This window comes from Eleutherodactylus coqui, chromosome 7 (assembly GCF_035609145.1).
Source record: "Eleutherodactylus coqui strain aEleCoq1 chromosome 7, aEleCoq1.hap1, whole genome shotgun sequence".
Lineage (NCBI taxonomy): Eukaryota > Metazoa > Chordata > Amphibia > Anura > Eleutherodactylidae > Eleutherodactylus > Eleutherodactylus coqui.
The window spans coordinates 172,501,897-172,646,075 of NC_089843.1; positions in this window are offsets into that span (position 1 = coordinate 172,501,897).

A 144,179-nucleotide genomic window follows, 5' to 3' on the forward strand; every position below is an offset into this window, starting at 1 on the left:
ATAAATAATGCTAAATAACAATGGTCTGAAAAGGAAAAATATTTCCTACTTCTTGAAATGATAACTTAACTTGATAAATTTGAGGCCTCGTGAACACTTCTAAGTGCGTGATCTACATTCACGAAAATCCCCCAAACCAGGTGAGCAAACCATGTGGTATCATATCCAAGGAGATTCAGAGCTGTAATCACCATCAAGGATGATTCAACTAAGCACTGAGTACAGTGTGTGAATACTTATGTCAGTGCAAAATGGTATATTTTCATTTTTTTTTTAAATGTACAAAGATTTTAAATATTCCGTTTTCTCTTTGTCATTACGGGTATTGAGAGCAGAATGATGGGGAAAATGTGATTTTTTTTCTAATTTGCACAAGACTACAACAAAACAAAACATAAAAAGTGTCTAAAAACTTCCCCAGTTCATTTGTACTCATATACCATACTTATCGGGGAGATTTCTAGTACTTCAGTGCAAGTCAAGTGTCCTTCTAAATGGTACTTCCACTAGGGGGGACTTGTTATTCATAGCTTCAAATTGCTACCATTGGCTTTAATGAGAACTAAATAATATGGTTATATACAACTGAAAATACGGTGAGCCCCCCTTATGGCAGGAAGTTCATTATTTAGTTGTGTAAATGTGTGAAGAAAAGTCTGAAGAATTGTTTCTATAGTTATTTTTGTTTTGGGGGGGCCTCAGCTGACACTGTCTGTGCGAGGGACTTCACTGATATGGTTTGTTATTACGGACAGTCTGCTAGCACTGTTTATTGGAGACATTTTTCTGGTGCAACTGATGGGGTTTCTATGATGGCAGTGTTATGGGGATACTTTGGTTGTTGCTATGAAGGTGTAATATTTCTAAATTCTTCCCAGTAATGATTTTTAACAGTATTAGAGCATGATGTATGCATATTTCATTTTACTCATTTATATAGTGTGTACATAAATCGCAGCACTTTACAAAAATTGTCATTGCTTATATCGGTGCTTGTCCTCATTACTGCTTACAATTTAAATTCCAAATAAAGTTATTTGTATGGTTTTGGAATGTTGGAGAAAATCGGAGTAGCTGGTGGTAACCGCTGAGCCATCATTCTGCTCATATGCTACTTTACTTTCTTATTTAGTTTTAATTATTTAATGTAAATGTGCAATAATCATCTGTGACATGTCTGATATATGGGATAATACCTCTATTATAGAACTGATTGTGAAGAAGCACATGTTTCATGACAATAACCAATTGTATAAGATGAATAACTTCGTCTTCAAAGTGAGAGTTTACATCAGTTGATCTTTGAATTACAGTGTGCTTTCCATACAGTGCCAGCAACACTGTGACCCTGTACAAAAGGAGTTAAGGTATACTCCAAAAAGTGTTATATAAAGAAGGAAGATGGAACAATACCTCTGCAGTGCCACCTATTAGAAAGCAGCATTTCTGCAAATCAATGTCAGACCTTTTATAGACCTGATATAAGGACTACATAGTAAAATATCAATATTTGCTGACAATACGAAATTATACAAGATAATTAATATAAAAGAGGACAATATGCGTCTACAAAAAGACCTAGATAACATGGGGGCTTGGGTACAAAAATGGCAAATGATGTTCAATGTCGATAAATGTAAGGTTATGCACATGAGCAGGAGAAATGGATGTCACCAATATACAGTAAATGGGGTACTGCTAGGGAAAAGTGATATGAAAAAAGACCTGAGGGTACTGGTGGATTGTAGATTAAACTGGAGCAACCAATGCCAGTTAGCTGCTGCAAAAGCTAATAAAGTCTTGGGGTGCATTGAAAGAGGTATAGGGGCGAGGGACGAGAACATTATTCTTCCACTATATAAGGCACTTGTTAGGCCCCCACATGGAATACTGTGTACAGTTCTGGTTACCGGTGCACAGGTAAGATGTTTTAGCCCTTGAGGGAGTTCAAGGAAGGGGAACTAAATTAATGAACAGAATGGCAGAACTGGAATACCCAGGGACGCAATCAAAATTGGGATTATTCACCCTGGAAAAAAGACGGCTATGGGGCGATCAAGTAACTATGTATAAATACATTAGAGAACAATAAAAGGATCCCTCCCATGATCTGTTATAACCAGGACTGTGACGGTAACAAGAGGGCATCCGCTACGTCTAGAAGAAAGCAGGTTTCATCATCAACAGAAAAGGGTTCTTTACTGTAAGAGCAGTGAGACTGTGGAACTTTTTGCCTAAGGATGTGGTGATGGCAAAATCTGTAGAGGAGTTAAAGAGGGGACTAGATGTCTTTTTAGAGCGCTAGGATGTTACAGGATATAAACATTAGGTGACCAGCGGGGTTGTTGATCCGGGTCTTGGAGTTGGGTAAAACTCAAACATTGATCCAGGGATTATTCTGACTGCCATTATAGAGTTGGGAAGAGATTTTTTTCTCCACATGAGCTAAATTGGCATTTGTCTCATTGGGGTTTTTTCGCCTTCCTCTTGATCAACAAGCGGGGTTAGAAACAGGCTGAACTAGATGGACATTGTGCTCATCCAGCCTAACATACTATGTTACTATGTACATTACTATGGTACTATGTTTATACAGGTCTTTAGAACACTGATTAGGAATTGAGTGTAATAAAAACTTGTATAAAAGGTCTGACATTGATTTGCAGGAATTCTGGCTTCCAATAGGTGGCGCTGCAGAGGTATTGCTCCATCTTCGTTATTTGCATATTTCCCAGAGAAGCAATCATGGCCTTACAAATCTTCTCACTGACCTCCTTGGTGTCTCCTCACACACCTTCTAGGTGTTCTCCTTAAAGAGAGAGAGTACCATTCCGGACCTAGAAAGTGTTAGCCAGAGCACATTCCTCCTATATAAAGCCAGGCACAATCTGCCCGTATGTAACACCTAAAAGGTGTTCCCACAAATGACCCAAAATGCCCTGAAACGATGTGAATGATGTCCTCATTGCCCGCCATAAACAGTATCAATAAACTAGAATGTGCTCAATGTGAGTTAGGTCACCCATATTGCAAGCCACAACACCTATTAGTGTCAGGAAAAATGTCTGCCAATCACCTGTCACAATTCCCCTCAGTCATCCAGGTTGCCTCTTCAGTGCCAGCAACAGCCCTCCTGTAGCAATTAAAATAGTGACCTCAGATATCTTCCTTAACTCTCTGAATTGTTACAATTAAGTGCTCCATCTATGCCATAGAAGGAGGAACTGGTAAATGAAAGCTATAACACATATATTACTTTTTCCTAATTACTGTATAAGCACTAATTGAATAACCAAAATCACTGATTATAAGTGCTAATCATAAAGCCAGAATATGCCAATGTTAGATTTATCAGTAGCAGATAGATGACTGGTAAAACCTATTGATAAGCCTTATAGAAGGAATATATTTTGTCTCACATTTTGACCTATGACTTTTTTACAGAATCCCTTAGCATTTACTTCCTATACACTCTCGATCACTTTTTATATATACATTGTGTTTTCCTTAAGAATTATCTTGAGGAACAAAAACCTTGCATTTATGCTACATTTATGTATTTACCTATATGAATAAACATATTTTGCTGCAAGGCCAGATTTACTCTTTAGAGTTAAAATTTTTCATCACTGATCCTTTTCGCAAACATCAAATATTAGTAATCAAAAAATACTGACTCACCCTTACTTAAAAAACAAACAAATAAAGTAATGATAATGCTTGTAAATTAAAACATACATCTAGTCTGCTTCTTTCATTCCAATTACTAGCATTATTTATAAGCACCATGAATTTGTATCCATTTTACAATTAAATCCCAAGACCAGTTACTAATGCCTTTAATACCTGTTTTTCATTAGTTCATATTAAACGACTCATTGCCGCGGTTTTCACTCGAACAGCCTTCTCATAAAATCTGGTTAGGCATGATAGTGATATTGCATAATAAATTAAAAGTATTAAATCATGCAGCAAAAATGTGTCCATATCAGACCTCATTGTACATTATAGTTATTTATAGAGCTTAGTTACCGTTACCATTTCAAATTCTATACATATAAATGTAAAACAGCAACAGATAGCCATACAGCTTCCTTCCAGAGAGTCAATCTTCCTACTTAAAATGTAAAATACCAATAGCTATTTTATTTCCTGTAAAAATACAGCACACAAATACCAGAAAAGGATCAAATATATTCAGAAATTACAGAAGGCAGCTATAATTACTGATATACTGATGCAGAGATACAAGGGTAGTTAGAAGGCACTTACATACCTACAGTATGCAAAACAGGCAAAAAGCTATATTCAGGACATTACATAGGTGCAAAATACTTACATAAACCCACTCTCACTCCTATCATGGCTTAGTATTATACTTCCTCATAGATAAGGCATATATCACTCTAGCAGGAAAGCAAGCACAGAGTTGTTAGAAAACAGGTGGATTTGTACCCAGCTTTTCCAGGCTTCTGCACACATGCAGAATGAAAACTCAAATCACCACCTGATCTGGTCTACTGACTCCAGCGCTCTACAATACCCACACAAACTTGCTGCCACCACCAGATTTTCTTTCCCAGGTAAGATGGAACCCACACTTATGAATTATTAACACAATCTTTGGAGCTTTGGTTTATTTAAAAATGGACAAGGTTTGACTAATAAATTTCAGGTGTATTCTGAAAAACACCAGCAGTGCTAAATATCTGTATATGTACAAAAATATACAGAAAAAGATGTTACAGTGGAGATAAGGTTTGCAGTTCTACACAACAAATAGTATTTAAAATAAAACAAGGAAGAAATAAAGGTACCAGATTTGGGATGTTCCACCCAAGCTTCTGATTTGTGTGTACTCACGAGAAGCAATGGGAGAGTTCTTACACTGTGGTGTATCTTTGAAGGTCTGCAAACTGGGTCTCTCTGAGACCCTAGTTTGTAAAGTTTCCCCAGGACACACTATCCCCTGACCACTCTGAGGTCATTCAGAGAAGGGTGGGATAAATGTGTATGGACATGTGAAAAAAAAACATAATTCCCCATTTTGGCCATATCTCCGCAAGAGATCCTCCGATCGGGAATGTATGCCTGGCATATTTCTGGTCATGATTTTATCTACTCAGTGATACCAAATATGACAGAGAAATTATTACCAGGTACGCGGATACACCATTCGGTGGTGTTCTGGACCCTGCACCCTAATAAGTTTAGATGCATTTTCTTTAGCTGGCCCTTCACACAACTAATAATCTTTATTATAAAAAATGTCCCTAATTTAAATCTCGAAGTCAGCAAATCTGTGAGAACCCAACTCCTTAGACTTCATTAACAAGTAAATGGTCACACAATTGGGTTTCCTCATTCTATTTCAAAACCAAACAGACAAGTGGAGAAAAGAAAGAAAGGGAGTTATTTAGATCACTGCTCTTATATAGAGATGAGCGAAGGTACTCGTCCGAGCTTGATACTCGTTCGAGTATTAGCGTGTTCGAGATGCTCGTTACGAGTAACGAGCACCACGCGATGTTCGGGTTACTTTCACTTTCATCTCTGAGACGTTAGCGCGCTTTTCTGGCCAATTGAAAGACAGGGAAGGCATTACAACTTCCCCCTGCGACGTTCAAGCCCTATACCACCCCCCTGCAGTGAGTGGCTGGCGAGATCAGGTGTCACCTGAGTATAAAAATCGGCCCCTCCCGCGGCTCGCCTCAGATGCGTTGTGACATAGCTGAGGGACAGTGCTATCGTGTTGGAGCTGCTGTAGGGAGAGTGTTAGGAGTTAGTGTAGGCTTCAAGAACCCCAACAGTCCTTCTTAGGGCTACATCTAACCGTGTGCAGTACTGTGGAGGCTGCTTTTTGCAGTGTTGCACTTTTTTTTTTTTTGGTATATCGGCCGTGCAGAGCATTGCGCCCTGCAGTAATACTACAGGGACAGAAGTGGTGGTTGGGCAGGGAGAGTGTTAGGAGTGATTGTAGGCTTCAAGAACCCCAACGGTCCTTCTTAGGGCCACATCTAACCATGTGCAGTACTGTGGAGGCTGCTTTTTGCAGTGTTGCACTTTTTTTTTTTTTTGGTATATCGGCCGTGCAGAGCATTGCGCCCTGCAGTAATACTCCAGGGACAGAATTGTGTAGGCAGGGCCAGAAGACATATATTATTGACTGAATATACGCAGTGGTCCTTTTCAAAAAAATATTGGGCAAAAAATCTATTTGGCCTGCCTGTCACTGTGCTGCTCAGTGTTCTGGGTCCGTGTGTGCTGGGTGTAGTAGTTCTACAAATAAATACGCAGGCAGCTAAGTGTTACAGCAGGCGTGCACCAAATTATTTCCTGGCTCAGAAATCACCGCTCTGTTGCAGTTAATAACAGTGCAGCACTCTGCAGTTCTGTCACACACTCCAGGGACAGAAGACATATATTATTGACTGAATATACGCAGTTGGCCTTTTCAAAAAACTATTGGGCAAAAAATCTATTTGGCCTGCCTGTCACTGTGCTCAGTGTTCTGGGTCCGTGTGTGCTGGGTGTAGTAGTTCTACAAATAAATACGTAGGCAGCTAAGTGTTACAGCAGGCGTGCGCCAAATTATTTCCTGGCTCAGAAATCACCGCTCTGTTGCAGTTAATAACAGTGCAGCACTCTGCAGTTCTGTCACACACTCCAGGGACAGAAGACATATATTATTGACTGAATATACGCAGTGGTCCTTTTCAAAAAAAATATTGGGCAAAAAATCTATTTGGCCTGCCTCTCACTGTGCTCAGTGTTCTGGGTCCGTGTGTGCTGGGTGTAGTAATTCTACAAATAAATACGCAGGCAGCTAAGTGTTACAGCAGGCGTGCGCCAAATTATTTCCTGGCGTTCCGTAAACGAAGTCAGCCTCCAACCACAGGCCAATAAGCGGCACATTTAATTACAGCGTTCTGTTTCTGCACTACTGCTAATACACCATGCTGAGGGGTAGGGGTAGGCCTATGGGACGTGGACGCGGGCGAGGACGCGGAGGCCCAAGTCAGGGTGTGGGCACAGGCCGAGCCACTGCGGTGGCCAGGGGTAGAGGCAGGGCCAGACCGAATAATCCACCAACTGGTTCCCAAAGCGCCCCCTCGCGCCATGCCACCCTGCAGAGGTCAAGGTGCTCAATGGTGTGGCAGTTTTTCACAGAGACGCCTGACGATTGGCGAACAGTGGTGTGCAACCTTTGTCGCGCCAAGATCAGCTGGGGAGGCACCACCACCAGCATGCGCAGGCATATGATGGCCAAGCACCCCACAAGGTGGGACGATGCCCGTTCACCGCCTCCGGTTTGCACCACTGCCTCTCCCCCTGTGCCCCAACCTGCCACTGAGATCCAACCCCCCTCTGAGGACACAGGCAGTACCGTCTCCTGGCCTGCACCCACACCCTCACCTCCGCTGTCCTCGGCCCCATCCAGCAATGTCTCTCAGCGTAGCGTCCAGACGTCGCTAGCGCCACTGTTTGAGCGCAAGCGCAAGTACGACGCCACGCACCCGCACGCTCAAGCGTTAAACATGCACATTGCAAAATTGATCAGCCTAGAGATGCTGCCGTATAGGCTTGTGGAAACGGAGGCTTTCAAAAGCATGATGGCGGCGGCGGCCCCGCGCTACTCGGTTCCCAGTCGGCACTACTTTTCCCGATGTGCCGTCCCAGACCTGCACGACCACGTCTCCCACAACATTGTACGCGCACTCACCAACGCGGTTACTGCCAAGGTCCACTTAACAACAGACACGTGGACAAGCACAGGCGGGCAGGGCCACTATATCTCCCTGACGGCACATTGGGTGAATTTAGTGGAGGCTGGGACAGAGTCAGAGCCTGGGACCGCTCACGTCCTACCCACCGCCAGAATTGCGTGCCCCAGCTCGCTGGTGGTATCTGCGGGGGTGTATGCTTCCTCCACTAAACCACCCTCCTCCTCCTCCTACGCAACCTCTGTCTCGCAATCAAGAGGTGTCAGCAGCAGCACGTCGCCAGCAGTCGGTGTCACGCGGCGTGGCAGCACAGCGGTGGGCAAGCGTCAGCAGGCCGTGCTGAAACTACTCAGCTTAGGAGAGAAGAGCCACACGGCCCACGAACTGCTGCAGGGTCTGACAGAGCAGACCGACCGCTGGCTTGCGCCGCTGAGCCTCCAACCGGGCATGGTCGTGTGTGACAACGGCCATAACCTGGTGGCGGCTCTGCAGCTCGGCAGCCTCACGCACGTGCCATGCCTGGCCCATGTCTTTAATTTGGTGTTCAGCGCTTTCTGAAAAGGTACCCTCACTTGTCATACCTGCTCGGAAAGGTGCGCCAGCTCTGCGCACATTTCCGCAAATCCCACACGCACGCTGCCACCCTGCGGACACTGCAACATCGGTTTAATCTGCCAGTGCACCGACTGCTGTGCGACGTGCCCACACAGTGGAACTCTACGCTCCACATGTTGGCCAGACTCTATGAGCAGCGTAGAGCTATAGTGGAATAGCAACTCCAACATGGGCGGCGCAGTGGGAGTCAGCCTCCTCAATTCTTTACAGAAGAGTGGGCCTGGTTGGCAGCCATCTGCCAGGTCCTTGGAAACTTTGAGGAGTCTACCCAGATGGTGAGCGGGGATGCTGCAATCATTAGCGTCACCAATCCTCTGCTATGCCTCTTGAGAAGTTCCCTGCAAAGCATAAAGGCAGACGCTTTGGAATCAGAAACGGAGGCGGGGGAAGACAGTATGTCGCTGGATAGTCAGAGCAACCTCATGTCTATATCTCAGCGCGTTGAGGAGGAGGGGGAGGAGCATGAGGAGGAGGGGGAAGAGACAGCTTGGCCCACTGCTGAGGGGACAGATGCTGCTTGCCTGGGGGGCACTCTTGCTGCTATTGTGGCTTAATAGTGGGACCTGGGAACTTCATATGCAGCCCAACATGTAGCCCCTTGCCTGCCCTATCCGTTTCTGTGTCGTTCCCATCACTTTCTTGAATTGCCCCGATTTTCACAAATGAAAACCTTAGCGAGCATCGGCGATATACAAAAATGCTCGAGTCGCCCATTGACTTCAATGGGGTTCGTTACTCGAAACGAACCCTCGAGCATCGCGAAAAATTTGTCTCGAGTAACGAGCACCCGAGCATTTTGGTGCTCGCTCATCTCTACTCTTATACAAAGTATGGTGAGACCAGTTGCCTTTCTAAATTCGAATATGAACAGGCAGGACTGACTAAGTGGATGAAAGGTCGAATGAAAACTACACACACAATGTCTGACAGTGTACCAGTATCTCTATCACAAACACGTATAGAGTTCATGAAAAAGGGCAGAGACTTGGCTGCAGGGAGAGTGACTGAGCATGTGTGTGGACCATCATTCAGCTCATTAGGTAGATGTGCACATTGTTATACACTTTGATGTGAAGCATCATACTATGTAAGTAAAATTGCATAATTGTTCACAAATTGTTTTACAACAGTATGTTTAATTGCAAACATTGTTTATGATCTGTATAATAAGTAGATATTTAATCGGGTTAGGAGTGATCAGCCCGATTTTCCCAAAATAATCAGGATGACCTGATCCCAAATCCAATTAAAGTCAGTGGGAGTTAAGGCTGATTTAGACACGAAATTCACTCAAAAGCCATCATTTAAGCGATAATCGTTGTCTATCTCGCACCCATCATGCAATTTTTGTTAAAGATTCGCTCATTGTTGTCTTTCTGCTTAAAATCCATCGTGCGGCCGTTTGCTTTTCATTTAGTCAAAATGACATCGTTCAGTCGTTCAGCGATTTTAGGGGAGTTGTCAATGCAAACACTGAACAACGATAATACAACGACTGAAAAGCCCGACCTTTTTTCAACAATCGTTAGGTTAAAAACGTCCGTCTTTAAAAGCAAAACCATCGCTCACTTTTATCGTTATAATGAATTTCGAGCGATAATCTATGTGTCTAAATGGGGCTTTGAAATCACATTCACTAATTTGGTCTCCAGAAGGTCCCCAATTCAGCATGGGAATACAGCAGATGGGGTGGTTCTTTAATGAATGTGACTCAGTGGTTAGCATTATTGCCCTATAATGTTGGGGTCCTAGTTTCAAATCTCATCAATGATAACATCTGCATGCACTTGGAAAAACTCTATACCGATGATGCGCTTGTTGACCCTAGAACTCCAGCACTGCAAAGTAACAGTGTCAATCACTGAGTGACCACACTTGTTCCTTCATCTCCAAAGGAGTAGAATAGGGAGAAGAATAAACAGAAAGAAAATATAATAACACTATACAGATTTCATCTTTCGACAGATTGGAGCCTCAAACTCCAGTACTGCAAGGTAGCAGTGCTAATAAATAAACCACCACACTTCTTTTTCCTTCTCAAGAGAATGAGAAGGAAAAGAAAAAGAGCAAACACATAGAGAAAAAACAAACTCCATGCAGATGTTGCCCACAGTCAGACTTGAACTTAGAACCCAAGTGCTGAACACTAAGCCGCCAAGCTTTTTTCTACTTCCTTCTTCCTCCCGCTTCTTCCTTTTCCAGGGGAGGAGGAGAAGATGAAAAAAAGAAGAAGGAAGGAAGGAAGATAGTGGCTCAGTGATTAGCGCAGTAGCTGGGCAATGCTGGGTTTATTGGTTTTAAAATCTGACCAAGGACAACATCTGCATGGATCGTTTATGATCTCTTTGTGTTTCTCATTCTCCTCTTCCTCCAGTTAAGAAGGAAGAACAAACATGGTGGATGAGCTGTTAGTACTGCTGCTTGCAGTGACCAAATATGAGCAAATATGACCAAGGGCAACATCTGTATAGAAGTTTTATGTTTTCATTGTGTTTACTCTTCTCCTCTGGAAAGGAGGGTTTGTGAGTGTCTGACTCATCAGTATACTCACATGTATTTCTCACTCCTCCGTTTAGCATTCTCGCTCTGTGCATGTTTTGGGTTTTGTGGTGTTTATGCCTGCCCTCTTGTATCAGCATATCAGTGAGTATACGGCCACTTTCTGTGATATTTTTTGTCTGTATGATACTTTGCTCTCTGTGATTTTAATTTAATATTAGTGTAGGGATACACAATAAAAAAGGATCCATGACAAGGGTTGTGGCCTCAGGTATTTTGCCCAAAATATCAGCTAATACTTCGAATTTATCAGTATTTATTAGAGATGAGCAAGCACCAAAATGCTCGGGTGCTCGTTACTTGGGACGAAATTATCGCAATGCTCGAGGGTTCGTTTCGAGTAACGAACCCCATTGAAGTCAATGGGCGACCCGAGCATTTTTGTATATCGCCGATGCTCGCTAAGGTTTTCATTTGTGAAAATCTGGGCAATTCAAGAAAGTGATGGGAAAGACACAGCAACGGATAGGCCAGGCGAGGGGCTACATGTTGGGCTGCATCTCAAGTTCCCAGGTCCCACTATTAAGCCACAATAGCGGCAAGAGTGCACCCCCCTCCCCCCCTCCCAACAACTTTTACTTCTGAAAAGCCCTCATTGGCAATGCATACCTTAGCTAAGCACCACACTACCTCCAACAAAGCACAATCACTGCCTGCATGACACTCCGCTGCCACTTCTCCTGGGTTTCACGCAGCCCAACCCCCCCGCACGACCCAGTGTCCACAGCGCACACCAAAGTGTCCCTGCGCAGCCTTCAGCTGCCCTCATGCCACACCACCCTCATGTCTATTTATAAGTGCGTCTGCCATGAGGAGGAACCGCAGGCACACACTGCAGAGGGTTGGCACGGCTAGGCAGCGACCCTCTTTAAAAGGGGCGGGGCGATAGCCCACAATGCTGTACAGAAGCAATGAGAAATATAATCCTGTGCCACCGCCATCAGGAGCTGCACACGTGGGCATAGCAATGGGGAACCTATGTGCCACACACTATTCATTCTGTCAAGGTGTCTGCATGCCCCAGTCAGACCGCGGTTTTTTATAAATAGTCACAGGCAGGTACAACTCCGCAATGGGAATTCCGTGTGCACCCACAGCATGGGTGGCTCCCTGGAACCCACTGGCTGTACATAAATGTATCCCATTGCAGTGCCCATCACAGCTGAGGTAACGTCCGATTAAATGCAGGTGGGCTTCGGTCCACACTGCATGCCCCAGTCAGACTGGGGTTCTTTAGAAGTGGACACATGCAGTTACAACTCCCTGTGGACCCACAGCATGGGTGGGTGCCAGGAAGCCACCGGCAGTACATAAATATATCCCATTGCATTGCCCATCACAGCTGATGTAACGTCAGCCTTAATGCAGGTGGGCAAAAAATTAATTGGATTACACTGTAGGCGAGGGCCCCAGAAAATTGGTGTACCAACAGTACTAATGTACCTCAGAAAACTTGCCCATGCCCAACCAAGAGGGCAGGTGAAACCCATTAATCGCTTTGGTTAATGTGGCTTAATTGGTAACTAGGCCTGGAGGCAGCCCAGTTAAAATAAAAATTGGTTCAGGTGAAAGTTTCAACGCTTTAATGAGCATTGAAACGTATAAAAATTGTTTACAAAAATTATATGACTGAGCCTTGTGGGCCTAAGAAAAATTGCCCCTTTGGCGTGATTACGTGAGGTTTCAGGAGGAGGAGCAGGAGGAGGAGGATGAATAGAATACACAGATTGATGAAGCAAAAAGGTCCCCGTTTTTGATGGTGATAGAGAACGATGCTTCCATCCACGGGTGCAGCCTACGTATTGCTTAGGTATCGCTGCTGTCCGCTGGTGGAGAAGAGAAGTCTGGGGAAATCCCGGCTTTGTTCATCTTGATGAGTGTAAGCCTGTCGGCACTGTCGGTTGGCAGGCGGGTACGCTTATCTGTGATGATTCCCCCAGCCGCACTAAACACCCTCTCTGACAAGACGCTAGCCGCAGGACAAGCAAGCACCTCCAGGGCATACAGCGCGAGTTCAGGCCACGTGTCCAGCTTCGACACCCAGTAGTTGTAGGGGGCAGAGGCGTCACCGAGGACGGTCGTGCGATCGGCTACGTACTCCCTCACTATCCTTTTACAGTGCTCCCGCCAACTCAGCCTTGACTGGGGAGCGGTGACACAGTCTTGCTGGGGAGCCAGAAAGCTGGCAAAGGTCTTGGAGAATGTTCACCTGCCTGCGCTGTACATGCTGCCTGATCTCTGCGCCTCCCCTGCAACCTGGCCCTCGGAACTGCACCTTCTGCCACTAGCGCTGTCGGATGGGAATGTTACGATCAGTTTGTCCACCAGGGTCCTGTGGTATAGCATCACTCTCGAACCCCTTTCCTCTTCGGGTATGAGAGTGAAAAGGTTCTCCTTATACCGTGGGTCGAGCAGTGTGTACACCCAGTAATCTGTAGTGGCCAGAATGCGTGTAACGCTAGGGTCTCGAGAAAGGCATCCTAACATGAAGTCAGCCATGTGTGCCAGGGTACCTGTACGCAACACATGGCTGTCCTCACTAGGAAGATCACTTTCAGGATCCTCCTCCTCCTCCTCCTCCGGCCATACACGCTGAAAGGATGACAGGCAAGCAGCATGGGTACCCTCAGCAGTGGGCCAAGCTGTCTCTTCCCCCTCCTCCTCATGCTCCTCCCCCTCCTCCTCAACGTGCTGAGATATAGACATGAGGGTGCTCTGACTATCCAGCGACAAACTGTCTTCCCCCGCCTCCGTTTCCAAGCGCAAAGCATCTGCCTTTATGCTTTGCAGGGAACTTCTCAAGAGGCATAGCAGAGGAATGGTGACGCTAATGATTGCAGCATCCCCGCTCACCATCTGGGTAGACTCCTCAAAGTTTCCAAGGACCTGGCAGATGGCTGCCAACCAGGCCCACTCTTCTGTAAAGAATTGAGGAGGCTGACTCCCACTACGCCGCCCATGTTGGAGTTGGTATTCCACTATAGCTCTACGCTGCTCATAGAGTCTGGCCAACATGTGGAGCGTAGAGTTCCACCGTGTGGGCACGTCGCACAGCAGTCGGTGCACTGGCAGATTAAACCGATGTTGCAGGGTCCGCAGGGTGGCAGCGTCCGTCTTGGACTTGCGGAAATGTGCGCTGACCCGGCGCACCTTTCCGAGCAGGTATGACAAGTGTGGGTAGCTTTTCAGAAAGCGCTGAACCACCAAATTAAAGACATGGGCCAGGCATGGCACGTGCGTGAGGCTGCCGAGCTGCAGAGCCGCCACCTGGTTACGGCCGTTGTCACACACGACCATGCCCGGTTGGAGGCTCAGCGGCGCAAGCCAGCGGTCGGTCTGCTCTGTCAGACCCTGCAGCAGTTCGTGGGCCGTGTGCCTCTTCTCTCCTAAGCTGAGTAGTTTCAGCACGGCCTGCTGACGCTTGCCCACCGCTGTGCTGCCACGCCGTGCGACACCGACTGCTGGCGACGTGCTGCTGCTGACACATCTTGATTGCGAGACAGAGGTTGCGTTGGAGGAGGAGGAGGAGGGTGGTTTAGTGGAGGAAGCATACACCGCCGCAGATACCACCACCGAGCTGGGGCCCGCAATTCTGGCGGTGGGTAGGACGTGAGCGGTCCCAGGCTCTGACTCTGTCCCAGCCTCCACTAAATTCACCCAATGTGCCGTCAGGGAGATATAGTGGCCCTGCCCGCCTGTGCTTGTCCACGTGTCCGTTGTTAAGTGGACCTTGGCAGTAACCGCGTTGGTGAGGGCGCGTACAATGTTGCGGGAGACGTGGTCGTGCAGGGCTGGGACGGCACATCGGGAAAAGTAGTGGCTACTGGGAACCGAGTAGCGCGGGGCCGCCGCCGCCATCATGCTTTTGAAAGCCTCCGTTTCCACAAGCCTATATGGCAGCATCTCCAGGCTGATCAATTTGGCTATGTGCATGTTTAACACTTGAGCGTGCGGGTGCGTGGCGTCGTACTTGCGCTTGCGCTCAAACAGTTGCGCTAGCGGCGTCTGGACGCTGCGCTGAGAGACATTGCTGGATGGAGCCGAGGACAGCGGAGGTGAGGGTGTGGGTGCAGGCCGGTAGGCACTCGTACCTGTGTCCTCAGAGGGTGTTGGATCTCAGTGGCAGGTTGGGGCACAGGGGGAGAGGCAGTGGTGTAAACCGGAGGCGGTGAACGGCCTTCGTCCCACCTTGTGGGGTGCTTGGCCATCATATGCCTGTGCATGCTGGTGGTGGTGGCTCCCCAGCTGATCTTGGCACGACAAAGGTTGCACACCACTGTTCGTCGGTCGTCAGGCGTCTCTGTGAAAAACTGCCACACCTTAGAGCACCTCGGCCTCTGCAGGGTGGCATGGCGCGAGGGGGCGCTTTGGGAAACAGTTGGTGAATTATTCGGTCTGGCCCTGCCTCTACCCCTGGCCACCGCACTGTGCCCACACCCTGACTTGGGCCTCTGCGTCCTCGCCCGCGTCCACGTCCTCTAGGTCTACCCCTACCCCTCAGCATGCTGTATTACCAGTAGTGCAGAAACAGAACGCTGTAATTAAATGTGCCGCTTATTGGCCTGTCGTTGGAGGCTGACTTCACTTACGGAACGCTCAGCAGAGGCAGGAAAGAATTTTGCGCAAGCCTGTTGTAACACTTAGCTGGCTTCGTATGAATTAGGACAACTACCCCCAGCAGAGACCCAGTACACTTGTGGACAGGAATACAGCGGTGATGTAAGAGGCAACACAGAGGCAGAAAAGAATTTTGCGCAAGCCTGCTGTAACACTTAGCTGGCTGCGTATGAATTAGGACAACTACCCCCAGCAGAGACCCAGTACACTTGTGGACAGGAATACAGCGGTGATGTAAGAGGCAACACAGAGGCAGAAAATAATTTTGCGCAAGCCTGCTGTAACACTTAGCTGGCTGCGTATGAATTAGGACAACTACCCCCAGCAGAGACCCAGTACATTTGTGGACAGGAATACAGCGGTGATGTAAGAGGCAACACAGAGGCAGAAAAGAATTTTGCGCAAGCCTGCTGTAACACTTAGCTGGCTGCGTGTGAATTAGGACAACTACCCCCAGCAGAGACCCAGTACACTTGTGGACAGGAATACAGCGGTGATGTAAGAGGCAACACAGAGGCAGGAAAGAATTTTGCGCAAGCCTGCTGTAACACTTAGCTGGCTGCGTATGAATTAGGACAACTACCCCCAGCAGAGACCCAGTACACTTGTGGACAGGAATACAGCGGTGATGTAAGAGGCAACACAGAGGCAGGAAAGAATTTTGCGCAAGCCTGCTGTAACACTTAGCTGGCTGCGTATGAATTAGGACAACTACCCCCAGCAGAGACCCAGTACACTTGTGGACAGGAATACAGCGGTGATGTAAGAGGCAACACAGAGGCAGGAAAGTATTTTGCGCAAGCCTGCTGTAACACTTAGCTGGCTGCGTATGAATTAGGACAACTACCCCCAGCAGAGACCCAGTACACTTGTGGACAGGAATACAGCGGTGATGTAAGAGGCAACACAGAGACAGGAAAGAATTTTGCGCAAGCCTGCTGTAACACTTAGCTGGCTGCGTATGAATTAGGACAACTACCCCCAGCAGAGACCCAGTACACTTGTAGACAGGAATACAGCGGTGATGTAAGAGGCAACACAGAGGCAGGAAAGAATTTTGCGCAAGCCTGCTGTAACACTTAGCTGGCTGCGTATGAATTAGGACAACTACCCCCAGCAGAGACCCAGTACACTTGTGGACAGGAATACAGCGGTGATGTAAGAGGCAACACGTACACTGAGGACGGTCACAGGCAGCCCAAATAGATTTTTGTTCCCAAATGTTTTTGGAAAGGCCCACTGCCTATATACACTAAATATGTCTTCTGTCCCTGCCTCACCACTACTGGCCCTGGACAATGTAAAATTACTGCAGGATGCAGTGCTCTGCACGGCCGATATACAAAAAAAAAAAAAAGTGCAACACTGCAAAAAGCAGCCTCCACACTACTGCACACGGTTAGATGTGGCCCTAAGAAGGACTGTTGGGGTTCTTGAAGCCTAAAATAACTCCTAACGCTCTCCCTATAGCAGCCTGGCACCAGCAGCAGTGTCCCTGATCTCTGTCAGAATGCATCTGTGGCGAGCCGAGGGAGGGGCCGATTTATATACTCGGGTGACACCTGATCTCACCAGCCACTCACTGCAGGGGGGTGGTATAGGGCTTGAATGTCGCAGGGGGAAGCTGTAATGCCTTCCCTGTCTTTCTATTGGCCAGAAAAGCACGCTAACGTCTCAGAGATGAAAGTGAAAGTAACTCGAACATCGCGTGGTACTCGTCTCGAGTAACGAGCATCTCGAACACGCTAATACTCGAACGAGTATCAAGCTCGGACGAGTACGTTCGCTCATCTCTAGTATTTATTTATAATATGCAGTACGACTTTGGATGCTAGAGGAGCCTAGGGTGCCATTGTTGGTGTGGTTAGCCTTTGGGCAACCTGCTGGTTTCAGATATGGTGTCCCCTATAGCTTGTAAGCCTGCATTGGTGCTTTACATGTACCATGTGGTCTGACACCCTATATCTACTTTTATGGATAGGAATAAACACTAAGCAGTGACGCACCTCATTATTTAGAAGGGTTTGTGAGTGACTGTCTCAATAGTTGTCCTCACAGGTACTTCTTGCTCCTCTGTTTAGCATTCTGGCTCTCTGCCAGTTGCGGGTTACGTGTTGTATATACCTATCCTCTTGTATCAGCATATTAGTGACTATATGGCCGCTTTCTGTGATTTTTTTAATTTTGACAGATAAAGATGTAGCAGGCACCAAGATATTTCTCGATGATATAATACCTTCTCACTTGGCATCTTCTACTGTGTTAGTAAAAGCACTTTTATAGCTAAAATAATCCATTTACATTGAGTGTTTATACATTGATTAAAATGTTTTGCCACTTTAGGATAATGTAACACCACTTGACACTACTGGCATTTTGTTGAACCAAATTCACAAACTTTCAAGTTATGTTCTACTGAATCTAAGTTATATTTTGATTGGATTTAGCACCTAAAGCTTGTCATTGCTTCCCCTAAGCCTACAAAATCAATTAGTCTATAAAATCTTATAGATTCATACAGTTATGAGTCTATTGCATTATGTAAAACACCAAATATACTTACAAAGAAAAACAAGAAATGTAAATCTTTTTAAACCACTCAGCAAAATGGTCAAAGAATAAGGCCTCCTTCCCACGAACGGATTTCCGCCGCGTAATTCGCGGCGAAAATCCGCTGCGTTGCCCGCAGCTATTAGGTTCTATTGAACCTAATAGCACAATGCTCACGATGCGTAATTCCAGCGCGGAATTACGCACCGCGATTTCTCCCGTCCTCACCCGCAGCATGCTCTATTTTCTGCGGGTGAGGACGTGCTGTACGCACTGACGGCTTCCATTGCAGTCAATGGAAGCCGTCCGTTCACGCTATCTCCCGCTGTAACCAGCGGGAGATAGCGTGAAAAAACGCTTTCCCGCCCACCGCCGCGCGTCATCTGACGCCAAATGACGCGGCCGGCCGCGTCACGTGACACGGCCGGCCGCGTCACGTGACACGCTCGGTGACGCGGCGGTGGTGGGCGGTGACGGGCGGTGACGCGGCGGTGGTGGGCGGGGAAGCGATTTCACGCTATCTCCCGCAGGTAAGTATAGGGGCTCTGGGGGGCGCCGTGACGGGCTTCACTGCGTAATATTACGCGGCGGAGCCCGTCACGCTCGTGGGAAGGAGGCCTAAAAAGTAATTTGGGGCAGTGTTGGAATTACCTATTTTACCACTGGAGTGAATGTCAAATTGCCCGCAGTTTATGGGTCGCAAACAGCAAGTTGGGTTTAATTATGCCCAGTAGATATCTCTCCAGACATTCTGTATAGGGATACTTTAATTATAATCACCCTGTACATGCAGTTATGTTGACACTTGATAGGATTTTATGCTTATGCTATGTTGAATAAAGCTCCATACTTTAACTGGAGCCGTGCTGGATGGCTAAATAATAATTATTTGAATAAATAGTTGAAATGTACAATAAATTATCCAACACATTTACTATAGTTTACTGCAGTTTTTTTTAAAAAAATATATCTATACAATACATATTCCTTAATTATAGTGGTTAGTCCAGTTGAATGAATCTGCAAAGCTTATGTGCCTGTTTAAATAAAATTTCCTACTCAGCATTTTCTTCTCGCTAAGCCATTCATTGCAGGATTTAAGCTCACTTTGCATCTCCAGCTGTCACTGTTTTTATTAAATTTCAGTATGTTTCTTATGCAAATAGTTGTTGGCTGTCTTGAGTGGGGCACACTGCTGAGCGCTAACTGTTTTTATTACTGATTGTTAGATATACCACAGATATCTAAAAGAGCATATAGCAAAAACATAAAATGACTCAAAGCCTTCTATTTTTGGTTTTCCAGAAATCGGTCTTTCTGGACATTTGTAAAACATAACTTATACAAATATTTGGACTTTACGTATTTAATAGAGATGAGCGAGCACCAAAATGCTCGGGTGCTTGTTACTCGGGACGAAATTATCGCGATGCTCGAGGGTTCGTTTCGAGTAACGAACCCCATTGAAGTCAATGGGCGACCCGAGCATTTTTGTATGGGACCTATGCTCCGCTAAGGTTTTCATTTGTGAAAATCTGGGCAATTCAAGAAAGTGATGGGAACGACACAGCAACGGATAGGGCAGGCGAGGGGCTACATGTTGGGCTGCATCTCGAGTTCCCAGGTCCCACTATTAAGCCACAATAGCGGCAAGAGTGCCCCCCCCCCTCCCAACAACTTTTACTTCTGAAAAGCCCTCATTAGCAATGCATACCTTAGCTAAGCACCACACTACCTCCAACTAAGCACAATCACTGCCTGCATGACACTCCGCTGCCACTTCTCCTGGGTTACATGCTGCCCAATCCCCCCCCCCCTTCCCGCACGACGCAGTGTCCACAGCGCACACCAAAGTGTCCCTGCGCAGCTTTCAGCTGCACTCATGCCACACCACCCTCATGTCTATTTATAAGTGCGTCTGCCATGAGGAGGAACCGCAGGCACACACTGCAGAGGGTTGGCACGGCTAGGCAGCGACCCTTTTTAAAAGGGGCGGGGCGATAGCCCACAATGCTGTACAGAAGCAATGAGAAATATAATCCTGTGCCACCGCCATCAGGAGCTGCACACGTGGGCATAGCAATGGGGAACCTATGTGCCACACACTATTCATTCTGTCAAGGTGTCTGCATGCCCCACTCAGACCGCGGTTTTTTATAAATAGTCACAGGCAGGTACAACTCCGCAATGGGAATTCCGTGTGCACCCACAGCATGGGTGGCTCCCTGGAACCCACCGGCTGTACATAAATGTATCCCATTGCAGTGCCCATCACAGCTGAGGTAACGTCCGATTAAATGCAGGTGGGCTTCGGCCCACACTGCATGCCCCAGTCAGACTGGGGTTCTTTAGAAGTGGACACATGCAGTTACAACTCCCTGTGGACCCACAGCATGGGTGGGTGCCAGGAAGCCACCGGCGGTACATAAATATATCCCATTGCATTGCCCATCACAGCTGAGGTAATGTCATGTTTAATGCAGGTGGGCTTCGGCCCACACTGCATGCCCCAGTCAGACTGGGGTTTCTTTAGAAGTGGACACATGCAGTTACAACTCCCTGTGGACCCACAGCATGGGTGGGTGCCAGGAAGCCACCGGCGGTACATAAATATATCCCATTGCATTGCCCATCACAGTTGAGGTAATATGCAAATAAGGGAGATGGAATAACTCCTCCACAGTGCCACCTATTGAAAGGCAGCATTCCTTCAAGTCAAAGGCCGACTTTTTATACAAGTCTTGTTACAATGACTGGGAATTAAAAGCAAAGCCAGACCCCATGTACATACAGCTGTTTCCGGGTTATTGCCCATCATCAGTGTACAGTAGGAGTCTGGCTTTTGCTAGTGAGAGGCCTGGGACGGGGGTCAGAAACACTCTTTTCTCCTTAGGGAGAGCAACTATATACTATAAACTAAATGAGGAGACTCAAATGGCCACGCACGCTCCTCTGGGTAATATGCAAATAAGGGAGATGGAATAACTCCTCCACAGTGCCACCTATTGAAAGGCAGCATTCCTTCAAGTCAAAGGCCGATTTTTTATACAAGTCTTGTTACAATGACTGGGAATTAAAAGCAAAGCCAGACCCCATGTACATACAGCTGTTTCCGGGTTATTGCCCATCATCAGTGTACAGTAGGAGTCTGGCTTTTGCTAGTGAGAGGCCTGGGACGGGGGTCAGAAACACTCTTTTCTCCTTAGGGAGAGCAACTATATACTATAAACTAAATGAGGAGACTCAAATGGCCACGCACGCTCCTCTGGGTAATATACAAATAAGGGAGATGGAATAACTCCTCCACAGTGCCACCTATTGAAAGGCAGCATTCCTTCAAGTCAAAGGCCGACTTTTTATACAAGTCTTGTTACAATGACTGGGAATTAAAAGCAAAGCCAGACCCCATGTACATACAGCTGTTTCCGGGTTATTGCCCATCATCAGTGTACAGTAGGAGTCTGGCTTTTGCTAGTGAGAGGCCTGGGACGGGGGTCAGAAACACTCTTTTCTCCTTAGGGAGAGCAACTATATACTATAAACTAAATGAGGAGACTCAAATGGCCACGCACGCTCCTCTGGGTAATATGCAAATAAGTTGAGGTAATGTCATGTTAAATGCAGGTGGGCTTCGGCCCACACTGCATGCCCCAGTCAGACTGGGGTTCTTTAGAAGTAGACACATGCAGTTACAACTCCCTGTGGACGCACAGCATGGGTGGCTCCCTGGAACCCACCGGCGGTACATAAATATATCCCATTGCAGTGCCCAGCACAGCTGATGTAACGTCAGCTTTAATGCAGGTGGGCAAAAAATTTTTTGGATTACACTGTAGGCGAGGGCCCCAAAAAATTGGTGTACCAACAGTACTAATGTACCTCAGAAAAATTGCCCATGCCCAACCAAGAGGGCAGGTGAAACCCATTAATCGCTTTGGTTAATGTGGCTTAATTTGTAACTAGGCCTGGAGGCAGCCCAGTTAAAATAAAAATTGGTTCAGGTGAAAGTTTCAACGCTTTAATGAGCATTGAAACGTATAAAGATTGTTTACAAAAATTATATGACTGAGCCTTGTGGGCCTAAGAAAAATTGCCCGTTCGGCGTGATAACGTCAGGTTTCAGGAGGAGGAGCAGGAGGAGGAGGATGAATATTATACACAGATTGATGAAGTTAAAAGGTCCACGTTTTTGATGGTGATAGAGAACAATGCTTCCATCCGCTGGTGCAGCCTACGTATTGTTTAGGTATCGCTGCTGTCCGCTGGTGGAGAAGAGAAGTCTGGGGAAATCCAGGCTTTGTTCATCTTGATGAGTGTAAGCCTGTCGGCACTGTCGGTTGACAGGCGGGTACGCCTATCTGTGATGATTCCCCCAGCCGCACTAAACACCCTCTCTGACAAGAAGCTAGCCGCAGGACAAGCAAGCACCTCCAGGGCATACAGCGCGAGTTCAGGCCACGTGTCCAGCTTCGACACCCAGTAGTTGTAGGGGCCAGAGGCGTCACGGAGGATGGTCGTGCGATCGGCTACGTACTCCCTCACCATACTTTTACAGTGCTCCCGCCGACTCAGCCTTGACTGGGGAGCGGTGACACAGTCTTGCTGGGGAGCCAGAAAGCTGTCAAAGGCCTTAGAGAGTGTTCCCCTGCCTGTGCTGTACATTCTCCTTATACCGTGGGTCGAGCAGTGTGTACACCCAGTAATCCGTAGTGGCCAGAATGCGTGTAACGCGAGGGTCACGAGAAAGGCATCCTAACATGAAGTCAGCCATGTGTGCCAGGGTACCTGTACGCAACACATGGCTGTCCTCACTGGGAAGATCACTTTCAGGATCCTCCTCCTCCTCCTCCTCAGGCCATACATGCTGAAAGGATGACAGGCAAGCAGCATGGGTACCCTCAGCAGTGGGCCAAGCTGTCTCTTCCCCCTCCTCCTCATCCTCCTCATGCTCCTCCTCCTCCTCCTCAACGCGCTGAGATATAGACAGGAGGGTGCTCTGACTATCCAGCGACATACTGTCTTCCCCCGCCTCTGTTTCCGAGCGCAAAGCGTCTGCCTTTATGCTTTGCAGGGAACTTCTCAAGAGGCATAGCAGAGGAATGGTGACGCTAATGATTGCAGCATCGCCGCTCACCATCTGGGTAGACTCCTCAAAGTTTCCAAGGACCTGGCAGATGTCTGCCAACCAGGCCCACTCTTCAGTAAAGAATTGAGGAGGCTGACTCCCACTGCGCCGCCCATGTTGGAGTTGGTATTCCACTATAGCTCTACGCTGCTCATAGAGCCTGGCCAACATGTGGAGCGTAGAGTTCCACTGTATGGGCACGTCGCATAGCAGTCGGTGCACTGGCAGATGAAACCGATGTTGCAGGGTGCGCAGGGTGGCAGCGTCCGTATGGGACTAGCGGAAATGTGCGCAGAGCCGGCGCACCTTTCCGAGCAGGTCTGACAAGCGTGGGTAGCTTTTCAGAAAGCGCTGAACCACCAAATTAAAGACGTGGGCCAGGCATGGCACGTGTGTGAGGCTGCCGAGCTGCAGAGCCGCCACCTGGTTACGGCCGTTGTCACACACGACCATGCCCGGTTGGAGGCTCAGCGGCGCAAGCCAGCGGTCGGTCTGCTCTGTCAGACCCTGCAGCAGTTCGTGGGCCGTGTGCCTCTTCTCTCCTAAGCTGAGTAGTTTCAGCACGGCCTGCTGACGCTTGCCCACCGCTGTGCGGCGCGACACCAACTGCTGGCGACGTGCTGCTGCTGACACATCTTGATTGCGAGACAAAGGTTGCGTTGGAGGAGGAGGAGGAGGGTGGTTTAGTGGAGGAAGCATACACCGCCGCAGATACCACCACCGAGCTGGGGCCCGCAATTCTGGGGGTGGGTAGGACGTGAGCGGTCCCAGGCTCTGACTCTGTCCCAGCCTCCACTAAATTCACCCAATGTGCCGTCAGGGAGATATAGTGGCCCTGCCCGCCTGTGCTTGTCCACGTGTTCGTTGTTAAGTGGACCTTGGCAGTAACCGCGTTGGTGAGGGCGCGTACAATGTTGCGGGAGATGTGGTCGTGCAGGGCTGGGACGGCACATCGGGAAAAGCAGTGGCGACTGGGAACTGAGTAGCGCGGGGCCGCCGCCACCATCATACCTTTGAAAGCTTCCGTTTCCACAAGCCTATACGGCAGCATCTCCAGGCTGATCAATTTGACAATGTGCACGTTTAACGCTTGAGCGTGCGGGTGCATGGCAGCGTACTTGCGCTTGCGCTCAAACACTTGCGCTAGCGACGGCTGGACGCTACGCTGAGAGACATTGGTGGATGGGGCCGAGCACAGCGGAGGTGAGGGTGTGGGTGCAGGCCAGGAGATGGTAGTGCCTGTGTCCTGAGGGGGGGGGTTGGATCTCAGTGGCAGGTTGGGGCACAGGGGGAGAGGCAGCGGTGCAAACCGGAGGCGGTGAATGGCCTTCGTTCCACCTTGTGGGGTGCTTGTCCATCATATGTCTGCGCATGCTGGTGGTGGTGAGGCTGGTGGTGGTGGCTCCCCGGCTGACCTTGGCGCGACAAAGGTTGCACACCACTGTCCGTCGGTCGTCTGCACTCTCAGTGAAAAACTGCCAGACCTTTGAGCACCTCGGCCTCTGCAGGGTGGCACGGCGCGAGGGGGTGCTTTGGGAAACAGTTGGTGGATTATTCGGTCTGGCCCTGCCTCTACCCCTGGCCACCGCACTGCCTCTTCCAACCTGCCCTGCTGCTGCACTTGCCTCCCCCTCTGAAGACCTGTCCTCAGTAGGCGTAGCAAAGCAGGTGGGGTCAGTCACCTCATCGTCCTGCTGCTCTTCCTCGAATCCTCTGTGCGCTCCTCCCTCGGACTTACTCCAATTACTACTACCTGAGTGATAGACAACTGTGTCTCATCGTCATCGTCCTCCTCACCCACTGAAAACTCTTGAGACAGTTGCCGGAAGTCCCCAGCCTCATCCCCCGAACCCCGGGAACTTTCCAAAGGTTGTGCATCGGTCACGACAAACTCCTCCAGTGGGAGAGGAACCATTGCTGGCCATTCTGGGCAGGGGCCCGGGAACAGTTCCTGGGAGTTTGCCTGCTCCTCAGAATGTGTCATTGTAATGGAGTGAGGAGGCTGGGAGGAAGGAGGAGCAGCAGCCAGAGGATTCAGAGTTGCAGCAGTGGACGGCACAGAATTCTGGGTGGTCGATAGATTGCTGGATGCACTTTCTGCCATCCACGACAGGACCTGCTCACACTGCTCATTTTCTAATAAAGGTCTACCGTGTGGACCCATTAATTGTGAGATGAATGTGGGGACGCCAGAAACGTGCCTCTCTCCTAATCCCGCAGCAGTCGACTGCGATACACCTGGACCAGGAGCTCGGCCTGTGCCCACACCCTGACTTGGGCCTCCGCGTCCTTGCCCGCGTCCACGTCCTCTAGGCCTACCCCTACCCCTCAGCATGCTGTATTACCAGTAGTGCAGAAACAGAACGCTGTAATTAAATGTGCCGCTTATTGGCCTGTGGTTGGAGGCTGACTTCCCTTACGGAACGCACAGCAGAGCCAGGAAACAATTTTGCGCACGCCTGTAGTGAGATGTAGGTGCGTATGACTGAGCTAGTGGAATTCACAGCGCAGAAGCAGTCAAGTGGCCAAAGGCCAGTAGTAGGCCTTAAGTATTTTGCTTCTATTTTTTTTAAATGCTGAGCTGATAAAGCAGACAGATACTGTAGGCAGCGTATAATATTATGTATACTGTTTCCCTCTGGCGGGATGACGGCGATCATGTAACAGAGACAGCAGATCCAGGAAACAATTTTGCGCAAGCCTGCTGTAACGCTTAGCTGCGTATTAATTAGGACTACAACCCCCAGCAGATAGATACTGTAGGCAGCGTATAATATTATGTATACTCTTTTCCTCTGGCGGGATGACAGCGCTGATGTAACAGAGACAGCAGATCCAGGAAACAATTTTGCGCAAGCCTGCTGTAACGCTTAGCTGCGTATTAATTAGGACTACTACCCCCAGCATATAGATACTGTAGGCAGCGTATAATATTATGTAAACTGTTTCCCTCTGGCGGGATGACAGCGCTGATGTAACAGAGACAGCAGATCCAGGAAACAATTTTGCGCAAGCCTGCTGTAACGCTTAGCTGCGTATTAATTAGGACTACAACCCCCAGCAGATAGATACTGTAGGCAGCGTATAATATTATGTATACTGTTTCCCTCTGGCGGGATGACGGCGATCATGTAACAGAGACAGCAGATCCAGGAAACAATTTTGCGCAAGCCTGCTGTAACGCTTAGCTGCGTATTAATTAGGACTACAACCCCCAGCAGATAGATACTGTAGGCAGCGTATAATATTATGTATACTGTTTCCCTCTGGTGGGATGACAGCGCTGATGTAACAGAGACAGCAGATCTAGGAAACAATTTTGCGCAAGCCTGCTGTAACGCTTAGCTGCGTATTAATTAGGACTACTACCCCCAGCATATAGATACTGTAGGCAGCGTATAATATTATGTAAACTGTTTCCCTCTGGCGGGATGACAGCGCTGATGTAACAGAGACAGCAGATCCAGGAAACAATTTTGCGCAAGCCTGCTGTAACGCTTAGCTGCGTATTAATTAGGACTACAACCCCCAGCAGATAGATACTGTAGGCAGCGTATAATATTATGTATACTGTTTCCCTCTGGCGGGATGACGGCGATCATGTAACAGAGACAGCAGATCCAGGAAACAATTTTGCGCAAGCCTGCTGTAACGCTTAGCTTCGCATTAATTAGGACTACAACCCCCAGCAGATAGATACTGTAGGCAGCGTATAATATTATGTATACTGTTTCCCTCTGGCGGGATGACAGCGCTGATGTAACAGAGACAGCAGATCCAAGAAACAATTTTGCACAAGCCTGCTGTAACGCTTAGCTGCGTATTAATTAGGACTACAACCCCCAGCAGATAGATACTGTAGGCAGCGTATAATATTATGTATACTGTTTCCCTCTGGCGGGATGACGGCGATCAATTTTTTGGAAAAAGCCCACTGCGTATTTAGCCTGAATATCTCTTTCCCTGCCTCACCAGTACTGCCCCTATACTCTGTACAATGACTGCAGACTGCCGACGCAATGCTCTGCACGGCCGATATACAAAAAAAAAAAATTGTGCAACACTGCTAAAAGCAGCCTCAACAGTACTGCACACGGTCAGATGTGGCCCTAAGAAGGACCGTTGGGGTTCTTGAAGCCTAAAATAACTCCTAACGCTCTCCCTATAGCAGCTCCGGCACCAGCAGCACTTTCCCTGATCTCTGTCAGAATGCATCTGTGGCGAGCCGCGGGAGGGGCCGATTTATATACTCGGGTGACACCTGATCTCGCCAGCCACTCACTGCAGGGGGGTGGTATAGGGCTTGAACGTCGCAGGGGGAAGTTGTAATGCCTTCCCTGTCTTTCTATTGGCCAGAAAAGCGCGCTAACGTCTCAAAGATGAAAGTGAAAGTAACTCGAACATCGCGTGGTGCTCACCTCTAGTAACGAGCATCTCGAACACGCTAATACTCGAACGAGTATCAAGCTCGGACGAGTACGTTCGCTCATCTCTATTTAACTATTGAGCTGCATGCTGTGACATTACTGTATATCATTGAGTTAACATGTGTCTGTTCTCCTAAAAAAAAGATTATGATGAAATAGAAATATAGATAAATAATCAAAGCAGAACATAGCTATCTGGGATGGAGAAGTAGCAGTTGATTTTTGACCCTGGGGTCTGGAGGGCCAAAAGGTCTTTTTGTCACATCAGGAGACTCAAGTATTGTGAATGGTACACAGTAGGTGGTGGACCCTGGTACAGATTCGTAGTTGCCTCTGAATCAAGAAACTAATTTCAGCACCACAATGAAATACTATAGTTCTACATTTATAATTTCCATGCATGCTGTGTTCAGGAGTCCTGGATTCTAGCAGGATTTAGTTGCATGTTCCATGCCTAAATCCTGACAAACTCCACTGGTAATCCATTATAATATAAATTACTGCAGTATTTTATACCCACATGACAAAAAAAGTGTGGAAGAATGAATGTTTTGCAGCTTTTAACCCCTTAAAGACCGTCCCCCTTTTCCATTTTCATTTTTTCCTTTCCCCTTTTAAAAAAATGATAACTTTTTTATTTATACATCGACGTAGCTGCCTAAGGGCTTGTTTTTGCGGATTGAGTTGTATTTTTCAATGGTACTATATAATGTACTGAAAAAAATCTTAGTGGAGTGAAATGGAAAAAAATGAAATTCCGCCATCTTTGGGTGCATCTTGTTTCTACGGCATACACAGTGCAAGAAAAATGACATAATACCTTTATTCTACTGGTCAGTACAATAAGAAACAGCCAGCGCCCATGTTGTATGGAGGGAGATCGCCTGTGTGATCTCCCTTCATACTTACCTTGACGCTGCAGGATTAAAAGTCACAACATGTTCATTATTGTTGCGAATACCACATGGAAAGCCATGGATTAGTTTCACTGGGTTCTGATAAGAGTAATCCACTTTTTGATTCACTGGCTTTGGTTTTCAGTTTAGATTTCTGTTGAAAATGTTTTGCCTATGGAAATATTGTACCATGCGAACATATCTTTAAATAGAAAAGTAATATGAAATTAGTGGTACTTGAAAGTGTGTATTATTTTGGATGGCTTTACATGGGCCAATAGTTGCCCAAGTAATCACTCAAGTGAAACAAAATATAACAAAATATATATATAAGGACAGCGCCCACAGGATAAAATCCAATAAAAAACTGTGCCTATTGGCTAAATACGCAGGGTATACACTTACCCGGTGTATAGCAGGACCCTGTATAGGGACCCACTAACACCCCATATCTACGTGTGCTTTGAATGTATATATATAATCCTCCTCCAGAGTTCCTTCAAATTCTGTCAGGCTAGAGACAAGGAGAGCAGCAGATATATCACTGTATCCCTCTATGGATCCGTGTCAAAGTAGCACGGTATAATGAAAAAAAGAAAATCCGCGCTCCTTCAGGAAAAAAGTTATCCTCTGGTAACCAATGGTTATGGAAAAAACCTCCGTTTTATTCGTACGACGCGTTTCGTCCTATTGCGGACTTTATCAAGTACATACATATTAAAAGATCATAATGCTTTATATAACAATAATATTACCTCTCTTGATGGGGATCCGCAGCTTCCTCCGTGCCTCCGACACCCTCTGACGTCCCGCCGTGCGTCCCGCGTCAGACGTAACACGCAGGCACGCTACGCGATGACGTCATCACGTCAGATGCTTCCCCTGATGCGGGGTGGAGCTAGGAGCCGGCCGGGTCATATACAGTCATTGGATACTATCTGGCGGAGCCAGAACGCCGCTGCTGCCGAGCCGAGCCGAAGGTAAAAGACCCATCTGCGCAAGCGCGTCTAATCGGGCGATTAGACGCTGAAATTAGACGGCACCATGGAGACGGGGACGCCAGCAACGGAGCAGTTAAGTGAATAACTTCTGTATGGCTCATATTTAATGCACGATGTATATTACAAAGTGCATTAATATGGCCATATAGAAGTGTATAACTCCACTTGCTGCCGCGGGACAACCCCTTTAAGCTCCTAACAGTCATCCACTGTACAGCCAACCTTAGAGCTGGAAGCTTGTGAGAAAGGAAGAGGGCTGGGTCACTGAGGCTTGTGATGCAGTGACAAAGAGAAGTCACAGCTGAATAAGTGTTGTTGAGTGCTGTCAGAGAGGCCAGATGAGCAGCAGAGAACATTGGGCAGCTGCATTAGAAAAGGGACAGCTTAGCAACTTTGGTGTAGTTTGTCACTGCTCAGTTGTCACTGCATCAAGGAGCTATAGTTGCTGAACTGAATGTGGACCCCAGAGGTCTCCAGTCGAGTTACCATCAGAGCATTGAAAGAGTGCTATGTTGTGCTCTGACAGTGTTGAACTGGAACAGGCAAGTCTATTGCCTTGGAGTCGTAAATGAGGATTGTCCTCAATAAAAACCAAGCATGTGCACACAAGTAAACCGTGACAGATAGTAAGTACTCTTGGTAGAAAGAGACAGACACATATCATACTATACAGCCAGACATGAGTACATTCATTGGCAACTGTATGTTGCCATAGATAAAACAGAGCAGGAACTTATCTGTTTGTCTCCTGCAGACAAAGTCCTCGGATGATTTCTTTATCAGATAGTGTCTGTGTGCAGCAAATTGCCACCTTTGAGTTTCTAGAAGCATGATAGAGCTTGTCTTATAGAGAATGTTATTAAAATTGTGTTCATTAACCATAAATTGCTTAAAGTGTATACTAAGTCTTGTGTTAGCCTGCAATAGACAGGACTATAGGTCGAAACGTTAAAGTTATGCAATATTTACCCACTGTTTATTATCCTTGCTTAAGTGTATTTCCCTGCAGTTATTAGTTGTAATAAAAATCTATATTGTTGTATGTCCGATGTCCGCCTCATATTCTGAACTCTGTGTAGTCTACCGTGACACACGGAACACTTAATATGTCTGTATATTGATACTAAACAGTCCTTGTTGTAGGTCCAGACAATAAAACTCACATAAATCCCTCATGTTGACTTGTCTCTCTGGTTTTCAGCTTCCATTAGTGAGATTCACTGGTCCACACAGAAAATAAAAAAAATGCTTTAAGTACACAGTAAATCATTACTGGATAGCAGGCGCTACAATACAAGACAGCAACCATATATTTGTTACTTATGGGAGTTTAGACATTAAATATTACAGAATCCGAATATAATAAAGAGGTATTCTGGGTGGGAAGCAAATTTTCAAAAATTCCATATATCATAGATTTTTGCGCCATGTTTATTCACAGCTGGTTATAGGTATAAATTGAACAGTCATCCCCTTCTTATCCTGTCCTCCACTTCTGAGGTTTCCCGCATTGCTATTTGGCTACTGCATCCCTGCCGGTTTGCAGCTTGAAACTATTTCTCACAATTCCCTGCTCTGTACTACATTCACCGCTAAGCGCTGCCCTACTATTGGTCAGCAATCTGTTCCCAAGAACTGAAGAGAAAAAAAAGTCCCTGGTCATTCCTACTGAGCAAGCTCAACTTGTAGAGCTGGAACGCCTACAGGACGTATCCAGCGCAACCTATGAATAAACACTTCTGAAGTGCCTGGAGAAAGTGATGGTTTATAGAGTAGCAGAAACAAAATCCAAGAATCCAAAGCAGAACCACATTGCAAACATTAATAACATTTGATTAGCATTCATTTCACAGCAAATTTGCGTAATCAGAATACCCCTTTAAGGTTTTTACTGTTGACAACCATTGCGGTTAGAGGTGGTGTAAACAGTTTTTTTATAGCCATAAGGATGCTGCTTACTACAGTTTGGGACTTAAGGCTTAAACACACAACCGTGTTTGCGGAGATTTTATGTGACCGTGAAGATCACAGTTGCAAAAAGTAACGATGCAAAGCCATTTTGCTGTGTGCGAGAAAAGACATCAAAAACATCTCTCAGATATGATCTTTTCTCAACATGAGTCAACAAAGAATGCTAGTGCATGCCATCATATTCTCCTGCCTAGATTATTGCCATATCTTCCTCTGTGACCTCCCATCTTCCACTCTTGTACCCCTCCAATCCATCCTCAACTCTGCCTCCCAGCTAATCTAACTTCTCCCCAAGTTACTTCTCTGCTTCTCCCTTCTGCTAATCCCATCACTAGCTAGCCATTGTTCAGAGAACTTAGTTCAAAATATTAACAATGACATGCAATTCTGTCCACATTCTTTCCCTTCCATTCATCTCTGATGTAATATCCCAATGCCTCCCCACATGTTATCTCCAGTCCTCACAAGCCCGCCTTCTCTCCCCACTCCTCTAGTCCACTCCTTGCACAATTATCTCAAGACTTCAGAGCCAGTGCTCGGTGAACCAATTACAGCCATTCACAGCCGTGATTTTCTCGTGGTGATATCGCTGTCGCTCGTGTGAAAGAGGCCTAAACCCTATTATCACCATATCACCATATTCAGAAGTTTGTACCCTCACCTATTGTCTCCTTCTTCCTTCCCTTGTAGATTGTAAGCCTCTGTGAGCTGGGACCGCTCTCCATCTGTATTATTCTGTAATGCCCCATTTAGACCCATAGATTATCATCCAATTTTCGTTATAATGATAAAAGTGAGCGATGGTTTTCCTTGTAAAGATGGCCGTTTTTAACCTAACGAAAATTGTTGGAAAATGGACGTAGCGGCCGGGCTTTTCAGTCGTTGTATTATCGTTGTGTAGTTTCTGCATTAACACTACATTGAGTCGCTAAGCGACTGAACAAATGTCATTTTAACCAAACGAGAAGCAAACAACCGAACGACACATTTTAAGCGGACTGAAGGACAACGACGAGTAATTATTAACAAAAACTGCAATAATCGTTGTGTTTAAATGGGCCTTAACTCACCTAATTCATGTCTACTTAACTTGCTTTTATCTTATGTAATGTATTTAGTTTTTGATATTTTAGCCATGTATTTTTTGATCTTCCCTGTGGTGGCCATATTGGAGGCACACGCTTTCTTCCTCTCTTGTCTGTATAGATAGTGAAGCAGGGTTTGTGTGTTTTATAGCAGCTGGTTTTGGAGTTAATTGCCAGTGAAATGTCAACAGAATACTACAGTCTCCAGGAAGTGGAGCCCCCTCACCCAGAGACCAGGGAGTAACAAGATATATGTATTCACAGACCTCTCTGTGTATGGTGTTGCTATCCTTTCTTATCCAAATCTCCAGCAGTAGAAGGAGCTGTTATCAACTCGCCCCCCCCCCCCCCCCCTGTAATGATAAGGAGAGGATTCTGCTCTTCCTGTCCTGATATGTATAACTAGGCTGACAAGTGAGCTACAGAAAACAAGAAATGTCAGTCTAGTTTGTCGGCTCCCATGTCCAGTGTATTAAATTGAATGTTTCAATATATTTTTTTTTAAATAAAAAGTCAACTGAAAAAAAAAAAGTTTTAAAGTTTAAAAGAAAAACTGAGCCTACTACTGAGTGAAAACATATCATTATATACATCATAATATACATAATGATGGGTAGTTCATTTTACCTTGCTGACTGTGGGATAATTTCTGGCTCCTGATTGACAAAACTGAGTTCAGCAGCTCTTGCAACTTGGCAATCTTATAGTGCACCCCTGTTCACCATTTTTTGTGGTAATGACCATTTTAGACTCTCATTTTCCAGAGCGAACGAGCTGGTGACATTATCACCAACTTGTTCACCTTAAGGCCTTAGTCAGACGGGCGTTTTTTCGCGCGATTTGCGCATGCGTCCCGCGATTTTTTAAAACCATTGCTTTGCAATGGTATCGGACATATGAGCGCTTTTTATGCGCTCGTCCGATAAGTTATAGAACAGAAATCGCAGATCGCACCTATCTGCGATCTGTGATTCCTGTTCTCTTCAGTATATGCACTCAATAGGGCCAGCGGCAGCAGCGCCGACCCCATTGAGGACATATAGAAGACAAATCATTCTTCTCTGCCACAGCTGTAACAGCTGTGGCAGAGAAGAACGATGCTTGCCCACTGAATTCAATGGAGCCGGCAATACAGCCGGCTCCATTGAAAGCAATGGGCTGCCGGCGATCGCGGGATGAATTGTCGGGAAGGGCTTAAATATATAAGCCCTTACCTGAAAATCATCCAGAAATGTGTAAAAATAAAAAAAATATATATACTCACCTTGTCCCAGCAGACAGAGTTCAGCGCGGCCGCCCTGCAGTGGGTGTGAGTGAGAGCTGCCCCTGATTGGCTCAGCGCTGAGCCAATCAGAGGCAGCTCTCACTCACACCATTCATTCATGAATGGTGTGAGTGAGAGCTGCCTCTGATTGGCTCAGCGCTGAGCCAATCAGGGGCAGCTCTCACTCACACCCACTCACACCCACTGCAGGCCGGCCTCGCTGCACTCCGTCTGCCGGGACAAGGTGAGTATATATATATTTTTTATTTTTACACATTTCTGGATGAATTGCAGGGAAGGGCTTATATATTTAAGCCCTTCCCGACAATTCATCCCGCGATCTCCCGCAGCGCATTGCTTTCAATGGATCCAGCTGTATTGCCGGCTCCATTGAATTCAATGCGCTGGACAGCTCCGGCCCGTTTCTATTGAAACGCGGCTAGGAGCAGTTTTTTCGGGCGATTTTTCGGCCCCGGTCACGCGATTTGCGGATGCGCATCTGTCATGCGATCCGCAAATCGCGGCAAAAAACCCCCGTGTGACTAAGGCCTAAGGCAGCATGCTTAGACTGCATGATTATAGTTCACTTAGTGCTCAGTGTTTCACAATAGGTGGCGCTGTAGGCTTAGTGTTCCATCTTCCTTATTTGCATATTTCCCAGAGGACCAAGTCTCCTCACACTCTTTCTAGGTGCTCTCCTTGAAGAGAAACAATACCCTTCCCGATCTACATCATAGGCCTGTAACTAGCCAAGCCAGAAACCTACTGCACACTGATGAGGGGAAAAACCCAGAAACAACTGTCTGTGCATGGTAATCTGGCTTTTGGTTTTCAGTTCCCAGTCAGTGTTACAAGGCTTGTCTAAATAGTCTAATTTTGACTTGCAGTAATGCTGCTTTCTAATAGGTGGCGCTGCAGATGTATTGTTCCCTGTTGGGTCTTGAAGGTGGATGTGTGCTTTACGATTACACTCCCTAATGGTTATATGCTTTCCTTTATCCATTGCTTTATGAAGCAGAATTAGAAGATTTTTGTAGATATGTTTCATAGATCAATAAGATATAGAGACTGAAAATGGATTTCCAATCACAACTAAACAATCAGTTTTCTGGGTGCACAGGTTCACTAATGATTCAACCTGATGTATTCTAGGGGTTCCTTTTCAAATCTTACTGTGTAAAGTTTAGCTTTTATGTTTCTAGTTAATGATCTACACAGTGTGAAGATATAGAAGGCTTTAAATTCAAAAAACTTACTTTTTACATTCAGGAATTTAATTCTAAAATGTCTTCATCAAATAGTTCCTCTCTATACTTTATATCATCCTCGTGTTAATAGTTTTAAAGAACAACTCATTGACGATATCTAAAGTCATTTCTTGGTTGTCAAAGATCAGAGTCAGATAGATCATTGTCCCTAAAGGGATTGTTCCACATTTGCAAGTTATCCTCTATCCATAGGATGAGGGATAATTTGCTGATTGGTGGAGGATCTAACTGCTGAGACCCCACCGATCTTAAGAATAGGGCTCCCGTGTTCCACGTCCTCCTCACTTTGGGTTACTACACACACAGCATTGTGAAGGAGACTGAATTGAATGCCGGTCTTGCAAGCGCACTAGTCCTCACTTTCAATGGGATTGCAGAGATATGTGAACAGGTTCCACTTAGCTATTTCCGTCAGCCCTACTGAAGTGACTGGAGCACTGACAGCCCATGTTTGGCCAGCACTTCATTTACAGTGACTGCTTCAAGAGGTCCTTGTGTCATTGGACTGAACAATTGAGACCAGTAAAAGAGAACATCTGGACAGTGAATTCTCCCCTTATAAGCGACAAACTATAAGTGAAGTCGACTTCAATATAAGCAATAGGTGTGCACACTGACAGAGTCTAGAGTAAGCACACAACAAGCCTGTTGTATCTGGAAACGCTCTAGCAGTTATTCAGCAAAGCGAATATTGCTTGCAGGGTACGGAGTTGGACAAAAGTGATTCACAACTGTGTTCCATTATATTGTATTAGAATGGTAGAGTTGGAAGGGACCTCCAGGGTCATCGGGTACAACCCCCTGCTCAATGCAGGATTCACTAAATCATCCCAGACAGATATTTGTCCAGCCTTTGTTTGAACACTTCTATTGAAGGAGAACTCACCACCTCCCATGATAACCTGTTCCACTCATTGATCACCCTCAATGTCAGAAAGTTTTTTCTAATATCTAATTTGAGTCTTCTCCCTTTCAGTTTCATCCCATTGCTTCTAATTTTTCCTTGTGCAAATGAGAATAGGGCTGACCCCTCTGCACTGTGACAACCCTTCAGATATTTGTAGATAGCTATGAAGTCTCCTCTCAGCCTTCTTTTTTGCAAGCGAAACATTCCCAGATCCTTTAACTGTTCCTCATAGGACATGATTTGCAGACCGCTAACCATTTTGGTAACTCTTCTCTGAACTTGCTCCAGTTTGTCTATGTCTTTTTTAAAGTGGGGTGCCCAGAACTTAACACAGTAATTCAGATGAGGTCTGGCTAAGGAAGAGTAGAGGGGGATAATTACCTCACGTGATCTAGACTCTATGCTTCTCTTGGTACATCCCAGAACTGTGTTTGCCTTTTTGGCTGCTGCATCACATTGTTGACTCATGTTCAGTCTATGATTTATGAGTATACACAAGTCTTTTTCACATGTGCTGCTTAGCCCAATTCCTCCCATTCTGTATGTGCTTTTTTCATTTTTCTTGCCCAGATGCAGGACTTTGCATTTCTCCTTGTTAAATACCATTTTGTTAGTCACCATCGACTGTGCAAGCTGTTCTAGGTCTTTTTAAATATTCTCTCTCTCTCTTACCTAGTGTTAGCTATTTCTCCTAGCTTTGTGTCGTCAGGAAATTTGATCAGTTTCCCATCAATTCCCTCCTACTGATCATTTATAAAAATGTTGAATAACACTAGGCCTAGGACAGAGCCTTGTGGTACCCCACTTGATACATTCTTCCACTTGGATGTGCAGCCATTTATGACCATTCTTTGAGTACGATCACTCAGCCAGTTGTGAATCCACCTAACAGTTGCCTTGTCAATCCTATATTTGGTCATTTTTTCAATAAGGATGGTATGAGATATTTTGTCAAATGCTTTACTAAAGTCAAGATATACTAAATCCACCACATTTCCCTGATCAATCCAGTCTGTGATTCTGTCATAGAAGGAAATTAGGTTTGTCTGGCATGACTTGTTTGTCATCAATCCATGCTGGCTCTGGTTAATTCCTCTATTTTTATCCAAGTGCTTGCATACATGCTGTTTAATAATTTGTTTAAAGATCTTTCCCGGTATATAAGTCAGGCTCACAGGCCTGTAGTTTCCTGGATCCACCTTCTTCCTTTCTTGAAGATAGGGACAGCATTTGCCCTTTTCCAACCTTCTGGGACTTCTCCTGTTCTCCAGAAATCTTCACAGATTATGGAGAGTGGTTTAGCAATTACCTCTGCTGCTTCCTTTAGTGTCCTAGGATGTAATTCATCTGAGCCTTGAGACTTGAATTCATTTAAGTTAGCTGAGTGTTCCTTCACCTCATCTCTCTGCTTATAGATAGCTTGCATTCTTTTATTCCCCCAATGGCACAGGGAAGATCAGTTGATGTTCCATCTACTTTCTTTTTTTTTCACATTCTTTATTTTATTCAAGTGATAGCATACAAGAAAGATGGTCAACTGTTTGTTTGTTACATAAGGTCATTATATCAGATTATAGTTGAACAATGCTTTACAACAAGAAATTTTTACAAGTTTCAGGGGGAGGTGGGGGGGGGGGGGGGTAGGAGCGGTGAGGAAAAACGTTTGGGGAGGGGGGGCATCTTTTGTGTTTATGTTCGACTGCACCATACATCTAGGGCTATATATGCCTTGTTCACACATTCTATATCTTTTAGAAGAGAGAGTTACGACAAGAGATTTTAGGCTACTCTGTTGTGTGTGGAGCTAGGGTTTTGCTCTGTCATAGTTTTAATTAGGCTGTGTAGTTGAATTTTCTGGCCAGCGTTCCCACGTTTTCTTAAATTGTTCGTGTGTCCTGCTTGACCAGCTTGTTAGCTCTTCAAATCTACGGATTTCGTTGACCTTGGCTATCCATTGTTCGAAGGTTGGAGCCTGTGGTTCGAGCCATGCTATGGGTATTAAGGTTTTAGCTGCCGAGATAAGGTGTGTGGTCAAGTTTGATTTAGATGGTCTGTAATCCTCTGATATCTTAGCTAGGAATATATGTTCTGCCTGAACGTTAAAGGAGCCATTGGCTACTTCTTTTATTTTAGTTTCAATCTGGTTCCAAAAGGGTCTTATCAAAGGGCAAGTCCACCAGATGTGTACTAATGAGCCTATGTGTTTGTTGCATCGCCAGCATTTGTTGGAGTTTGTAATTTTGTAGGCATAGAGCCATTCTGGTGTTTTGTACCAGCGTGTAAGCAGTTTATAGTGGTTTTCTTGTATTTTGATGCATCTGGAGTAGCCGTGTGAGCCGCTCAGAATTGATTTAACTTCTTTGTCTGATAGCTGTATCTTAAGCTCCATTTCCCATGATCTAATAAAGGTAGGTCTTGTTGTGTCTTGCCGTGTTGCAAATTTTTTCTTGAGAAGAGCGAGTTTCCTGCTGTGGGTACTTTGTGCTGTCGCTATTCGCTCGAGTTCAGTTAGCGGGCGTGAGGAAGGAAATGTTTTATTGAACTTGTCTATGATTTTGGTTAGGTGTAGAGTTTGTAAATGGTTGAGGCGAGGGCATTGTGTTTGTGTTAACAGTGTTTCGGTGAGTGTTTGCGTGATGCGACCAGAGGTCTGCTATAGTAAGTTTGTTGAAGATAGACCACATCTGTTCTGTGTGTTTATCCAGCTTAATGATGTTCCATCTACTTTCTGAGAGAAAACAGATACAAAATAGGAATTTAAAAGTTCGGTCTTCTCAACACCATTCTTAACCAATTCACGATTTTCATCTTGTATGCATCCAATAGTATCTTTGACTTGTCTTTTGCTTTTGACATACTTCCCCCCCAAATCCTTTTTTATTGCTTTTGGCCTCTTTTGCAAGCCTCAATTCATTATTAGTGTTAGCTTTTCTGACACTTGTCCTACAGTTTCTGCAGTTGGCAGTGTATTTTTCTTTAGATATCCCCCCCTCTTTCCATTTGATAAACATATTTTTCTTCCTTTTTAACATGTGTGCAAGTTCTGTGTTCATCCATCCTGGTCCCTTTAAATGCTTCCCATTCTTCCTTCTTTTAGGGATTGTTAACTATTGTGCTTTGAGAATCTCATTTCGCAATATTTCCCAACCTTCTTGGACATTTCTGTCCTTAAGAACATCCAGTGATGGGAGTCTTCATACCCTCTTTCTGTGTTCATTAAAATCTGCCTTTCTGAATTCCAACCTTGAGGTCTGAGTCTTCTCAGGTCTTCCTCCCCTTTTTATCTAAAATTCAAGGATAGTATGATCCCTGCCTCCTAAGGTCCCAGCCACCCTTACTTACTCAACCATTTCCTCCCTGTTGATAAGAATTAGGTCCAAGATAGCAGATCCCCTTTTTTTCTCTTCAACCTTTTGGAAGATAAAGTTGTCAGCAAGAGCGGATAAGAATTTGTTGGATCCATTACTTTTACCTGAGAGAGATTCCTAACAAATGTCTAGATAGTTAAAATCTCCCATGATCACTATGTCATGCTTTTTTGAGAGCTTGGCCATCTAATGCAGAAAGAGTTCATCAATATCTTCTGCGTGTCCAGGCAGCCTATAGTAAATGTCTACAATGGTGTCCTTTCTGTTGTTCTATCCTTGTATTCTTACCCAAACAGTTTATACAGAACTCCCATGCTCTGAAGCTTGAATCTCTGTGGAGATGAATGTTTTCCTAACATACAACGGAATACCTCCTCCCCTTTTTTTAGGTCTGTTTCTTATAAATAAGTTGTATCCTTCAAGCCTTGAATTGCAATCATGTGTATCATTCCACCAAGCTTCTGTGATGCCTATGACATCATATTTCTCTTTCTGTGTTAGGAGCTCCAATTCTCCTTGTTTGTTTCCCATGCTTTTGTAAGGTTTGTTTCCCATGTTTTTGTAAGGTGCAACCCGTCTCTAGCAAGCAGCCCATCATATAGGTAATTCATTCCATGGTCTAGAAATCCAAATCTTTGCTGACGGCACCATTGATGTAGCCAGTTGTTCACCTCTCGTATCCTCTTCCATCTTCTTATTCCATGGCCATCCACTGGAAGGATGGATGATAAGACTAACTGTACTCTTAGTCCCTTCACCTTCTTTCCGAGGTCTTCAAAGTCTCTGCAGATAGTTGCAAGTTCTTTTTTGCAGTATAATTTGTCCCTACATGTATTAGTAGGAATGGGTGGTGTTCTGTAGAATTGAAGCATTAATAGTTGTAAGTGATAACCTTTGTCAGAAGGACTCTGTATAGAGATGAGCGAACGTACTCGGTAAGGGCGATTTCGCAATCGAGCACCGCGATTTTCGAGTACTTCACTACTCGGGTGAAAAGTACTCGGGTGCGCTGTGGGTGAGCGGGGGGTTGCAGCGGGGAGTGGGGGGGAGAGGGAGAGAGAGAGGGCTCCCCCCTGGTCCCCGCTGCTACCCCCCACTCCCCTCTGCAACCCCCCCGCCCCATAGCGCACTTGAGTACTTCTCACCCGAGTAGTGAAGTACTCGAAAATCGCGGTGCTCGATTGCGAAATCGGCCTTACCGAGTACGTTCGCTCATCTCTAACTCTGTATTGTATCACATGAACTGTATTTCATAGTGACAAAACTCATTTTCATAAAGTGTTGTTAATACTGTTCTTTCTAAATGTCGTTGTCATCTTATTGCTTGTGTTTAGAACTGAGTTAATGCAGATCACATAAAGTACAGATCTGTAGGGTAAAAATCACATTGCTTGCTCATTCTCATACCAGTATTATTTACATTTCTGTCTTCTTAAATAAACCTTGGTAACTCCGTTGGATCATTCATATCCTGAAACCTGCATCGCGCACCATCTCCCACGACGAATGCATACATCATACTGAATGTGTAAAGGTCCTTACAAAACATGATTTTTGTTAACTATACAGGAGGTGGACGCATCTACTATTTGCTGGGGTGTGGTCAGGCAGTTTATATTCTGCCAGATTGAGGTAACCCCAAATAGGTGATGTATACAATAATTCACAAATATCTGCTAATAATATGCACCTGGTATAGCACCATGTCACATCCAAAAGTCTCTGATCTCTGATATTAGTCATATTCAAAATAAAAGTACAAATATTGTAAGGAAGGTTCCAAAGGTTGTAATTGCAGCTATTTACTAATGGCAGGGTGAAGGTGCGCACAGATATTGATAATGATATTGTAATCAGAAACTCCACGATGATGTCATTGACCTAATTGGAGTAATGTCACTATGCTGATTTAGAGCTTCAGATGACGGTACTTGCGCACACTTTTGCTCAATGCACAGAGAATACAACTCATTGATGTCAATTGGTTTATTCTCATGATCGATTTTTGCGCATGCATTTTGTCCTGTTCTATCTTTCTGCATATTGTGCAGCAAATGCCCTCATAGAAGTCTATCAGAGGTGCACAAATACATGCACAAATGAAAAACAGAGCACAGCAGGAGTTCATTAGTAGAGATGAGCGAGCACGCTTGGATAAGTCAGTTACTCGAGCGAGCCTCGCTCTTCTCAAGTAACTGCATTCTTGTCCGGGGGGCAGCGGGGGGTAGCGGGGGGAAGAGAGAGAGAGATATCTCTCTCACTCTCTCCCCCGCTACCCCCCATCCCCCCTCCTACCCTGAACATGCTCGGACAAGAATGCAGTTACTCAAGAAGAGCGAGGCTCGCTTGAGTAACTTACTTATCCGAGTGTGCTCGCTCATCTCTCTTCATTAGGCTAAAGAGCCTTTAAAATCAGGGTGGGGGTGTGTTGCACGTGTGCAAAAAGTGCAGTGCTGTGCGTTCACGACACAAATACGTTGCACCGAGGTGTGCACAATTGGGCAGAAGCTTGTGTAAAATCACCCACATCCTTGTTTTAAAATAGGCAAAGATTCCATCTGTTACTTTGTATGTAGATTATGAATAGCATGAAGTTTATGGAGACACGTGACATCATTAGTTGGGGGCTCAGATGTTCCTTTTCCACAAGGGCCCAAGGTAGACGTTTGTTGCTGGGCACCAAAATGAAACATTCTTTGTAAATAGGTTCCATAGAAAAATACATCATTGTCACTAATTTGTATTTATTGCTAAGCATTCAGAATCCCAGTCCTATCAATTTACTGTTTCAGTCAATTATTCTAGCAAGTTGTGCAAATGTAACTGCTCCTCCAAATCTCGTATCTGCTTTCAGAAGATAATTGCAGGCTTGTGTACTAGCAAACAGGTACGGAAGAGTGATTTAAGAGAAAATTGATTAGTGCAATACAAAATGTAGTTGCAAAAAGCATATCTAAACAGTCTCGGAGGAGTGTGTGTTCCTACTTTGTGTGTGACTCTGCTTTAATTACATATAACATTTTCTTTGCCACAGTTTAGAATACTGATTACATATCCGCGTTCGGTCTATTTTCGACTCCAGTGTCTGTCTGTACAGTTTTTGCACCTACAAGACATGATATTTTGCAAATGTAAAACGCTTCTGTTTTTATAAAGAATGGGTCAAGCATGCCTTGAGGGGCACAACCAGACCAAGCCTCATCTGTCACAGCTGTTCTCCGCTCAGAATGACCATATGGGGCTCAGCACTTTAGCTAGGAACTGAGATGGAAGAAACTAGTGATGTGCACTGAGTGGATCTTGAAAAGAATATTGTCAGGATTAAATCATAAACTGCATCTCTCTGCAATGTCAAATCACAGAAAGGTGAATTTAGACATTTTATCTGGGAACTGGAATCCTTATTACGGTACTTTGTAATGAAATTTGTTGCATACAAAACTAAAACTAGGTGGTAAACGCTTTCTTAAGTAACATTCTTAAAGACGGCAAGACAGTCTTAAATGTCTTAGGTTTGCCATAGTCTGAAATGTTCAGTTGAGGAAGTGTTTAGATGCAAATATTGTCTCTTTCCTTTATTTATTCAACTCACAAAGTTCTTTTGAGCTCTTTTTTCTTGGATTACTGGAATTTAGGCATTTTTGTTTATGCCCTGATGTGCGCGTCTAAATCTTTTCTTAAATGCTGTCTCTAAAGAATGATGTGATCCGGTGACAAATGCCATGCAATGCCTGGATGTTTTTATGTATCTGTGTTCTAGTTTTTAATTTGTACTGCATCTATTCAGGAAGCTCACATAGGTATAAAACTACTGAAAACTTGAACACACTCTACTCCCTCCAACTCCTATGAGGCAAACACTGTGAACCTGGCTAGGATACCCATCTTCTCCTAGCCTCATTCAATGGATTAAAGACGTAATCAACATACATTAGTTATTGACATCCTTTATAAAAGAATGCTTTGGATCTCTACACTCACTTCGCAGTCTCTCTGAATTGCCTCACTTGGTAGATGATATACTGTAATGTCCTTAGTCTTTTATTACACACAGATTTTACAATTATGTTGCGCCAGCTAAAGGGCTATTTGCATGGGGCAATTATTACTGAAAATGTGTCCAAAAGAATAGATTTGAGTGAAAATCGTCCAGTGTAAATGCAAAAAAATAGTTTACTATTCATTCACTATTCATTATGACTGACTTTCAGTAGGCATAAAAACCATCGCTGGATAGTAGGCTTCTCATTCTGTGTAAATGCTCATTGCTCTGCGCTTCACCTAGAAGATGAAGCACTGAACGAGAAGCCTGTAATCCAGCGGTGAAGTCTACCTGTCAAAACACTCTACAAGAGTGCTGACGACCTTAGCGGTGACATCAGTACTCGTGTAGTCGTTTAGATGACTGTCGTCCCATCTAAGGCCTTGTATACAAGAGCGTGCTTACACACAGACATACACGCACACAAAACTGCACATCTATTAGAACCATTGGTTTCCTATGATGTGTTCCCATGTCCGTGTTTTACAGGTGTGCAAATGCACGTACCTGCAAAAGATAGGACATGCGTGCACCATAGGTCCGTGCTGTGCATCAATATTCCCCGGGGGGGGAGTCTCCTTGTCACTGAACGCTGTGACACCACTGTCACAGTGTTCAGTGACAAGGGGATTCCCTGCATGGAGTAAAGAATCCCCTGGCACAGCTGTCACAGCTGTGGCAAAGGATCGTTATGGGCTGTCGGCAACCCCTGCAATGATTTTCGGGAAGGGCTTTAAATATAAGCCCTTCCCTGAAAATCATTTCTAGCTAGTGTGTAAAATAAAAAAATATATATACTCACCTCTCCGCCGCTACCGGGGCTAAGGTGAGTCCAGCCGCTTGTCTCCCTGCAATGCTTTGAAGCTCTTTCAGCAGCAGGGATTTAAAATCCCCACCTGCTAAAAGGGCTGTATCTGATTAGCTGAGCACTCAGCCAATCACAGGCAGCGCTCAGCCAATCAAAGAATGACAGCTGAGAGCTGCCTGTGATTGGTAACAGTGCTCAGCCAATCTCAGGCAGTGCTCAGCCATTCATTGGAGACCAAGTGGCTAGACCTGCCTGAGCCCCGGCATCAGCGGAGAGGTGAGTATATATATATTTTTTATTTTTTACTGCAGCTAGGAATGATTATCAGGGAAGGGCTTATATTTAAAGCCCTTCCATGAAAATCACTGCAGGGGTTGCCAGCATCCTATTGCTTTCAATGGGGCTGCCGGCAGCAGCAGCGGCCCCATTGATGGCAATAGGCACGCAGCTACGTTCACACATGTTCTGGCACGTGCATAGATGCATGGATTTGTGCGCACAAAAGCACATGCAAAACAATGCTCGTGTGAACAAGGCCTAAATGATACATAAGGGCCCTTCAACATGGAACTATTATCATTCAGTGGATCGTGCAAAACTATATAATATAATCGTTTAGTGTAAACATGGCCAACAATCTAATGATGAACAAAAATTTGTTTGCTTATCGCTTATCTTTCGTCTTATGCACGCATAAAAATAGAATGATAATCAGTCGAAGAAAAACATGCAGACGTTCATCTATGATCTTCATCTTTGGCACACTATGCCTATATTCCTGTATGAAAGCATAGAAGTGATAATCCTTGGGATGACTTTTGGGCACTTAAGTAGACCCTTACTGTCTCTGAGCTCCCACCATGGCTTTCATAACACCATATATCTGGCTGCATAGAAATAAAAAGTAGAACTGCTGCTATCTGAGAGCAGCTCTATCTCTTCTGATTTATTGATTTGGGAATACACTAATTAAGGACACCAGTGCAACAGATATTCTCTCTGATACCTGGCTTTTGAAATAGTAATCTACCTCATAAACTGCTTTATTTGGGAGGAGTGAGTTACTGGATGTCTTTGGAAAACCAATTGTATTTAGGTTTCATAGGACCTTGTAGTATTGTATGTGTACATATGGTATGCTTGCTGTTTCTTTTTTCTACTTTTTGTGTTTTACTTACATTTCATTCCAATCCTATCCAGGGAATCAATCAAGCAGAGATGCTAAATGTCCTACTGTAATATATTACTAAAATTAATAACTTAGTGTGCATTTATTGCAATAGCAATACGACCCCAATTCCCCCCCAAAAAATTGGACACTCTGTACAATGTAAATAAATGTAAAGAAAAAAGAATGCAATGTTTTGGAAATCTCATATAACCATATTGTATTCATAATAAAGCAGAACACAGATCAGAAAGTGAAAGTGAGACATCTTTCAATTTCATTTGAAAAAAATAATCCTATTTAGAAATTGATGGCAGCAACACATCTCACAAAAGTTGGAACAAGGGCAACAAAAGCAGAAAAAGTAAGTTGTACTAATGAAAAACAGTTGGAGGGTAAATTTCCAACTAAGGCCGCCTGTAGACGAGCGTGTCGGACTCGGTCGAATCCTCGCCGTGGGACCCGACCCCAGCGCCTGCAGAGAGGAGCACGTACTTACCTGCACCCGGCGGCCCCAGCTCTTTCATGTGCCGGCTACCGGTTAGCCGGCGCATGCGCAACCCGGAGCCGGCGGCCGGGTGAGTGACATTTCTGTGCGCACGGAAATAGGACATGCCGCGGTTTGTTTGCCGTGCGAGATTTCACGCAGCCAAACAGCGGCCGTCTGCATAGGAGTGCGTATTGTAATGCACTCCTATGCAGGCTTTCAGTGGCGGAAATCCCGCGGGAAATCCCGCCGCAGGATTTCCGCTCGTGTGCAGGCGGCCTAAGTCACATGACTATATAAAAATAGCATGTTAGAGAGACAAAGTCTCTTAGAAGTAAAACGTCATGCTGCAGGAGAATGGTCTGCACGAACAGCTAGGGATCCGTTTTGCTCAACTGGTGTAAGGCATCATCCTCCACCAACAACTGGATCAGCTGTTCCTTCATCTTTCCATTCACCTCTAGACATCTCTCGGAACAGCGGGCCATCAGCACTTCTTGCTCTGCTTCTGAGAAAGAAAATAAAAAACTTTCCCCCCATGCACTACCAATAGCAGCCACAGATAATATATGGAAGTAAGATAACTGAACTTACCTCACTGGGGGTAGCTGGATAACACCATAATCCCCCCCCAATCCATGTCCACTTCAAATAATAGTGATAGCCGTAGTAGTCTTTGTCTCTTAATCTTGTTCAAATTGTGACATAAATAATCAAAGTAGTTGGAAACACGTTTCGGGGTCAATACATACCCCTTTCTGAAGGCTAACTTATGCAGATATCACTCTTACTTTTATAGTCATGCAGGGTTCCTCGAACACCAACTGTCGTCTCCTTCCGAGGTCAGCCCAGCTTAGGGGGCGTGGCAGTCAGGACGGCTGTCAGAAGCGACAAAGCGTTCCATCCTGCGCTCCAAACAATCGTGTGTCATGTGGGAGTGAATGCGCCGATGTCATAGCAAACAACATCAACACGCTCGTCACGTGCATCAGGAGCTGTGATGTATTCCATACTGCGCTCCAGCTATACGTGCATCACGTGAGTGAGAGCGCGCCCACAGCACATTGCTCGACATCAGCACGCCCATTACGTGTGTCATCATCTGTGTGTATTCAATCACACAGTATGCCTCAATACGCTACACATTCCCCAGCGGTTAGGTGAGGTAGAAATATAACACATATAATAAAATTATATCAAAGATACAGAACAATTTTTTTAAATATATCATAAGCCCCTAAAATATCATTCCCTAATAATGTCCATATTCATTACTATATAGGACAGTATAATCACACGGTAAATGAAAAAATAAATGAATAAATTACCTAAAATGCTTAATAAATTCTTCTTAAAGATATATATGAATTAATATACATTTAAAAATCCAATACATCTTACTTTTTAAAAAAAATTAAACTGGCCCTCCGGAATTTGTTCTGAGGTCTTAGTCACACGGGCACATCGGCACCCGTGTGACTGAGCCCTTACTGCAGAAAGAAGACGGCCATACTTCAGGACAGACGACTCCCCGCAGCGCTGAAAAAAGAACACATGATAGGCAATGAAGCCGGTCACATGTTCTTTCTTCCCGTGCTGCAGAGAGACGTCCATCCTGAAGTGAGGCTGTCTTTACCTGCAGTAACACGGGCGCCGATGTGCCCGTGTGACTAAGCCCTAACGGTGTTACTTTCATGGAAAGTAATAAACTGATAAATACATCCAGTCAATCTTATGTCACCATCATATATATTCATTTTAGTGAATGGTGGTGATGCATTCTCCACCTCATTCATATTCCATGTTAGAAAGTCATCATGCATAGGATTATCCAATATTTTTACATGACCTTGCAAATCCAAGCAGTCACGGGGATACATTTCATTATTCTAGATGGTAGCGTAGTCCATTCTTGGATATAAGAAGGATGGTAATAGAATACAAGTTTTTAATAATGATAAAGAACAAACAGTATTGAGGAAAAATAATGCAATACTGTTAGGTTGTGCTTCTGGGACTTGTAGTATTCTGGTTTTCAGGAGCACATCTGCACAGGTGAGAGTTAATTGAGCTGGCCGGGTGTGGTGGTTCTGGTCAGCCAATCCCCTAGGTTTGGAGGTAGATATATACTCTAGCCCCTCTGCAAGGGGAAGCATTATCTCCTTAGTCTTGTCTGCCTGTGTTTGTGTCATGTTAGCTTGCAGCTTGCTATGTGCGTAGTGTCTGGTCAGCTTGTAGCTTGCTGGGTGTTTGGTGTCCTGTGCTGCCTGTTTGGTGTCTTGCTAGAGTAGAGACTGCAAGACACGAGGAGCCTTGATAGCAGCCTTGCAGCTTATGTTCATTGGCCAATGCATGAACCAATCCCTTGTTTTTATATTTAGCAAATTCATCTGCTTATGTGTGCGAGGTTATGTGGTAAGTGTGTTTGTGCTTTTGGTTTGTCCGTCCTTGTCCTGGTTCCATAACCACCTATTCTGGGAGATCCAGGGCCGAGGTTTCAGCATGGGGCCACCTTTATTGAGGCGATCGCTATGCTTTTTAGGTATAAATTTTTGAAAAAAAAATTATATTGAAAACACAGTATAATATACAGAAGAAATAAGAACTTAGATAATATTCTGGGGCCTTACTTACCAACAGATAAATATGGAAAGCAGAGCAATGGGCAATAGGTATAGATAAGAAATACTTTAGTGGATCCCATAAATGCAACGTGAAGAATTGCTTAGGAGAGCAGTCATTGAGGATTTATATGTATCCCTTATTGGATGGTAATTACTGTATCTATGAACAGTAAGGACTGCTACATACTCCTTTTCTGCCACTGGACATCGTGGCTATAACGCTCATTTTCAATGTGTGAGTATTAGTCATATGTTTTTCTGCCCCAGGAGTGAGTATACACACACCTGACGTATACCTTCCCCTCTGGCAAACATGTGCCCCATGTCTATATGGTTTTAAATTAAATTAATAAAGAGTATCTTTTAGCAAGTCTATTCTGTGAAGGGTTATTCGTGGTGATGCAACATTTCACAAAATATCCTTGTCAGCGGGCTGCGACGTACAAATCAGTCATAATTTCCAAACTACATTTTTTTCTTCGTCCAGAGCGAAGTCTCTTTGTTTAAATTTGCCTCCAAAAAGTTATCAGGTCTGGCTAAAACCAGCTCCACAAGAGGAATAAGAACTTAGTGGCTGGTGAAGGGCCAATTTCTATCCTTATCTCCTAACATAAACATTTGCTAGCTCTGCTTTAGTAAAGGCTATAGGACATCACAGAGACCCACTGGGGGGATGTGAAAGTCTTTCTGAAGCCTGTTACTTCAAATCTTCCTACAGCAATCAGCTTTCCTAGATGCTGAAAAGCATTTAACTCTTCCACCTACAAACTACACAGCAGTGTTGCAATCACATAGAACTAATGTAGCCATGTCGTACTACATGGGCTAACATAACAATGGATGCTGAAACACACCTAGAATGTCTGACAGGCTACAGCTTTCACATCACAATACATGTAGTGGCCCAGCGGGTACTACAGAACACTAGCAGCACACTTGTCCTGTCTTACCTGTCTGTATGCCATCCCTGGGTATAGAAGGTGCCTTCTGTGGGAAAGACCCTGCTTCTCCCCTTCTGCTCTAAGCTAGAGCTTATCACTGACGTCAGCTGGCCTCTCATTGGCTAACAGTCAGGTTTAATCTAACTGGTGCAGAGCCCCAAGGGTGGGAAACAAACATACTAGTCCCTAAGCAAGTGGGCCGGTAGAGAGATAGATGATAAAAGGAAGTGTCGCAGAGCAGTTAGCAGACTCAGCCAGGAGAGAGTAAGGAGAAGGTTGCGGTTCCAAAGTCGGCAAGGAGGTGTGTTCAGTGAGTTATTCCTAGCCAAGGTAGAGTGTGATGCACAACCTGCTCCCTTGTGATTCTACAGCATTGTTCCAGAAGACCCTTTCCGAGGTGCATCTTCATCAAACAGTGAGTTACAGCTACCTGGTGAAGTCAAAGCCAGGATCAGCATATAGTTACTAGTCTCTCTGCTTCACAAATACACCTTCAGTTAAAGCAAACTTAAATCTGTTCATCTAACTTCACTAGTGGGGAAAATTATCTAACAAATCAGTCATCAGCTAAATAATAGAGAGAGCGTTGAAAACCTGCGAATCATAAAATCCATCTTACTGTATCTTGGCTGTTACAGCTGTGGCAGAGGAGAACGATCGTTATGCTGACAGTGCGGGGGTCTCACTCTTGCCGCTATTGTGGCTTAATAGTGGGACCTGGGAACTTGAGATACAGCCCAAAATGTAGCTCCTCACCTGCCCTATTCGTTTCTGTGTCGTTTCCATCACTTTCTTGTGTTTTGCAGATTTTCACAAATGAAAACCTTAGCGAGCATCGGCGATATACAAAAATGCTCGAGTCACCCATTGACTTCAATGGGGTTCGTTACTCGAAACGAACTCTCGAGCATCACTGAAAGTTCGACTCGAGTAACGAGCAACCGAGCATTTTGGTGCTCGCTCATCTCTAATGTTAACTCAACTTTCCTAATGTCCTGAACGTTAGCTAATTGATACTGGACAGCTGGGGGGATACTTTATTTATTTCTTTATATTACAGGCATGATTCTGTAATGCAAATCACTGCATGGGCTCAGGAATTCTTCCATAAATCATTGTCTGTGATCACAGATTGCAATGCAATCCACAAATGTAAATTAAAGCTATATTATGCAAAGAAGAAGCCATGTATCAACACAATACAAAAACACCAGCGTCTTCTCTGGGCCAAAACTCATTTAAAATGGACTGAGGCAAAATCAAAAACTGTTCTGTAGTTGGATTAATCAAAATTTGAAATTATTTTTGTTAACCACGGATGCCGTGTCTGGTGGGCTCAAGAGGGGATGGATCATCCTGCTTGTTATCAGTGCACAGTTCAAAAGCCTGCATCTCTGATGGCATGGGGTTGTATTAGTGCCTATGATATGGGCAGCTACAGATTGTGAAAGGCACTATTAACGCTGAGCAGTATATAGAGGCTTTTGAACGACATATTCTCCCATCCAGATATACGATATAATGTATCCATCACCACAGTATGACTTCACAGAAGATGAGTCTGGGTGCTGAACTTGCCTGTCTGCAGGCTGGAACTTTCACCAATAGAAAACATTAGGTACATTATAGAATGAGACAAATCCTGCAAAGACGACCCAGGCCTGTTGAGCAGCTAGAATCCTACATCAGACAAGAATGGGACAACATTCCTCTCCCAAAACATTAGCAATTGCTCTGCCCACTTCCCAGATATTTACAAAATCTTGTAACAAAAAAGGGATGCTACACAAGGGTAGACATGGCCCTGGCCCAACTTCTGTGAGATGCGTTGCTGCCATCAATTTCTAAATAAGTTCATTTTTTTATGAAATGAAAATTGTGTCACACCCACCTTCTAATATATGTTTTATTGTAAATAAAATATGGTCATAAGAAATTTCCAAATCAGTGCATATTTTGTTCTTTACTTTTAGTTACATTTTACACAGCATCCCAACTTTTTTGGAATTGAGGTTGTATATTTAGCAAGATAACTAAATAATTGCAAAATGTCAGAGCACTGGATTTCAGGAGAAGTTGTGGAGTATGTGCAATTAATCCACAGGATCACCTATTAATGAGAATCTGTCACCATGTACCCCTATTAACTACTATAATGAGCGTACAGCTGAGGAGAAAGAGATTTCAAAGATGCAATTTTTATCTCTAAACTTACTCTTAAGGCCCATTTACATGTAATGATTATCGTTCAAAACCCGATCAAATGACCGAAAATGAGCGATAATCATTACATGTAAATGCTGGCATTGTGCACTTTTCGTTTGAATGATGATTTTAAGGTGAACTTAAAATCCATCGTTTAAACACTGAGAGATAAACTGTCTTTCAATAGACTGCATGCTGTGTTCTCCATGGGAAGTGGCAGATAACATTGTAATCTGCCAGCAGCCACAAGGAGAACAATGCAGCTGTTTGCACAGCTAGGCATGTGATTGATCACAGGCTGGGCTCTGCAAACAGCTCTTGGAGGCCCTTTTGCATGCAAATGAAGATAGTAAAGTGTCAATGGCCATAGGTGGCCATTAACATTTTATGCAAATAGATTGCAACATCTTTCAATCTTTCAATCATTTGAAAGATTATCTTTGCGTGTAAATGGGCCTTTACTCTCATGCAGTAATCCAGCTAGTGGCCCATGCTCTGAATTATAAAGCATCCCTAGGACTCCTAAACTCTGACAAACTGTAAAAGAGGACTGTTAGATGTCTCATTAGCATCAGGGTATGGTCAGTTTACTACCTAATCCCAAGGTGACTGAAAGTGAGTTCAGACATAATAATGGCATTATTAGAATCTGTGTCTCTTCAGCAATCCACATGTTATAGTAGTTCAGGACTATTTTATATAGCAACAGATTCCATTTAAGTAGATCCCTGAAGTATGCAGGGGGTTTATTTGTATTAATATGTATATGGAAAGCTGTTAATAATCCAAATGAATGCATAATTTTTTGCATCTAAATGCTATACCCCATGGTGAGGTCTTGCTCTGTTAAATTGAGTTCCTGTCAAACTAAACGAGCTATAATAGCTCAGTATAGTACATTTTATTTACTCAGGAACACCACCCTACATTACAGTATCTTCTCTATCCCCTTTTCTCTTTTCTACCCAAATTCAACAGTGTAGCAGCTCTGAACTGTTAATTATTTCTCCAGCAGTGCCAGAACATGTTAAAGGCATGTGTGTAGCAGCTTTATGAGTTACAGATAGTGCACCATAGGATGCCTGTAACTTACATTAAAAAAATTGACATTATGTTGTGACAACTATCTATTCTTGCTAAAGAAATATTAGTACACATTTTCATCAGTGTATTCGCCCATTTTCCAATTTATTTTAATTTCTACATGTATATCGAGTTTTGAAAAGTCCATTCAAATAAATGCAACAATCACAGAAGTTTCTGCACGAAGTCAGCCATATGTACATATACACGAATGGAACACAAGAGTAAAATTAGAGTTCAAAGGTTTATGAAAGCCAAGGATTTTAATCTAGTTGATTGATGGAGTGAAAAGCTAAAAGGTGCATTTACACTGAGCGATTATTGTTCAGAAATCATTCAAACAAGCGAAACTGAACAATAATTGTTCACTGTAAACGCAGACAATGACTGAATGATGAATGAGAATCGTAAGGTTCTTGCTCGTCATTCAGTTTCAGCTGGCATAAAAATCAGCGATGGCTCGTACCCTTGTTCATTGATCATTCACATAGCAATGTGAAACACTGAACGACAAGTGATTGAGAACTGCGTGCAGTCTAAACAAGGAGCCGAAGCACAAATGAGCTGGTGATGACATCACCGGCTCGTTCACTTGGGCAAGCGAGAATCATCCGGTGTAAAGGGGCATTATTTGTTACTATCAGATTGTGCAGCTTTTACAGAACTTTCTTAAAGCATAAAAATAGACCCCATCATAATAAAATGCATGACTTTGAGATGGCTTCCAGTAGGCTCGCTTTTTATATTCACAACTTGTCAAATGTGTTGTGGTGGTTCTGGGATTGCTTCCTTTCTAGATAGTCTGGTGCAGGTCTTGTGTGTGTTTCTCTGTCTTCTGGCTCTGGTGAGAGTGGTGTTGAGTAAGACACGTTTGGTCTCACATGTTGGTAATTTGTCAGGACTATTTAGCCTAACTGTTTGGCTTCAGTGAAGTGTATTTTCAGTCTTCCTCTGGCTGTGATGGAATCCAGAGCTCGGAGCTGGTCCCCCTCTTTACCTGAGACTACTCAAAGCTATGTGTAACAGTTTATATCTGTTTCTTCTTGTTTCCTGTGATATTCTCCTATTCCACATAGGGTCAACAAGTGTCCGAGGTACATGGTCAGGTTCACCCTTCTCAGGGCGAGTTACCTGTGTATAAGCAGGTCCCTTTCCTAGGTAGGTTCTTTAGAGACAGCATTTTCCTCATTGCTGTTGTCTTTATTGTTTACCACTGTTGCGTGTGCATTTGCAGTAGTATTTCAGGTTACATATCCAGAGCGTTTAGACACGACAATACGGTTTTGCATAATTTACTGGCAAATTAAAATTTACGTAAACAATAGGTAAGGTAAAAACAGAAAAAAATTATGTCCGTGGGAAATTCACTGTATTCATTTTGAGAGCAATATTGTTAACTCAAGTGCATCTTTTTTAAACAATGGGCTTAGATATTCATGTTTAATTACCTGATGTTTGTATGTTCCTACACATAATTGCCCTATTTCATGCTAATGTAAAGGTAGATGTACGGGAGGAAAGATTGTCATTTTCAGCAGATGTCCTTCCATTGACTTCATATTGGTTTTGGAAAGCAAAAAAATGTGCCTATTATTATCATCTAATGGAGATTCCCTGACCGCTCTACACAGACAGCCACTGAAATGAATGGATAAATTTCCATTTAGTGCTTTGTGTATAATCCTGACTTTCATACATGCGTATATATTTATATACTCACCCCACATAATGTTTAACAGCATGAGTTGTATGAACACTACTGAGAAATGTAGGCTCACAGCTGTGTTCAGTGGTATTGGCTGCATTCCTGCTGGATTCAGAATTAGCTTTGCATTAACTCAAATTGCTTTTCAGACTTGTTTCCTTTCTTTTTATATTTTTTGAAAGGCATAGCTAACACTCCTATTTTAAAGCTGTGATATTGTAAATAACAACAGGGTACATTTTGTGCACCAATTTTCTATTAATTACCATTCACGAAGATGAAACAAGCATAGCATTAGGAATCTATTAAAATACCACAGCATAACAGTTGACACTAAAATGAAGAAAAAAGAAAAGCCGCACAGCATCATTCAGATTCACATTTCAGTACGGCTGATATATACTACTGCTAAGCCTTGTATATTTTTACAGTCAATGTACCAATCAAGGGTGCTGTTGTGTCTCGCCAACACCTACAAGACGCTTTCAGAGAAGCCCATTTTGCACTTTATTTTAATTTCTACATGTACATGGAGTTTTGCAAAGCCCATTCAAATAAATGAAACAATCGCAGAAATGTATGCAAAAAATTGGCAATGTGTACATATACACTTATGAGGACGCAAGAGTAAGAGTTCAGTTCAAAGGTATATAAAAGCCAACGATTTCAATCTAATATTTGATTGATGGAGTGAAAGGCTTGTGTCCTTGTTTTGCAGGATGTAATACCGAGCTAATGTTAATCTTTGTATCTATTTGCATGGTAGTATTTTTCAAGACTCTGCTATAAAAATGCACCATATCGCATGAAAAATATGCCCATTACAGTCTAAAGTTATTACCATATGGATGTAACTGTATGTCATGACCACGGTAGGCAATGGTACAGTGAACATAAAAATTAACAACGAAGAAGCCGAGTCGGTCCAAGATTTCATCTTTCTTGGTTCAGAAATTGATTGTAACAGGCAATCTGGACCTGAGATCAAGAGACAGATTACACTTGGTAGGATTGCAATGCGAGGAATGGAAAAGATCTGGAAAAGCAAGGGTATTAGCATTGCAATAAAAACCAGACCGGTCAATGCAATCGTCTTTTTCCATAACGAGACATGGTTGGACGCTCAGGAAACAGACAGAAGGAAAATTGATGCGTTCGAACTATGGTGCTGGAGGAGAATGCTACGGATACCTTGTACTGCCATGACAACAAACAAGTTAGTGTTAGAATGCGTCAAACTGAAAATATCACTATAGGTCAAAATCATTAAACAGCGGCTTTCTTTTTTGGACACATGATGTGTACTAACTCACTGGAAACAGTATTGATGCTTGGCAAAGTCAGTGGAAAGAGAGGATCAGGATGACAAAGAATAGAGTTTTGTGCAGATACATTTTATCACCATATTTTAATGAATATATATTATTATATATAATAAGGGAGAACAATTTGATGGTAAGAGCAGTGAGACTATGGAACTCTCTGCCTAAGGGAATGGGGATGGCAAACTCGATAAAGGGCAAGAGGGGCCTGGATGCTTTTCTTGAGCATTACAATATTACATGTTATAGTCATTGATAACTTCAGAAAGGTTGTTGATCCAGGGATTATTCCGATTGCCAGACTTGGAGTCCTAAATGGGAACAATTGGCTTTTACTTCATTGGGGAGGGGGGGCTGCCTTTCCTCCGGATCAGCATTGGGGATAATAGGTTAAACTGGATGGACATATGTCTTTTTTCATACAACATCTAACATACTATGTTACTTTAGAAGCTCGTATTTTTTCATTTCTGGATTATATGCTGCTGAACTCACAGTGGGGCCTTGCTTTGGAAGGCTGGTTACTAGTTAACTATTAAGGAGCTGTGAGCACTTAATATCACATTTTCCTATTAACCTTCTTCTGGACTCTGCTCTGCACCCACAATGAGGCTGGCTAGGATGCCAATCAGCACATGCATAGTGTACACATCCACTTAGCCACTATTACCTTTATTTACTTTTTCTGCTACAAGTTTTATATCTTGTTTTGCTTTTGCCTGCTATTACCTATGTTTAACCATCGATATAGGCTGACTACACTACCTGTCTGATTGATTTTAATGAGAGCTGCACCTAGAATTATAAGTGTCGGCCACTACTCTAGGGTCAGAGCTATCTGCTTCGGCTCCCCATCATGTGTGTTGCAGCACTAATCGTGAGCACCTGAAGAGCTGATCAGCTGGGGACCTGAGCAGCATATACCAGCCAATCAGCTATTGATGACCTATTCTGTGGACAAGTCATCAAAAACAATTGCCTGGCATATCCCTTTAGGTGGTTGTCAAACATACAGGTACTTGTTTTTCTTACATGAAGCTTTTTTCTTAGATAGTTAGCATGTAAATATATGTTACCCCATGTGTATAGCATCTCGTTTTCAAAGAGTCAAGTAAAATAGATCACATGTCCAAACCTTAATGAACATCAAGACAGATAACACTCTCTACTTGTGATATATAAACATATATTATGTTCAAAATGAGCCTCAATTCTCAAAGCTGTCTAACAGGAAAATTGGTCTTGTCAGCTATAGAATCCAATCACAGTGCAAAATAAAATCTGAGCTCTGGGTAGCCGTTTATTACATCCTTCTCATCTGAATCCCATCCTGGTAACCACAGTGGACTTGGAGCAGGCTAAACTGTTGTGCAAAGTCTAAGAGATTTCCTTGTCATTACCCTTATGTTTCATGAAGTAGATTGGTTTGGGCTGCAGATGGATCCCTAGGCCACCGACCGGTAACAGTTGGTTTGGTGGAGCAGAAGCATATGAGAGATAAAATGCTATAGTCACCAGGAGATGGACTGGATGAAAAACATTGAGAAAAGACAAGACATAGCCTAAATCAAGCTGGGACTCAATACCAAAAGTACTGTAGATGCCAGACAAAATATCCATGGATTATAAAAGGTGTGTAGTCAGAAGTTAGCCAGGAGTCATAACCAGAAGCAGAAACAGATACCAAGTGTCAATACAATTAAATCAGAATCCAAAGGAATTGGAGCTAGGTTACGGAGTTATTGCTTAATCAAGCCAAACACTCATACCTAGTCCTTGTGTTGCGCAGAGTATTAAAGGGGTTGTCTCGCGGCAGCAAGTGGGGTCATACACTTCTGTATGGCCATATTAATGCACTTTGTAATATACATCGTGCATTAATTATGAGCCATACAGAAGTTATTCACTTACCTGCTCTGTTGCTAGCGTCCCCGTCGCCATGGATCCGTCTAAATTCACTGTCTTCTGGCGTTTTTAGACACGCTTGCGCAGTCCGGTCTTCTGCCTGGTGAATGGGGCCGCTCGTGCCGGAGAGCTGGTCCCGCGTCGTCATCGTAGCACCGCCCTGTCACGTGTGCCGATTCCAGCCAATCAGGAGGCTGGAATTGGCAATGGACCGCACAGAGCCCACGGTGCACCATGGGAGAAGACCCGCGGTGCATCGTGGGTGAGGATCCCGGCGGCCATCTTGGAGAAGGAAGAAAGAAGTCATTGCAGAGCGGGGATTCGGGTAAGTAATATATATATATATTTTTTTTTAACCCATCCCTTGGGTTTGTCTCGCGCCGAACGGGGGGCCTATTGAAAAAAAAAAAAAAACGTTTTGGCGCGAGACAACCCCTTTAAGGCAACAAAAATGCAGTCCTAAGCTCTCGTTCATGACCTGAAGGTTACAAGTTCAGGTATCCGGCTTAATAAGTACCCAGCTTGCTGGGGGGTGATAAACAAATTACCTGAAAGTGCTGCGGAATAAGTTGGCACTATACAAAATAAAAAGTCCCTTCCAATTGGCCTGGCAGTCAGCACCCTGTTTGACTAAGCAGCAATGCTTCCTGACTTGCCAACTGACTCCACACTCAGATTGGTAAGCAGCAAGGCACAGAATCTAATCAAGCGGGTACTGTAGATGCACCTCCTGATTTCCCTATCAACCCACAGTAGTGGAACGCGTCAAAAGAGGACTAATTAGTAAGGCAAGGTGACTATCGGAAAAAAGGACAGTTATGCACTTTGCTAACATATCATATTGTTACCACACTCATGGTATCATCTTTGTATTTTAATGTATTTCATTTTAGTAGGGGGCATATTTTTTATACGCCTGTTAATTTCATAAATTGCCCTGAAATATACATTCCCAAAAATAGAAATACTTCAACTATTTGTGAGAAGTATTTGAAGCTTTTGCAACTTTCCGGGATAATAGATGCAGGATTTCCAAACACAAAGATACAGTGTCCATAGAGAACACCACCTAGTTTTCGTCAGATACCCCATCACCTCTATTTTAGTTTGGTACCAACTAAAATCAATCAAAACTATTTTCAACTACATAAGAAGAAGAAAAAGAACAAAAAATGTAAGCGAAAGAGAAGAAATGTTCTTCAAGTCTAATCACATTTAACCATCTCCTAACTTTGTGTGACATCACACTGCCTCTTCCATGTCCATCGGGTGACATAATTACTTTTCTATTAAAAATAATATGCATATAGCCATTTTTTGGGCAATAAATAGGCATATAAATGCATTACTATAAAGGATGCGGGTCCATGAGGTTAAGCCATGTAAACTAAAGTGGTTGATTGCTTACTGTAGTCACATTTGGATCACTGAAGAAAAACCCTATTAAGAAAAGTATATAAATCTGCAAGCAACAGGAGTGCCTACACAATACACTTCAAAATCCTATCAAATGTTGTTCCTTGCGAGAATAAATATTATTCTGGAATACAGAAAGGACATCACACTGCAGGTTCCAAAAAGATTATAATCAATCCCACTATGAATAATGTTGCACCCCGTATGTGGAAAATAGAGTGCATTGGTGCATATAATTTCATATAACAAGATCGATAATAAACTGATGCACTTTATTCACCGTATGTGGAATGTATTATTTGTAGTGAGTTTTATTTTAAGCTTTTTGCAACCTACTGTCAGCATCCTTGCTGTATTGTGGACTCATTTTTATCCTTTTATTTAGGTGTAAACAATAACATCTTCCATATTTTTATGTACGTGTTCATGCGGTGCTCATGTTCTTTGTAGGTGAATGAATAAGATATAATATGTCAGTCTGTTCCCATTATGTTTCTAATGTACATTTAGTGAATACATTAAATGCACAGTACGGTGCAAAAGTTTTAGGCAGGTGTGAAAAAAATGCTGCAAAGTAGGAATGCTTACTTCGAAGAAAAGTTAATAGTTTATTCTTCTTAATTAACAAAATGCAAAGTAAATGAACTAAAGAGAAAATCAAAATATTTGGTTTGAATACTCTTTACCTTCAAAACAGCATCAACTCCTCTAGATACACTGGTAAACAGTTGGAAGGAACTTAGCAGGGAAATTGTTCGAAACATCTATGATCTTCTGTGGATGTAGCTTGTTCAAATCCTTCTGTTTCTTCATGTAATCCCAGATAGACTTGATGATGTTGAGATCAGAGCTCTGTGAGGGCAATATCATCACTTCCAGGACTCCTTGCTCTTCTTTACACTGACGATAGTTCTTAATGACATTGGTTCTATGTTTGGGGTTGTTGTCCTGCTGTAGAATAAATTTAGGGCCAATCAGACGTCTTCTATATTCTTACTCGGCAACATTTTTTCCACACCTGCCTAAAACTTTCACGCAGTACTAGACATGAAAAAAGTATACAAATGTATGAAATTGTAGACATACATGTAGCTTTTTAAGTGTATACATTAGAATTGTGTAGGCATACATTTCCATACGCTTGTGGGGGAAGACTGTATGGACTGAAACGCCATTGCAATGCTTGAGCACAGAAACTCTCAGTTCACTTTTGAGCATAGGGAGGGCGATGCTCATCTTTTTAGTAAGCAATATATTGCAAAGTCTTCTTATTCTTCAAAGATCAGAGGGCTAAATGTAAAAAAGATATATCCTGTAGAACCTCTTTAATGCTTTCCATCTCCTACAAATCTGCAACGTCTCTGTTAGGGAGGCGGAATGTAAAATAAGAAAAAGAATCCGAACAAGGAAATAAGCAAGTACTGGATTTAACCTGCCGAAGATGACACAGGCACGTTATGTCCAACCATTCTGTAATTGTTGTCTGCCCGGCCATGTGTTATGTAGCCTTAGATTAAGAAGAAAGAAAGGCAAGACAGACAATTCTGAACAGGGATATCAGAGCAATCACATGCTGCAGATGGCACATTCAAGTGCCTACTTATGAAAATAGTTTGAAAAGAGAAAATTAGACTTGTTATAATCTCTACAGGCACATGGGAGGATCAAAAATAAAAAATGTATTATTCCAACTTGTATATAATGCAGATGCATTCTCTGAAACTCATGCCAACTCAGACTTGGCAGTGATTTTTGGAAATCTTCTTAATTCCCTAACTCAACTTTAGCTCTTATTGAAGGAAAAAGAACAAAACAAGAAGTGATAAATCTGGAAATGCTGTAAAATAATGTTTGATGCCTATCACACAATTGTATTCCATTCTGTTAGTTAAACTTTTGAAATATTTGTCAGTGTTTGCATGGCAGTCATGCCGTGTGTTTTAGTGTATCCTAACCGTATGTGATAATTACAGGGAGTAAAAATAAATTACATTTTATCAAGGTGCAACAAACCCACTGTAGCATTTCCATTTGCATATAAAATGTTTTTTGAACCCAGTATTGGAAAATAAACGTGAAAATGAACTATAACTACAAACGACTTTAATCTTTTCTCTCTCTAAACGTGTTTCTCATCTTCTATCCCTTCAGGATTCATTTGCATGAGAGAATACAGAAGATGTTTCAAAGTCAGAAAATGATCAGTAAATGATCTGAAGCCACTGAAATGATGAACTCTCCATTTTCCGAAGAGATAGGCGGTGGACGTCACCATTGTGATTTAAATTCAAATCAAACAATCCACTCTAAAGACTAGGACACTGTTAGTCATGCTTGGCAGAATATTTTCCAAAGCTGACCTCTGTTTTGCTGCACATTGGCTTACACCTTTTCCCGAGGCTAATGGATTTTGGGATGAAAGTGATGTGCACAGTAGCTTTAATAGAAGAGCTCTCGTTTTCTTTTACAGTATTTTGCAATACATACCAGAGGCACATCAAAGTCAATTCCCCAGATGTGTCTGCCTTTTCCAATGATGATGGCTTTAGGAATGCCCTGGAAAAGATTATTGCTTTCTAAACTCTCTGAAATAAAATCTACAATTCTGCATTTTGTATTATTCTGAACTGTTTATTTGGTTGGCCTTCCGTTTTACCTTTTTTATGAATCCAGGTTAGCATACATTAACCTGCTAAATGGTTTTTAAAGAGACATGGTCTGCTCTTCTTATAAAGGAATGGCATGACATAAGGTTCTTAATGCAAATAAGGAAGATGGAGCAATGGACTAGATGAACATTGTCTTCATTCGGCCTTACAAACTATGTTACTATGTTACCTCTGCAGCACCACCTATTGGATGGCAGCATTCCTTCAAATCAATGTGACTTTTTAACAAGTCGTAACAATCATTGGGAATAGGAAACCAAGCCATAAGACCATACACAGACAGCAATAGAGGTATTTTCCATCTTTTTATTTGCATAAATTACCCACAGGGGCTTGCATGTCCTTATATGTCTCCTCACTCACCTTCTAGGTTTCCCACACCACTTTGAGGGTGCTCTATTGGGGAGAGACTATGCCAACCCACTCACCTCTTAGGTATCTCCACACACCTTCTGGGTGCTCTCCTTAGGGAGACAGGATACCCATTCTGACCAAGGTTCGAAATGTCATTGTTCTCAATAAACACATGAAAAGGACATAGTGAGACTAATTTGCACTTAAAACAATACCAGACAAGATGAGCAGAGAAGTAAATACTTAATTAGTCCACTGGAAAGGAATGGGACAGTTTTATGATCTCTAAATTGGTGTTAGGGTTCACGGGCCTGTGTGTTTTCTCTCCTTCAGACCTGCAAATAAGAAAGATGGAACAATACCCCTGCAGCGCCACCTATTGGATGGCAGCATTCCTTCAAGTCAATGTTCTAAAAAGTGCCCAAGAATTGTCTTGGATAATATAATTATGTACTAAAAGAGACATATCAGGTGTGATCTAAAGGGGTTCTAAGTCATATTGTATTAGGAAAAAATACCTTTTTTGTTCTTATCCTCTTTAAGTGGTTTTCTTATCATTGAATGTGATGGCATGTTACTAGGATGTGCCATCATTACTGATTATGAGTGTCTGATAGTCTGCCTCCCCACAGCCTAACGGCATCAGCACCACTTCCTATATGCCTGAACCTTCTCCACCGAAGGTGACCCACCATGTCGGTTAACTGGCACGACCAAGCATCCAATCCCTAACTGGTTGTGTTTTATCCAAGCTCTAACTGAAGAAGAAGCCGAGCCTTGAAACACATTTTTATGCTGGTTTTTAAACGTTTTTATGTAATAAGGAATATATTCTAAACTCCTATTGCTACCTGCAATCAAAAAGTTGTGCCTGGCACCAAATTTTTTCCATTTCTTACACGTTGCATAATGTGTTATTCACAGGTTTAGATTGGCCGATAGCACCTCCACACATGCATCCCAGTCCTTAGCCGACTGAGAACACCACCAATGGGTTGCTCCACCTTTCTCTCCTTTTTTTTCAGCATTCCCACTCATTACAGTAAAGGAACATAGTGATGTTTCTAGCCACCCTATGAGAAAGGAGCTACAGGATACCCACTTTCATGTAATCACACTGTTTTGACATTCCCTGCATAGCTGCCTTTTCTATTGGGTGACAAAAATCTCTCTCCCCCCCCCCCCCCCCCTTCCCCCTTGTAGGCAATTAGCCCAAGGACCATAAAAAGGGACATGTTGGGGGGAAAAATCTTAGGCCCGCTGGACCTAGGTGGCAAACCATGATAGCGGAGGGAACACCTTTTAGTCTTTGCCATGGGACCTTCTCTTTTTTATGTACATCACAGCTGGATAAATGGGATCCTATGCTATAATCCATTTTAGTGGCCTTTTTCTTATAATTGAAATTATTTACAATAAGTGGGAATTCAATTTTTTTATATTCTAGGTTTGAAGAAGTGGCCAAGAATTTGTACAGCCATACAAAGACACAATGCCAGCAGGTAACTTGGGGTGCTTGTTTTTAATTATAAACTTCCTAATAACAGCTGAACTAATTGAAGTGTGGTTGCCTAGAGATACATTAATATCATTTTACAAAAGTTGGTCTGAATTATGATTCATACAGTTTATAAAGATCTGTAATTATTGCATTTTCACTCTAATATCAGTTTAATTTATAGTTGAGCATGTCTTAAAATTGACCCTTTCACTTAGACTCTCTCAAAAATATCATAGTGGTAAAGAAAAACAGGTAATAGTCACACATACAGGTGGATGATTAACGTGATGAAATGAACAGTACAAATCTCTTTGCCCTTAGGTGGTATATTGCGGCTTTAACATAAGTATGCAATTAAGATCTAGCATTTACTCTAATGGCATTTTAATTACATGCTGATTTTAATTGCTCGAAGTTTATATTTTAGTTGAAAAATGACAGAAAAATAGCTCAAAGTATTTGGAATATTACTATTGTTGAAAGATCTGTTGCACATGTTGAAATGTTTCATAAAGAAACACTAAACCATAGAAAACCTTAAGAATTACATGCATAATAAATGTCTTACAAAACTTTTAGCTGCATAAACAAACATTTTTCCTGAAAACTTGCAGGCAAACGGGGAGCCTATTCCTTCCTGCCACCTCCAGAATGACACAATAGGATATAGTAAAAACCCAGCGCTCCTGGGGATTAGATAAGTATAAACGTAAATTATATAGGTACACTTACTCAGTAGAGGAGTCCTTCTCCAGTTAGGACTCCTCTAAATCCAGGTGGGTCCTTAGTAATCTAAAAGACTTCTTAGGTAGTTTTAAGGCAATGTACTTTTATTGACGAATAGCAAGCTATCCATAAGACGTAGTGTAAGCAAGTGGAATATGCAACGCGTTTCGAAGGTGTGTAAAGAAATCTTCTTTTTCAAGCATAGTGGATTGATTTGGTGTGTAGTATATATATAGTAGTAGCTATGAAAGAAGTGTAAAGAAACCTTCTTTTTCCTCCAGAACGACATCATTACTGAAACTCAAAGTTCAGGAAAAGGAGTATGGCTTAGTCTCCATTGACTATAAAGCTAGAACTATATAGCGACTTTAGCCGCCACATGTCACATGCCCAAAGACAACATAGTATCCCAGAGACCTCATAATCTAATTGAACACAAAGTGGTCGCATTGGGCTTTATAACTAATCACAATTGCAACCCAAAGATTGCAAGGAATCCAAAACTGATGGATTTCTTGCAATCTGTGATCTGCAGTTGTGGTTACTTGTGAGCCCCAATACAACCACATTGATTTCCGTTAGATTGGAAGGTCACAGGACTACACTGAAATCTTTCAGCATACAATGTGTGTCATGGCCAAAGTCATCTTATAACCTTAGGCTTATAAATACAGTAAGTTGAAAAATGTTGATGGACCGATGCAGGGAATCAGCACAAATCAATGGTAAGATATATAGCTGGAATAGATGAGTTTTTTATGTTTGTTGTTTTCATTTTCCGTTCTTCAGTTTGAGGGCTCATTCAGATAAGCGTGTTTATGTGCGTACATACGTCCGCACAAAACCATGCGTCTATCAGAACCATTGGTTCCCTACGGTGTGTTCACATGTCTGTGCAAATGCACGTACCTGTAAAAGATAGGACATGCGTGCACCATAGTTCTGTGGTGCATGTCAATATTCCCAGCAGGGAGTCCCCTTGTCACTGAACACTGTGACAGCACTGTCACAGTGTTCATTGACAAGGAGACTCCCCGCGGGGAATAAAGAATTCCCTGCCACAGCTGTCACATGAATGGCTGAGTGCTGCCTGTGATTGGCTGAGTGCTTGGCAGATGCAGCCCTTTCAGCAGATTTTAAATCTCCATCTGCTGAAGAACTTCCTTACACTGTCGGGGGCAGAGCAGAGAAGACACGCCTGAGCCTGACAGCGCCAGAGAGGTGAGTATTTTTTTTTATTATTATTTTTTACACCAGCTAGGGATAATTTCAGGGAAGGGCTTATATTTAAAGCCCTTCCCTGAAAATCACTGCAGGGGTTGCCGGCAGACCATTGCTCTCAGTGGGTCCGTCGGCAGCGTGTTTGTACATGTATGTGGGCGTGCTGGTTTTGTGCGCACCTCTGTATGCATCAGCACACGCTCCTGTGAATGAGGCCTAAGGCAGGTGTGGTTTTATAATATTTTTCAGCATTTTTGTGTAAAAAAAAATAACATTTTGTTAGCGTATTGAATTAAATAAATGTTGCAGAAATTTTGAGAAGATATTACTTTTGAACATAGCCTTACACTGTGGAAGTTACCAAGCTTTTCCAGAGCTATGGTACAAAGTGGAAACGAGAAGAATCATTCATCTACTGAAGGTACATATAGTATTCGGTATATATCTATTATACTTTCTTCCCTTGCACATTTTTTCTGATCTTTTTGGGGTTTGTAAAAAAAAATCATAAATTTTGGGCATTTTTACAAGCCTTTGTGTGATATTTTTTTTGTTCATACCTTTTTAACATGCCTTTTTTTGGCCATTTTTTACCTATAGAAAAATATATGGAAAAGCGCCTGAAGAAACCTAGATCACACTCTGTGCATTTCAGACATTTTCTGATGGAAATAATAATGTAGTTGATGTCTTTCCAGCATAAAATTCTAGAAACCCCACTACCTCCATCTACGTTGGACTAATAGTAGAGTGAAGCGAAGGAGAAGTGAGAAAACAGCGGCTTCCTTAGAGAAGAATATACTGCTTTCATTTTATTTTTAAGCCGGTGAAAAAAGGATATTATGTGAAGTTTCATTTGTTTTTCTTTCTTGCTTTTGATGTGATGTTTGGAACTTCTTTTAAGTCTATGCTTCATTTTTGTTTTTGAAGTTTATGTTTACTGATAGATAAAGGGCCCAATTTTACCAGGGACTTCTTCAAAATTTCTCAGCCTTATATTTTTTATCAAAGTACTCTATGCAGCTTTATATACAGTGTATTAATAGACAGTTTTAATGTTCTATAATGTATTTCAATATAATGTGAAGCTTTAAATAATCCCATAGCATATTTTTGCTGCTAGGATAATGACCTATATACATGTATATGTTACAAGGCCTGCAGGTAGTCAATGTTGTGATACTACATATTGTAAATGAATACACAAATGCTGATATACAATATGTTTAAAAGCTTTTCTGATATTCATTTCACAACACAGAGGGGCTAATAATTTTAAAATTACATTTAAATTAATAAACAAAAAGGTCAAATTAGATAGCTAGATAGGCAGATAGATGATAGCATATGGCAAAATATGTATTATCAGTAGGTAAGCAAATATCTGTCCATAGTGTAGTTCCATAACTAATTATAATCACTCCATCAGGGAAATTGCTGGTTGCCAAACTTAAATATTATATTGATTCAAATAAATTAAGCTTCTATTCCGTATGTACTTATAGGGCATATAATAATAATAATAATAAACTTTATTTGTATAGCGCCAACATATTCCGCAGCGCTTACATAGACAGGGAGGAATACAGAAAGACAAAATACAAACATTAAAGAACCACGGTTACATAGTAATCAGTTGATGGAAACAATAGGGGTGAGGGTCCTGCTCCAACGAGCTTACATACTATGGAGAAGTGTTATCAGTTGGAACAACACTTTTCATAGAATCCTGGAATGTACAGTTGGAAGGGACCCCCTGGGTCATCGGGTTCAACGCCCTGCTCAATGCAGGATCACTAAATCATCCCAGACAGATATTTATCCAGCCTTTGTTTGAACACTTCCATTGAAGCAGAACTCACCACCTCCCATGGTAACCTGTTCCACTCATTGATCACCCTCACTGTCAGAAAGGTTTTTCTAATATCTAATCTGTGTCTCCTCCCTTTCAGTTTCATCCCATTGCTTCTAGTCTTTCCTTGCACAAATGAGAATAGGGCTGTTCCCTCTGCATTGTGATAGCCCTTCAGATATTTGTAGAGAACTAGTAAGGCTCCTCTCAGCCTTCTTTTTTGCAAGCTAAACATTCCCAGATCCTTTAACCGTTCTTTATAGGACATGATTTGCAGACCGCTTACCATCTTGGTAACTCTTCTCTGAACTTGCTCCAGTTTGTCTAGGTCTTTTTTAAAGTGGGCTGCCCAGAACCGGACACAGTATTCCAGATGAGGTCTGACTAAGGAAGAGTAGAGGGGGATAATTACCTCACGTGATCTAGACTCTATGCTTCTCTTAATACATCCCAGAATTGTGTTTGCCTGTTTTGCTGCTGCATCACATTCCTGACTCATGTGACTTATATTAATGACTGGGAATTGAAAACCAAGCCAAGCCAGAAACCTACTGCACTCTGAAGAGGGGCACAAGTCCCAGAAACAGCTGTCTGTGTACGGTATTCTGGCTTGGTTTTCAATTCCCAGTCATTGTTAAAAAGTTTATCTAAAGAGTCTGACACTTAATTGCAGGAATGTTGCCTTCCAATAGGTGGCGCTGCAGAGGTATTGTTTCATCTTCCCTATTTGCAATACAGAAGAACATGCACAACACCGTGTGGAAAAGAACACATCTGGACCTCATTAAGCTAGATAGCCTTTTAAATCAGGGTGGGGGTGTCATATGCGCATTTAAACTGCCCCTGCATTCGCTAAAACATACTATACTATGCGCTAACACACACGCAAATCAACCTCGTATTCGTGCATATGCTTGTCTGAAGCCGCTCTAAAGTGAAGCAACCACTAAAGTCTTCAGACTTCAGAGGAGCTTATAAGTTCTCCATAAGAATTTATTTGAGTCAGTAAGGGGACAGGTCATTAATTAGTCATCTATGAAACCTTCAACTAACAAAACAATGGATTACTTGAATGCGTATGACATTGCATTTGTCCACATAAATATGGCTTTCTTGATTTCTGCTGCTTTTTTACTTATTGATAGTTGCTTTGAGAGATTAGTTTTGGCCCATCTACAGTCCAAAGCGTTTTAAGATGTCATTTACAGCTTTCAGTTGCTCTAAAAACCACAATTAAGGTTTCCCAAAATCATTATTAGCGTAAGATGTATGTTTACATTTTTAAAGCATTTTAATACTTGGAAATGCTTCAAATGCAAATTTGATTGTACTAGAAGTGCAGCTCATTAGGACAAATCATGAGAAGCCTATTAATATTCATGAATAATCAATTTTCATCATTTGTGCATTTACACTATCCAATTATGGTTACGGTCGCTTAGCTTAATTAGAATTGTAACAATTATTGTTATATTTAAACGGGTCTAAAAGGGATATTGTTGTCCTAGACATTTATGACATACTAGATTCACATCAATACCATAAGCATCTATTAGGCCCACTTCACATGAGCGTATGCGTATTTGCGCATGCCTGAGAACAGAGATCTTTGCACGCTCATCAGTGTAATTTACTGCACTTTTTCCGCCTACAAGGCAGGTTCATTTGCGTGCAGCAAACAAACACGCACCAATTAAAATGACTAATTAGTCTAATGAGTTCCAGATATGTTCTCTTTCTTGCATAATTACGCAGTGCTTCATGCATCTTTGGGTGTATTTGCGCATCTCAGTTGACCTCTATGGGGACTTTTGGTGTGCAAATGTGCAGGAAAACAGAGCATGCTGGGTCTTTCTTTTTTGTGCGACTGAGATGCACAGGAAAAATACACACATGTGAACAAACCTACTGAAATCAATGGGTTCTAGTCACTATGTATCTCACATAGAAATTTTGCAAGCGCAAATTCTCCCATATGAATCTAGCCTTAGACGGGGGAGCTGGAGGATCCACTGATGTCTCATTCTGCAAATCACATTCAGGTGTGAACTAGATAGAGATGTGGTTGTGCTGTTTTCTATAGTTGTCATGAATTGGCCTCTGAACAGGCAGTAAACCCTTTGTGTCTCTATCGGATTTCACCTTGGGCTCAATCAAGGGGCAACTTGTAAGGAATTTTATAAGTTTCACAATAAACAACATTTACAAGGGTTTGCTACATTCTCCTTAGGCCACTTGCACACGGGCGACAAAATTGTGCGATTTTCTCGTGATGCGGCAGCGCTACAAATCGCATGGATGTGAAACCAATGCTTTCACATTAGCGATATTTTGTAGACTGCTAAATTGTTAGAAAAAAACCTGGCATCGTCTATACAGCCACGATTTGTGATGTTTTGTAGCTTATGTTTCCTTATGGAGCCCCCTTTGTGTTAAATCGCATTGCACGAAATCATGGTTTTTGTGCAGCGTGATGCAACTTTCACAGCAGGAAGTCCTACAGTTCGTCCCTAAAATAAGTCCTAGCTGCAGCTAAAAAAACCCAAAAAACAATTCATAGAATTCCATGAATGGCCAAGAGCTGCCTGTGATTGGATGAGTGCTGTGACCACTCATAGGCAGCACTTAGCTGTCATTCATTGAATGGTTGAGGGCTGCCTATGATTAGTTGAGTGCTTAAACAATCAGATACAGCCCTTTTAGCAGGCGGGAATTTTAAATCCCCGCCTGCTGAAACAGAGTCAGAGCAGTGCAGGGAGAAAACAGGCTGGACGAGCCTGAGCCCCGGCAGCTGAGGAGAGGGGAGTATATATTGTTTTTATTTTCAACACATTATAGGGTTGATTTTCAGGGAAGGGCTCATATTTAAAGCCCTTTCCCGAAAGTCCTTGCAGGACTTGCCAGCAGCCCATTGCTTTCAATGGGACTACAGAAGCAATGGGAGATCCTCTGCCATAGCTGACAGCACCCGTGGCCCCATTGAAAGCAATGCTGCACGGACCTGCATTCACGGGTGTTCGTGCACGTACATGGGTGCGTGGTATTGTGCGCACCTATGTGTGGCACACACTCGTGTGAATGCACCCTTAGGCCTTAGTCACACGGGCGTTTTTTCCCGCGATTTGCGGATCGCAGGACAGATACGCATCCGCAAATCACGTGACCGGGGCCGAAAAATCGCCCGAAAATACTGCTCCTAGCCGCGTTTCAATAGAAACGGGCCGGAGCTGTCCAGCACATTAAATTCAATGGAGCCGGCAATACAGCCGGCTCCATTGAAAGCAATGCGCTGCGGGCGATCGCGGGATGAATTGTCTGGAAGGGCTTAAATATATAAGCCCTTCCCTGCAATTCATCCAGAAATGTGTAAAAATAAAAAATAAAAAATATACTCACCTTGTCCCGGCAGACGGAGTACAGCCGCGGCCGGCGGCAGTCCTCCTGAACTGCTCTCTCTAGTATTCAGCAGCCGGGGATTTAAAATCCCAGCCTGCTGAATGAGCTGCCTCTGATTGGTCACAGCCTGACCAATCAGAGGCAGCTCTCACTCACACCCATTCATGAATTCAGCGCTGAGCCAATCAGAGGCAGCACTCACTCACCCATTCATGAATTCATGAATGGGTGTGAGTGAGAGCTGCCTCTGATTGGTCAGGCTGTGACCAATCAGAGGCAGCTCATTCAGTAGGCGGGGATTTTAAATCCCCGGCTGCTGAATACTAGAGAGAGCAGTTCAGGAGGACTGCCGCCGGCCGCGGCTGAACTCCATCTGCCGGGACAAGGGGAGTATATATTTTTTTTTATTTTTACACATTTCTGGATGAATTGCAGGGAAGGGCTTATATATTTAAGCCCTTCCCGACAATTTATCCCGCGATCGCCGGCAGCCCATTGCTTTCAATGGAGCCGGCTGTATTGCCGGCTCCATTGAATTCAATGGGCAAACATCGTTCTTCTCTACCACAGCTGTTACAGCTGTGGCAGAGAAGAATGATTTGTCTACTATATGTTCTCAATGGGGTCGGCGCTGCTGCCGCCGGCCCCATTGAGCGCATATAGAGAAGAGAAGAGGAATCGCAGATAGGTGCGATCTGCGATTTCTGTTCTATAATTTATCGGACGAGCGCATAAAAAGCGCTCATGTGTCCGATACCATTGCAAAGCAATGGTTTTATAAAATCGGCCGACGCATGCGCATGCGCAAATCGCGGCAAAAAACGCCCGTGTGACTGAGCCCTAAGAGGGAAAGCTTTATTCTTGAATCCTCACTGCTCGTACAAGTTATTCATCATGTTCTATTTAATGGATTTTCCTTAACTAAATGATGTCAGATTACCAGCAATCTTATTCACTTCATACATTAGACTAGAACTACTTATACTGGAATTAACCTAAGTAACCTAATATCTTTTTATAAAGTCATAGCTCTTAGAATCAAACTCTGCAGCAATTGCATGATAATTTTAAGATTTGATTATTCTCGTGGTCTCCAGCCTTGATTGGGCTTTGTTTAGAACATTAAAAGGTTTTAAGCAACTGGAGAACCTGTAAACTGAAATGTAATCTATAAAATATAATGACTCTTCTAATTTCAGATATTATGGTAATTGCAGTCACATGAAAACAGTATGTAAATGTACATGTCGCCAAGTTGTGTTAGGATTTGCAATCAATGTTCCATGAATGGCTTTTTCAAAAAGCAGTTCAAATGGATGGTAAAATTATAAGGTGTGTTCCAAGTCCGTCATTTGGATGTTCTATGGAACATGCATCAGCTAAAAAATAACAATTAGTACTGCTCATCCAAAAATAGAGTATCCAACTGTGATGGTAAGTAAGAAATACTACTGTAACTGCCAAAAAGAGCCATATGGAGTAATATGGCACAGAAGGTTCGCCCTAATAACTGTCTTTTCATGTCGTCCCTGTCATTATAACATTCTTAATATGTGAAGCATTCTCACTAGAGATGAGCGAGCGTACTCGTCCGAGCTTGATGCTCGTTCGAGTATTAGGGTGTTCGAGATGCTCGTTACTAGAGGCGAGCACCACGCGATGTTCGAGTTACTTTCACTTTCATCTCTGAGACATTAGCGCGCTTTTCTGGCCAATAGAAAGACATGGAAGGCATTACAACTTCCTCCTGTGACGTTCCAGCCCTATACCACCCCTCTGCAGTGAGTGGCTGGGGAGATCAGGTAACACCCGAGTATTAAAATCTGCCCCGCCCGCGGCTCGCCACAGATGCATGGTGACAGAGATCAGGGAAAGTGCTGTCTTGCTGTAGCTGCTATAGGGAGAGCGTTAGGTGTTATATTAGTCTTCAAGAACCCCAACGGTCCTTCTTAGGGCCACATCTGACCGTGTGCAGTACTGTTGAGGCTGCTTTTAGCAGTGTTGCACAATTTTTTTTTTTGTATTTGGGCGTGCAGACCATTGCGTCCTCAGTCTGCAGTCATTGTACAGAGTATAGGGGCAGTACTGGTGAGGCCGGGAAAGAGGGAAAGGTGAAAGAGATATACTGTCTATATAGGCAGTGGGCTTTTTCAAAAAAATTGGGGAAAAATACTATCTTTGGGCTGCCTGTGACAGTCTTCAGTGTACTGCGTGTCTGCTGGGGGTAGTAGTCCTAATTAATACGCAGCTAAGCGTTACAGCAGGCGTGCGCAAAATTGTTTCCTGGCTCTGCTGTGCCCGTTACATCACCGCCGTCATAGCGCCAGAGGGAAAGAGTATACAATATATACGCTGCATACAGTATCTGTCTGGTGTTTCAGCTCACCATTTAAAAAAAGGGAAGCCAAATACATAAGGCGTACCACTGCCCTTTGGCGACTTGACTGCTTCTGCGCTGTGAATTCCACCAGCTCAGTCCTACGCACCTAGGTCTCACTACAGGCGTGCGTAAAATTCTTTCCTGGCTCTGCTGTGCGTTCTGTAAGGGAAGTCAGCCTCCAACCACAGGCCAATAAGCGGCACATTTAATTACAGCATTCTGTTTCTGCTCTACTCGTAATACACCATGCTGAGGGGTAGGGGTAGGCCTAGAGGACGTGGACGCGGGCGAGGACGTGGAGGCCCAAGTCAGGGTGTGGGCATAGGCCGAGCTCCTGATCCAGGTGTATCGCAGCCGACTGCTGTGGGATTAGGAGAGAGGCAAGTTTCAGGGGTCCCCAGATTCATCTCACAATTAATGGGTCCACGCAGTAGACCTTTATTAGAAAATGAGCAGTGTGAGCAGGTCCTGTCGTGGATGGCAGAAAGTGCATCCAGCAATCTATCGACCACCCAGACTTCTACGCCGTCCACTGCTGCAACTCTGAATCCTCTGGCTGCTGCTTCTCCTTCCTCTCAGCCTCCTCACTCCATTTCAATGACACATTCTGAGGAGCAGGCAGACTCCCAGGAACTGTTCTCGGGCCCCTGCCCAGAATGGGCAGCAATGGTTCCTCTCCCACCGGAGGAGTTTGTCGTGACCGATGCCCAACCTTTGGAAAGTTTCCGGAGTCCGGGGGATGAGGCTGGGGACTTCCGGCAACTGTCTCAAGAGCTTTCAGTGGGTGAGGAGGACGATGACGATGAGACACAGTTGTCTATCAGTGAGGTAGTAGTAATTGCAGTAAGTCCAAGGGAGGAGCACACAGAGGATTCGGAGGAAGAGCAGCTGGACGATGAGGTGACTGACCCCACCTGGTTTGCTAAGCCTACTGAGGACAGGTCTTCAGAGGGGGAGGCAAGTGCAGCAGCAGGGCAGGTTGGAAGAGGCAGTGCGGTGGCCAGGGGAAGAGGCAGGGCCAGACCGAATAATCCACCAACTGTTTCCCAAAGCACCCCCTCACGCCATGCCACCCTGCAGAGGCCGAGGTGCTTAAAGGTCTGGCAGTTTTTCACTGAGAGTGCAGACGACCGACGAACTGTGGTGTGCAAGGTTTGTCGCGCCAAGATCAGCCGTGGAGCCACCACCACCAGCCTCACCACCACCAGCATGCGCAGGCATATGATGGCCAAGCACCCTACAAGGTGGGACGAAGGCCGTTCACCGCCTCCGGTTTGCACCACTGCCTCTCCCCCTGTGCCCCAACCTGCCACTGAGATCCAACCCCCTCTCAGGACACAGGCACGACCGTCTCCCGGCCTGCACCCACACCCTCACCTCCGCTGTCCTCGGCCCCATCCAGCAATGTCTCTCAGCGCAGCGTCCAGACGTCGCTAGCGCAACTATTTGAGCTGCAAGTACGTCGCCACGCACCCGCACGCTCAAGCGTTAAACGTGCACATAGCCAAATTGATCAGCCTGGAGATGCTGCCGTATAGGCTTGTGGAAACGGAGGCTTTCAAAAACATGATGGCGGCAGCGGCCCCGCGCTACTCGGTTCCCAGTCGCCACTACTTTTCCCGATGTGCCGTCCCAGCCCTGCACGACCACGTCTCCCGCAACATTGTACGCGCCCTCACCAACGCGGTTATTGCCAAGGTCCACTTAACAACGGACACGTGGACAAGCACAGGTGGGCAGGGCCACTATATCTCCCTGACGGCACATTGGGTGAATTTAGTGCAGGCTGGGACCGAGTCAGAGCCTGGGACCGCTCACGTCCTACCCATCCCCAGAATTACGGGCCCCAGCTCGGTGCTGGTATCTGCGGCGGTGTATGCTTCCTCCACTAAACCACCCTCCTCCTCCTCCTCCTCCTCCTACGCAACCTCTGTCTCACAATCAAGATGTGTCAGCAGCAGCACGTCGCCACCAGTCGATGTCGCACGGGGTGGCAGCACAGCGGTGGGCAAGTGCCAGCAGGCCGTGCTGAAACTACTCAGCTTAGGAGAGAAGAGGCCCACGGCGCACGAACTGCAGCAGGGTCTGACAGAGCAGACCGACCGCTGGCTTTCGCCGCTGAGCCTCCAACCAGGCATGGTTGTGTGTGACAACGGCCGTAACCTGGTGGCGGCTCTGCAGCTCGGCAGCCTCACGCACGTGCCATGCCTGGCTCTCGTCTTTAATTTGGTGGTTCAGTGGTTTCTGAAAAGGCTACCCACGCTTGTCAGACCTGCTCGGAAAGGTGCGCCGGCTCAGCGCACATTTCCGCAAGTCCAACACGGACGCTGCCACCCTGCGGACCCTGCAACATCGGTTTAATCTGCCAGTGCACCGACTGCTGTGCGATGTACCCACTCGGTGGAACTCTACGCTCCACATGTTGGCCAGGCTCTATGAGCAGCGTAGAGCTATAGTGGAATACCAACTCCAACATGGGCGGCATAGTGGGAGTCAGCCACCTCAATTCTTTACAGAAGAGTGGGCCTGGTTGGCAGACATCTGCCAGGTCCTTGGAAACTTTGAGGAGTCTACCCAGATGGTGAGCGGCGATGCTGCAATCATTAGCGTCACCATTCCTCTGCTATGCCTCTTGAGAAGTTCCCTGCAAAGCATAAAGGCAGACGCTTTGCGCTCGGAAACAGAGGCGGGGGAAGACAGTATGTCGCTGGATAGTCAGAGCACACTCATGTCTATATCTCAGCGCGTTGAGGAGGAGGAGGAGGGGGAGGAGCATGAGGAGGAGGGGGAAGAGACAGCTTGGCCCACTGCTGAGGGTACCCATGCTGCTTGCCTGTCATCCTTTCAGCGTGTATGGCCTGAAGAGGAGGAGGAGGATCCTGAAAGTGATCTTCCTAGTGAGGACAGCCATGTGTTGCGTACAGGTACCCTGGCACACATGGTGGACTTCATGTTAGGATGCCCTTCTCGTGACCCTCGCGTTACACGCATTCTGGCCACTACGGATTACTGGGTGTACACACTGCTCAACCCACGGTATAAGGAAAACCTTTCCACTCTCATACCCGAAGAGGAAAGGGGTTCGAGAGCGATGCTATACCACAGGACCCTGGCGGACAAACTGATGGTAAAATTCCCATCCGACAGTGCTAGTGGCCGAAGGCGCAGTTCCGAGGGCCACGTAGCAGGGTAGGTGCGGAGATCAGGCAGCATGTACAGCGCAGGCAGGGGAACACTTTCCTAGGCCTTTGCCAGATTTATGGCTCCCCAGCAAGACTGTGTCACCGCTCCCCAGTTAAGGCTGAATTGGCAGGAGCACTGTAAAAGGATGGTGAGGGAGTACGTAGCCGATCGCACGACCGTCCTCCGTGACGCCTCTGCCCCCTACAACTACTGGGTGTCGAAGCTGGACACGTGGCCTGAACTCGCGGTGTATGCCCTGGAGGTGCTTGCTTGTCCTGCGGCTAGCGTCTTGTCAGAGAGGGTGTTTAGTGCGGCTGGGGGAATCATCACGGATAAGCGTACCCGCCTGTCAACTGACAGTGCCGACAGGCTAACACTCATCAAGATGAACAAAGCCTGGATTTCCCCAGACTTCTCTTTTCCACCAGCGGACAGCAGCGGTACCTAAACAATACGTAGGCTGCACCCGCGAATGGAAGCATCGTTCTCTATCACCATCAAAAGCGGGGACCTTTTAGCTTCATCAATCTGTGTATTATATTCATCCTCCTCCTCCTGAAACCTCACGTAATCACGCCGAACGGGCAATTTTTCTTAGGCCCACAAGGCTCAGTCATATAACTTTAGTAAACAATGTTTATACGTTTCAATTCTCATTATAGCGTTGAAACTTGCACCTGAACCAATTTTTATTTTAACTGGGCTGCCTACAGGCCTAGGTACAAATTAAGCCACATTAACCAAAGCAATTAATGGGTTTCACCTGCCCTCTTGGTTGTTCATGGGCAATTTTTCTGAGGTACATTAGTACTGTTGGTACACCAATTTTTTTGGGCCCTCGCCTACAGTGTAATCCTAGTAATTTTTATGGGCTTCGCCTGCTCTCATGGTACAGCAAGGTGTGTGTGGTTGGCCTACACTTTTGCTACATAAATGTAACTGGGGCCTTGTCTATACTGCAACTACTGAAATGTGCAAGAGACTGTTATCTCCCTAAACTGCTGCAACGGGAATGTTACTGTGGCCTGTCTTTACTGCTACTACTACTGAAATGGAACTAATACTGTGCTCCCCCTATAATGCTGCTAGTGATATGTTACTGTGGCCTGTCCCTAATGCTACCGCTGAAATGTTACTAATTCTGGGCTCTACTTATACCGCTGCTAATGCTATGTCACTGGGGTGTGGAAACGGAGGCTTCCCAAAGACATGATGGTGGCGAAGCCATTTCCCACCAACGCGGTTAATGTTAAGGTGCATATAACCACGGACACGTGGAGAGGACACGTAGTGCCTCAAAAACATCCCCCTCCTCCTCCAACAATGAAAACATTCTTGGCAAATACCTTTGCATAGGTCTGTCTGGTGGCAGTCCAAGAATTTCACCTTTACCGACACAACAAGAGAGCCCCCCCACCATCCCCCCGCCACGACCCACTTAATCCTGGCCACATTCCGAAAACCAACTAAATAAAACCACGCTACTAGGTCCGCAGTCGCCACCACATTCCCACCAACGCGGTTACTGTTAAGGTACATATTACCACTCTGACTGGGGCATGCACTGTGGGCCGAAGCACACCTGTATTGTATCTGACGTTAGCTCTGCTGAGCAGGGCACTGCAATGGGATACATTCATGTACCGCTGAAGCCCACCTGCATTTAATCTGACGTTAGCTTTGCTGTCCAGGGCACTGCAATGGGATATATTTATGTACCGCCGGTGGCTTCCTGGGACCCACCCATGCTGTCGGTCCACACGGACTTCACAATAGAGAGTTGTACCTGCCTGTGTCTACTTATAAAAAACCCCAGTCTGACTGGGGCATGCAGTGTGGGCCGAAGCCCACCTGCATTTAATCTGACGTTAGCTTTGCTGTCCAGGGCACTGCAATGGGATATATTTATGTACCGCCGGTGGCTTCCTGGGACCCACCCATGCTGTCGGTCCACACGGAGTTGTAACTCCATGTGTCCACTTCTAAAGAACCCCAGTCTGACTGGGGCATGCAGTGTGGGCCGAAGCCCAACTGCATTAAACCTGACATTACCTCAGCTGTGATAGGCAATGCAATAGGATATATTTATGTACCGCTGGTGGCTTCCTGGGACCCACCCAGGCTGTCGGTCCACACGGAGTTGTAACTCCATGTGTCCACTTCTAAAGAACCCCAGTCTGACTGGGGCATGCAGTGTGGGCCGAAGCCCAACTGCATTAAACCTGACATTACCTCAGCTGTGATAGGCAATGCAATAGGATATATTTATGTACCGCCGGTGGCTTCCTGGGACCCACCCATGCTGTCGGTCCACACGGAGTTGTAACTCCATGTGTCCACTTCTAAAGAACCCCAGTCTGACTGGGGCATGCAGTGTGGGACGAAGCCCACCTGCATTAAACCTGATGTTACCTCAGCTGTGATGGGCAATGCAATGGGATATGTTTATGTACCGCCGGTGGGTTCCAGGGAGCCACCCATGCCGTGGGTCCACAGGGACTTCACATTAGGGAGTTGTACCTGCCAGTGTCTATGTATTAAAAACCCCAGTCTGACTGGGGCATGCAGTGTGGGCCGAAGCCCACCTGCATTAAACCTGACGTTACCTCAGCTGTGATGGGCAATGCAATGGGATATATTTATGTACAGCCGGTGGGTTCCAGGGAGCCACCCATGCTGTGGGTGCACACGGATATCTCGAGCAACGCGAAAAGTTCGTCTCGAGTAACGAGCACCCGAGCATTTTGGTGCTTGCTCATCTCTAATTCTCACTTAACCCTTTGAAATATATGTTTTGGGGTTTTTTTGTATAAATTCTTTATTTATAAATTTTGGAGTGGGTACAGAAAGAAAAAGGGGAAACCCACTTATCCAGATTGAAACCTGGGAAGCATGTGGGAAAGAAAAGCAAGAAACAGTTTCTCTGCAAACATGCAGAGCAATATTAGAATAACAAATTAAAAGTGGACGATTCTGTTTCATTATCCAAATGGCATACAATATTTAAATTGTAATAGAAAGAATATCTATGCTGAATGTAGTCAGGTAGCAAAAATTCCCTCTTTTTTTATTCTTTCCCCTCCTTCCTCCCCCTTTTCCTGGATTGATATCTGGAGACTTGGAGTAAATGGCTATGCTACAAAAACAGACAGAATCTCTTACCTAATAGCAAAGCATAAGCTTTCTAATGACAAACCACTCTCTCGATTGTAAGGATTTTTTGTTTTTTATGTTTGTTTTTTTGTCCCTGCCTTCCAAGAACCATAACTGTCTTTATTTCTCCATCAAGATAGCTGTAGGATTTCAGATATTTTGGGGGCCAAGTTTTTTTTCGTACAATTTACTAAAAAATTGCATTTTTGGCAGTTTTTATTGTGCTCAGGATGTGAAAAAATGATATGTTCGCTTTATTTTGTGTGCTAGTACTGTTATGGTGACGCCAAATATATATATATATATATATATATATATATATATATATATGTATATATACATTTCTATGTATTTTTATATTTATATACTATATATACACGCACACATATATATAAAGAAATAAATCTGTTGCCTAAAAAGATGTATTTGTCATACTCTGACACCTATAACTAAATTTTTCTGTTGTTAGGGCTGCGAGAGATGGGGTGCCCAATAAAAGCAATTCTGGCAATGTGTATTTTTTTTCTTCTGGCATTAACTATGCGGGATTAATAATGTGATATTTTAGCAGTTCTTACAATTATAGATATGAGAATACTAGTTATGCATTTTTTTAAATTATTTAAATCTTTATTAGAAGAAATCAATAAAGGATTTTTTAAAGATATTTTTAAAAATTCTGTTAAACCTTTTTTCACATTCCTTTTAAGTCCACATAGTGGTGTTGAACGTGGGTTCAATTGATCACTTGTATCCAATACTGCAGTACTTCTGTTTTGGAGTATACTGTCATTTTCTATTGTTGCCTATACTTTTATTGTTGCCTATTAGGCTTTGCATGGGCCACGCTATTAAAACTGTAATCATCATCATTTAAAAGCTCATGGTAAATGATGAGTTTATATATGTATCTGACCTATATACATGTATGACTTATAATTAGAGATGAGCGAACGTACTCGGTAAGTGCGATTTCGCAATCGAGCACCGCGATTTTCGAGTACTTCACTACTCGGGTGAAAAGTACTCGGGTGCGCTGTGTGTGAGCGGGGGGTTGCAGCGGGGAGTGGGGGGAGAGGGAGAGAGAGGGCTCCCCCCTGTTCCCCGCTGCTACCCCCTGCTCCACCACGCCACGCCCCGCCCCACAGCGCACCCGAGTACTTTTCACCTGAGTAGTGAAGTACTCGAAAATCGCGGTGCTCGATTGCGAAATCGCCCTTACCGAGTACGTTCGCTCATCTCTACTTATAATACTTTATCATTCATTATGGTTTTCTACCTGTGTTCGTAAAAAATGTTGACGGTTTGTGATTTTGTGGATAAGTTGTCTGGAAAAAAAAATTCAGGTTGACAACCCTGCTCCCGAGCCCTCTCCATGCCCCCTTCTCGACGGCATGACATTATGCAGTCTGGAACAGGCTAATATGCAACAAAATTATTTAGTTTTTATTAGCATGAGCAAATCAATATGACAATCTATGACATCAAAGTCATTTCTTCTTTGGTATAGATTTTTAGCGGTCCATGAAAAGTGGTCATTGTGAAAATATTACTAACAGATAAACAACATGATCCCATAAACTTGGAATGTAAGGATTATGAATAAATGCTGCATTTTTCAGAAAATTGACCATATGACAAAACCGAGAAGGGATCACAATGTCTGTGTTGGTAAATAGAGATGAGCAAGCACCAAAATGCTCGAAAGCTCGTTTCGAGTAACAAACCACATTGAAGTCAATGGGTGGCATTTTTCAAGGTGCCCGATGCTCTGCATTGTTTTCAATGTAGCCGCGGCTGCTGCCGGCGGCTCCATTGAAAACAATGGTCTGCCAACACCCCTGAATTGTTATTCATGGAAGAGCTTTACATATAAGCCCTTCCCTGAAAAACAATAATTTTAGTGTAAAAAAAAACAAACTTACCTCTCCGCCGCTGCCGTGTCCCCAGCGGGGATAAAGAACACATCTGACACATGCGGCAGATATTTCCTTCATCCCCACTAGTAAAAAGAATTCCCTGCTTCTAATTTGGATTTGAATTTGGATTTCAGGGAAGAGCTTTAAATATAAGCCCTTTCCTGAAAAACTCTGAAAAAGAGCGTCCCCCCAAAAAAATAGGTTACTCACCTGCCCTTAGCTGCTGGGGCTCAGCCACGACTTCTCCGCACTGGCCTCGGCTCTGTAGTCCTAATCTATTAGCAGGCAGGGATTTAAAATCCCCGGCTGCTGAAAGAGCTGATAGTCAAACAGGTGGGGAGGAGAGGGTCAAGATTTTCTCGAGCAGTCAAGCACCATGTGATGCTCGGCTCGAGTAACGAGTACATCGAGTATGCTCGCTCATCTCTATTGGTCAACTACAGGAAGAGGCATCACATAACATATAATCTTAATGGAAGACCAGGTGAGAAGTCCAGCATCTATTTCAGTTTTACTTAATGTTTGAATGAAATTCCACCCAAGGATCAGACAAGATGTTTAAAGAGGACCTGCTGGCTCTATACTTTTTTTTTCATACTCGTCTCCATTTAGAAGGATGGTCCATCTCTTGATGCTGTCAATGTGTCAAATCTGCTTTCCCTACTACTCACTATTAATGGCTGATTTAAAACTGTTAATCAAGTCTGATATCACCCATTGACAGTAAGCAGTGGGGATTGTTCACTTGACACACTGACGGACCTAAGAAGAGCCTGTATCTGTAAATGGAGGTGAGTATGAAAAAAAACAGCCTTGTTTGTGTTAATAGCCATCCTACTTAATGATTTGATTTCCAATTTCTAAGCTTCTCTGGTCCTGTTTACCCTTGTGTACTCGTGCCTTATCATCATAACCTAACCTTTCTGACCCTGGCTGATTCTGCATCCCGCATTTGTGCTGGTTGTCCTTCTGACTTGGTTCATCTAATAGGATAACGTCCTGTTTGTGACTAAAGCCAACAGGCAGAAAGCTTTAGAGGGTCCAAGACTTGTATATATTCTACAGTCTTAAGGTCCACAAGATATTCAAGGGTGAAAATTGTTGTTTGATTTAGACTCTGAACCTCTATCTAGCCTTAGCTAAACCTACAGAGGCTTAGAGGTTGTTTTTCTACTGATAAATGGTATATAGTAACAGCTTCACCCAGCTTTCACATTAAGTAGATGTTTCTATAACTTGTCCTAGCATTGCACTCCATAGGAGAGTATTTCTACTTTTACATTGCAAAACAACTTTCGTCAAAAACTCGACATACATCAGAATACTGTCTGCGACACGCACTGCACTTTCATCATAAGGCATCCCTTGCAGACATTGACATCTTCATTACTCCTTCAGCTCTTTCTGGCAGCAGCAGCAAGGCACATAACTCTAATTTAACTTTCAGTGTCTCTTGTTTCATGTCTGTGATGTAACCACTACACAACATCATCTCTACGGCTATAGGCCCTGACCTCAAATGCCCCACATGAGCAGCATCCTTTCTTATAGAATGTGTACACCCATCTTCAATGTAACATTACTTTTCATAGGTCATCACATTACTAATGACGGTTCAACTGCCATTTTACATATTACTTGAATGACATTACTGCTGCTGTATCATGTGCCTCACTTGCTTCGCTCTCTGTCTGCAGCATCGATGGTGAATCTTTGGCATCGTCGCCATGATGTCAGATACTGCAGGGAGGGAGACTCTATCTCCTCCGATGTGCTGTGGGGCAATTCACCCCAGGTATACAGCCAACCCTCCATCTTTAGTTGCATGGGTCATTAGGGATGTCTCAAGCCTGGTTACTCAGCTCCCTGGCTGCTCCCCAACATGGGAAAAGGGCTGCTCTGCAGCCCCTCTTAAATGGCCACCACTACATGTCTTGAAGGCCTACTGTTATTGGCACTCTGCTCTTCTCTGTTTAGCCACTCTGACTCCGGGTCTGGCTCTGTGACACAGATCGAGGCCTTTTGTATCAGGCATTTGTGGCACCAAACCTTCTGGGTTCTATGGAGGGGGAATGTTTAGCTCTATTCCCATTCCCCTAACATGGGGCTGAGGAGAGGTACCACTGCCAACCATAGCATTGTTTGAGTTACTTCCATGCATTGTTGGGTTCCAAACTCTCTTCTTATGTTCCATTCATTGGGTTATAAGAAAGGGCAACATTTGTTATTAATTATAAATAACATGCATTCCATGTGTAAATGTAAACATTTTCTTCTAAATCACATTTTGGGAGCTATTAGAATTTATTAGGCCATTTTTATGCTTGAGATTTGTATTTGGTTACTTTAATAGTGACTTAAAGAGATTTATCTTATCAGAGACAACCTTTTCAAACTCTTTTTGAAGCATTATGTATTGTCTCTGTCCGAAAACAGGTGGGATGTGGCCATCACGGACATTTTTAAAAGCCTTTACAACACAAATACCAGGGGCCCTGGAATAATTGCCAAACTATACTCTTACTTTCTTACACCTACAGATAAGTGAGTTCAGGGAAAAACTATCAATGTCAGATTGGCATAAAATCGCATTATCTAAAGCTAAACTCGCCATCAACGTATCAATCACTGAGGCTGGCTACAAACTCCTAATGCGATGCTACATGATTCCTAAGAAAGTCTCTAATATGTTCCCGGGGGCATCAGATCTATGTTTTAGGGGATGTGGAGGCGACGGCACCTTTTTACACTTTTGGTGGAACTACCCAAGGCTCTGTCATTTTTGGGTTCAGGTAAAATATGATTGTTTCCAGCAAGAGAAACAACATACTCTTGTAGATATGATACTTTTTAACAAAAATACATGATGTTATAAGAAGCTTCTGAACCAATGCAGGGTTTTTCTTCAGGCTTAAATAAAATAGGTCTGAAGAGGCATGCATATTTATACACACTTATGACACACATACTTATGACAAGGCACAGATATGGATGTGATTGGTTAAAGGAATACTGCAACAGAAACACAAACATTTTTAACTAGACATTGATAAGGGAGTAAAATTTGTATTGTCCCTGAATTACTGTTGGGGGGATCGCCAGGCCAGAAATACTGCAACAGAAACACAAACATTTTTAACTAGACACTGATAAGTTTTCTGGTCCCTGAATTACTGTTGGGGGGTTCAGGTATACACCCTAATATTTTCCATCACAAACTTATAGCTACAAAAATCAACCTGGGAAGCTCTCTTTAGCAGAAGGATCCCTGACACTTCCAGACATATACACAAATGGATATCCTATTGCTTTCTATTAGCATGAATAGCTATCGCTCATTCCTGAAGGAAGTCTTCAGTTAACATTAATATTATGAAAACTAAACTTTCTTGGATCATGGTCAATGACAAGTTGGCATCTATCCTTATGGACCGCAAATTATTATATGAAAAAATATGGGCATCTTGGTATCAATACTCTCTAACCATGTGCCTATGGAACTCAACAGTTAGATCCCTGACTCATTCAGTAGACCCGGGCTTACCTTCAAGTGCATCCTCCACCCGCCCAACAAATCTATGAGAAATATAATCCCCGACGGGGACAATAGAGGGGCCCTTTCCTATATCCCAATTTAGGCATAAACAATAAGCATATGAGAAGTAATATAGACTGCCTTCTGTCCCACACCCCTCCCTTCCCTTGTGTGTTTCCCCTCTCGGCTCTTTCTAATCTCTTGCTTCATTCCTTAGTTGTTATCTCTATTTTAATAGGGGTTAATGTTATTGAAGAAAGGAACTTAAATCTATGCTTCAATACCGGTTATATAACTTAATTGTTAACCTGAATGATTCTGTAACCTTCTGATTTCAAAAATGACCATAATGTTGGAAATTTGAATGATCTTGAGTTTTCTAAAATAATAAAAATCTTTGTTAACCAAAATGTGGCTGTCAGTGTAATCAGTTTCTGCCATAGCCTACAAACAGCTGATTTTTCCAGGGAATTCTGCTGCCAGCTGGACTTTTCCCCTGCCACATCTAAAGAATTGTAGGACTACATGATGGCCATTCAGAAAAATAGCTGTCTATGTAATTGAAGAACAGCTGAAGTCTACCAGAATGGGATCTGGTCATACAGAGTATAGTGTAGGTTACCGAGCCACTGACCCCACTTTATGATGTCCACATGGCCTATGGATGGGATTTATCTTCATGAGATAATCAACCCCTTTAGCCAATAGTAATTTTACAGCTATTCTCAAGGATTACAGTAGCATATTTTTATAATTTTTTGTAGCAACCAAATATGGAAGCACATGCAAAAAACCACTATAAAAATGAACACAATAAATAGTAGAATAAAGAGCACATAATGACAATTTACTATAATATATCTGGCCAGTCTGTGGATTTAAAGAGTTAACTCCTTTATGACCCAGGAAAAAGAAGCTATTTATTATGCATCCTTGTGACACAGTGTGGGGCTTGGATTTCAAGCCAATGCTAAAAAATGAGGAAATGAAGGCTTTGTCTGTAAATCTTTAGCAGCTTATCTAAATGTTTGGACACAATGATGAATTATTGTGAGAAATTAGCTTCTAAAAAAGGCTGTACCACACGCATAGGAAATTCCCCTTCATTTCAATGAGACACATGGATAAAAACCCTAATGAGTTTGTTTACTTAATTTTTTATCTAAGTATTTCTTGTTTTTCTTTGAGTGGAAGCAATGACTAAATAGGTCGGCAAAGATTATGGTATGTTGCCTGTGATCATCCATCATAAGAGGAGCCTTGTCATATAGGTCAGCTGTGCAATATCACTTTGCCATTGAGTTCTTTGTAAAACGTTTAAAGTTAAAAATGTTTAGTTTTTAGTTTAGATTTTGCTGTTTAGCTGTGTGCTTAGTTTTCCGATTGGTACTTTACAAATAGGTCATGGCATACTAGAAAACAAAAAGTAAAAAATCTATTTGAATGCAACATTTTCCCTTGACTGGGTCTATTTAATTTATTTAAAGTAGAGGCAATTGAATTTTTCTTCACTGTTCCTGCATCCACACGGATCAGTCAATTCTTGAGATGTAAGTAAATGTAAGTATGTAGGGAACAAACTGGTTGATTAGAAAGTCACTGTGTGAAATTACGCACACTTGGTCTAATACTTATGTGAATTATTTTTTATTTCTTGCTGCCTTTTTTTTCAATGCCAAGGAAACTGCTAAGATTTTGTCATTTAATGCAGTTACCCTTTTGTGACTTACAAACTATAAAGAGCTAAACTTTTTTTCTATCCAGGCTTAGGTAAGTACTATATAATAATCTTCTTTATTTTTACAGTGGCAGCATTCTCTCTATCACAGCAGGAGCAGTTGGGTTGCATACAACAAAATAGAAAACAAAAGTTTGAGAAAAAAGCTTTTTTTTTTACCTAGCCACATAGAAGACACAAGGAGCATTAAGGAGCAAGGATAGTGTTAATGCTAAAAGCCAACTGACTTTGAGTGAGTAATGCTTGGAAGGTTCAATGTCATTGAAAATGAATGCAAAGGTAGCACATTCCAGATTCTTGGAGATGGGAGTGAGAATGATAAAGGAGGATAATATTCATAGGTCAGAGATAGAGAGCACAAGCTGGGTGGTAAAGGTAGATTAAGAGATAAAGAAGATGTAGCGCTGTGAACGAAGCGGAGCTTTTAATTGTTCTCTTAGGGAAGCAAACATCTTAATGGCTGATAGATAGCAGAAAAATTAGTACGATCATTAGTCAAGAAACATGAAAAATATTTCTGCATTCATGATGGGTTAAAGGATAATTCTAGCTACCTAACGACGATCCTGTGCAAGCATAGTCCTTCATAGTTGATGAAGGTGCCCAGCAGTCAACAAAGGTGATCACACTATATATGCAAGGTTATAAATTCAGTATGGTAACCTTGATATTGCAAAGTAGTACTGTAGCTTGAGTACCACCTGCACCTCTAGTTCTGCACTGTGCATGATGAGAAGTTATCAGTCTCCAATATTCTATAGTGAAATGTTTTAAGCATCATGTTGGAAAAACAATTGTAACGAATTAGTAAATAACAATCTACTAAATGGACAGAACCTGGTTATTCATATGTTCGCATAACTGGTGTCTAGTTTGGAATTGTGGCTGACCTATTCATACACAGTTATATTTTGGGGGATTAAAGAGGTAATTCATTCCCATTTAGATAGCTTTTTTGGAAATGAAGAACTACTGTCTACAATGCTTGGTCAAAGGTTCAGGAATAATGAGTTCAAGTGTTCTTTCTCAATATTATACGAAAAATCATAGCACAAAACAAACAGTAGCATACTAAGATATGTAGGTGATAACTAGACTTTAATAATCATGGACTTTGTACATAGCAGCTGTAACACAACTCAAAAATTCAATAGTACTACATACAACATAGCAGTCCTTCATGGACAATTCATTATTTAGAAACTTAGCAAAGATTGAAATGTGACCTCCATTATAACATGATTCTGGATATTGGCACAAAGGACAGAAGGACCTAGTCTTTATTTCAAGTTCTATGCCTTTTGTATGACTCCTGTTTGCTTGTTTGCAATACAGTGTGTCTGGGGATAGAAGTCATGCAACGGTTCTTGCCATCTAGTAGCGATAAAAAAATAGGTTTAACTGGGACCACTCTTACCCAGAGCCCCATAGAAGTTGCATGGGCTACCTTAGTGACAATTGATTATCACAAATATATTTCACATTGCTATTACTAGAACAATTAGTTACAAGAATTGTAATGATTAATTTGCAGGGAAATCTTCAGGAAATAGAAACATAGAATACTGATAGCATTAAGACAATACGGTCCATTTTGTCTGCCCCTATATTATTTCCTTTTTTCCCCCTTAGTATGGATATAGCCTAGCAATATGCCGTCAATTTATAAAGCTTTTTCAGAAACATATAAAACCTTTGTTAAAACGAGAACAAAAAATGTATCAAATAATTTTGGAAACATCTCAAATATACACAATTCTACAACTTTTCCTTTGTCTAAAACATATTTTTGCACAGTACAGTTATTGGATATTTTTATCCATGAACCTTCCAAATTGTCTCATTTATCTCTAGCACTTCTTTTCACCAGTAAGCATCTGACTGGTGCTAAGCCCTCAAGCTGTTTTAGCCAATTAACCTCTCTCTCTCTTCCACAGTTATAAAAAGAATTCCGTACTTTTCCACGAGCAGAGTTATCCAAATAACACATTTGTTTTAGTAAATACTTCACATAACATGGAATTCTATGAACCAAGGTCATCTTTAAGTCTTATTTGGAAACAAAAGTATAATCTTCCTGCTGAAATGAAGGATATGTACCTTGTTATGGTAAACCCCACAAAATTAAATAGGTTAGCTCCTTAAACAACTAATATGTTGCAACCAAAGTTGGAACAATTGAATACGTAAGGACTTGGCCCATCAAGACAACTCCTGCTTAAAATACATTTTCCAGGTGACTCTTTTATATTAACAGTCACTGGGAATCTAAGTGCACTGACCCAACCAACTGAAATTTCTTACATGTCTTAAGCACATGTGAGCAGGTAATCAAAGGCAGGTTTAAGTAGGCTTGAGTTTCAATGAGAGACTATGTGAGCAAGCCAGTGTCCGGCCAGTGCACCCTCTAAACCTAAAAGATGCCCTACAACGAATGAACGGCAGTTCCAACAGTACAGCCCACATGTTCCATTTCTCGTGACTTAGAAAGTTGATCCTTGCGGCCACAGCCAGTTTTGAATTGTCTAGACTGGGACGGATCCCTTGTTTTTTACCCTTAATATCTGTAACTAAATATAGACTTTGCTCCAGGATGATTCCCAAGTCATGGCCCCTAAAATATTGCAAGCCAGACACAACAGTGATAGAAAAGACTGGGACAAAATGGGATGTATAGTGTTGAACAGGACTCTGAAGCCAAGAATGTGCAGTATGGAACAAGATCATGGTCACAGGGTAGGTTGATAAGTAACCAGTTGAAACATGGTTACAGGGCAGGCTGGAAACAGCAACAGAAAGACCAGGAAATGAAATTAGGAGATACCAGAAACAGGATTCAGATACAAATCAGATTTGTAGATTAGGAGACACCACGAGCAGCATCCAGGAGCAAATTTTGTAAAGAACCAGAAGGTACCAGGAACAGTAACCAGGAAGAGACCTCAGAAGAACCAGCAGGTACCAAGAACAGAAGCCAGCATTAGACTTTGAATGGATTATACACATATATGTATTGTAGGAGTACAGTGTACAGGATGTCCAGCAGAGGGTATTAGACAGAGCCATTCTGCTACCTGCAGAAAGGAAACGTTTTGAGTGAGACAGGAACTAATATAAAATAAGCAGTTCCTACCACACTCAAGGAGAGGAATGCTGGCTGCTAGCCAGAGAGGCAATGAGAGATGCCGCATCAGGACTGGGAGCCTGAGGTCCAGTGTGGACCAGTTCTGGGCCCATTGCTAGTCTAAAAGAGGAGGATACCCTCCAGATGCCCAGTGGGGTTAGTAACGGTGACCCTATGTGGGATGAACCCTGAGAATTGTGTGATATGCTGTATATGCCATGCTGTGTGCTGTGGAATAAAACTGGCAGGTGCCAGATTTGAAGTGCAATCCTGTCTCTGGAGCTGGTGCGAGAGGTGGTAATAATAAAAGAACAAAACTATTTTAAAAGGCATGAAAAATCTATTAAGTTAAAGTAAAAGTCATTATTTTCATAGGGTAAAAACTTGTAAACTTTCTCAGGAGTGGTCAGTCGGACGCAATTAATCCATAAGTGCAGCCACAGTATGGAAAAAAGCCCCACCCTGTAGTCTAATTTAGAGGCGGGCAAGCCTCACTCACACCTAATAAAATATCCTAAAGAGTGACCTGAATAATTCCAGTATATTACATCATAACATAGAAAGATTTTAAAACTTTCTTTCCTTGCTTTCATTCCTTTATTTGTTATTTATCATCGACCCTTATTGCGTTGAATGTTACATCCACACTTCTCCCAAAGAAGTCAGTAGCATGTCCTCCATGAAATAGATACTGCGACAGTACATTATGTAATTGTATATACCTGACACTACCCATTTCTGGCAACAGCACAACACTGTCAGCTTAAATAGAATCACTGCTGCAGATTTGAAGAACATAACTTCTGAAAAACCCATCTATTCTGATTGATTTATAATTGAGTGAACAAATATTTCCAGTTAAAACCACTTTTGTGTAAGAATGAGATTTTGTGCGTTATATGTAGTACAAGGACATGACGGTAAATGCTATTAGGCTTGAGGAAACCATATTAAACTGGAAATAAGATGAGGTCCGAATACATAAACAAACTTACTAGTAAAAAATATCATTTGGCAGATTTATGAAAGCTGTTTTAGGGTATGTTTGGACGGAAATGCTGCAAAATATCTGCAGAAGAAATTCTTCAGTATTTCTGCAAGCAAAACAGAGTCAAAATGCGGATTTTGACTCGAAATTAGCTACATTCCCGCAGCTGATATCGGAGGACACAGCGCTCACTTCTGAAGTCTTCGCTGTCAGCGCCTCCTGCACCCGGTCACCCGCCGGCCTGTACTGAGCGCAGTGCCGCTGGTTAGGTGATGGCACTTCCACATTACCTGACCAGTGATGCTGCACTCACTAGAGTGAGTGAGTGAGCCGGGTGAAGGAGGCACTGACAGCCAAAGACTTCGGGGGTGAGCGCTGTATATTCTGAAAACAGCTACGGGTTTGCAGCTAATTTCGAGTCAAAATATGCACCAATGGTGCAGATTTTGGCTCCGTGTCGTAGTGAAAATGCTGCGGAATTTCCGCTCCGAACATTCCACAGCATTTCCACCCCATGTAAAGCAACTGTCTTTGTTGCCTATAGAAATGAATCACAGCACAACTTTTATTTCTTAAATTGATCGAGTAAAATGAAAGCTGCCCCATATATGGCCGCTATGGGCAACGAAGATAGTTTTATTTTAAATAGTCTTCATAAATCTGCTCCAATGTCTTTTTATGTAATACCAGTGTCAAAAACACTCCTCAGTTCTTGTGATACAGAGTAACAATTTCATGTGAAGAGGACAGATCTTGACAATAGACCTTCAGACTTTTCAGAATAATAGCACATACTCTAGTAAATAAGCGGGAGCACAGCTATAGGGAGTACAGTGATAGCGGTCGCACTAGGTACTGGGGCATAAAAGGGCCAAATGCCCATCTTCAACATACGGTATGTTCACACAGCAGAATTTGCCATAGAATTTTCTAACTAATTACAGCCTAATCAGATTTTGTATGTTCATCCAAAGCTTTCCTCCACCAAAAACACTTTATTACAGGAGATATTTTACATAACGCCCTTGATATTCAGCGGTGCCAAGAAGGTTGACCATAACTGTAGAAAGGATCAAACAATCTGCAGGCAACTAAGAAGAAATCCATCTTGGAATGGTATAATGCAAACTTCCATATAAACATATCCACAGTAAGGGCTCATGTCAATGGGCATTTTTTTACCACGTATTATACGTGTGATGCATGACCGCGTAATACGCAGTGAATGGTGTCAATGAAAGTAAATAGACTTTCTTTGATCTATGCACATGAGCATATAGACACTGCATTTAGATACACATGAGAAATAGATTGCAGCACGCAGCGTATGCCATGTACTTTTGTATAGGCAGCGTATGCAAACTCTGTCTATATGCAATACATCATGTATGGCCAGCGATTTCATACGCAACCCGCTATGAAACAGAGCGCAGAGTTTGAAGGGAAAAAAATGACAGAGTCACACTGTGCATGACCGCGTGCCTGTGATACGCATGCATGCGCAGTACACTGGCTGCCCGTACGTGGTCTCGGCTGAATCACCGCCTGGCAGAGCCGCTATTTACAAATAATAGTAAAACGCTGTGGGGAGACCCGCACGGTGTACTGATATGCCCATGGACAGGAGGCCTAATACTACAAAAATATATGTAGGGCCAGTTTAGGACCCCTTTATATGGAACAATTATTGTTCAGATTTCAAAATCATTCAGGCCTCCTTCACACAAATGTCATTTTGATGCTTCCATAGCCACACTAAAAAATCATGGCTAACGTAACTCAAAATCACATAACAGGGAATAGCGCAAACAAATCGCAGTTATTCTTTGCGATTTTTCACGGCTGGCTGCAGGGTCTTCAGTAAACTAATGCCGAGCCTTGAATTCCCTCGGCCGACAGAACTACTGTCATCACTTTAAATGCCTCACTAGAGGTGCCTGTCATTATTTAACAGTGCTAGCCGCTGTTAAACTCCCTCCCCCTCCCTTTTTTGGATGGCTTGCATAGACTCCGATAGGAGCCTATGGAGCCTCCAGTGTTTTGCAGTCAAAAGATAGGACAAGACCTATCTTTTGATGCGATAGATATACTGGGAATTAAATAACACACCTACGCTCTGTCTTTTGATGCACGATTTTTTCTAGGCGCATCAAAATATCATTCGTCTGAAGGAACCCATAGAAAACCATTGGTTTATATACGTGCGATTTTTTGATGCACCTACTTTACATCAAAATGACACTTATGTGAAGGAGGCCTCAGTGTAAATGCTGCCAGCAACTGAACAATCAATGATAATTTACTTGCTTATCATTCGGCATTCAGTTTCTGCAGGCATAAAAAAACAATTGAAGTTCCAAAATGACTGAACTTTTTGACTAAAGAAGTAGCCAAAAGAACACAAAAGGGACAATTTACTCCACCTGTAACTTCCAGACTTCCCTTGTGAAGCATGAAGCGTGAGAGGCAGGGGACTGTGAATACCTGACTTTGTTCAACAAGGTTCTTATTTTATTCATTATTGCTAATAAATCACATCTCTGCACTATTTCCCTTTGACTTGTCAGTTTCAGAAGAAGTGAGGGTGTGCTTTCTGACTTTAATATCACACAAGAATTATTCAGCATTTGAACAAAAGCTACATTAGCAACCTAACAATGTAATGGGGGACAGATGGGTCCAGACTGTCAATTCAACAACACAGATTAAATATATTTAATTTGTCATTAAAAGCATTTGTACCTTTAAATTTAATTATACTTTATGGACAAAGCAGAACAAGGCTTGACCCTGCACATTTCTCTATCTAGCTGAGATGCTGAATATAATGGCTTCGTTGCCAAGGAAAAGCGTTACATTTCAGAACGGAGAGTTTAACTGTATATTAACATAATCTGGGAACAAGAGAATAAGCTATTTATCAAGTTGGCTCAGAAAACATAATCATCAGTCAAAAACTACTACCTGGACAGGTCTGCTATGTAAATTAATTGCTATAGGAGTCAACTTTAAAATCATCATTACTATTTGGGCGTTCAGAGCCAGTACAACATTTACCTGTGGATATACAGTAGTACAATGATGCTTACTGGAGCAGTTATCACAGTAATGATGGTAATAATTAGAGATGAGCGAGCACCAAAATGCTCGGGTGCTCGTTACACGGGACGAAAATTTTGCGATGCTCGAGGGTTCGTTTCGAGTAACGAACCCCATTGAAGTCAATGGGCGACCCGAGCATTTTTGTATATCGCCGATGCTCGCTAAGGTTTTCGTTTGTGAAAATCTGGGCAATTCAAGAAAGTGATGGGAATGACACAGCAACGGATAGGGCAGGCAAGGGGCTACATGCTGGGCTGCATCTCAAGTTCCCAGGTCCCACTATTAAGCCACAATAGTGGCAAGAGTGCCCCCCCTCCCAACAATTTTTACTTCTGAAAAACCCTCATTAGCAAGGCACACCTTAGCTAAGCACCACACTAGCTCCAACAAAGCACAATCACTGCCTGCATGACACTCCACTGCCACTTCTCCTGGGTTTCATGCTGCCCAACCCCCCCCCCCCCCCCGCACGACCCAGTGTTCACAGCGCACACCAAAGTGTCCCTGTGCAGCCTTCAGCTGCCCTCATGCCACACCACCCTCATGTCTATTTATAAGCGCGTCTGCCATGAGGAGGAACCGCAGGCACACACTGCAGAGGGTTGGCACGGCCAGGCAGCGACCCTCTTTAAAAGGGGCGGGGCGATAGCCCATAATGCTGTACAGAAGCAATGAGAAATCCAATCCTGTGCCACCTCCATCAGGAGCTGCACACGTGGGCATAGCAATGGGGAACCCATGTGCCACACACTATTCATTCTGTCAAGGTGTCTGCATGCCCCAGTCAGACCGCGGTTTTTTATAAATAGTCACAGGCAGGTACAACTCCGCAATGGGAATTCCGTGTGCACCCACAGCATGGGTGGCGCCCTGGAACCCATCGGCTGTACATAAATGTATCCCATTGCAGTGCCCTGGACAGCAGAGGTAACGTCAGATTAAATGCAGGTGGGCTTCGGCCCACACTGCATGCCCCAGTCAGACTGGGGTTCTTCAGAAGTGGACACATGCAGTTACAACTCCGTGTGGACCAACAGCATGGGTGGCTCCCTGGAACCCACCGGCGGTACATAAATAAATCCCATTGCAGTGCCCATCACAGCTGAGGTAACGTCAGGTTTAATGCAGGTGGGCTTCGGCCCACACTGCATGCCCCAGTCAGACTGGGGTTCTTTAGAAGTGGACACATGCAGTTACAACTCCGTGTGGACCGACAGCATGGGTGGGTCCCAGGATGCCACCGGCGGTACATAAAGATATCCCATTGCAGTGCCCAGCACAGCTGTGGTAATGTCATGTTTAATGCAGGTGGGCTTCGGCCCACACTGCATGCCCTAGTCAGACTGGGGTTCTTTAGAAGTGGACACATGCAGTTACAACTCCGTGTGGACCGACAGCATGGGTGGGTGCAAGGAAGCCACCGGCGGTACATAAATATATCCCATTGCAGTGCCCTGGACAGCAGAGCTAACGTCAGGTTTAATGCAGGTGGGCTTCGGCCCACACTGCATGCCCCAGTCAGACTGGGGTTCTTTAGAAGTGGACACATGCAGTTACAACTCCGTGTGGACCGACAGCATGGGTAGGTGGCAGAAAGCCACCAGCGGTACATAAATATATCCCATTGCAGTGCCCAGCACAGCTGAGGTAATGTCATGTTTAATGGAGATGGGCTTTGGTCCACACTGCATGCCCCAGTCAGACTGGGGTTCTTTAGAAGTGGACACATGCAGTTACAACTCCGTGTGGACCGACAGCATGGGTGGGTCCCTGGAACCCACCGGCGGTACATAAATATATCCCATTGCAGCGCCCAGCACAGCTGAGGTAATGTCAGGTTTAATGCAGGTGGGCTAAAAATTAATTGGATTACACTGTAGGCGAGGGCCCCAAAAAATTGGTGTACCAACAGTACTAATGTACCTCAGAAAAATTGCCCATGCCCAACCAAGAGGGCAGGTGAAACCCATTAATCGCTTTGGTTAATGTGGCTTAATTTGTAACTAGGCCTGGAGGCAGCCCAGTAAAATAAAAATTGGTTCAGGTGCAAGTTTCAACGCTTTAATGAGCATTGAAACGTATAAAAATTGTTTACAAAAATTATATGACTGAGCCTTGTGGGCCTAAGAAAAATTGCCCATTCGGCGTGATTACGTGAGGTTTCAGGAGAAGGAGCAGGAGGAGGAGGATGAATATAATACACAGATTGATGAAGCTAAAAGGTCCCTGTTTTTTATGGTGATAGAGAACGATGCTTCCATCCGCGGGTCCAGCCTACGTATTGTTTAGGTACCGCTGCTGTCCGCTGGTGGAGAAGTCTGGGGAAATCCAGGCTTTGTCCATCTTTATGAGTGTAAGCCTGTCGGCACTGTCGGTTGACAGGCGGGTACGCTTATCCGTGATGATTCCCCCAGCAGCACTAAACACCCTCTCTGACAAGACGCTAGCCGCAGGACAAGCAAGCATCTCCAGGGCATATAGCGCGAGTTCAGGCCACGTGTCCAGCTTCGACACCCAGCAGTTGTAGGCGGCAGAGGCGTCACGGAGGACGGTCGTGCGATCGGCTACGTACTCCCTAACCATCCTTTTACAGTGCTCCCGCCGACTCAGCCTTGACTGGAGAGCGGTGACACAGTCTTGCTGGGGAGCCATAAAGCTGTCAAAGGCCTTGGAGAGTGTTCCCCTGGCTGCGCTGTACATGCTGCCTGATCTACGCGCCTCCCCTGCTACCTGCCCCTCGGAACTGCGCCTTCTGCCACTAGCGCTGTCGGATGGGAATTTTACCATCAGTTTGTCCGCCAGGGTCCTGTGGTATAGCATCACTCTCAAATCCCTTTCCTCTTCGGGTATGAGAGTGGAAAGGTTCTCCTTATACCGTGGGTCGAGCAGTGTGTACACCCAGTAATCCGTAGTGGCCAGAATGCGTGTAACGCGAAGGTCACGAGAAAGGCATCCTAACATGAAGTCAGCCATGTGTGCCAGGGTACCTGTACGCAACACATGGCTGTCCTCACTAGGAAGATCACTTTCAGGATCCTCCTCCTCCTCCTCCTCCTCCTCAGGCCATACACGCTGAAAGGATGACAGGCAAGCAGCATGGGTACCCTCAGCAGTGGGCCAAGCTGTCTCTTCCCCCTCCTCCTCATGCTCCTCCACCTCCTCCTCCTCCTCCTCAACGTGCTGAGATATAGACAGGAGGGTGCTCTGACTATCCAGCGACATACTGTCTTCCCCCGCCTCCGTTTCCGAGCGCAAAGCGTCTGCCTTTATGCTTTGCAGGGAACTTCTCAAGAGGCATAGCAGAGGAATGGTGACGCTAATGATTGCAGCATCGCCGCTCACCATCTGGGTAGACTCCTCAAAGTTTCCAAGGACCTGGCAGATGTCTGCCAACCAGGCCCACTCTTCTGTAAAGAATTGAGGAGGCTGACTCCCACTACGCCGCCCATGTTGGAGTTGGTATTCCACTATAGCTCTACGCTGCTCATAGAGCCTGGCCAACATGTGGAGCGTAGAGTTCCACCGTGTGGGCACGTCGCACAGCAGTCGGTGCACTGGCAGATTAAACCGATGTTGCAGGGTGCGCAGGGTGGCAGCGTCCGTGTGGGACTTGCGGAAATGTGCGCAGAGCCGGCGCACCTTTACGAGCAGGTCTGACAAGCGTGGGTAGCTTTTCAGAAAGCGCTGAACCACCAAATTAAAGACGTGGGCCAGGCATGGCACGTGCGTGAGGCTGCCGAGCTGCACAGCCGCCACCAGGTTACGGCCGTTCTCACACACGACAATGCCCGGTTGGAGGCTCAGCGGCGCAAGCCAGCGGTCGGTCTGCTCTGTCAGACCCTGCAGCAGTTCGTGGGCCGTGTGCCTCTTCTTTCCTAAGCTGAGCAGTATCAGCACGGCCTGCTGACGCTTGCCCACCGCTGTGCTGCCACGCCGCGCGACACCGACTGCTGGCGATGTGCTGCTGCTGACACATCTTAATTGCAAGACAGAGGTTGCATAGGAGGAGTAGGAGGGTGGTTTAGTGGAGGAAGCATACGCCGCCGCAGATACCACCACCGAGCTGGGGCCCGCAATGCTGGGGGTGGGTAGGACGTGAGCGATCCCAGGCTCTGACTCGGTCCCAGCCTCCACTAAATTCACCCAATGTGCCGTCAGGGAGATATAGTGGCCCTGCCCGCCTGTGCTTGTCCACGTGTTCTTGTTAAGTGGACCTTGGCAGTAACCGCGTTGGTCAGGGCGCGTACAATGTTGCGGGAGACGTGGTCGTGCAGGGCTGGGACGGCACATCGGGAAAAGTAGTGGCGACTGGGAACCGAGTAGCGCCGCCATCATGCCTTTGAAAGCCTCCGTTTCCACAAGCCTATACGGCAGCATCTCCAGGCTGATCAATTTGGCTATGTGCATGTTTAATGCTTGAGCGTGCGGGTGCGTGGCGGCGTACTTGCGCTTGCTCTCAAACACTTGCGCTAGCGACGGCTGGACGGTGCGCTGAGAGACATTGGTGGATGGCGCCGAGGACAGTGGAGGTGAGGGTGTGGGTGCAGGCCAGGAGACGGTAGTGCCTGTGTCCTGAGAGGGGGGTGGATCTCAGTGGCAGCTTGGGGCACAGGGGGAGAGGCAGTGGTGCAAACCAGAGGCGCTGAACGGCCTTCGTCCCACCTTGTGGGGTGCTTGGCCATCATATGTCTGCGCATGCTGGTGGTGGTGGCTCCCCGGCTGATCTTGGCGCGACAAAGGTGCACACCACTGTTCGTCGGTTGTCTGCACTCTCAGTGAAAAACTGCCACACCTTTGAGCACCTCAGCCTCTGCAGGGTGGCATGGCGCGACGGGGCGCTTTGAGAAACAGTTGGTGGATTATTCGGTCTGGCCCTGCCTCTACCCCTGGACACCGCACTGCCTCTTCCAACCTGCCCTGCTGCTGCACTTGCCTCCCCCTCTGCAGACCTGTCCTCAGTAGGCTTAGCAAACCAGGTGGGGTCAGTCACCTCATCATCCTGCTGCTCTTCCTCCGAATCCTCTGTGCGCTCCTCCCTCGGACTTACTGCAATTACTACTACCTGAGTGATAGACAACTGTGTCTCATCGTCGTCGTCCTCCTCACCCACTGAAAGCTCTTGAGACAGTTGCCGGAAGTCCCCAGCCTCATCCCCCGGACCCCGGTAACTTTCCAAAGGTTGGGCATCGGTCATGACAAACTCCTCCGGTGGGATAGGAACCATTGCTGCCCATTCTGGGCAGGGGCCCGAGAACAGTTCCTGGGAGTCTGCCTGCTCCTCAGAATGTGTCATTGTCATGGAGTGAGGAGGCTGGGAGGAAGGAGGAGCAGCAGCCAGAGGATTCAGAGTTGCAGCAGTGGACGGCGCAGAACTCTGGGTGGTCGATAGATTGCTGGATGCACTTTCTGCCATCCACGACAGGACCTGCTCACACTGCTCATTTTCTAATAAAGGTCTACCGCGTGGACCCATTAATTGTGAGATTAATCTTGTGACGCCAGAAACGTGCCTCTCTCCTAATCCCGCAGCAGTCGGCTGCGATACACCTGGATCAGGAGCTCGGCCTGTGCCCACACCCTGACTTGGGCCTCCGCGTCCTCGCCTGCGTCCACGTCCTCTAGGCCTACCCCTACCCCTCAGCATGGTGTATTACCAGTAGTGCAGAAACAGAATGCTTTAATTAAATATGCCGCTTATTGGCCTGTGGTTGGAGGCTGACTTCGCTTACGGAATGCACAGCAGAGCCAGGAAAGAATTTTGCGCAAGCCTGTAGTGAGACGTAGGTGCGTATGACTGAGCTAGTGGAATTCACAGCGCAGAAGCAGTCAAGTGTCCAAAGGCCACTAGTAGGCCTTAAGTGTTTTGCTTCTATTTTTTTAAAGGCTGAGCTGAGACAGCAGACAGATACAGTAGGCAGCGTATATATGTATACTGTTTCCCTCTGGACGGGATGACGGCGGTGATGTAACGGGCAACGCAGAGCCAGGAAACACTTTTGCGCAAGCCTGCTGTAACACTTAGCTGCGTATTAATTAGGACTACTACCCCCAGCAGAGACACAGTACACTGAGGACGGTCACAGGCAGCCCAAATATATTTTTTTTCCCCAAATTTTTTTGAAAAAGCCCACTGCCTATATAGACAGTATATCTCTTTCACCTTTCCCACTGTCCCTGCCTCACCACTACTGGCCCTATACTATGTAAAATTACTGCCGACTGTTTCCCTCTGGACGGGATGACGGCGGTGATGTAACGGGCAACGCAGAGCCAGGAAACACTTTTGCGCAAGCCTGCTGTAACACTTAGCTGCGTATTAATTAGGACTACTACCCCCAGCAGAGATGCAGTACACTGAGGACGGTCACAGGCAGCCCAAATATATTTTTTTTCCCCAAATTTTTTTGAAAAAGCCCACTGCCTATATAGACAGTATATCTCTTTCACCTTTCCCACTGTCCCTGCCTCACCACTACTGGCCCTATACTATGTAAAATTACTGCAGACTGAGGACGCAATGCTCTGCATGGCCGATATACAAAAAAAAAAAAATGGAGCACTGCTAAAAGCAGCCTCAACAGTACTGCACACGGTCAGATGTGGCCCTAAGAAGGACCGTTGGGGTTCTTGAAGCCTAAAATAACTCCTAACACTCTCCCTATAGCAGCTCCAGCATCAGCAGCACTTTCCCTGATCTATGTCAGAATGCATCTGTGGCGAGCCGCGGGAGGGGCCGATTTAAATACTCGGGTGACACCTGATCTCGCCAGCCACTCACTGCAGGGGGGTGGTATAGGGCTTGAACGTCGCAGGGGGAAGTTGTAATGCCTTCCCTGTCTTTCTATTGGCCAGAAAAGCGCGCTAACGTCTCAGAGATGAAAGTGAAAGTAACTCGAACATTGCGTGATACTCGCCTCGAGTAACGAGCATCTCAAACACGCTAATACTCGAACGAGTATCAAGCTCGGACGAGTACGTTCGCTCATCTCTAGTAATAATGCATTTCAGTATATAGCTGATATCATGCCCTCCAAATATACATGTCATGTTATGCTCCTGGGACCTGTAGTTCTATAGGAACATACTTCAACAGTTATGGCATGTTTGACCTGATGGTGTGGAGTTCTCCAGCCAGCCAATCATCACTGTCTGCTGCATATAAATTCCAGCCCCTCTTTCTAGAGGGTGCTGGTTATTTATTCCTCTTGCTATTTTCCTCCTGTCCTTTTAGAACCCTGGTTTTTGGAGTGATGCGTGTTCTGCTGTGCTGTTGCTTGCTTACATGAGCTTTTGGGTGGGATTCCCTGCTTGTGACATGTTCAGTGTCTGTGTAAGTGACCAGACACTTGGTGTAATCAGCTGCCTGTTCAAGGTCTATGACCCTTGTCTATTTGTGTGTATGAACTGTGCACTGTTCATCGCATACCATCTAAAGCAAGCCAGGTCCCTAGTTATCAGTGTGGGGCCATCCCTATTGGTACAATCGCCCCACTTGCAGAGATTCCCTGGGGTTTGAGTTGTCTTGTTAGAGTAGGGACTCACAAGACAATGAGAACCCTTGTCGCTGGCTTGTGAGCTTAAGTACTTTAGCAAAAATACCAGTAACTCATATGTACTTCAGCTATTCCATCTGATTATGCTTGTTGGTATCTTAGGTAAGTGTTTTGGTATTTTTCAGTCATTGTTGGATGTCTTCTTGCAAGTTCCGTTTGTAGTTTGCTTATGGTGTTAAGCACGTATGAACATCCCAATCCTTTCCCTTTCCCTTCCACTCCTTGTTTGGTGTGTCTTACACTCAGGGTGAATGTAACTAATTTTATATATATACATATTTACAGTGTTGCTATAATGGAAATAGATCCTTTCACACTTTCAAAATTTTATAGCATTCAAGGTCTGAAATATTAGAATAGTGAAAATACTTACATGTGTTTTTAGTAATTGTCTTTAGGCTTGTAAGAGTAAGTAAGAAATGTTCTATGTTTGAGCCTTTTCATGAACACGATCCGCTTGTTACTTGGCTATAGGTGTCTTCCAGAACTTTGCCCTTTGCATAAACAACTATTGTTCTGAAGTTTCTTGTTGCAGCCAATAAAGATTCCTATTACCTTGAAGAACCTTGTCCTCCTGTATAGCGGACCTACCATTCCTGTTATTCTCCTCATCTTGGTGTATTTTGTGCACAGAGGCTTTTCCAGTTTGGTAAGAGGGTGGCAGCTGCTTTCTACAGGCCTTTTGTGTGTTTTGCCACTGCAGATACCACTATTCTTATTTAATCTAGTCCTCTTCTGCTGCACTATTAACTGCTTCTTTTTCATCTAATTTACAATGAATGAATGTTATTTTCATCCCTCCCTGCAATTAATCCCAACATGTCCTTGCCGTCTTATCCTATCTCTGCTATTTATCTAGTGCACCATGTTTATGCCCTCCCATGTGATCATGTGTATATATTAAATACGTCTTTAGATTTGTTGCATTATGCCTGAGGAAGGACCCTGAGAGATTCGAAACCTCCCTACAACTTCATGTATTTTTGTTAGCCAATAAAAGGTATCATATCTACAAGATTACTTGGTTTCTCTTACTGAGAACAATCACACTTTGAATGAAATAAGACACGCAACAATGACTCCAGAGTGCAGCATAAAATCAACTGAGTAAGTTTTCTGCGCACCCATTTTTGTGTGAATGCACACTAGAATGGGAAAATTCAGTAGTCTAAGTAACTTTGAACAAGGCCTGGTTACTAGTGCTACTCTAGCTGAGGCCAGTATTTCCACAACTGCCAACCTTGTGGGGTTTTCTTGTACAACAGTGTTGAGAGTATACAGAGAATGGTGGGATCAAGGCTAAACATCCAGCAAACGGGGATCCAATCCTGCAGTTAGCAACAATTAGTTGATAAAAGATGCCAGAGAAGGATGTCAAGAATAAATCTGATGGGGGCGTGGCCTAACCTGCGGAGTGGATGGTCGCATGGAACTTGGACTCCTCAACCAGAAGGATAATCTTACACCTTCAATACCTTCCTGGCACCTCAAGTCCACCAGAGACCGGTGAGAACCACAGCTGATCCCCCTGCACGCTGAGAGAACTGTGAGTGGGCTCCGACGCCGTTGCTGTCAGTGGCAGAGCGGCGAGACCGGGCGCCGGAGACGAGCAGCGGCCATCTTACACGCTGAGGGTCCGCTCGCTTTCTGAAGAAAGGAAGCGCCCGGCGACAGCCAGCACGACCGGTACAGACAGCGTTTCAGCTCCCCGGGAGGTCAGAGGGGAAGAAGAGCGTGACTGCAGCACTCACCGGAGCGGCAGGCTTTCAGCTCCTCCGGTGCCATAGCAACAGACACCGGGACGGGTGAGCAGTGCAGCGGAGGGGGGTGACGGTCGGGTGTGAGGTGGATAAAGAGAGGAGCCTGCTCCAACACTATCCTCCACTAAAAGTAAAAGTGAAGAAAAAGCAGTATTCCAGGTGCCTTCTGCCTCCACGCCATTCCCCCCCCCCCCAGCGCCCCCCCCCCTCCTTCTTCTCCCTCCTCGGCTGGAAGTTTCCCGCCTAACCTCTCCACCACTCCACCCCCCCGGGTGAAGATAGTTAACCCCTTAACACTGGAACAGCCTGTTATCACCCTCAGGGGACCCAGAGGCTCATATATAAGAGCACTGCTCTAATTTTTGTGGATCCTGCAGCGCAGGATCTAATTCACTACAGCTCCTGTTAACCCCTTAACACCTGAACAGCCTGTTATCACCCTCAGGGGACCCAGAGGCTCATATATAAGAGCACTGCTCTAATTTTTTCTTGTGGATCCTGCAGCGCAAGATCTAATTCATCCACTACAATTTTCTCAAATTTGGACTTTCACTAGGACAGTCATTTTCTCAGAGGCGACGCCTGGACAATGAGGGTGATGCCTGCCTAAAGCCGCACCCCTCAGTCAGACGCCCACAGCACCCTCAATAACGGTAAAATATTAAGAAAAATGGGAAAGACAGTAAAAGATAAGAACACAGACCTACAAAACACCCCTCGACCGGCCAAAACACAGGTGGATGGGCAACGTTTCTTCAAAGAGCGGACTGCGCGTTCCCCGCAGCCCGCGTCCAAGATGGCGTCGGCACGTGCGCTCACCCCTGTACTCAATCAGACGGAGGAAGAAGAACCCCCCTTAGAAGGAGAAGAGGGTGAGTCAGTTTCAAGGGGTTTCATGATTAACCTGATTTCACAAGCCCTGCGCCCCATTAGCTCAGATCTGGCTGAAATAAAAGACGAGCTCCGACATCTGGGACACAGAGTGGAGGATTTGGAGTCATCCTCTGCTGCCATTGTATCTCATTCCCTGCAGTTAGAGCAAGCAGTAAAGGAGCAGCATATATAACTTAACAGGGCGCTTCTGCTTCAAGAAGATCTTGAGAACAGGAAAAGGCGCAATAATTTGCGCCTAAAGGGGATTCCAGAATCCTATGCTAACGAATGTCTTCCGAAGATTGCCAAAGAACTTTTTACTACCCTGCTAGGGAAAGAAAGAGCATCTAGCATCAGTATTGAGAGAATACATCGAGCTCTCAGACCCCCATCTAGCTCTTCCGATTTCCCCAGAGACGTGGTCTGCAAGCTGCTCGCGTTCCCCGATACAGCTGCGGTGCTGAGAGCTGCCAGATTGCACGGTGAACTGAAATATACGGACTCTGTGGTTCGGATTTTTCAAGACCTAGCACCCTCCACCCTGGCTAAGCGACGTGCTCTGCGTCCACTGCTGGAGGTCCTCAAATCCAGAGACTTGAGATATGCCTGGTTATTCCCCTTTGGCATCAGCATCCCTATACAAGGCAAGAAGTTCAATATTCGCACCCAGGAAGATATGCAAAAATTATGGGAGCTTCTCGATATTGAACCGATTGACCTCCCTAATTAGCAGTCGATTCCTGATCCTCTTCAATTCCAACCGCTTGAAGACCCAGGGGACTGGACAACAGCGGGCAGATCAAAATCCCCTAAGGGGAAAAAGAAGAAGCCACGTCAGGACTCGTGAGACCTATAATTGCTGTCTGGATGCACATCGCTCTACTGGTCGACAGAGTTGAGCAGACCCTAGGAGCGGCCCCCATTCCATCCGGGCTGCTCGCCTACTGTAGGGCCTTTGTTCCTCTGTTCGTCTCTCTGCTTATTTTCCCTTTTCCAGATTCTCCAGATGTACCGTCTGTCTCCAATGCCCGACGAGGTTGATGGCGCAGAACCGTTTCTTCCCGTCTCCAAGGGATCCCCTGGTGGGATGACGAGATTGCACCTTCCACAAATCTTCGACACTCTGCCTTATTGCTGGTGACTGTTACTTAACAAAGTATCGACCATTAAGGTCCCTCCATACTTCGGCCCCACCACACGTTCTATGCGTTTTATATGTTTCACAATATTTGTTGTCGCTATACGTTACATATTGCATTTTATTGCATTTTACCATTCACTTCAGGCGCCTAGCCCACTAGCTCCCCCCTGTTGGGACTGGATGGGCGTCTGTACTGACACGTCCAGGTAATAAACTTTAAACTTTACTCTGATTTCCCGAAATAGTCTACGACTTCTCGGGCTTTCAGTTAACCGTCCTCGGTTATTGAACTACAAACTTAGTAGTTTCAGATTGAAAAGTTAAATCTACTTTGCGGGCAGAGACTCTCCTTACAGGGAATCTCTGCCCTTTCTGTTAACAACTAGACTTGTGTTTGCACCCCCCACCCCCTGTCCTCTTACCCTCCCCCTCTTCCCTAACCTTCCCGCACCTTTTTAATAACTTCCCCCCCACCGCTTTGCCGTTGTGGTCTCAGGAAGAAGATATATAGCGGACGCCCACACCCTCTATCTGGTGACATCTTGGTACATTTACATTTCTGTCTGTTCACTCCTTAGCTCAGGTACGCCCTAATGAGTGGTTTACGCCTCACGTCCTTCAACGTCAGGGGCCTCAACTCTCCGTCTAAACCATGACCTTGAACTGCTACTGAGAAGGTACGATACCAAAATTATTTTTCTCCAAGAAACCCACTTCAAGGGCGGCAAAGTCTTCTCCCTTCCGGGGAAGTGCTTTCCCAGTGCCTTTCATAGCACTCACCCCTCTTCGGCCTCCAAGGGGGTCTCCATATTCTTACACAAAACAATCAATTTCGTGGAGGAGGCCCATTTTGGGGACGAGGAGGGCAGAGTTCTCTTCCTGAGGGGTACACTAAACAACACCAAAATGACCCTAGCTAATATCTACGCTCCCAATTCGGAGCAAGTGCCCTGGCTGTTAAAACAGCTGGAAATTCTGAAACAATTTAGTGCAGGTCAGATTATTCTTGCAGGTGATTTTAATGTCACCTTCAACCCCTCTCTAGATTCCTCTTCTGGCCGGTCGCAGGTCTCGCAGGGCAAACTGAGAAGACTGGGCAAACAGATTCAGGAGCTCGGCTTGGTGGACTCGTGGCGCTCTCTTAACCCCACCACTAAGGATTTCTCTTATCTCTCTTCGGTACACTCGACATACCAAAGGTTGGATTACATCTTGGTCTCCTCCACCCTCCTCACGACGTTGATCAGTGCCGTCATAGACACTATGACCATATCAGATCATGCCCCCGTGCACGTCACGATCCGTCCACCACAATCGTGCGCTAGGGAGTGCAGATGGTCACTGAATACATCTCTCCTAGATCAGATAGAGGACAAAGAATATCTGACCAAACACCTAGAGGAGTACTTTCTCCTTAACTCCACAGAGGGGTCCAAGTCCCCGATAGTCTGGGAAGCCCCTAAGGCCTATATGCGAGGCCTGTTGATTGACCTGGGTTCTCGGGTCAAGAAACGCACACAGAAGGCTATTGATGATAAGCTCTCACTAATTGCTAAACTAGAGTTAACAGCGAAATTGTCACAAACTAAACTAAACCTAGATAAATTGGCTGAGGTAAGAGCTGACCTGAAACTACTATTGAACTCTAAATTCAATAAAAAACAGTTATATTTCAGACATAAGGTGTACGCCCAGGGCAATAAAGGCAGCAGACTTATGTCAGCACTAATTAAAAAAGCTCGCACTAGGAACCAGATCAGGGCCATTAAGGCCCCATCTGGAGTAATTATGACCGCCTCCAAAGACATAGCGGAGGAATTCCGAAAGTACTATTCGGATCTATATAACATAAAAAAAGAAGGTGATACCTCACCCCCTGAAAGGCACACAGACCTCATCGACGGTTTTCTCCGGCGGATTAAAATGCCTAGAATTGATTCACTGAAGGCTTCCTCCCTAACTAGTCAGATAACACAAACCGAGGTGGAGGAACTAATAACGTCCAGCCCTCCTAATAAAAGCCCCGGCCCTGATGGTTTCCCCCTTCACTACTATAAAATATTCCTCCGAGAGTTGAAACCTAGATTGACAACCCTGTATAATGACCTGATGGGGGGCGCATCCCTGCTGAGACAGGCCCAGGAGGCACACATTGCCTTGATTCACAAAGATAACAAAAACCCGGAGCTTTGCGGAAACTACCGCCCCATATCCTTGATTAATCTGGATATGAAATTGTGGGCTAAATTGTTGGCAAATAGACTGGCCCCCTTTATACCCTCCCTAATAGAGGAAGAACAGGCGGGATTTCTTAAAGGAAGGGAGGGGAGAGATAACTGCCTTAGACTTCTCCATGCGGCCAGATTTGCTCAATATCACAATATCCCTCTTGCCCTAGTAGGAACGGATGCCGAAAAGGCTTTTGATAGGGTTGACTGGCTGTACATGGAGAGGGTGCTCCACCACTTTAACCTGCCCGAGCAGTTCATACGTGCAATTTTCTCGCTATATGCTTGCCCTCATGCACGACTTAGAGTAAACGAGACTCTCTCCCCTCCCTTCGACATAAAAAACGGCACTCGGCAGGGGTGCCCCCTCTCCCCCTCTCTATTTATTCTGTCTCTGGAACCCCTACTGCTGAGGATAAGGCAGGACGCTGGGGTGAAAGGCCTCAATGTGGTTGGCCAACAACTCTCAGCGGTGGCCTTCACGGACGACGTGGCATTCTTGGTTACCGACCCCCAGAAGAGTCTGCCCAGACTCTTAGAGCTTTTAGAGGAGTTTGGCAAATTATCAAATTTTAAAATTAACTTCGCAAAGTCGACAGCTTTAAATATCTCCATTCCATCCAAGCAGTACGACCAGCTGAGAGCCAACTCGCCATGGGCTTGGTCATCCACATACCTAGAATACCTGGGTATTAGACTAACCAGAAAAGCCGAAGATTTATACAACGCAAACTTCGCCCCTCTTATCGACCGGGTCAAGCACCTTCTCAAAAATTATGACATCCCATTTGTGTCATGGTTTGGGAGAAAAAACATTATTAAAACCTACATTCTTCCTATCATTCTATACAAGATCAGGATGCTCCCTATCCACCTCCCTACCAGCTTTTTTAAGGAGTTGCGCTCGTCCTTCTCATGTTTTATGTGGAGGCGGAGGAGACCAAGACTGGCGCACAGCCTGATGGTCAGGAGGGGCAAGGAGGGGGGCATAGACCTCCCCAACCTAAGCGACTACTACAGAGCTTCCCAGCTTCAATACTGGTGGGACCTGACGCAGACGAAGGGAGATAGGATACTTACAAAACTGGCAGAAGGGTATAACAGTACTCCTCTGGCAGAGGACCTATGGTTCCCGGTCAGATCACGCTATCAGGCCAAGACGTACAACCCGCTTCTCAGGGGGCCTTGTGGGGTATGGGATAGGCTTAGAGAGGAGCTGGCTCCATCTCCCTCACCCATACTCCAGCTGTCCTCCATCTCCAAAATTCTGAACCCCCATAAGAGTCAGGACTTTGCCCCGGTGTGGGGGAAATTTAAGTCACTTCATATAGCACATCTACAATCCCTGGCCCATCTGGACCCTATCAGCATCCTCCAAAAGCTGCAGCCGGAGCAGAACTTCTCCTTCTTGGAGATAGCTCAGGTGACGGGCATGTTCAAAGCATACTTCAGCACTTACAAATCCACTAGACCTTCTACACCCTTTGAAAGGGCCTGGCTAGACAACAAAGCCTCTCAGAGGAAAATTACCTTCCTTCGTAAGAACTTTATCTCCCCAGTTCAGCCCTATAAACCAACCTTCCTCATCTCGTGGGAGAAGGAATTGGGGATCCATCTAAGCACAGAAGAAACTAATTCAATCCTTAATACCTCATCCGGTCTGTCCCCTTGCGTCTTGGCCCAAGAGGCACACTACAAGCTGCTGGTAAGGTGGTATCGAACCCCTCAGTGGTTATTTGACCACAAACTCTCCACCCAGAAAGCTTGCTGGAGATGTAAGAAAGATGTAGGGACATACCTTCACATCTGGTGGTCATGCCCATTGCTGACCCCCTTTTGGAGAGGCGTGGAAGAAATTATACAGAAGATTAACCCAAAGATCTCCATCTCACCGGACCTAGTCCTGTTATGGAGGCCAAATGCGCATTTCCACCCCTCCAGAAATAAATTGATTGCTTTGCTCCTGGATACTGCTAAATCCCTAATTCCCCGTCTATGGCTACAAAATACTCCGCTAATGTTGGGTCAATGGAGAGATAGAGTGGACAATCTATACTCGTTAGAAGAATTACATAGCTGGTCCAACAAATCTTATGACAAGTTCATCGTAACATGGGCGCCATGGCGTGAGCTTCGGCCCCTGGCATTGTGAGACTAAAGAGACGGATGAGTTGGGGCGCTCTTTCCATCTCACCCCCCCTTGTACTAAGAGAGCACCACGGCATTCCCATCTCCCTTCCCCCTTTGTCCCTACAGCACTCTCCCCCCCCCCTCCTTCCTAACCCCACCCCTCCCTTCACAATCCACAGATGTTGATTTTGTGTTATATTACCATCTGTCGGGTTGAAGAGTTAAACTGGAGGAGAAGAGTTCTGATAGTGTTGCTTTATTTTATTATGAAAACTCCTCCAGAAGCGTTACAAATATCTTTTCATAATGCCAATCGCAGAACGAATAGCTGAGTATAAAATTATAATACTGGCAGGTTGTACTCTCCCTTCCCATGTTACATGTTGTATCTTTTGATATTTCTGTCTAATTGCCAAAACTTCAATAAAAACTGATTTATAAAAAAAAAAAAGAATAAATCTGATTAATAAGTAATGCAGAAGTAAGCTAATTTCAGCCAAATACAATGTTAATGCTCCAATTAAATCAAGAGTGCAGTGGACAAAAGAGTGCAAAATTAGATCACTGAGCTGGGGTAAAACATTGTCTGGTTCCATGAATCAAAATTTCCATTGCCCCATGATGACCGGATAGTCAGAATTTGGGAACAAGCATTCTGAATGGTTGGACTTCCCATCAAGTGTCAACAGTTCAGGCAGGTGGGCGTGTAGTGATGGTGCAGGGAAAGGTTTCTTGACAAACTCTGGGTCCTTTGATTCCTGTGAATGAACACTATAAAGAATTGCTGCAGTTCTGAAACATTTTATGAGCTTGTCCAAGGGCTTGTTCACACTTGCACTTTTGGATTTGGCTTCATCCTAGGAACTGAATAATGGCAAAAGTGCCAGATCCAGCACATGTCAGACCCAAACGGCACTGCACGGAATCCATGGACTATAATGGGTTGTGTCTAGCTGCCATTGTGCATTCTGAAGGAAATAGCACTTCATGCAGTGGCAGTGTGTCCAGAATTTTCACGGAAATCTACTACGGAGGGTCCAAAAGGAGCCTCCAATACAGATGTGAAAGACACATAATAAAGTGGCTATTCAGTCTTTATGCTGGATACATGCAGTGTATATAAAGTATTTACAGTATATATATATATATATATATATATATATATATATATATATATATTGTGCTACTTATTCTCCAATACACTTTACATTTGTACTTATTGTAGTTAGGTAAATTAATATGTATATCTTTGTTTTGCCATTACCCAGTGATGAGGATACCTCATTCTCACTGTAAAGTGACATTCTCATTATTTCAGTTCAACATGCCTCTTAACATTTACTGAGTGTGTTACAATGAACTGCGCTCACCATTCGCTGATAACTGATTCCACTGTCAATATCCACTTAAACAACAGCTCTATAATTCAGCTCCGAAGTACTAACTGGTCTTTTTAAACAATCCATCAGTCAGTGCTTTCATAAGATTCCAGTTACAAAAGGCTTTTATGGTTGTTTTTATGCGGTGAATAATTCTGGTCTGTGCCCAGGCTTCTATAAATACAGCATGTTTGTTGGACTTTTTACAATCACTACAAATGGGGTTATAGAAGGAAACGTTCTCTTACAAACTGCACATTTTTGCTTGCCATTTGGTAGCTTTAGGGTGAAATCTGAGATTTTTTTCCCCAGTCCCATTAGGGTTAGTTCACATCAGTGTCAAAGGTTCTATTCGAAACCTCCACATTCTGCACTATTTTGTCCTGTAAAAAGCTGGAAGTCCGACTAGAAACCAAACAGAGCCCCCTTACAGTCATAGCACAAATCCATTTGGCCAGGGGGTGCCATGTTCCTGCATCCCAAGCGCTGATGTGAACTGAAACAGTTGACATTACGGTTTAATTTACTCAATATAAAGACTATCAAACCACCCCACAACATCGTGGGAAAAACAGTTTGCATACCTCTCAACTTTACAGGAATACAAAGAGGAATAATTATGGTGCTGACCATAGAAACATTTTTATTCTCACCCACTTCTGTAATCCAGGGGTGTCCCCCTCTAAAGTCGCCATGTGGCACAAAAATCTGGATATTTTCAGAGTCCTGTGCACGCAATGTTCCATAGACTTGTATAGAATAGTGTGCACACAGGACTCTTAGAAGAGTGAGATTTTGGTGCTGTGTGCCAACTTCAGAGCAGGACATCACTTGGTCATGGGAGCGAGTGAGTATAAAAAGTACTTTACCCAGGGTGTGGCTAGGCTGCTGGACTAAATGACTCTTAGTGCAGAGCTCCTGAACAACTAGGGCCCAAAAGTGGCATTAAAATGGCAGAACAAACAGCTACACGGGCCTCACCTGTTGCTTTCACCTCCAGGATTCTGCAGAGTTGAAAGCGGTCAGCCGTCAATCCAGTTAAGTCTGACGATTTGGAGGGCAGCCCTGCAGAGACAAGGTGGAATTCCTCTCAGCAGCAACGTGATCATGATCATTTACTTGGCCACATAACAGCTACGGCCTCTCCTCCCTCTGCTACCCTAGAAAAACAGAGGCAGAAACTGGACACTCCACTCTGTAAGCACCATCTGATACAAAGAGAGCGAAAAGAGTGAGATGTTTAGGCGCGTGTCCATTTCTTCTACATAAAGTAGACACTACTGGAAGCTACTAGGAAAGCAGATCCCCTACCTGCACCATATCAATCTTTATCTTTGTACACAGACTGGTCTGCAGCCACCTTGGCTCAAAGGTGACAATTGGTCCTTATTACCATGACACTCAGAAATCACAAAATCCTATATAAATGGGTATTTCCTGTACATCCTCTACCAAAGACAACACCAACTTTGATGTCAAATCCTTGGAAGATGAAACTGACTTTCTAAGACAATGGAATTTAAATGTTTCCTTACCCACAAAAGACCCTAATCAAATTCCCCAACAACTGTCGGGAGATAGGTGCACCATGAAATCTTGCAAGCAATCCCATCATTAACTGTTTAGCATGCATTATTGGTATGTTACTATTGATGAGCAAACCAGAAAACGCCTGAGAACTTATTCCCCCAAACAAGCTTGGCAGCTTTGGAAGAACTGTTACATTTCTTTCTTCACTCAGTGATAGACTGTTTGATGTTAATGTTACATATTTTTATTCTCTACTTTTTCCTTTTTTGTTATATACCATGTATACTTAGTGGTCACACTGGTGCATGGCGGAGGCAGCCAACTCGCTACAACTATGACTTTTTTTTTCTATTGTTAATTATGGTGATTAGGATTATATCGTTAAATGTTAAAGGGCCAAACAGCCCCCAAAACGGGTACATATGTGGGAAAATGGAAAGTCATTATCTTCAGATATTTTTTATGCACAGGAGACACATAGTTTCAAAAGATGCCTTTTGAATAAAATATCCAAGCTACCCTAATATATTTCAATCCCATTACAATTCTAAGTCTAGAGGAGTGTTGATTGGGATAAAAAATTCTGTAGCATTTTTTAGCATATTAAAGAGGAAATAGACACACAAGGAAGATACGTTCTACTAGTCTGTTCTATCAGTAACACGACTTATACCCTAGCCTTCATTTATGCTCCAAACAAAAAGCAGAGAAGATGTATTCAAAATGTTACGCATTCTTTCCACATTAAAACAAGGCAGACTACTCATTTGTGGTGACTTTAATACAGTTTCAGATGTTAGTATAGACACAACTTAAACTGCGCAGACGCGTCCAATTCCAGCATGATGTATAGTGGAATGAAGAACGCTTTGATGTTTGGTGAGCTATGCACAACAGTTACATGTTTATAATTGTTAGAAATGTATTACTGCTATCTCAGAAATCTACCATGGAGACCATCACTTGGTCTGATCATGCAGCAACATCTTTAACTATTAAGGAAAAATATAATCAAACACCAATATACTTGTGGAAAAGCAACAACTTTCTGCTGTCTCAGCCAGGACAGAAGGAGACTCTTGACAGACACTACTGGTATCGCCCGAGACTTCCAGGTAGATGGCTAAGCAGAAGTCAGGTGTCCACTCCGGACAATTAGAGGCATCACCGTACATACATCACCGTACATACTCCTGGTAGCTATTACGGTGATGCTGCGGCCTTTGATTGGCCGCAGTGAACATTGGACTTCCACTGGGCTGTCTACCCAGAAGTCACCGGTGATACTGGCAACAGATCTCAGCTGAGTCCCAGGGCTTCAGGACAGATAAATATGCCCTTTTTTATATTTTAGGCTGGGCTCAGTGGGTGGATGTGGTTTTGTTGCAATGACAAAACCTCTTTAACCCTTTCCAATCCACTGTCTGACCTCTGAAGACATTATGATTTAACGCTGTACAGCTTCGATGTTGGAAGACATCCGTCGGGGTTCTCTTACTGTATATTGCCAGCCTCTCTGCTGTTGGAGCCTATTCAACCTGTCCCCTCATGCAGTACTGGCTTTAGCCAGCATATAGCACCATTGTATAACATCAGAAAAAGAGTAAGCCCACTAGGAAAACCGGGATACAAATTAGATTGGAAAGGGTTAATAAAGGATTAAAATTTGTTCCATGTAAACCAATGAATAAGTTTCAGATGTGTGAGAATCTCCATAATTTGTCAGACATTTGAACCTTAAATAGGTATTGACTTTTCAAACAGCTTATGCTTATATAATAGCCAGTGTTATAATTAGCAAAACTGCAATTTACTTGATTTACCTAAAATGATGTGCTAAAATAATCACTCCAAAGTGCTTTCTCCCTTCCCCATACCTTTCTGTCTGGCAGAGCTGGGGATATGTCATCATGCTCATTTAACTGTATGCAGAGAACAGAGGGGGGAAACACATAGATGTGAATGCTGCAAGAGCTAATGGTGAGGTATCTGCTGTTTATACACATATACACTGCTAAATGTTGCTATACACTCCTATATGATGGAGTTATGTATATGTGTGTAACAGACAGTTAGGGCTTAAACAGACTAACGTGTTTGCGCACATTGTTACACGCGTGAAGGTCATGCCTGCCCTATCTTTTTGCGTGTTACCCAGCAAGCTGCTATGGGAGGGTCAAAATAGCAAGGAGAAGGGTGTGACACTATGTAAAACGCAGGGAAAAGAAGATAGCTTGCCCTGATTAGGCTTTAAATAGCCATTCAATTTCATGGTAAGGGAGTATGATGCATGCGTGTGAACTGGTATTGTGAGCACAAAAATTGCAGTAGTATGAGCAGATGCGCACATAACAGCCTGATTATTGCTATCTCCAAACCTTGTTCATGTGCATATGTAAGAGGCCCTTAAAGATCAGAATTTCTCTGCTTAGTCTATAGAACACAGCACACATAGTACGAGGATTGAGACTCAGATAAAAACTCCAAATAGGGGAAAATGGGGAAAAATCCAGTATACAAGCCTAAACAGATGGGTGTGTATTAGACCCGCTTTGCGACCATGAAAATCATGGCCGCATAATGGAAAAAAACAGAACCATTGATTACAGTGGTTTTCTTTTCACAAGTGGTATTCTCGGGAGTTAATACTACAGACAGGACCTATCTTTCTGCTTTTCTTACAAACTTGCGTGGAATAGCAAAGAATTTAAAAGGTTAGGAAAGAATCAAGATTTTTACGCTCTTCATGCACAACTACGTTCATAGTTGCACATACGCCCTTCTGAAGAAGCCCTACAAGTCATATAATGGTCAGAAAGAGTACTATTCCTCACGCACTCACACACAGCAGCTTGTTCTGAAAAGTCCAGGCAGAGTGAGCAACCAGTCTTTATTAATATTCACATTGTAAGGGCTTAAACAGATGAACATTTGCGCCAATAAGCTCGCCACTACAGAGAGTATTTGTGCATGAACAAGTTACAAGTCTTCATATTTTCACTGTTCAGACCTAGCACAAAAAAAAAGTAGAAAGATAGGGCAGGACCTATCTCTTCCCACAGGTTGATTTTTTGCACGAGAAACACACTCCTGAGAATGAAGCCATTGAAATCAATACCTCTGCTTCGTCACATTTTGAACGCATCATTTTCACACGCGCAAAAATCTGCACAAACACGCTCATCTGTTTAAGCCCTAAATTAAAGGTGAACTAAGAGTTCATTTCTAAAATAGCAGGCGATGTTTGCAAAGAAGCTTTAAGACTAAAAATTAATGATGAATTCATTAAAATAATACTGAAAAAGCAAAGAGTAATTTAACTATAGAGGAGTGGGTGGGAGAAGATATTAGAGGAAAATAAAGATTTGGCTATAAAACCAGCAAATAATGGGGGTGGAGTGGAGCTTATTAGAGATGAGCGAACGCACTCGTCCGAGCTTGATACTCGTTCGAGTATTAGCGTGTTCGAGATGCTCGTTACTCGTAACGAGTACCACACGATGTTCGGGTTACTTTCACTTTCATCTCTGAGACGTTAACGCGCTTTTCTGGCCAATTGAAAGACAGGGAAGGCATTACAACTTCCCCCTGCGACGTTCAAGCCCTATACCACCCCCCTGCAGTGAGTGGCTGGCGAGATCAGATGTCACCCGAGTATAAAAATCGGCCCCTCCCGCGGCTCGCCACAGATGCGTTCTCACATAGCTGAGGGAAAGTGCTATCGTGTTGGAGCTGCTATAGGGAGAGTGTTAGAAGTTATTGTAGGCTTCAAGAACCCCAACGGTCCTTCTGTGGGCCACATCTAACCGTGTGCAGTACTGTGGAGGCTGCTTTTTGCAGTGTTGCACTTTTTTTTTTTTTTGGTATATCGGCCGTGCAGAGCATTGCGCCCTGCAGTAACACTCCAGGGACAGAAGTGCTTAGGCAGGGAGAGCGTTAGGAGTATTTTAGGCTTCAAGAACCCCAACGGTCCTTCTTAGGGCCACATCTAACCGTGTGCAGTACTGTGGAGGCTGCTTTTTGCAGTGTTGCACATTTTTTTTTTTTGGTATATCGGCCGTGCAGAGCATTGCGCCCTGCAGTAATACTCCAGGGACAGAAGTGCTTAGGCAGGGAGAGCGTTAGGAGTATTTTAGGCTTCAAGAACCCCAACGGTCCTTCTTAGGGCCACATCTAACCGTGTGCAGTACTGTGGAGGCTGCTTTTTGCAGTGTTGCACATTTTTTTTTTTTGGTATATCGGCCGTGCAGAGCATTGTGCCCTGCAGTAATACTCCAGGGACAGAAGTGCGTAGGCAGGGACAGAAGACATATTAATATTATTGATTGAATATAGGCAGTGGGCCTTTGCTAAAAAAAATTGGGCAAAAAATCTATTTGGCCTGCCTGTCACTGTGCTCAGTGTTCTGGGTCTGTGTGTGCTGGGTGTAGTAGTTCTACAAAATCATACGCAGCCAGCTAAGTGTTACAGCAGGCTTGCGCCAAATTATTTCCTGGCTCTGTCTGGGCTCTGAAATCACTGCTGTATTGCAGTCCACAGTGCAACACTCTGCAGTTCTGTGACATACTCCAGGGACAGAAGTGTGGAGGCAGGGACAGAAGACATATTCATTGAATATAGGCAGTGGGCCTTTGCTAAAAAAAATTTGGGCAAAAAATCTATTTGGCCTGCCTGTCACTGTGCTCAGTGTTCTGGGTCTGTGTGTGCTGGGTGTAGTAGTTCTACAAAATCATACGCAGCCAGCTAAGTGTTACAGCAGGCTTGCGCCAAATTATTTCCTGGCTCTGTCTGGGCTCTGAAATCACCGCTGTGTTGCAGTTGACAGTGCAACACTCTGCAGTTCTGTGACATACTCCAGGGACAGAGGTGCGTAGGCAGGGACACAAGACATATTAATATTATTGATTGAATATAGGCAGTGGGCCTTTGCTAAAAAAATTTGGGCAAAAAATCTATTTGGCCTGCCTGTCACTGTGCTCAGTGTTCTGGGTCTGTGTGTGCTGGGTGTAGTAGTTCTACAAAATCATACGCAGCCAGCTAAGTGTTACAGCAGGCGTGCGCCAAATTATTTCCTGGCTCTGTCTGGGCTCTGAAATCACCGCTGTTTTGCAGTTCACAGTGCAACACTCTGCAGTTCTGTGACATACTCCAGGGACAGAAGTGTGGAGGCAGGGACACAAGACATATTAATATTATTGATTGAATATAGGCAGTGGGCCTTTGCTAAAAAAATTTGGGCAAAAAATCTATTTGGCCTGCCTGTCACTGTGCTCATTGTTCTGGGTCTGTGTGTGCTGGGTGTAGTAGTTCTACAAAATCATACGCAGCCAGCTAAGTGTTACAGCAGGCTTGCGCCAAATTATTTCCTGGCTCTGTCTGGGCTCTGAAATCACTGCTGTATTGCAGTCCACAGTGCAACACTCTGCAGTTCTGTGACATACTCCAGGGACAGAAGTGTGGAGGCAGGGACAGAAGACATATTCATTGAATATAGGCAGTGGGCCTTTGCTAAAAAAATTTGGGCAAAAAATCTATTTGGCCTGCCTGTCACTGTGCTCAGTGTTCTGGGTCTGTGTGTGCTGGGTGTAGTAGTTCTACAAAATCATACGCAGCCAGCTAAGTGTTACAGCAGGCTTGCGCCAAATTATTTCCTGGCTCTGTCTGGGCTCTGAAATCACCGCTGTATTGCAGTTCACAGTGCAACACTCTGCAGTTCTGTGACATACTCCAGGGACAGAGGTGCGTAGGCAGGGACACAAGACATATTAATATTATTGATTGAATATAGGCAGTGGGCCTTTGCTAAAAAAATTTGGGCAAAAAATCTATTTGGCCTGCCTATCACAGTGCTCAGTGTTCTGGGTCTGTGTGTGCTGGGTGTAGTAGTTCTACAAAATCATACGCAGCCAGCTAAGTGTTGCAGCAGGTTTGCGCCAAATTATTTCCTGGCATTCCGTAAGCGAAGTCAGCCTCCAACCACAGGCCAATAAGCGGCACATTTAATTACAGCGTTCTGTTTCTGCATTACTGGTAATACAGCATGCTGAGGGGTAGGGGTAGGCCTAGAGGACGTGGGCGCGGCCGAGGACGCGGAGGCCCTAGTCCGGGTGTGGGCACATGCCGAGCTCCTGATCCAGGTGTATCGCAGCCGACTGCTGCGGGATTAGGAGAGAGGCACGTTTCTGGCATCCCCACATTCATCGCACATTTAATGGGTCCACGCGGTAGACCTTTATTAGAAAATGAGCAGTGTGAGCAGGTCCTGTCGTGGATGGCAGAAAGTGCTTCCAGCAATCTATCGTCCACCCACAGTTCTGCGCCGTCCACTGCTGCAACTCTGAATCCTCTGGCTGCTGCTCCTCCTTCCTCCCAGCCTCCTCACTCCATGAAAATGAGACATTCTGAGGAGCGGGCAGACTCCCAGGAACTGTTCTCAGGCCCCTGCTCAGATTGGGCAGCAGTGGTTCCTCTCCCACCAGAGGAGGTTATCGTGACTGATGCCCAACCATTGGAAAGTTCCCGGGGTCCGGGGGATGAGGCTGGGGACTTCCGGCAACAGTCTCAAGACCTTTCAGTGGGTGAGGAGGCCAATGACGATGAGACACAGTTGTCTATCAGTGAGGTAGTAGTAAGGGCAGTCAGTCCGAGGGAGGAGCCCACAGAGGATTCAGAGGAAGAGCAGCAGGACAATGAGGTGACTGACCCCACCTGGTTTGCTACGCCTACTGAGGACAGGTCTTCAGAGGGGGAGGCAAGGGCAGCAGCAGGGCAGGTTGCAAGAGGCAGTGCGGTGTCCAGGGGTAGAGGCAGGGCCAGACCGAATAATCCACCAAGTGTTTCCCAAAGCGCCCCCTCGCGCCATGCCACCCTGCAGAGGCCGAGGTTCTCAAAGGTCTGGCAGTTTTTCACTGAGAGTGCAGACGACCGACGAACAGTGGTGTGCAACCTTTGTTGCGCCAAGATCAGCCGGGGAGCCACCACCACCAGCCTCACCACCACCAGCATGCGCAGACATACGATGGCCAAGCACCCCACAAGGTGGGACGAAGGCCGTTCAACGCCTCCGGTTTGCACCGCTGCCTCTCCGCCTGTGCCCCAACCTGCCACTGAGATCCAACCCCGCTCTGAGGACACAGGCACTACCGTCTCCTGGCCTGCACCCACACCCTCACCTCCGCTGTCCTCGGCCCCATCCAGCAATCTCTGTCAGCGCAGCGTCCAGCCGTCACTAGCGCAAGTGTTTGAGTGCAAGCGCAAGTACGCCGCCACGCACCCGCATGCTCAAGCGTTAAACGTGCATGTAGCCAAATTTATCAGCCTGGAGATGCTGCCGTATAGGGTTATGGAAACGGAGTCCTTCAAAAGTATGATGACGGCGGCGGCCCCGCGCTACTCAGTTCCCAGTCGCCACTATTTTTCCCGATGTGCCGTCCCAGCCCTGCATGACCACATCTCCCGCAACATTGTACGCGCCCTCACCAACGCGGTTACTGCCAAGGTCCACTTAACAACGGACACGTGGACAAGCACAGGCGGGCAGGGCCACTATATCTCCCTGACGGCACATTGGGTGAATTTAGTGGAGGCTGGGACAGAGTCAGAGCCTGGGACCGCTCACGTCCTACCCACCCCCAGAATTGCGGGCCCCAGCTCGGTGGTGGTATCTGCGGCGGTGTATGCTTCCTCCACTAAAGCACCCTCCTCCTCCTCCAACACAACCTCTGTCTCGCAATCAAGATGTGTCAGCAGCAGCAGCACGTCGCCAGCAGTCGGTGTTGCGCGGCGTGGCAGCACAGCGGTGGGCAAGCGGCAGCAGGCCGTGCTGAAACTACTCAGCTTAGGAGATAAGAGGCACACAGCCCACAAACTGCTGCAGGGTCTGACAGAGCAGACCGACCGCTGGCTTGCGCCACTGAGCCTCCAACCGGGCATGGTCATGTGTGACAACGGCCGTAACCTGGTGGCGGCTCTGCAGCTCGGCAGCCTCACGCACGTGCCATGCCTGGCCCACGTCTTTAATTTGGTGGTTCAGCGCTTTCTGAAAAGCTACCCCCACTTGTCATACCTGCTCGTAAAGGTGCACCGGCGCTGCGCACATTTCCGCAAGTCCCACACGGACGCTGCCACCCTGCGCACCCTGCAACATCGGTTTAATCTGCCAGTGCACCGACTGCTGTGCGACGTGCCCACACGGTGGAACTCTACGCTCCACATGTTGGCCAGGCTCTATGAGCAGCGTAGAGCTATAGTGGAATACCAACTCCAACATGGGCGGCGCAGTGGGAGTCAGCCTCCTCAATTCTTTTCAGAAGAGTGGGCCTGGTTGGCAGACATCTGCCAGGTCCTTGGAAAGTTTGAGGAGTCTACCCAGGTGGTGAGCGGCGATGCTACAATCATTAGCGTCACCATTCCTCTGCTATGCCTCTTGAGAAGTTCCCTGCAAAGCATAAAGGCAGACGCTTTGCGCTCGGAAACAGAGCCGGGGGAAGACAGTATGTCGCTGGATAGTCAGAGCACCCTCCTGTCTATATCTCAGCGCGGTGAGGAGGAGGAGGAGGAGGAAGATGAGGAGGAGGGGGAAGAGACAGCTTGGCCCACTGTTGAGGGTACACATGCTGCTTGCATTTCATCCTTTCAGCGTGTATGGCCTGAGGAGGAGGAGGAGGATCCTGCAAGTGATCTTCCTAGTGAGGACAGCCATGGGTTGTGTACAGGTACCCTGGCACACATGGCTGACTTCATGTTAGGATGCCTTTCTCGTGACCCTCGCGTTACACGCATTCTGGCCACTACGGATTACTGGGTGTACACACTGCTTGACCCACGGTATAAGGAGAACCTTTCCACTCTCATACCCGAAGAGGAAAGGGGTTCGAGAGTGTTGCTATACCACAGGACCCTGGCGGACAAACTGATGGTAAAATTCCCATACGACAGCGCTAGTGGCCGAAGGCGCAGTTCCGAGGGCCGGGTAGCAGGGGAGGCGCGGAGATCAGGCAGCATGTACAGCACAGGCAGGGCAACACTCTCTAAGGCCCTTGACAGCTTTATGGCTCCCCAGCAAGACTGTGTCACCGCTCCCCAGTCACGGCTGAGTCGGCGAGAGCACTGTAAAAGGATGGTGAGGGAGTACGTAGCCGATCGCACGACCGTCCTCCGTGACGCCTCTGCCCCCTACAACTACTGGGTGTCGAAGCTGGACACGTGGCCTGAACTCGCGCTGTATGCCCTGGAGGTGCTTGCTTGTCCTGCGGCTAGCGTCTTGTCAGAGAGGGTGTTTAGTGCGGCTGGGGGAATCATCACAGATAAGCGTACCCGCCTGTCAACCGACAGTGCCGACAGGCTTACACTCATCAAGATGAACAAAGCCTGGATTTCCCCAGACTTCTCTTCTCCACCAGCGGACAGCAGCGATACCTAAGCAATACGTAGGCTGCACCCGCGGATGGAAGCATCGTTCTCTATCCCCATCAAAAACGGGGACCTTTTTGCTTCATCAATCTGTGTATAATATTCCTCCTCCTCCTCCTGCTCCTCCTCCTGAAACCTCACATAATCACGCCGAACGGGCAATTTTTCTTAGGCCCACAAGGCTCAGTCATATAATTTTTCTAAACAATTTTTATACGTTTCAATGCTCATTAAAGCGTTGAAACTTTCACCTCAACCAATTTTTATTTTAACTGGGCTGCCTCCTGGCCTAGTTACCAATTAAGCCACATTAACCAAAGCGATTAATGGGTTTCACCTGCCCTCTTGGTTGGGCATGGGCAATTTTTCTGAGGTACATTAGTACTGTTGGTACACCAATTTTTGGGGGCCCTTGCCTACAGTGTAATCAAATTAATTTTTAGCCCACCTGCATTACAGCTGATGTTACATCAGCTGTGTTGGGCACTGCAATGGGATGTATTTATGTACCGCCAGTGGCTTCCTGGCACCCACCCATGCTGTGGGTCCACAGCGAGTTGTAACTGCATGTGTCCACTTCTAAAGAACCCCAGTCTGACTGGGGCATGCAGTGTGGGCCGAAGCCCACCTGCATTAAACATGAATTTATTACCTCAGCTGTGATGGGCAATGCAATGGGATATATTTATGTACCGCCGGTGGGTTCCAGGGAGCCACCCATGCTGTGGCTCCACAGGGAGTTGTAACTACATGTGTCCACTTCTAAAGAACCCCAGTCTGACTGCGGCATGCAGTGTGGGCCGAAGCCCACCTGCATTAAACATGAATTTATTACCTCAGCTATGATGGGCAATGCAATGGGATATATTTATGTACCGCCGGTGGCTTCCTGGCACCCACCCATGCTGTCGGTCCACAGGGACTTCACAATAGGGAGTTGTACCTGCCTGTGTCTATGAATTAAAAACCCTGCTCCGGTTGGGGCATGCAGTGTGGGCTGAAGCCCACCTGCATTTAATCTGACGTTAGCTCTGTTGTCCAGGGCACTGCAATGGGATACATTTATGTACAGCCGGTGGGTTCCAGGGAGCCACCCATGCTGTGGGTGCACACGGAATTCCCATTGCGAAGTTGTACCTGCCTGTGACTATTTATAAAAAACCGCGGTCTAACTGGGGCATGCAGACACCTTGACAGAATGAATAGTGTGTGGCACATAGGTTCCCCATTGCTATGCCCACGTGTGCAGCTCCAGATGGAGGTGGCACAGGATTGGATTTCTCATTGCTTCTGTACAGCATTGTGGACTATCGCCCCACCCCTTTTAAAGAGGGTCGCTGCCTAGCCGTGCCAACCCTCTGCAGTGTGTGCCTGCGGTTCCTCTGGCAGACGCACTTATAAATAGACATGAGTGTGGCGTGGCATGAGGGCAGCTGAAGGCTGCGCAGGGACAATTTGGTGTGCGCTGTGGACACTGGGTCGTGCAGGGGGGGGGTTGGGCAGCATGTAACCCAGGAGAATTGGCAGCGGAGTGTCATGCAGGCAGTGATTGTGCTTTGTTGGAGGTAGTGTGGTGCTTAGCTTAGGTATGCATTGCTAATGAGGGCTTTTCGGAAGTAAAAGTTGTTGGGGGGGCCCACTCTTGCCGCTATTGTGGCTTAATAGTGGGACCTGTGAACTTGAGATGCAGCCCAACATGTAGCCCCTCGCCTGCCCTATCCGTTGCTGTGTTGTTCCCATCACTTTCTTGAATTGCCCAGATTTTCACAAACGAAAACCTTAGCGAGCATCGGCGAAATACAAAAATGCTCGGGTCGCCCATTGACTTCAATGGGGTTCGTTATTCAAAACGAACCCTCGAGCATCGCGAAAAGTTCGTCTCGAGTAACGAGCACCAGAGCATTTTGGTGCTCGCTCATCTCTAGAGCTTATGAATTTAGACGATTATAACAGGGAAAGGCACAGACAAATTCGCAGCGTTTTTTTTTCTTCAGGAGTCTATGGGTCTTGTTAATGTTAAAATCGCATCACGCAAAACCGCAATTTCGCGGTAAATTGCGATTTTTGCTGCAATGCGTTTTTAACATTAGAAAGTCCCATAGACACCTGGAAAAAAAACAGTAAATTCGCAAACGCTAGTGGGTAGTCACCCTTAATCAGAATGAGTTTACTACCTCCTTTCATAACAGTCCAGATATTTGTTTTGTATGCAAGCATCTTTGTAAAATCCTCACCAATCAGCAAGCTATTACCTATTCTATGAAAATAGTAACTTTATTGGATACCCTGGGCAACTCATTTAGGCTGCTTTCACGTGGGCTACAAATCTTGCGATTTTGTAGCGATGCAACAGCGTGTATGTGAAGCCCATGGTTTCCAATGGGTTCCTTCACATTAGCTATGTTTTTACTGATGCTATGTTGCTACAAAAAAAAAATCACGGCATGCTCTATCTTTTTGGATGTGCTATTTTTTTGTAGCCCATGTTTCCCTATGGAGCCTCCTTGTTTATCGCATTGCATAGCACGAACTTGTGATTTTCATGCAATACGATAAATTTTTAACATTAGAAACTCCTATAAGCAATGCCTTTTCTGTTCAAGGTCTGAAGCATGTAAGAGGCCATTTGAATCTTCAGTAACAGAAGAATGGGGTTGTGGCTTCATGATTTGACTTCTTTCATTTTATTACATTGGCTGTGATAATAATTCAGCGATAAAGTTCAGGTTCATTAGTAGCTTTGTGTATCCTAGTTATTACCTGCCTCATTACACAAGACTTTTGCAAAACACTTTTCCGGCAGGAGGTGGAGGTGAGAAAAATATTTGAACGCTTTAGTTCATTTATAGGAAAACCCACTTTCAGTCAACTGAAACGTGTGAATATGTGATTAGAATAAAATAAAAAAAAAACATATATCACTACTGAAGGCACGTCATTTTACATGGAAAAAGCTGTCATATTCAGAAGCTGGCTGAATACTAGAGATTTTGGACAGTTTACACATTGTCTGCCTATTTAGATCATTTTCTGCTATCTGTCTGTTCTTTTTTGTTAACTGAAGACACATGTAGTAAAACTAATCTTCGGAGTTGAATCTTTTTCAGTTTGTTGTCAAATGTAGACCTTGGAAAGTCTTGTGAGCCAAAAGACTGATGTGCATAGTCAATAGAAACCTACTCTTTATTTAAGCCATAATGGCAGTCAAACTTCACCATCATCTACTAGAACACACACCTAGATAAACATACAACAATCATGTATCTATTAGAGATGAGCGAACGCGTTCGTCCGAGCTTGATATTCGTGCGAATATTAGGGTGTTCGGGATGTTCGTTATTCGTAACGAACACCATGCGGTGTTCTGGTTACTTTCACTTCCTTCCCTGAGACGTTAGCGCGCTTTTCTGGCCAATTGAAAGACAGGGAAGGCATTACAACTTCCCCCTGTGAGGTTAAAGCCCTATACCACCCCCCTGCTGTGAGTGGCTGGGGAGATCAGGTGTCACCCGAACATAAAAGTCGGCCCCTCCCGCGGTTCGCCTCAGATGCGGTGTGAGTTAGATGAGGGACAGTGCTGTTTGTACCGGAGCTGCTGTAGGGAAAGAATTGGTAGTTAGTGTAGGCTTCAAGACCCCCCAAAGGTCCTTATTAGGGCCACTGATAGCTGTGTGTTGGCTGCTGTTAGCAGTGGCAAATTTTTTTTTCTCAAAATCGCCTCTGCAGACCGTTGCACCTGGCATTAGGGACAGAAGTGCTGCATAGGCAGGGAGAGTGTTAGGAGTGAGTGTAGCCTTCAAGAACCTCAACGGTCCTTTCTAGGGCCATATTTATCCGTGTGCAGTACTGTCCAGGCTGCTGTTAGCTGTGCTGCATTTTTTTTTGCTTCTCAAAATCGCCTCTGCAGAGCATTCCACCCTCCATTGATACTGCAGGGAAAGAATTGTATAGGCAGGGCCACAACACAGTTATTATTCATAGAATATACGCAGTGCTGCCTTTTGGTGGAAAAAAACTGAAAACAAATCTATTTGTCCAGCCTCTGTCCGTCCTAAGGGCGGTGGACACGTGTGAGCTGCTTGAACAACATTGCTAAATCAGACGCACCCAGCTACGCTTTACTGCTGGCTTCGCCATTTGCTTTCCTTAATTGGGAAAAAAATACCTGCTCTCCAAGAGTTATAATAACTCTGCTACCCTCACGTTCTGTGACACATAAGCAGGGACACAGCACAGTTATTAAACTTCTCATGTTCATTGAATATACGCAGTGCTGCCTTTTGGTGGAAAAAAACTGAAAACAAATCTATTTGTCCAGCCTCTGTCCGTCCTAAGGGCGATGGACACGTGTGAGCTGCTTGAACAACATTGCTAAATCAGACGCACCCAGCTACGCTTTACTGCTGGCTTCGCCATTTGCTTTCCTTAATTGGGAAAAAAATACCTGCTCTCCAAGAGTTATAATAACTCTGCTACCCTCACGTTCTGTGACACATAAGCAGGGACACAGCACAGTTATTAAACTTCTCATGTTCATTGAATATACGCAGTGCTGCCTTTTGGTGGAAAAAAACTGAAAACAAATCTATTTGTCCAGCCTCTGTCCGTCCTAAGGGCGGTGGACACGTGTGAGCTGCTTGAACAACATTGCTAAATCAGACGCACCCAGCTACGCTTTACTGCTGGCTTCGCCATTTGCTTTCCTTAATTGGGAAAAAAATACCTGCTCTCCAAGAGTTATAATAACTCTGCTACCCTCACGTTCTGTGACACATAAGCAGGGACACAGCACAGTTATTAAACTTCTCATGTTCATTGAATATACGCAGTGCTGCCTTTTGGTGGAAAAAAACTGAAAACAAATCTATTTGTCCAGCCTCTGTCCGTCCTAAGGGCGGTGGACACGTGTGAGCTGCTTGAACAACATTGCTAAATCAGACGCACCCAGCTACGCTTTACTGCTGGCTTCGCCATTTGCTTTCCTTAATTGGGAAAAAAATACCTGCTCTCCAAGAGTTATAATAACTCTGCTACCCTCACGTTCTGTGACACATAAGCAGGGACACAGCACAGTTATTAAACTTCTCATGTTCATTGAATATACGCAGTGCTGCCTTTTGGTGGAAAAAAACTGAAAACAAATCTATTTGTCCAGCCTCTGTCCGTCCTAAGGGCGGTGGACACGTGTGAGCTGCTTGAACAACATTGCTAAATCAGACGCACCCAGCTACGCTTTACTGCTGGCTTCGCCATTTGCTTTCCTTAATTGGGAAAAAAATACCTGCTCTCCAAGAGTTATAATAACTCTGCTACCCTCACGTTCTGTGACACATAAGCAGGGACACAGCACAGTTATTAAACTTCTCATGTTCATTGAATATACGCAGTGCTGCCTTTTGGTGGAAAAAAACTGAAAACAAATCTATTTGTCCAGCCTCTGTCCGTCCTAAGGGCGGTGGACACGTGTGAGCTGCTTGAACAACATTGCTAAATCAGACGCACCCAGCTACGCTTTACTGCTGGCTTCGCCATTTGCTTTCCTTAATTGGGAAAAAAATACCTGCTCTCCAAGAGTTATAATAACTCTGCTACCCTCACGTTCTGTGACACATAAGCAGGGACACAGCACAGTTATTAAACTTCTCATGTTCATTGAATATACGCAGTGCTGCCTTTTGGTGGAAAAAAACTGAAAACAAATCTATTTGTCCAGCCTCTGTCCGTCCTAAGGGCGGTGGACACGTGTGAGCTGCTTGAACAACATTGCTAAATCAGACGCACCCAGCTACGCTTTACTGCTGGCTTCGCCATTTGCTTTCCTTAATTGGGAAAAAAATACCTGCTCTCCAAGAGTTATAATAACTCTGCTACCCTCACGTTCTGTGACACATAAGCAGGGACACAGCACAGTTATTAAACTTCTCATGTTCATTGAATATACGCAGTGCTGCCTTTTGGTGGAAAAAAACTGAAAACAAATCTATTTGTCCAGCCTCTGTCCGTCCTAAGGGCGGTGGACACGTGTGAGCTGCTTGAACAACATTGCTAAATCAGACGCACCCAGCTACGCTTTACTGCTGGCTTCGCCATTTGCTTTCCTTAATTGGGAAAAAAATACCTGCTCTCCAAGAGTTATAATAACTCTGCTACCCTCACGTTCTGTGACACATAAGCAGGGACACAGCACAGTTATTAAACTTCTCATGTTCATTGAATATACGCAGTGCTGCCTTTTGGTGGAAAAAAACTGAAAACAAATCTATTTGTCCAGCCTCTGTCCGTCCTAAGGGCGGTGGACACGTGTGAGCTGCTTGAACAACATTGCTAAATCAGACGCACCCAGCTACGCTTTACTGCTGGCTTCGCCATTTGCTTTCCTTAATTGGGAAAAAAATACCTGCTCTCCAAGAGTTATAATAACTCTGCTACCCTCACGTTCTGTGACACATAAGCAGGGACACAGCACAGTTATTAAACTTAGATTATTCATTCACTAGAGGCAGTGGGGCCTTTCGTTTTCCAAAAAGGGAAAAAATTATATTTGGCCTGCAGTCTTGCGCCAATTTATTTCCTGCCTGTGAAATCAAATCACTGGTAATACAGCATGCTGAGGGGTAGGGGTAGGCCTAGAGGACGTGGACGCGGCCGAGGACGCGGAGGGCCAAGTCAGGGTGTGGGCACAGGCCGAGCTCCTGATCCCGGTGTGTCGCAGCCGACTGCTGCGCGATTAGGAGAGAGGCACGTTTCTGGCGTCCCCACATTCATCGCCCAATTAATGGGTCCACGCGGGAGACGGTTATTAGAAAATGAGCAGTGTGAGCAGGTCCTGTCCTGGATGGCAGAAAGTGCTTCGAGCAACCTATCGTCAACACGCAGTTCTGCGCCGTCCACTGCTGCAAATCCGAATCCTCTGTCTGCTGCTCCTCCTTCCTCCCAGCCTCCTCACTCCACTACAATGACACCTGCTCAGGAGCGGGAACACTCCCAGGAACTGTTCTCGGGCCCCTGCTTAGATTGGGCAGCAGCGGTTCCTCTCCCACCAGAGGAGTTTATCGTCACTGATGCCCAACCATTCGAAAGTTCCCGGGGTCCGAGGGAAGAGGCTGGGGACTTCCGCCAACTGTCTCAACAACTTTCTGTGGGTGAGGAGGATGATGACGATCAGACACAGTTGTCTTGCAGTGAGGTAGTAGTAAGGGCAGTAAGTCCAAGGGAGCAGCGCACAGAGGATTCGGAGGAAGAGCAGCAGGACGATGAGGTGACTGACCCCACCTGGTGTGCAACGCTTACTCAGGAGGACAGGTCTTCAGAGGGGGAGTCAAGGGCATCAGCAGGGCAGGTTGCAAGAGGCAGTGCGGTGGCCAGGGCCAGGGGTAGAGGCAGGGCCAGACCGAATAATCCACCAAGTGTTTCCCAAAGCGCCCCCTCGCGCCATGCCACCCTGCAGAGGCCGAGGTGCTCTAAGGTCTGGCAGTTTTTCACAGAGACGCCTGACGACCGACGAACAGTGCTGTGCAACCTTTGTTGCGCAAAGCTCAGCCGGGGAGCCAACACCAACAGCCTCACCACCACCACCATGCGCAGACATATGATGGCCAAGCACCCCACAAGGTGGGACGAAGGCCGTTCACCGCCTCCGGTTTGCACCCCTGCCTCTCCCCCTGTGCCCCAACCTGCCACTGAGATGCAACCCCCCTCTCAGGACACAGGCACTACCGCCTCATGGCCTGCACCCACACCCTCATCTCCGCTGTCCTCGGCCCCATCCAGCAGTGTAGTTCAGCGCACCGTTCAGCCGTCGCTTGCGCAAGTGTTCGAGCGCAAGTGCAAGTACGCCGCCACGCACCCGCACGCTCAAACGTTAACCGTCCGCATAGCAAAATTCATCAGCCTTGAGATGCTGCCGTATAGGGTTGTGGAAACTGAGTCCTTCAAAAGTATCATGGAGGCGGCGGCCCCGCGCTACTCAGTTCCCAGTCGCCACTACTTTTCCCGATGTGCCGTCCCAGCCCTGCACGACCACGTCTCCCGCAACATTGTGCGCGCCCTCACCAACGCGGTTACTGCCACGGTCCACTTAACTACGGACACGTGGACAAGCACAGGCGGGCAGGGCCACTACATCTCCCTGACGGCACATTGGGTGAATTTAGTGGAGGCTGGGACAGAGTCAGAGCCTGGGACCGCTCACGTCCTACCCACCCCCAGAATTGCGGGCCCCAGCTCGGTGGTGGTATCTGCGGAGGTGTATGCTTCCTCCACTAAAGCACCCTCCTCCTCCTCCTCCTCTGTCTCGCAATCAAGATGTGTTAGCAGCAGCATGTCGCCAGCAGTCGGTGTCGCGCGGTGTGGCAGCACAGCGGTGGGCAAGTGTCAGCAGGCCGTGCTGAAACTACTCAGCTTAGGCGATAAGAGGCACACGGCCCACGAACTGCTGCAGGGTCTGACACAGCAGACCGACCGCTGGCTTGCGCCGCTGAGCCTCCAACCGGGCATGGTCGTGTGTGACAACGGGCGTAACCTGGTGGCGGCTCTGCAGCTTGGCAGCCTCACGCACGTGCCATGCCTGGCCCACGTCTTTAATTTGGTGGTTCAGCGCTTTCTGAAAAGCTACCCACGCTTGTCAGACCTGCTCGTAAAGGCGCACCGGCTCTGCGCACATTTCCGCAAGTCCCACACGGACGCTGCCACCCTGCGCACCCTGCAACATCACTTTAAGCTGCCAGTGCACCGACTGCTGTGCGACGTGCCCACACGGTGGAACTCTACGCTCCACATGTTGGCCAGGCTCTATGAACAACGTAGAGCTATAGTCGAATACCAACTCCAACATGGGCGGCGCAGTGGGAGTCAGCCTCCTCAATTCCTTTCAGAAGAGTGGGCCTGGTTGGCAGACATCTGCCATGTCCTTGGTAATTTTGAGGAGTCTACCCAGGTGGTGAGCGGCGATGCTACAATCATTAGCGTCACCATTCCTCTGCTATGCATCTTGAGAAATTCCCTGCAAACCATAAAGGCAGCTGCTTTGCGCTCGGAAACGGGGGCGGGGGAAGACAGTATGCCGCTGGATAGTCAGGGCACCCTCCTGTCTATTTCTCAGCGCATACAGGAGGAGGAGGAGGAGCATGAGGAGGATGAGGAGGAGGGGGAAGAGACAGCTTGGGCCGCTGCTGACGGTACACCGGCTGATTGCCTGTCATCCTTTCAGCGTGTATGGCCTGAGGAGGAGGAGGAGGAGGATCCTGAAAGTGATCTTCCTAGTGAGGACAGCCATGTGTTGCGTACTGGTACCCTGGCACACATGGCTGACTTCATGTTAGGATGCCTTTCTCGTGACCCTCGCGTTGCACGCATTCTGGCCACGACGGATTACTGGGTGTACACACTGCTCGATCCACGGTATAAGGAGAACCTGCCCACTCTGATTCCCGAAGAGGAAAGGGGTTCGAGAGTGTTGCTATACCACAGGACCCTTGCGGACAAGCTGATGGTCAAATTCCCAGCCGACAGCGCTAGTGGCAGAAGGCGCAGTACCGAGGGCAAGGTAGCAGGGGATGTGCGTAGATCGAGCAGCATGTACATCCCAGGCAGTGCAACAGTCTTTAAGGGCCTGGCCAGCTTTATGGCTCCCCACCAAGACTGTGTCACCGCTCCCCAGTCACGGCTGAGTCGGCGGGAGCACTGTAAAAGGATGGTGAGGGAGTACGTAGCGGATCGCACGACCATCCTTGGTGACGCCTCTGCCCCCTACAACTACTGGGTGTCGAAGCTGGACACGTGGCCTGAACTAGCCCTGTATGCCCTTGAGGTGCTTGCTTGTCCTGCGGCTAGCGTCTTGTCGGAAAGGGTGTTTAGTGCGGCTGGGGGAATCATCACAGATAAGCGTAGCCGCTTGTCAACCGACAGTGCCGACAGGCTAACACTCATCAAGATGAACAAAGGCTGGATTTCCCCAGACTTCTGTTCTCCACCAGCGGACAGCAGCGATACGTAAGCAATACGTAGGCTGCACCCACGGATGGAAGCTACGTTCTCTCTCACCATCCAAAACGGGGACATTTCTGCTTCATCAATCTGTGTCTAATATTCCTCCTCCTCCTCCTCCTGCTCCTCCTCCTGAAACCTCACGTAATCACGCTGAACGGGCAATTTTTCTTAGGGCCACAAGGCTCACTCAAATAATTTTTCAGAACAATTTTTATAAGTTTCAATTAGCTTAAAAGCGTTGGAACTTTAACTTGAACCAATTTTTCGTTACACTGGGCTGCCTCCTGGCCTAGTTACCACTTAAGCCACATTAACCAAAGCGATTCACCTGCCATCTTGGTTGGGCATGGCCAATTTTTACTGAGGTACATTAGTACTGTTGGTACACCAATTTTTTGGGGCCCTCACCTACAGTGTAATCATAGTAATTTCTATGTTCTTCGCCTGCACTCATGGTACAGAAAGGTGTGTGGGGTTGGCCTACACTTTAGCTACATAAATGTCACTTGTGCCTTGGCTATACTAAGGCTACTGAAATGGAACTAAGACTGCGCTCCCGCTATACTGCTGCTTCAGAATTGTTACTGGGGCCTGTCTTGAGTGCTACTATTGCTTACATGGAACGAAGACTGCGCTCCCGCTATACTGCTGCTTCAGAATTGTTACTGGGGCCTGTCTTGAGTGCTACTATTGCTTACATGGAACGAAGACTGCGCTCCCGCTATACTGCTGCTTCAGAATTGTTACTGGGGCCTGTCTTGAGTGCTACTATTGCTGACATGGAACGGACACGTGGAGAGGACACGTAGTGCCTCAAAAACATCCCCCTCCTCCTCCAACAGGGAAAACATTGTTGGCAAATGCCTTTGCATTGGTTCTTCTGGTGGCAGTCCAAGAATTTCACCTTTACCGACACTACAAGAGAGCCCCCCCACCATCCCCCCGCCACGGCCCACTTAATCCTGGCCACATTCCGAAAACCAACAAAATACAACCGTGCTACTAGGTCCGCAGTCACCACCACATTACCACCAACGCGGTTACTGTTAAGGTGCATATAACCACGGACACGTGGAGAGGACACGTAGTGCCTCAAAAACATCCCCCTCCTCCTCCAACAGGGAAAACATTGTTGGCAAATGCCTTTGCATTGGTTCGTCTGGTGGCAGTCCAAGAATTTCACCTTTACCGACACTACAAGAGAGCCCCCCCACCATCCCCCCGCCACGGCCTACTTAATCCTGGCCACATTCCGAAAACCAACAAAATACAACCGTGCTACTAGGTCCGCAGTCACCACCACATTACCACCAACGCGGTTACTGTTAAGGTGCATATAACCACGGACACGTGGAGAGGACACGTAGTGCCTCAAAAACATCCCCCTCCTCCTCCAACAGGGAAAACATTGTTGGCAAATGCCTTTGCATTGGTTCGTCTGGTGGCAGTCCAAGAATTTCACCTTTACCGACACTACAAGAGAGCCCCCCCACCATCCCCCCGCCACGGCCTACTTAATCCTGGCCACATTCCGAAAACCAACAAAATACAACCGTGCTACTAGGTCCGCAGTCACCACCACATTACCACCAACGCGGTTACTGTTAAGGTGCATATAACCACGGACACGTGGAGAGGACACGTAGTGCCTCAAAAACATCCCCCTCCTCCTCCAACAGGGAAAACATTGTTGGCAAATGCCTTTGCATTGGTTCGTCTGGTGGCAGTCCAAGAATTTCACCTTTACCGACACTACAAGAGAGCCCCCCCACCATCCCCCCGCCACGGCCTACTTAATCCTGGCCACATTCCGAAAACCAACAAAATACAACCGTGCTACTAGGTCCGCAGTCACCACCACATTACCACCAACGCGGTTACTGTTAAGGTGCATATAACCACGGACACGTGGAGAGGACACGTAGTGCCTCAAAAACATCCCCCTCCTCCTCCAACAGGGAAAACATTGTTGGCAAATGCCTTTGCATTGGTTCGTCTGGTGGCAGTCCAAGAATTTCACCTTTACCGACACTACAAGAGAGCCCCCCCACCATCCCCCCGCCACGGCCTACTTAATCCTGGCCACATTCCGAAAACCAACAAAATACAACCGTGCTACTAGGTCCGCAGTCACCACCACATTACCACCAACGCGGTTACTGTTAAGGTGCATATAACCACGGACACGTGGAGAGGACACGTAGTGCCTCAAAAACATCCCCCTCCTCCTCCAACAGGGAAAACATTGTTGGCAAATGCCTTTGCATTGGTTCGTCTGGTGGCAGTCCAAGAATTTCACCTTTACCGACACTACAAGAGAGCCCCCCCACCATCCCCCCGCCACGGCCTACTTAATCCTGGCCACATTCCGAAAACCAACAAAATACAACCGTGCTACTAGGTCCGCAGTCACCACCACATTACCACCAACGCGGTTACTGTTAAGGTGCATATTACCAGTCTGACTGGGGCATGCAGACACCTTGACAGAATGAATAGTGTGTGGCACATAGGTTCCCCATTGCTATGCCCAGGTGTGCAGCTCCTGATGGCGGTGGCACAGGATTATATTTCTCATTGCTTCTGTACAGCATTGTGGGCTATCGCCCCGCCCCTATTAAAGAGGGTCGCTACCTAGCCGTGCCAACCCTGTGCAGTGTGTGCCTGCGGTCCCTCGTCGTGGCAGACGCACTTCTAAATAGACATGAGGGTGGTGTGGCATGAGGGCAGCTGAAGGCTGCGCAGGGACAGTTTGGTGTGCGCTGTGGGGGGGAGGGGGTGCGGTTGGGCAGCATGTAACCCAGGAGAAGTGTCAGTGGTGTGTCATGCAGGCAGTGATTGTGCTTTGTTGGAGGTAGTGTGGTGCTTAGCAAAGGTATGCCATGCTAATGAGGGCTTTTCAGAAGTAAAAGTTGTTGGGGGGGGGGGCCCACTCTTGCCGCTATTGTGGCTTAATAGTGGGACCTGTGAACTTGAGATGCAGCCCAACATGTAGCCCCTCGCCTGCCCTATCCGTCACTGTGTCATTCCCATCACTTTCCTGAATTGCCCAGATTTTCACACATGAAAACCTTAGCGAGCATCGGCGAAATACAAAAATGTTCTGGTCGCCCATTGACTTCAATGGGGTTCGTTGTTCGAAACGAACCCTCGAGCATCACGGGAAGTTCGTTCCGAATAACGAACACCCGAACATTTTGGTGTTCGCTCATCTCTAGTATCTATACAAGTTGCCTGTAAATTGACATGTTTTATGTATACAATACTGCTATAATCTGCTTATATTTTCCAGAATTGTTGAATATGGTTAGCCGTGGAGTGAATATCAACATCAACTGGTTAGCCAAGTATGGAGGCTGGAGAGCCAGATGAGACTCCCTGGCCCCTAGTTGCTGGACAGTAATCTTTTTTATATAAAACATTTCCTTTAGCTATATAAATACAATTTAACAGTGGACTGTCATAGTCTTAAAGTGTACCTGAGTTTGCAACATGTTTTCTAAAATTTAACAGGTTCTCATTGCCTATTCATTTGCTGCTGTTTACTCCCTATTTCATTTTCATAAGTTCTAATTTTCAGGTGAACTTCCCCATTTTTCTGCTGCCCTGCAATCCACTTTAAGGCAGTGGACATATAGCAAGCCTAGCATTCTGCCAGTAATTCCATACAGATGTTGTCCTCGGTGAGATTTGAACCTAGGACTCCAGCACTGTAAGGCAACAGTGCCAACCTCTAAGCTGCCACACTTCTTTTTCCTTCTGCCAAGAAGGAGAATAACAAACATAAAGAGAACATACAAACTCCATAAAGATGATGTCCTCAGTCAAATTTGAATCTAGGATTCCAGTGGTGGAAGGCAACGGAACTACTACTATTGAGCCACCACACTCTTTTTTTCTTCTCCCAAGGAGGCGAAGAAAGAAGAGGAGATGAAGGAGAGGAAGAAACACAAAGAGAGTATACAAACTCCATGCAAAGATTGTCCTCGGTCAGATGTAAACAGTGATAAGCACACAACCACCATGCTTCTTCTTTCTTCTTCCTCCTGCTCCTTTTTTCTCCTCAGTAGAAAAAGGAGGAAGAGGAGGAGAGGGGATAGAAAGATATCTTCTTCTTTTCCTCCTCCCCCGCCTTCTTCTTCTTTTCCTCCTCGTCTTAAGGACGAAGCAGGCGGAGAAAGCAGGCAGAAAAAGCTTGCAGGCTCAGCGGTTAGTGCAGTTGCCTTGCAGCACCAGAATCCTAGGTTCAATATTTCAGCAAGGGCAACATCTGCATGGAATTTCTGTGTTCTTCCTGTGTTCCTTGTTCCTCTTCTCTTCTTCTAGGGTAGAAAGAAGGCAGAGGACAGTGAAAGTAGATGATGCATGGTGGTTCAATGGTTAGCACTATTACCTTGCAGTGTTGGAGTCCTACATCTCTATAGTAAGTTCTCTCTTTGTTTCGTGTTTCCTCCTCAGGACAATGAAAAGACGTGTGGTGGCCCAAAGGCTAGTGCTTTAGCCTTGCAGTGCTGGAGTCTTATGTCCTTACCAGGCTAAGGCTACAACTGTATAAAGTTTGTATTTTCTTTTGTGTTTATTATTCTCCTTTATCTCCTTCTCATGATAAAGAAAAAGAAATGTGTTGGTTCAGTGGTTGGCGCCAGTGCCTTGCAATGTTGGAGTCTTAGGTTCAAATCTGACTGAGGACAATGTCTTTATGGAGTTTTTACTAGTCCATGCAGATGTTTTCCTAGGTGAAATTTGAACCTAGTACCCGAGCACTGTAAGGCAGCATTGCTGACCACTGAGTGACATCCATTGAAGAAGGACTATCCAATCTCTTAGACGGTATTCAATACTTGTTTTAGGAGGTTTTATGAACTTATTAAGAGAATTGCTAATATATTATGTAACACAGCTATACTGTAATGTCATTAGATTTATCCATAGACATACTATATAATAATACAATGTTGTTGTTGTTTCTCTCTTTGCTACTATGTAAAAATTGCACAAAGTTCTAATAGAAATATATTAAACATCCAATGTTGTATAAGGTATAGTACTTGCTTTCCATGATTTATTACCCTGGTACTTTGCACCATTACACCTTGTTTAGACTTACAGATCACCACCAACCCACGACCACTACATTTCCAATCAATGAAAGATATACTTTATAGTCAGAAAAAAACGGATTAATATATTTTCATTTATTTATATATATATAAGAAAATATTCTTATTTCTATTATATTACACAAATTGGAAGTTCTGTTACTACTATTGCATTACCACTGTGGTAGACAAAGGGAAATGTTTGTAGTGCATATGATGGCAGGAAAGGGTGAAATTGTCCGTCTTATAGTAGCAACAATTTCAGAAATCATCTCGCACTAATCTGAGATACAAAACTGCTATGTCCACAATGATTTCATGTTGCTTTTCACACCCAAGTTTCTATGCCAACAGTAATCTATAACAATACGCAAAATAATAATAAGAATGTAATGCTGCTGGGGATGTCTGCAGAAAACTTACATCAAATAGCAATAAAAGCAAGATTGATAACACAGAAAAGTCCCTTAAAATCAGAGATAAATGTGTCAGCCTCATGCCCCCTCCCAAGAGTGATGTGTTTCAATGTGCTGAATGTCTGTTTACCTCCTAAAGTAATCACATATTCTGTTTACATACAATGTCACTAAGTCTACATAAATAGCTCCAGTCTGTAAACCAAACAATGCTGTGATGATTTTCTATAACTAAACAACCAGACCCTTTGTGTATTCTTGCATTAAGAGTGTGTACATGCAATTTTTGCTTTTATTTCCCTGTGGAGGCTGGTGGATAAACATTTAGTAGCTGCAAAGTATTCACAATTCTTGCACTCTTTCCTGCATATTTTTAATAGTAAAACACAGTATAAAACAACAAACCATCTACAATGTATAAAATTCCATACATTTTATATAGACATGAAGTACATACTATGTTATTTAGAGGAATTATATTGCCATTTTTTTTTTACTTAAAGGGAATCTATCAGCTACTATATGCTAAGCTTAGAGACCCACTGATTCTGGGGACGTATGTTTTATACTTACCATCCCCACCGTTCCTTCAGTGTCAGCGCTAAAAGCCACTACTGCAGTGCATTGAGCGGACTGCATTGCGCTCACTAAGTAGTCCTCCCATTCTAAGTTGGAAGTGGAAGGACTACTTAGCTTTCTGCTGCATGCACTGCAGCAGCGACTTTCAGCTGACACTGAAGGAATAGTGAGGATGATAAGTATAAAACTTACATCCGCGAACTCAACAGGTTGGCTACTAAGTATATAAGTTTTGCTTATAGGACTCTAAGTGGCTGATAGAGTCTTTTTAAAAAGCGTTCCATTTTTCTGATTTGATCATATTTTCAGATTGTAGATTTTATTCTGCTGTATATACATGACTATGGAGGCTGGCATCTTTCCTGAGCTGCATTTAACAGCTTTCAAAGCATTTAGAGAGATGGTTTACAGCAGCTTCATGGGCCATTCACACAATGGACTGGAGCTGACCCATTGACTTGGCAATTAAAGCCCAAATTAGCATCAGCCATCTTCTTTCCCTTCCATTGTAAGCAGAGTAACTCCTTCCACCTCTTTTTTTTAAGCTGCCATAGCTTCTATGGCAGCTTTCTGCATAACTCAGTCAAAGACGGAGCAGGTTCTATCTCTTCTCGTACGAAGATTTTACATGGCAAAAACACATTCATCTGAATGAATCTATTGAAATCTATGCCTTGGCTTCGTTGCATTATACCAGGGAGATTTTCACGAGCGGAAATGCCTCCACAAATACATTCCTCTGAAAATTCCCTAATCGTGTCTAAAGGTTAAACAGTGCAAAGTTAGACTATAGGACTATAGTTAGACTATATTTGGAATATTACTTTGGCCAATCAGCTGTAACCCCTTAATGACGCAGCCTTTTTTTTTCATTTTCATTTTTTACTCCCCCTTTTTAAAAAATTGTAACTATTTTATTTATCCGTCGCTGTAGCTATACGAGGGCTTGTTTTTTGTGGGACGAGTTGTATTTTTCAATGGTACTATTTAATGTACCATATAATGTGCTGAAAAACTTTTGGTGCTTCTTGTTTCTATGGCGCACAAACAGTGACAAAAATGATATGATAATTTTATTCTATGGGTCAGTACGATTCCATGGGTCAGAATTGACAGCGTCATTTAAATGGGCACTAGCTCCCCTCAGCCACGTGGCTATGTGGAGCTGTTGCCATTGGGTATCAGCTGTAATAAACAGCTGATGCCCACGCTGTATGAAGAGAGGTCGCCCAGTGATCTCCCTTCATACATACTGTACCCAGACTACGCAGGATAGCTGTATGTCCTATAGTGGCAAGGGGTTAAAGTTTTTTTCCCACTATATATATTTTATTACTCATATATTGTTTATGCATTTTATGTATGATTGTACAATGTAACATGGCTATTTACTGTTTGCTTTATATATTTATTTACTTTGTTTTTATTATTGTCCCCCTCTTTTTTATGTTTCTTTTCACTTTCTCAATATATACACTGTATGTTCTTATGTCTTTACCTATCCTTTAGTATACTAGTATTTCCCACCTTGGCCGATGAATGGGTTCACCCCGAAACACGTATCTTTTGTTGGCTTTTAATTCACTAAATAAACAGAAAAGTTGAATACTTCATCCTATTGTCTCATGACTGTCATTGGAGAGTTATGCCAAGATACCAGTTTTTTATTTTTGCATATCTAGTCCGCCCGCCATTAGTGGGTCTACCTTGTTGACAGCACCTCCAACACTTACTTTCTAAAACCCCCCTCAAAGCTGTTTGAGTCCTGGCCTTACACCTAGGACTCGGATTCTAACACTGGGTCTGCTCCACTCCCTTCCTATAACCCTCGGTTTTCTCCAAACTTAGACTAGACAGTCTTAGGCCTCATGTCCACGGGAAAAATGTGGCCCACACGGATATGTAACACAGATTTCCACAGCGGATGCAGTGCGGATGAACTTAAATTCCTTTTTTTTAATGTGAGAGATCAATAGAGCTATGAGCTCCCGCATGCATGATCCGCATTTAAATGGAGCATGTCGCCTTTTTTGTTTCACACACATTAAATTTTTAAATCACTTTAAAATACCATCTGTGGCTATTAGAGATGAGCCAGCACCAAAATGCTCGGGTGCTCGTTACTCGGGACGAAATTATCGCGATGCTCGAGGGTTTGTTTCGAGTAACGAACCCCATTGAAGTCAATGGGCGACCCGAGCATTTTTGTATATCGCCGATGCTCGCTAAGGTTTTCATTTGTGAAAATCTGGGCAATTCAAGAAAGTGATGGGAACGACACAGAAACGGATAGGGCAGGCGAGGGGCTACATGTTGGGCTGCATCTCAAGTTCCCAGGTCCCACTATTAAGCCACAATACCGGCAAGAGTGCCCCCCCCCCTCCCTCCCAACAACTTTTACTTCTGAAAAGCCCTCATTAGCAATGCATACCTTAGCTAAGCACCACACTACCTCCAACAAAGCACAATCACTGCCTGCATGACACTCCGCTGCCACTTCTCCTGGGTTACATGCTGCCCCCCCCCCCCCGCACGACGCAGTGTCCACAGCGCACACCAAAGTGTCCCTGTGCAGCCTTCAGCTGCACTCATAGCCACACCACCCTCATGTCTATTTATAAGTGCGTCTGCCATGAGGAGGAACCGCAGGCACACACTGCAGAGGGTTGGCACGGCTAGGCTGCGACCCTCTTTAGAAGGGGCGGGGCGATAGCCCACAATGCTGTACAGAAGCAATGAGAAATATAATCCTGTGCCACCGCCATCAGGAGCTGCACACGTGGGCATAGCAATGGGGAACCTATGTGCCACACACTATTCATTCTGTCAAGGTGTCTGCATGCCCCAGTCAGACTGTGGTTTTTTATAAATAGTCACAGGAAGGTACAACTCCGCAATGGGAATTCCGTGTGCACCCACAGCATGGGTGGCTCCCTGGAACCCACCGGCTGTACATTAATGTATCCCATTGCAGTGCCCATCACAGCTGAGGTAATGTCATGTTTAATGCAGGTGGGCTTTGGCCCACACTGCATGCCCCAGTCAGACTGGGGTTCTTTAGAAGTGGACACATGCAGTTACAACTCCGTGTGGACCCACGGCATGGGTGGCTCCCTGGAACCCACCGACGGTACATAAATATATCCCATTGCAGTGCCCAACACAGCTGATGTAACGTCAGCTGTAATGTAGGTGGGCTAAAAATTAATTGGATTACACTGTAGGCGAGGGCCCCCAAAAATTGGTGTACCAACAGTACTAATGTACCTGAGAAAAATTGCCCATGCCCAACCAAGAGGGCAGGTGAAACCCATTAATCGCTTTGGTTAATGTGGCTTAATTGGTAACTAGGCCTGGAGGCAGCCCAGTTAAAATAAAAATTGGTTCAGGTGAAAGTTTCAACGCTTTAATGAGCATTGAAACGTATAAAAATTGTTTACAAAAATTATATGACTGAGCCTTGTGGGCCTAAGAAAAATTGCCCGTTCGGCGTGATTATGTGAGGTTTCAGGAGGAAGAGCAGGAGGAGGAGGAGGAGGAATATTATACACAGATTGATGAAGCTAAAAGATCCACGTTTTTGATGGTGATAGAGAACGATGCTTCCATCCGCGGGTGCAGCTTACGTATTGTATATGTATCGCTGCTGTCCGCTGGTGGAGAAGAGAAGTCTGGGGAAATTCAGGCTTTGTTCATCTTGATGAGTGTAAGCCTGTCGGCACTGTCGGTTGACAGGCGGGTACGCTTATCCGTGATGATTCCCCCAGCCGCACTAAACACCCTCTCTGACAAGACGCTAGCCGCAGGACAAGCAAGTACCTCCAGGGCATACAGCGCGAGTTCAGGCCACGTGTCCAGCTTGGACACCCAGTAGTTGTAGGGGGCAGAGGCGTCACCGAGGACAGTCGTGCGATCGGCTACGTACTCCCTCACCATCCTTTTACAGTGCTCCCGCCAACTCAGCCTTGACTGGGGAGCGGTGACACAGTCTTGCTGGGGAGCCTGAAAGCTGGCAAAGGCCTTGGAGAATGTTCCCCTGCCTGCGCTGTACATGCTGCCTGATCTCTGTGCCTCCCCTGCTACCTGGCCCTCGGAACTGCGCCTTCTGCCACTAGCGCTGTCGGATGGGAAGTTTACCATCAGTTTGTCCACCAGCGCCCTGTGGTATAGCATCATTCTGGAACCCCTTTCCTCTTCGGGAATGAGAGTGGAAAGGTTCTCCTTATACCGTGGGTCGAGCAATGTGTACACCCAGTAATCCGTAGTGGCCAGAATGCGTGTAACGCGAGGGTCACGAGAAAGGCATCCTAACATGGTCAGCCATGTTTGCCAGGGTACCTGTACGCAACACATGGCTGTCCTCACTAGGAAAATCACTTTCAGGATCCTCCTCCTCCTCCTCCTCCTCCTCCTCCTCCTCCTCCTCTGGCCATACACGCTGAAAGGATGACAGGCAAGCAGCATGTGTACCCTCAGCAGTGGGCCAAGCTGTCTCTTCCCCCTCCTCCTCATGCTCCTCAATGCGCTGAGATATAGACATGAGGGTGCTCTGACTATCCAGCGACATACTGTCTTCCCACGCCTCCGTTTCCGAGTGCAAAGCGTCTGCCTTTATGCTTTGCAGGGAACTTCTCAAGAGGCATAGCAGAGGAATGGTGATGCTAATGATTGCAGCATCCCCGCTCACCATCTGGGTAGACTCCTCAAAGTTTCCAAGGACCTGGCAGATGTCTGCCAACCAGGCCCACTCTTCTGTAAAGAATTGAGGAGGCTGACTCCCACTACGCCGCCCATGTTGGAGTTGGTATTCCACAATAGCTCTACGCTGCTCATAGAGCCTGGCCAACATGTGGAGCGTAGAGTTCCACCGTGTGGGCACGTCGCACAGCAATCGGTGCACTGGCAGATGAAACCGATGTTGCAGGGTCCGCAGGGTGGCAGCGTCCGTCTTGGACTTGCGGAAATGTGCGCTGACCCGGCGCACCTTTCCGAGCAGGTATGACAAGTGTGGGTAGCTTTTCAGAAAGCGCTGAACCACCAAATTAAAGACATGGGCCAGGCATGGCACGTGCGTGAGGCTGCCGAGCTGCAGAGCCTCCACCAGGTTACGGCCGTTGTCACACACGACCATGCTCGGTTGGAGGCTCAGCGGCGCAAGCCAGCGGTCAGTCTGCTCTGTCAGACCCTGCAGCAGTTCGTGGGCCGTGTGCCTCTTCTCTCCTAAGTTGAGTAGTTGCAGCATGGCCTGCTGATGCTTGCCCACCGCTGTGCTGTCGTGCCGCGCGACACCGACTGCTGGCGACGTGCTGCTGCTGACACATCTTGATTGCGAGACAGAGGTTGCGTAGGAGGCGGAGGAGGAGGGTGGATTAGTGGAGGAAGCATACACCGCCGCAGATACCAGCAGCGAGCTAGGGCCCGCAATTCTGGGGGTGGATAGGACGTGAGCGGTCCCAGGCTCTGACTCTGTCCCAGCCTCCACTAAATTCACCCAATGTGCCGTCAGGGAGGTATAGTGGCCCTGCCCGCCTGTGCTTGTCCACGTGTCTGTTGTTAAGTGGACCTTGGCAGTAACCGTGTTGGTGAGGGCGCGTACAATGTTGCGGGAGACGTGGTCGTGCAGGGCTGGAACGGCACATCGGGAAAAGTAGTGGCAACTGGGAACCGAGTAGCGCGGGGCCGCCGCCGCCATCATGCTTTTGAAAGCCTCCGTTTCCACAAGCCTATATGGCAGCATCTCCAGGCTGATCAATTTGGCAACGTGCACGTTTAATGCTTGAGCGTGCGGGTGCGTGGCGGCGTACCTGCGCTTGCGCTCAAACAGTGGCACTAGCGACGTCTGGATGCTGCGCTGAGAGACATTGCTGGATGGGGCCGAGGACAGCGGAGGTGAGGGTGTGGGTGCAGGCCAGGAGACGGTAGTGTCTGTGTCCTCAGAGGGGGGGTTGGATCTCAGTGGCAGGTTGGGGCACAGGGGGAGAGGCAGTGGTGCAAACCGGAGGCGGTGAACGGCCTTTGTCCCACCTTGTGGGGTGCTTGGCCATCATATGCCTGCGCATGCTGGTGGTGGTGGCTCCCCAGCTGATCTTGGTGCGACAAAGGTTGCACACCACTGTTCGTCGGTCGTCAGGCGTCTCTGTGAAAAACTGCCACACCGTAGAGCACCTTG